This window comes from Thunnus maccoyii, chromosome 2 (assembly GCF_910596095.1).
Source record: "Thunnus maccoyii chromosome 2, fThuMac1.1, whole genome shotgun sequence".
NCBI classification, from domain to species: Eukaryota; Metazoa; Chordata; class Actinopteri; order Scombriformes; family Scombridae; genus Thunnus; species Thunnus maccoyii.
The window spans coordinates 26,876,561-27,008,929 of record NC_056534.1 but is presented as its reverse complement, the minus strand read 5'-3'; the positions used below and the strand labels follow the sequence as shown (position 1 = coordinate 27,008,929).

The window sequence follows — 132,369 nt, the reverse complement described above, 5'->3', positions numbered from 1 at the left end:
TATATAATGCATGCAAAAATGTAAGCTATACATGCTTACCATGCTTTATGTCATTGCAATGAACCATACTATACAGCTACTCTATTGATGCAGCATGTGGTCTGTTTGCTAGCATGCTAAAACTCATATTTTGATTTCAAAAGAAACAATATTTCTAATTCAAGTAATGTTCTTACATAGGTCTTAATCAAAACACTAATCTCTTAAATTTTGATAACAAATGAGTATTTACCAAAAATAGGAGTAGAAATATGAAAAAAAATGCTTCTGAGGGTACCAAAATGACCAAAGTTTTTTTGCAACTTCTTCTGGGATCAGCAGGCACGTGTCAGACATGTGCTTCGATAACTCAATATCGACAAATCTGATAAAAAGTGGCATTTATATATCAAGCAGCTTTACTGGAGGAAACATCACACAGCAAAAAATGATGATGTAGTTTTTTTTTTATTTGACTCAGAAGTTGCAAGTGGGCTTATATGGTACGTGGGCTTAATAGGGACGTTTACCCTATATTTAGTAATAAGCTTAAAGTAACTAGAATAACAAGTGTTAACCTGTCAGCTTTGTAGACTATAGTTTGTATGTGGTGCATATAGATAAGAGTGTGTATGTCATGTATTTGATACATACATTAATACTTTCTGATGTGAACCTAAACTTTTAGATCTGTAAATGTTTTTAGTGTTCAGTCTTTCTAGTATTCAGCACTGATCTATTCCTGTATCACATTATAAGCTTTGTAGTACTTAATAGATTCCTGTGTACTACGAAAATACATAGGACGTGTAAATCATGTGATATGTTGTTTGTTTTTGATGAAAACATAAATCTGTTGTCACAATAGAACAATACTATAGACTTGAATTTCACTTTGTTGGTAAAATGACACAGTGTGAACCACTCCACGGCTAAAATGAACACTTCTTCTTGTGTATATAGTAAATGTATTTAAAGAAGCAGCCTTTTCACCAGTCAGGGGTTTTGTTTTTAAAAGAAAATTGTTTTATTGACATATAAAATTGCCCTCCACCCCTCCAATTTGACAATGATGTAGTATGATGTGGTTTGTAGTAAGATTCCATGTTGGTTTTCCTCCTGTCCTCCCCAATTTTTTGAGTCATCAGCCGCCACTGATTTGGATTATAAATGTATACATGTATGATGTACTAGGCGAGGGATGTAACCCATCTCAATGCCAAGCAACACAGCCCATAACCACAAGCAGACAACTTCAAGAATGGCAACGCACGGAAGAGAATCCCAGTGTAACGTAAAATACGCACCGGACGCTGGTCTCCAGGCTCACCTGTTAGCGACACTAACCCGTCAAATATAAATGGTTTGAAACAAGCGTCAGGATCCTGTGATAGAATCAGTGAAAGTACACAGCTCAGTTTTAATTAACCCGATGCCTTTCAGCTGCAGCACACTCTGAGAAAGCTGCTGCTGCTCTTTTCACTGGAGCATGACGAGGCTTATCAGCAGAGAATTTACTTTCTGCTCGTTGAGATACACTACAATGCGGTCAGGCAAGCATTTCTTAAACTCTTCCAACAGAATTAGCTCTCACAGAGAGTTAAAATCACTGGTTTTGCAAGTAGTGCTCCACTTATCAAACAGGATTCCCTTTTCCCTGTCAAACTCAATATAAGTCTGATTTGGGGATTTTTTGTGATTTCAGAATTTCTGTCTGTAGGCTTCAGGGACCAATTCATACGCACAATAGAAGAGGCCAGACTTCAGGCGGCCACTTCAGAGCTAGGGCAATGTGTTCAAATGCGCCGAAATAGGAATCTGCTTCAGTTTCCCAAAATGCAGGTACCAAGGCAACGTGCTTGCTGACATCAAATGAGCTATGTGGTAAAGTGGTGGAAGAGGAAGACAGACCCCCAGCACCAGTGGTTGCACTCAACACATGAGTCTCCCTCTGGGACTCGAGCTCTAGCTGGTGCAGCCTTATGGCTTTGGTAGCTTCAAGTTCCAGCTTTTTAATCTCTAGCTGGTATTGTAACTGTGCTTGTCTGTTCTGTGCTTTCTCCCGGGCTTCCAATTGGAGATGAGCAAGACGGACTTTCAGTCGAGCCTCGTCCCTGGACCCAGTACTAGCAGAAGAGAGAGGATCATAGTGAGGCAGCGTGAATGGAGTTTTCATCCGCTCATCTATCTCACCCTCCACCCCTGAAGCTGCCTGAGCACCGTGAGGATCACCCTCATACGTTCAGCTGCCTGCCACCTCATGCAGGGTACCATCCTCCAGCACAGCTCTGACGGAGCTGGCAACACAATAATCTTCAACTCCACCAACTTACCCACAACTAAGGCTTTAAGCTCTTTCTTAAGTATCTGTTTAGAGTATGTGATACTGAAGTGATTCGCTTTTTGGGCCAAGTCATCTTTCTTGTTTTTGTGGCACCATTCAAGTTAGCTGGAGGGCTAAACCAGTAGATAAACGCCCAGACCAGTGGAAGTCTCATGAGGCCCATAGTGTGCACAGTATGTTTTCAGGAAGTGTGTAGGAGTATTAATACTTTATTAATGAATTACCTTGTCATTAGGGCACCACCTCCTTTTTGGTTAAGATTTGTTAGTGCCAGGAGGGAGCACTAACACTTGTTCAGTTTAATCAATGAATCAGTCTCATAATCATAAGTTCTTGTCCCAAACAGTGACCTTTGTTTACTGCAGCTCAAAGAAACAAGCAAACACTTTTAGGATAAATGAAGACATTTATTAATAGCTAAATGTCTTGAGGATACATGATAAAGCATATATAATATACAGAAAATAATAAATAAAAAGAAAGAAAAATAAATAAATAAATAAGGCCTAAGAAGGATGAAAAAATAATAAAATAAAGAAAATTATTCAGCAAGAGTGACTCGAAGTGCGTGACTCAAGGCTTAACATGTTGTACCGGGAAATGCTAAGAAAAAAGCTAATTCAACTTCTCTAAATAAATTCTTTAATTTTAACGTTATTCGACATCAACCCTTGATCACAAAGCCATGTTATGCCTTACTGTTGAGGTGTGTCGTCGAGGTAGAGGCGTCATCTTGGCAGGTCCAATGTTGTTAGTGCAGCATCACCAGCGGTGTTGCAGTGAAAGAGCTCATATCAGCTGTGGGCTGTGGCGCATCTCAGTGGATGCAGGGGCGTTGAATGCCGGTATAGAATCAAGCCGTTTCAGGCTGCTCTGAAAGAGTCTTCAAGCCGGTGTCACTTCTGGGTTGCAGTCTTGCTCTCAGAGAGCAGGTTCAGTTTCAAGCGTTCTTCTTTTTCTTCTTCTTCTTCTTCTTCTTCTTCTTCTTCTTCTTCTTCTTCTTCTTCAAGGGTTTAAGTTGCAGATTCAGGCTTTATTTGGCTTGTAGTAACTTAAGTTGAGTGTCAAATAAAGTTTAGTCTGACTACGCTCAAGTCTTCAGCGGCGTCTACTTCAAAATAAAATACTGTACTTTTACTTCAAATTAAATTACTATACGTGGAAATACGAGACTTAATGTTACTAATAAAACAAAACAAATTAACTTGTTGCAATAAAAAGTTAAATACGGATATATTTGGGTGAAAAACAAATAAAAGAGACGTCTTAAGAGCTTTCTTGAGTTCTTGGAGGCCAGCTCAAAGAGGAATCTCTTTGAGGCTGTTTTTATGAGTTAGAATAAGATGGGAGGAGTTTTAGGGATGCTCTAAAGGGGTTGTGCCAAATTATTGATGAATATTCAATTCCTTTGTTCTAGGGGCTTTAGGTGTGGCTGGTGGTCTGCAGCCTGAAATTTCTCCTGAAGTAAAGAAATTTGGTGAAATCTAATTCTGAGTTTTTACATGCAAAAACTTACACTATAAGTCACTGTTGCCTATTATTTCACATTAAGCTGTAAACACATTCCTGTCATAATGTCCAAATATTCATGATATTTCTGATTAATAACGGTCCTGTCAGCTTGTATCATATTTGTAAAACCATTAAAGAAACAGTTAAGCAGTTTACACAATGCATGATAAGTCAGTTCTTCTAATAACAAACATTAACCTTCATATTAACACTTCACAAGTATACAGCCTTCATTAGTTCAACTTTCTCAAACTATTTACACATCTCAAACCATCTACTGAAATAAAGTTTAATACTATAGTGAAAGGAAACATTGTGTGTGATTAGATTACTTTCAGAAACATATTTAAATATAAGTTGACATAACTTACTTCATAATATAAAAGCATTCAACGTGACTATTGTTTAACAATAAAAGAAACTTTAAACTCAAATCCTTCAAATATTATCTTTACATTCCTATTATTTTAGAAACTTCAATCTTTGAACCAAACTACTCGTCTAATTTAACTACTAAAATATGATTGTCATTGAGTTTAATAGATTACAAGATAAACACTTAAAATACAAATACATGGTGATCAAACATTCATCAACTCTTCACATAAAGGATCCTGTAGTATAAAGGATAATACGATCTAAGTCTTCTATCTCTTTAGTAGATAGTCATACACCTATGAAAGTTAGACTGTTCTTGTATTTACATGACAAATAACATGATACAAGTTACATGATGATTTAATTTACATGAATTTCAGGTTTGCCTCAGATTTGCAAAGGGGGCTTCACAAAGTCCTCAGGAATGTGGGTTAGTTTATGGCTTTATTGATAAGAGCCTGTCTTCCCTCTAAGGTGGGAGCTGTTTTCCTCCGGTCCAAGTGGCCTTAAGGGTCATTTCATGCTTTTAGGTTGTGTCGTAGTTCAACTTATTGAAATGGTTTCTTAGGAGGTCTTTCTGAGTCTGTTGAGCATCACTTATCGAACCCCCACTTAGAGGGTTACAAAGCTCAGTTCTGCAGGCCGAGGGTCGGCTCTTACAAACTTAGGAATCCAGGGAGTCTGTCTCTTATTTTCTTTAAGAATCAAAGATTAGTTAACAGAATTAAAGAACAAGCGGTTGTCCTCCTACAAGTGGCTTCTTTGGCTTCATGCGCCACTAAGCAACTTTCATAGGAATGAATGGGGCCCTGCTTCCAACACTGTATCCAGTTCTCTTTATACATCCATGGTTTGAAGCCCAGAGTAGCTGCTTATGGTCAGCACCATCTTTTCCATTTGAAGCCAGGACATTCCATAAAAGGGACTGTTTGTTATTTATCAGAGGGAGGGGGGTGGCTGGGGTGTGACTGTGTTTTTCTGTTTTGTTTTTTTATCTTGACCCTCCCCGGAACTACAAATATTTTTCCTTGAGCCTCCCTGAGTGACTTATTCACACCAAAAGTAGGTCATATTGGAGAAAATAAAGAGCAAAGGCTGACCTTTACCAACCTTTACGTGTAATAGCGAACTGTGACTCTTAAACCTTGGCCCTCTGACCCCCCCCTTCCCTCGTTGGGGAAAAAAGCAAACTACCAGCCCAACTTACTGTGTCCCTCCTATAGTACAGCAAAAGTTACCTGTGACATTTCCAGCTCTGAAACAAAAATAAGACGCTAACATAGTCCAACCAATGTAACGAGCAAACAGCACGGAGGGAATGAGAGTTATCACCAAAATTAACAGCTAATTTCTTAGGCAAAATGCAAATCCTCCTTTAAAATAATCACATCATCACACAAGCTGTGTGCACTTCAGCAGAATAAAAGACAGCAACCCTCCTACCACACAAAACACACAACATTTAATAAGCCTACACATCACAGACACAGACACACACACACACACACACAGACATCACAGCATGCACACAGCCAACATTAGCAACATGTGCATATTAATGACCATTTTTCCAAATGAAGTAACATACACATTGATAGCAGTGGCCAGAATAATATCAGTTGGCTCGGCGGCTGTTATTAGATTTTAAAAACTTACCCTTTGATGATGCATTAACGAAAGTTACTTGAAAACAAAATCCTGGAGTTGAGAAAAGCCTTGGTTTTCTGCACCAAATTAGCTCTGGTGAAGGTCTTCCTTTGCAGATTAACTCCAAACTTTTCATTAAAAATTAAACTTAAAAAAGGCATGGATAATCCTCACAAAAGGGGTATCTTACATTTAACCCGTGTAGAAGACATAGAAACTACTATTCGTCTCAATATCTTATTAACAGAGTAATAATTTCCAAAATGACCACCAGCACACTTATTAGAGGGCCTGAATTTAGTGAGTGAGAAAATAATGACTCATTGAAAAAATTTGACTCAGTATTTCATGACAGAAGTTGACACTTTTTGAGTGAATTGAGCGCGTTTTTTTCCTCAATGTGTGATATTGTTTGTTATTATAAAAATACCAAAAAAAATCTGAATTAGTGTTACATTTTTTTCATATTATTTGAAAAATGGTTTATTCATAAGTAAAAAAAATCCCTAAAGCTGAACTGAAGTTTGATTTCTTTTCAAGTGACAAGTCAGTCTATGACGTTTATTTAGGGCTGTAGTCTGCTGGTCGACTGGTCGATTAGTTGGTCAATATGCTCTCATCCGACTAAAATTCTCATTGGTCAAATAATCTCTGTGTTATTTTCATGAGGAGAAAAGTGCTACATCAATAGCTTTCCAGGAGTAACCCATTATTTTCTGCGGTGGGAGGGTAAGACTAACAAATTACCTGTGAAAACGGGGGTGTATTCAAAACACCCCCGTTGTTTTCAGAACTTTGAACTTGCCCAACCTAATGGAGACTGCTGGGTCTAACTGTACTCAACTTTTACTGAATCTGTGTTTCTCTATAATGACACAACAAGAACCCCCGCCAGGCCGAAAAAATATTTTTTAATATTTGATATATTTGATATTTGATATCCATTCATTTACAGTATAATTAATTTAATCAAATCTCTCCCTTAATACGCATTCAGCATTATCTTATTTTCTCAGATTCCAGTCATTAACAGACCACTTCACATTACTTCTGTTTCACATATGGAAATATCTAAGATTAAAGATACCACTCATTAGTGTGTTCTGCCCTCATGTGGTCATGGATGTGCTATTACAATAACAGCCAATACATCGATCACAATCAAGTTTATTTTGGAGAAAGTACACCAGTGATGGGAAGGTATATTTGCTTCAGTACTGCACCTTATTGAAAACAATGAGGTACTTACTTTACTTGAGTATTTCCATTTTATGTTACTTTATACTTCTACATTTCAGAGGGAAATTGTGTACATTTTACTGCAGCACCTTATGTCACTAAGTATTATGCTGTAAATGTTAGATTTACAGCATAATACTTAGTGACATTACAAGACTGTGCAACAGCATCACCTTATTTGCATTTTATTTGTCAGTTTTCAAGTATAAAACTATTACTGGATGAAACAATAGATGCTGAAAAGAAACATGAAATTATTTGCATCCATATTTGTTTATTTATATTGTTCATTAAAGAACAGACATTTCAATTATTAATATGACTTTTAAAAAAAACTATAGTTGACACTGTTTCACATTTTTTCCACATTTTCATTTTTATACATGCAACATTACTCCATGATGTTCTTAAATAGATGTTGCCGGCACAGCTGAATTTCCTCTTTTTTGTTATTGCATTTTTTTAACTTTTGGCTTTTTTGACAGTTGAATAAATTTCATATTCTGTAAGACAAGGCAAGTTTATTTGTATTTCACATTGCAACAGCAAGACAATTTAAAGTGCTTTACAAAGATAATACATAAAAGGCATCTTGACAGAATATAAAAACAACATAAGACAACATAAAAATACATTTAAATACAATTAAAAAGTGTTAAATTTGGAAATAAAAACAAGCTAAAATAGAAAAAAACAGTAGGGGTGTATTCCTTTTGAAGTCCACTGAAAGAGACAGATTGAGGTTGATGTTCAGTCTTCAGCTTTTCTTTTTGTTGCTCTTCTTCTGAAACAACAGAAAAAGCTCCTGCTGCCACAGGAAGTCCTCGTCCTGGCAGACGACCTCACTCTATGTCGATCAAGTCTCTTTTGGAGAACCTCCACAACCTTGATGGCCTCCAATTCGTAGTTTTCTGCCTGGACTCTCAACATTGTTTCTTTATCAAGCACATGCATGAGCTCAGTGATGTCTTGAAGGAGAGCTTCCTGTCTTTTTTCCTCCTTTCTCAGCTTGTCAGCGAGCGTCTGACTCTCTGCTGAAAGCTTTTCAGTGACCGTTCGAGCCTCTTCTAGTTGCTGGAACAACATCTGCTCAATTTTCTTGGCCTCCACTTTGCTGCTCTGTGCCTCCTCCATCAGTTCCCTCTCTCTGTGGAGCTGATGGTCCAACTCCTGACAGATCGCCTCCGCCAGCTCAAAGTCCTTGAGGTTGTTGGCATCTGCCTGGTTCCTCAGGTCCTTTTCATCTTGGAGCATTTGCTGCAGCTCCAGGATTTCATAGTGAAGCTGGTCGTGTTTTGCTTTCTCTGATTTGAGCTCAACTGAAAGCAGCTGGCTCTCAGCTGAACGCTCCTCTGAGAAGCTCTGTAGCTCTTCCACTTTGTTTAAAAGGGCCTCAGCGATCTCCACAGCCTCCAGTTTTTCAGTCTCTGCCTGCATCCTCAAGGCTTTCTCTGTCTGCAGCTGCTGCCGGAGATCTTCCAGCTCCTGTTCCACCATGAGGAGCATCAGCCTTTCAGCTGAACGTTTCCTGTTTGTCTCCTCCAGTTGTTGAGAAAGTGCCTCCACTGTGGCGGGGCAGGTCACTTTCTTCATGGCATCGGCTCTCTGCAGCTCATCCTTAAGCTCCTGGATTTCCAGCAGCATGGCCTCTTGGTCCTTCTCCTCAGCTGAGATCGCAGCTTCATAGTGCTGTTTCATCTGCTGGTTCTTCAGCTGAAGAGCCTCGATGTCTCTGGAAAGGACCTTGATCTCACCCTGATAGATGGCACAGAGGTCATTGTGCAGATTTATGGCTCTTAACTTCTCCATTCTCTGCTCTCTTTAAGTAAAGTCTCTAAAGACGCTCGTCTGTAATAAAACACGATGAATGTTTGTGACTCTCCTACAGTGGTCAAGTGGTAAAGTCCTAAGGTGTTAATGGTGAATATTCTCAGCTGCGTCTTGTAGAACTCTAGAACAATACGTGTCATAAAAGACTATATGACATCACAGAATGCTGGAAATTTGGAAATTATATATTGAATAACAGAGAATAACAGAGATATTACAAAGTTGCTTTTCTTCTAAAGTAATATTTTATTTTTATTGGATCTTTTTAACAAGCAGAGGAATCAATCAATCAATCATTTAATGACCACACGACAGAGGTCGTGGGAATTTGCTTTCGGTACAGCATATAGCGAAGCTCATAACACTGTGTCAGACATAAAACAGATAAAAGCTTAACACAGAACTGGTACAACAGACAATATACACAAATTAACACAACAGTATTTACAGACAGTATATACATTGACATGACATTTTAAAATACAGGTGCATCAGGCAGGGATTATTGCAAATATTATTGCAAGGTGTACTGGGTCCTTATGGCAGTGGGGAAGAAGCTGTGTTTGAAACGGGATGTTTTAGTGGACAGGGATCTCTAGTGCCTCCTGTGGGGCATCAGTTGGAACAGGTGGTGAGCAGGGTGAGAGCGGTCAGATTATTTTATTTGCCTTTTTCTTAGTGCGTTTGATATATAGTGATATAGTGGGGGGGGTCTACTGCTTATTAGTTGTAAACTAATTAACAGTAGAGTCAAACTGCACAAAACATAAATAATAGAATTCCAAAAAAAGAAAAAATATGTAGAAAAATTCAATTCAGACCAAGTTTGTGGTAGTTTTGCAAGTCAAAGTCCACAAGATGTCACATGGTGATTTAGGAACGGAATTTTTTTGGTGACCTATTATCACATATACGGCTGACTTGTGACATCAGGGTTGATCAGTCCCTCAGCAGCAGCACTGGGCTGTGAGGTGACCACAGCCACAAAAAACAGCTGAAAATTATGAATAAATTCTAGTGTCACAAACACTACAAAATGTGTATTATCAGAGTTTTAACCATTAGGTCCAATAAAAAAAGATTTTCATCCCCTTCACATGTGCAGGGCAGTTAGGATGAAGTCAGTTTGCTTCACAGAGATGAACTCTAATGCTCAGGCTTTGAGACTTTCACTTGAGTGAAGGAGTCGCCATCTTGTGTTCAGTTCTCTCGCAATCATGAGGTTGATCCTCAGAATGAAACTGCAAGCACAATAATAAGTACATTATTTCTCAGACAGGAGTATTTCTACACTGTGGAATTGGTACTTTTATTGAAGTAAAGGATCTGAGTACTGAAAAATGGATTTAATCAGTTTTTTTAGTCCCACAAACGGCCAGTAAGTGGTGCTAGACTATACTAAAGAGGTACAGATTCCTGTACTAGTACTGTCAGCACATGTAACTACTACCTGATATGTCTATATGTGTTTTTACACCATGGTTCATGACAGAGCATGATGAAGAATCAGTAAAACAGTAAAAAGCAAAGAGTGTGAACTGATGCTTTGCTAATTTTGTTACAGGTTGATTCTGTAGGCCTACACACATCTTGCCAGGGCTTTGTAGTTTAGTTTAGTTTAGTTTAGTTTATTAGTTTATTTAACAGGGGCCATGCACAACACAACCATTGGGCCAGATTTATCTTTATAGCTAATTTACATCTGTGGTCCCTGGGAAGGAAAATATAGAAAACGATACAAACAATACAAACAATTAAAAACAATACAATTACCAAATTTACAAACAGTACATCACATATAAAACAACATCATACAGAAAAATACATTGCATACTCTCCACGTTGGAAAGCAGTTGGTTCCGTACAAAGTTTCAGATCAGTGATCACATTATTGGTTCATTGTTTAAGTGTTGTTTTAAAAATACTGAAGCTTGTGCATTCTCTGATATGGGCGGGAATTGAGTTCCACTCATCTGCTGCTCTGACTGTAAATGCTGATTGTCTAAAAGGAGATTTCCTAAATTTAGCGGAGCAGTCACCTCTTGCTAATGCCCTGGTCTCCCAAGCATCGTTCCTGCAGAATGACACACATTGTTTAAGTGGTGGCAACAAAAGATGATGAATTAATTTATACATGAGACACATATTTGCAAAACAAAGTCTGTCAAAGGTCAATAAATTATAGCAGCTAGAGGTAGTTGATGCCTAATATGTCATTCATATGTCCTTCAAAATTCATTAGGTTAGCTCTGACACGTCTGGAGACCTTTTTTATATGTTTCTTAAAATTTAAGTTAGAATCAAATACAATGCCCAGATACTTGAAATACTCAACAATATTTATTACCTCTCCTTTAACTATAATGTCAGGTTGATGTGTGTTATTTCTCTTGATAGAAATTTGCTGATCATGTATTTGTATTTGTAACTGAATCTGATGTAAGTTATAAATATTTCCATTTTACCCCAGGGACCACACAGAAGCTGATGAAACATCCTGTCAAGGTGTATGGGTTAGTTGCACAGAAAGAAAGAGGAAGAAAGTTAGTCTAATGAGAAGTAAGAAGTAAGAGTGGCACAGCATGCAGGGAAGTGTCATACCGAACTGAACAAAACACAAGTTATTTGAGGATAAACCAGCTAAACTGTCATATTTTGGAGTTTGGAATTAGTTTGAAGAAACAAGAGGCTGAAAAACCTTCATATCAGGTAAACAGAGATAGAAATGTCTGAGCATATTTACGACAATGACTCTGGTGAAAGTGAGCAAATGGGAGAAATAGTGTTAAATGCAGCTGGAGAGAATGATGAGGCAGAGGAGAGGATAGTGATTATCTATGACAGCGCAGACAACCTCGGGGGTCACAACTCCAGTTTAAATACAGGAAGAGCTGTAAATCAGAGCACACCGGACCAGCAGCCAGGTGAGACAATCATACACACAAATACTGTATAATAAACTTCTCCATGGCAAAAGCAGTCTTTTAAATATTAAATATCATTTCACTCAGGCTGGACTTCCTTCAGGGCTGTGGCTATGTGCCTGGGTCTGCTCTGTATTCTCCTCCTGGCTGCCATTATAGGTGTTGGACTCCACTGTAAGAAAAATTAAATTTATTTTCTCTGTGCAAGTGATATTTCTGCACTGCTAAACATCCATCCAGCAACAGTTTTTAGCTTGCCAGTTAAATGAACACTGGTGGTAGATCAGAAGAGTCTCACTGTGTGAATTTACTGTCTGTTGCAGGCAGATTCACACAGCAGACACACAACACAATCTGGGCTGAAAGGAGAAAGAAGACTTTAGTTGAGCTCAGTGAGTACAAACTTTGATCTGCATGTGTCTGATTGAGCTTGTTTCTTTGTGTGTAATAAAAGGACATTTTGGACAATTAACATTTGCCATTTCTACTTCTTGAATTGTCTGTTTGCAGGTCATTTCTGTAGGGATGGGTGTAAGTCATTCAACAACAGTTTTTACTACATTTCCTCTAAAACAAAGAACTGGGAGGAGAGCAGACAGGACTGCAAAGACAGAGGAGCAGATCTAGTCATCATAAACAGCAAAGAAGAACAGGTAAAAGAAAAGATTTTGCTGCCCAAACATTGCTGTTTGACTGTTTAGTTGGATTAAAACTGTCATGACAGCACATTTCCGCACTAACACACTTGTATGACTCTGAGTGTTGATGTTGATTTTCCTTAAAATAATTCAACAGGCATTTATCAGTTCATACTATTACCACTGGATTGGTTTGAATGACAGAGAAGAGGAGGGAACATGGAAATGGGTGGATGGTTCAGTTTTGAACAGCACAGGGTAAGACGTTTTCCTGTCAGTGCCTTATGACAGTCAGTTAAAAACCAGCTGGACTAACTTTGTCTTCAGTATAAAAATGTATTTCTGACCTTAGAAACATTAATGTGACAAAAACAAAAAATTAATTCAAGGTCCACTTACAACCTTTTCCAGACCACATCTAGTGGTCTACCTCAGTGGATGGAATTTGTTTAAAGAAATAGTTTAATATTTGGGGAAATACATTTACTCGCTTTCTGGCCAAGAGTTAGATAAGAAGATCGATATCACTCGTCTGTATACGGGACAAATATAACTCCCCATAAAACCACAACATGTTGTTTTACCAGTTTTTCTGCAAACTACACAAATTAGACATTGTGTTTATTAGTGAGCTTTTATAGGTGCTGTAGGTTGATCATTACTCTTGGACTGAGCCATGCTAGCTGTTTCCCCTGTTTCTAATCTTAAAGACTATGCGGTTGAAAGGTCAGTAAAATGTGAGTAACTGTGTATCTTGTTTTGCAGTAATATCAGGATGTCACTTGTTTAAACAGGTTTTGGAGAAGTGAACCCAGTGGACAAGTGAAGCACTGTGTAAGCACTTCGAATCGAGAGCTGAGCAACTGGAATGCTTTTTACTGTACATCCTCACGAAACTGGATCTGTGAAAAACTTGACTTTTAACATGATTTGTGAAACTAAATAAAAATGTACTGTGATAAGAACAATACTGCGTAAACAGTTTGCTTTCTTTTCTTGTTTGTGAAACACTTTTTTGCAAAAACTGCAGCACAAGAATTTCAGTTGCAAAGATCAGAACATGAAGTGACTTCAAATGTATCACCAGGGACTCACGGTGTTTACTCCAGAATGAACGTGCATGCACCTTTCCTACCAAAACATCTCACCTGTAAAATGTGGAGAACATATCCCAAAATGTACTTTTAATTTTGTTCATTTTTGAATCAGTTGCTGTTTCTTTAAATCTTCTTTGGAACATGGTTGCTATATGTAAACTTCTATTTAATACTCCTTCTTAAGCATTATTAAGACTTCTGACAAAGTAATCTGTATATTTTGTCAGTTCAAAAACTGCACCTGAGCTTACTGCCACAGCAGATCCACACAGACACTCCTCTGCACAGATAATATACTAAATACTGCTGCACACTATATAAAATATAGGAAACCATCAAATGAAACCTGAAATGTAGGTTCAATGTTCTTAAAGCAGGGTTATCCTGTCAAACTGATTTAAACTGATTTACTAACTTTACTGTATTGTAATGTAATGTTACTGTAGTCTCAGTATGCTGTGCCATAAACTGTATGTGTGCATGATTTATGACTAAATTAAAATTATATTTCAGAAATCCATTTCTTATTTTTATGTTTGAAAAGGCGTCATTACTGCCAGAAATGTAATAATTCTCTCATTGTAAATTGTGCGGACGATGTTCTACCCACACATGGACTTTTGAATTTGAAGTATGACATGATTTTATCAAATTGAAATGAAATGGAAAAGCCAGTTTGCTTTTTTTGTGTATAACAGTAGGGTTTTTGCAGACTTGCTTTCTGAAATGTGTCATCCATCAAACCCAATTGGAAAACATTAACATGCATGTATGTGAGGAATTTGTTGGGTTTATGTGAGCTCTGGATTATCTTGCAGGTCTCCAGGTGGGTTGAACAGTGAAACTGGTAAACTGTACAAAGAGTTTTAAACTTTAGATTAGGGTTTTCTTAGGAGGCCATGCAACTTAATTATGTCCCTTTTCCCAACAAATATGTGCCATCTGTAAAGCATGTTTTTTACATATTATTTTAGTTTTTTACACATTATTTTAGTATTTATTCAACACTTGGTCTCACACACTTTCTTACACACAACAATATATTTAAAGAATTTGTTTTTACAAATTATAAAGTTTTACAATTATACAGCCAGTCCATGCACATTTTTATTTCTCTTTCACCAGAGTCAAACATGACTTAACAATATTTGAACTGTCCCAACCACCCTTGAGCACAATAGGAGTTGATGAAGCCTGACAGGCAGACAGCAAGCAAGCCTTCATTCCTTACAGGCAGCAGCACAACTGGTATGTACGTCTGTAGATAAGAGGAGAGAAAACAACATGTATAATCTGATGCATTGCAGTTCAACAGCAGTGCAATAAATATTAACTTTGTCAGTCTTATAATGTTGATTTTTTCTTTTTTTTTGCTGAGACTGTGTGTGTGTGTGTGTGTGTGTGTGTGTGTGTGTGTGTGTGTGTCTGATCAAGAAAGAAAAAGTCTCTTATGTCAAGAGTCTTCTGAACTTATTTAAATTTCAACACCACTCTTACTCTTTACAGAGTTAATACAAATACAGTGTGTGTATTGAGCTCTGTCATACTGTATTCAGTAATGTCTGTTCTTTTATAGGTAATCTTCTGATTTTAAAACTCTACTGGTCATAACTATACGTCACCTTTATACTTCATTCACCCGGCTGAGCTGCTCAGGCAGGAGCAGAAACATTTGGCAGCATGTGTAAATGTCAGGGGAGGAGGGCAAAGTGTCACCGCTGGCTGACGTTGCTGTCAGGACTGGTAGAGAGTTTGCTGGTCACAGGGATTGCCTTTGGCTGGGTTTCTCTGGTGTTCGTGCTGAAAGCCGATGGATATTTTGCTGGATACTGTGACAACGTCACCAGAGAAGAAGATTATGCTGTTTATACAGGTATATTGCATGTGGAGAAATATGTACAGACATACACTTTTCAAAAATGCAAGAATTCTTACTGCTTCCTGGAGGTGAAATTAAGGCTAATATTTGTTTGATCAATGTTTGTGACAGAGCATGACTGCAGATACAGTTGTGCCCATAAGTTTACATACCCTGGTAGAATTTGTGAAATTACTGATCATGCTGTAAACTTTTGTTTTATTTGATGATAGTGGCCAGGTGAAGCCATTTATTTTCACATAATTGTATTGTTCATCTTGAAACAGCCACATCCAACTTTCAGCTGAAGTTGCATGTGGGTTTTTCTTTGCAACCTGAACAATTTTCTGGCAATTGTGGCTGAAATCTTTGTTGATCTACCTGACTGTGGCTTGGTATCAACAGAACCCTTCATTTTCCACTTCTTATACTCTCCATTACTTATATCCTTTTACTGGTTTATAAAGTTTAACTGCCTTTTCTTGTGTGTCAACTTGTGTGTATATTATCAGGTCAAACATTCAAGGGTATGTAAACTTTTGATCAGGGCCATTTTGGTGATTACAGTTATAATTATGATGTAAAAAGGGCAAATACAATTATGTGAAAATAAATGGCTTCACCTGACCACTATCACTAGATAAAACAAAAGTTTTCAGCATGATCAGTCATTTTTTCCAAAATATGGCCGATATTTCACAAATTCTACCAGGGTATGTAAACTTATGAGCACAACTGTATAATGAAAAAACCACATGTCGAATTTTGTATTAACCCTGGTTTGTATAAACTTACACATGCTAAAATTAGTTCAGCCTAAAGGGCAAACAGCACAATAAACCTGCACTGCTGCTTCTTCTGTTCACACATTTCCGTCAAGTTACACAGAACATTTGTTTAATATTCCCACTCTGGAATCCAACCAACCTGTTATTATAAGATATATCAAAGGATATATCTTCATACATTTTAAGGGTTTTAATTTTCATAAAAATTTCAGAACACTATGCTACACTGATACACACCAAGTGTAATGTTTCTTTCTTTCCTCCAGATTGTAGTGGTCAGGATGAGCACCTTTCTCAGGTCATGTCTGTCGCCTCCATTGCCAACACATTACTACGCTTCCCCATCGGATATGTCTTTGACCGCTGTGGAACCACAGCAACAAGGCTAATAGCTATGTGAGCACCAAATATTTGCCAAGTTTGGTTTGTGAAGGTTCATGACTTTGCAAGCTGGTGAGGGAAAGTAAATAATTAATCTTCCTGTTAAGGTCACTTTAGTTTAAGAATGCAAATTAAGGTGCAGATGCATAATTTACTCTCTGGCTGTAGCAAACTTGGTAGACTCATTGTGACAGGGTTGCTACCAATCTAGGTGGCTAGATTTGAGAGGAGAGAGGGAGAGAGAGAGCAAACTCAAATATGTAAACCAGATATACTGGTATGTCCGAGGCTTCTTTATCACTGTGACACCTTGAAATGTCTCTTGACCTAGTAAGACCATTTCAAATATGTAAACCAGATATACTGGTATGTCCGAGGCTTCTTTATCACTGTGACACCTTGAAATGTCTCCTGACCTTGTAAGACCATTTCCAATCTCATCATCGTGTCCTATTTAACTTCTTGCAGATCTCTGTACACCACTGGTACACTGTTCATCACGCTGTCAAACGCAGGTATGTTGTTTTGTATGTTGGGATTTTTGGAGCAGATATATCAGAAGTATGTTGTTATATCTGCCTCTCCTTTGGTCTCTCTGCTCTGGTTGTCACACACAGAGACATCAGTCTTGCTGTACCCTGCTTTGTCATGTCTTATTACTGCTGGATCAACCCTCCACACCACCAATGTTCAGGTTTGTGGTGACCCAGCTTAAAAACTCATGTGGTGTGTGAGAAAGTGTATGAGGAGGTTAACAAAAGGAATATGACATGAGAGACCTTGTCTGTTAAGGTTGGGAACCTGTTTGACTCTTATCGTTCCACCATCATCACCATCTACAACGGGGCCTTTGACTCATCTGCTGCTGTCTTTTTAATCATAAAGGTAACACATTTGTAGTGCTATCTAACATTTTAACAAGACCCAAGTGATTCAATCTACAGCACAAATTAAATGTACACCTCTTCTCCTTTTGTTTTTCTTTATGTGAGCAGTTGCTGCATGAAAGAGGAGTGTCTCTGCACTCATCTTTCCTCTTCCTCACCTTGTGTAGCATATTCCTGATACTCCGCACCTTCTTCCTGATGCCCACAGGACATATCCCCTACCTGCTGCCAGAAATATACACTTACGGGTCAGAACAAACCACACTATCCTAATTGTCCACTACTGATGATGCCAGTGAGACTCTGGCCATTTTGTGCATGATTGTTGAAACATGTCTAAATCACCAGCTTTGCTCTGACAGGGTAAGCTGCCCTGGCCAGAGGAAAGGGAGAGGAGAAGGAGAGGAGAAGAGAGTCAAGGAGGAAGAAGAAATAAAGGGAAATAAAAAGGATGAGAGAGAGAAAGATGAGAACATACAGCATCAGCCCAAGCAAGAAGAAGGTATGATGTTTTTTCTTGAATGTGTGTCAGAAAACACGCAGTTGTGTTCTAGCTAGTTTAGTCCAGTGGTTCCCAACCTAGGGGTCAGGCCCCTCCAAAGGGTCACCAAATAAATCTGATAAGATGATTAATGGGAGAGGAAAGAAGAAAAAACAAAGTTCTGATGCACAAATCTGTTTTTAGTTTTCGGAATGTTTCTCTAATCTTTGATTTTTGGTGAAATATTGGATCATTTGATAAGTTGTTGAAATGAAACCATGTGAGAAGTTTAGAGGGAAAAATCACTATTTGGTGGAGCTGTTAACAACTCATAGACATCTGAAATGTGACTCCCACCACTGCTCAGGATTAAAGAGCAAGAGCTTCATTATAGACTGCTTTGTACAGACCACAAAGGGAGAAATCCATCAAAGAAGAAGCATTTTTGCATTTTTCCTCTGACACTTTGTGGATTTGTCATCCATAGTGTGTGAAGTGCAACGCTATCTTTGTCTGCTTTCTTATATTTTCAACAACCAAACACATTACTACTTATATTACAAAGAACAACCTTCTCTGTGTTTTCTAAAGTAATTCTGGGAAATGTAGGAACTCACTACCTCAAGTGGAAGTAGACAAGAAAGAGAGAGGGAAAGATACACAGTTTTCCATCTTTCCTTCCATCCAGCAGCTAGTTTCCGGAGCTGTGTGCTGTCCTGGCTCTTCCTGTGGCACGTGGTGTGGGTGGTCACCATCCTCTTCAGTCACTTCATGTTCTTAGCTTCTCTCAACCCCACACTCACCCGGCTGGCCAAGGACAACCAAACCTTGGGTGAGGTATAAAATGATTTTCTGGGTGTTGCTTGCTGCTTGTCAAGCTCAGAAGCAGGATACCAAGGTCAAATGGTGGACTTTCATCAGTGGCTGCAGTGTGACTGTTGAATGCACCAATCAGCGATAGTTTTCTATGCATATTAACATACCATTGGAAAACTTTAAACTCATACATTGGGACACTTAAAAAGTAGCAAAGTCAACAGTTTAACCACTGTTCAAAATCAGTGCTGGAGGTAAACTGCAGGTTACCATGGCAACAGCACTGTTGTTTTGCTACCAGTTATCTCTCACTGAAATTAATCTAACCATGGGTTAGCCTGAGAACAAACAAACTTTAAAAATGAACACAGCCTCCATTCTCCATTTTTTTCTTTGGAAAGTAGTAAGTGGTTCTTTCTTAAATAGCACTTTTCGCATTTTCCTATATAGCAATGGTATAATTGCAATAATGCCACTGTATATCAGCACTCATAATCATGTGCTATTATTGCTCACAGAAGTAATTTGGTATATCTTTTTAAATAATATTCAGAACTCAGAACTAAAGTTGGCTATTGCAAATTGAACCTGATCACCACAGGACACCACAAGTCTGTAACTGTGATCATTGACTCCAATAAGAACTGTGATTTAAAGGGTCAAACTGTTGATTTGTAGGTTTTAGCCTGTTTCATGCAAATCGCATATATGACACTTTACATACTAGTGGCTATAATCCGCCCTGCACCACGCTTATTTTCATTATGAAGTTGTTTTGAAAACTGCTGATGGTGAATTCAGTTGTTGGTGCTTGTAGAGAAATCTGACATCTGGGAGTCTGCAAATATTTTCATGGGATAAATGTCTAACTAATATCTAATATCCTTTTCAGTCCTAATTGTTGACTTCTATGCTTGATTTTCCAAATACATATCATGTGTGATACTTTTGGCAGATGTCAGAGTGCAAAATCCAAATCTATTCTCTTAAAATAAGTCTATGCAAGTTAGTTTCCATATTAAACTGCCATTAAACTGATCAGCTAAAACATGTACTTTCATGATACTTTAGGCACTTTCCCTCACTTTTTCAACCACAATCTTTGGCTTTTAGTCTTTTGCCATTTTTACTCTTAATCACAGTGTTTCCCCCTCCAAGCTAAACTTTTCCCTTTCTGTCTACCATCCTTTAGTGAGTCACTACACCAATGCATTTGCCTTCATGCAGCTGTGTGGAATGCTATTTGCTCCCGTAAACGGCCTCATCATGGACAGACACAAGCACAGGCCTCTAGTTCCTGGTAAGTATGTGAAATTTAGCCACAATTCTGCCTGTTATGGAGTTTAATCAAACAGCTCTCTATTTGACTCAATGGTCAGACCAGACTTTATGTGACCTAATTAAAGCAAAAAGTTGAAAATAAACTTTTGAATGCTGTGCTTTCCTGGAATAAACACTCCAGATGATCCTTAAGTGGGTTTCCTAAAAATATATGTAATAAAATAAAATAAAAATGCAGTACCAGTCAAAAGTTCGGACACTCCTTCCCATTCTCTTGAATGAGAAAGTGTCCAAACTTTTGACTAGAACTGTATGTAGTTCAAGTGTGATTTATGGCGACTTCAGTTTTTAACTTTCTGTCTACTTCTCAGGGGAAACCAAGAGGGAGGCAGACCTGCACTCGTCCTTTCTCGCCCTCTTCCTGACCTCTCTGCAGTGTTTCCTCTTCTGTGTGTGTTTCACCTGTCCTGTTCTCCCTCTGCAGTACCTCACCTTCATCCTGCAGGTTGTCAACAGCGCCTTCTTTTACGGAGGCCATCAAGCCTTCATCAGTATTGCGTATGCTCAACTCTCCTTAATTGCACCACACATTACAGTAAATCCATCCCAGATCTAAAAACAGTAACATGTTTCTTTTGTTTTCATTGACTTATGACTTTCTGCTTCTCTTTCCTTCCTCATCATCCACTTTCTCTCTACCACCCACCTCCATCTCCTGCTGTATATCCTCTCATCTTTCTCCACCGCTCTCCTTTGCTATTTTCTCACTTTACGTCTCCTCCAGCTTCCCAATGTCTCATTTTGGGAAGATGTCAGGGATGGCAATGTCATTATCAGCTCTGGCACTGCTTCTCCAGTTTCCAGTCTTACACCTCATCCAGCACCAACTGAATGGTGATCCTCTCTATGTGAGTTTCTGTGATACTTTGTAATGAGCCTCACTTAAAACTGAAGAGTAAACTGTCATGTTTCAGAAACACTCCTGCATCCCCAATGTTCTTGATTTCCTGTTGTTATAATAACCCACATTTTTTGCCCTTTACCCTCTTTCTCTCATACTTCTTTTCTCTCATTCTCTCAGGTAAATGTGGGTGTCACATTGGTGTCACTGCTCACCTTTATTCACCCAATCCATGTCAGCCTCCACTGCAGAAAGCTGTCCAAACAGAGAAGGACTACACAGAAAGTCAATGAACAAGGGTTGGCAAGATGCTTAATGTAAAGAATTGTAAACATAAAAGGAAAAATGACTGCTCATGTGGACTTAACCCATTTAGAAACTCATAAACTGAAAAGTTTTTGATATTTAACATATATTCAATGTTTAATGTCATCTGAGAGTGATGGAGTCGCACTTATCATTGCACAAATGGTTCTTTTACATCTTATAAAATAAGTTTGAAAAAGTATTTAAAGTATTTGGTCCGGAGGTCAGTATTGAAAATTAAGTTGGTCAATTTAAAGTTAATATGCTAAAATGTGTGAAAACACAGACACCTTAAAGCACAATTATCATAAAAGTTTTTGACCATAATGGTCAGCTACTGTATATTCATATGAAAGGTTTGATTTACAAGTGAGAATAAGCGGACTGTGTGTTTCTCAGTTTATCATACAGGCCTAATAGGCTTGTTTTACTCATGTTTACAAAAACTGCTAATGGAACATAACTTAAGTATCCATAGTGTTAGTCCATGTATTAAAATACCAATCAATCAATCAATGGCGCTGTGATCTTTTTTGTTTATTTACATTTTAATAACAGATTTGTGCCTTTAAATGACACTGAGATCAGATTATCATCCATGTGCATAATTGTCAAGTATGAACATGCACTTTCATTGGCCTGGACCAAAAATATTAGGCTACACTCTTGGGGACATAATAGAACCATTGAAATCCCCTAATTAAAAGTGAATGTAACAGACAACCATAAAGCAAGCCAGTGTGTTTTACATGATATCATGACTGATAAATGATTGTTTCCTGCACGGTACACCTGGATCTGATGATCTGTGGGAGATGTTTTTCATCAGACACACCGGCCTCTTTGCACAGCTGAACTCTGTCATTGTTGTATATTTAATCAGGACAACTGTGGCAGTCACAGACAGAACGACTGTGTTTCAGTCTCATTGTCCTCCATCATGGAGAAACTGGTTGTCTCCACTGTGATGGAGATCAACCAACTAGTGTGTGATTATTCGTGATCCTTTCTCTGTAAAGCACTTTGGTTAGCACCTGTTGTTTTTAAATGTGCTCTATAAATAAATATGACTTGACTTAACCTGTGCATGATTCACCAGTATGGCTTCCTTAGTTCCACTTCCTTGGAGCTGAGGCATCGTTAATGTTATCAGTTCCACCTGTGCTGTTCCTGTTATGACAAGTCAAATGTCTGCTGTGAAAAAGGTCTAATAGCTAAGAATTTTGGGTACCAAGCACAGAAGGTGAATCGACCTCTTACACTTCATGACAAATGTGAAAAGGTACGTGTTCTGTTTATCTGGGAGTTATACTAAATGTAGTGTTGTTATCTACTATAATTAAAACTTTGACCTATTAAAATTACTAGATTATTTTCTTTTTCTTTGCAGGTCTAGGAAGAATCACTGTCTACTGTGTTGGGCCAAAAACACACATTTTGTTTTCATAAATTTATTGTTATTCCCCATAATTACAAAATATTATCGAATTATTCGGAGACAGTTCCTCGTAATTATTAATTATAACATACTGCTCATAGACTGTATATAAAGATGGATGTAGCAAAGCATGATGTCACCGATTGGTTTGTATTGGAGCCAGTTTGAAGCATGGATGTATAAAGAGAACAAGATACAGTGTTGGAGGCGGGGCCTTGTTCATTCCTATGAAAGTTGCTCAGTGGTGCATGAACATGGATGTATTATAAGAGCTGGATAGGGCTCCGCCACTCAGTCTTGCAGCTAATTTTTCCCAGTGGTCACTTGCGGTATTGCAACAAAAAATCACCCTGCAGCCCAAAAACCATTTCCCCCATAGACCATTGTAAAAGTGACATCAGTAACACTGTTGACAGGATACCTTGAACTGCAAAGAAGGTCAATTATGACTCTTTCTATCATAATTTTTTGATCCATGGAGATTTTATATTTGTAAAACAAGCTGAGAAGGCGATTTAAAAATCTGTGACGTCATCACAAAGTCTATGGGCCGAGCAGGAACGTGTGGGCGGGGCCAGTGGGGGAAACACCAGTGTGCATATTCAGTGGGTCGCACAACAGGGAAGCATACCAGGAAGCCAGAAACTTTTTTTGGCGCATGCGCCAGCCGAGCAATTCTAATTGGATTGAATGGGCACCATTTTTGGTCCGGTATCCAGCTCTTATAATACATCCATGTGCATGAAGCCAAAAAAGCCACTTCCTGAAAACATACTCTATGGGCCCAATTTGCCCATGGAGCATGCTCATTAGAGACTTCTGCCGGCTGAGAAAGCTAACTTGCAGTTTAGCCATCCGGCTATCTTGAATGGGGATAAAACAATTCGATCATATGGATCTTCTAGACTTTCGAAATGTGATCAGACCAAATGGATCAAATTCTGATCATGAAACGAGTCATTTTGCAGGGGTTGTGACGCTAAAAAATGTATCTGCTGATTTACAGATTCACAATGTAAGTCTATTGGAAAAAGTCTTTTTGGTCCCAATAGCAAATAGTGATGCTGTAATTATACGGTTTGGCTGCTATGTCAAATTGGCTTCAAAGTCCGGCACTGTTCCTGTATCCAGTTCTCTTTATACGTCCCTGGTTTGAAGCTCAGAGTTGCTGCTTACGGTCAGCGCCATCTTTTCTGTTTGAAGCCAGGACCTTACAAATAAGGAGTCTGGAAACATGCCCCGCTACCTCGGACTGAAACTAATGCTAATTTACCAGAGACACTGAGTGGTGCAGACTTGTGCTAACATTAGCTAACTAACAGGGCTGGTATCGTTATCAAGTAACATTAAACTTGTGAAATATTGCGACAATAGTCTGACTCAGTGCAAGTCCCGGAGCCGGTGAGAGCAACAGACGAGCCAATTGTCAATCACAGCTGTCAATCAGTCTTTATATCTTATTATTGTAGCAATAATTTCCTAAATGACCACCAGCACACTTATTAGATGGCCTGAATTTAGCAAGTGAGACCATAATGACTCATTGAAAACATTTATTGACTCAGTATTTCATGAGAGAAGTTGATGCTTTTTGGATGGGGCTCTATTGTAGCAAGGGATTTTTTGGAGCCAGCACCCAGCAGCTGTCAATGGTACTGCACTTTAAGGGACTTCCACATTGCCTCGTAATTAGATCAGTTTGTTGGGCTTCAATAGACTTTTTTCACAGCAGACATGTTGACTTGTGTAGAGATGGAAAATCACAGGTGGAATATTAACAACTTCTCAGTTCCATTCAAGTGTCCAAGGAAGCCACACCGGTGAATGAATTTGGAAAAACTAAATAGGATTCAGCCATCATTAGTGTTATTATTTTCACGTGTCCTTTTCCTGCTTTGACATGTAAAAATGTCTGCTGTGAAAAAGGTCTTTGGTATGGACTGTTAATCTGCTGCTGGCAATAGGCTGTTAATCTAAGGACTGAACATGAGATGGTAGTAAATCCAGGAGGTTTGCACTTGATTGGTTGTATTTTGACATGAGGCAGTGTAATTTTTAAAAAATGTCATAAACAAGTATTTGTTTTAGAATATAGATTTTTATTCTTTGCTGAGTGCATGTTTTGTGCCCAATTCTAGGAAACAACACAACAAGACCACAGCTGCAGTCAGATCAATTAGAGAGAAACACAGGATGGAGGAATGAAGATGAAACTGCGGAGGAACAGGGGGATGTGAGGCTTCATTCAGCGTATTCAGACTTTCATATCAAAGTCAATTTAGTCTTTAGAAGATTAAACCATAGTCAAGTCGAGTGGAGATACAACAGAGACATGTCCTAAAAAGATCAGATATCATGCGGACAAAGTATATGGCTGATTATCACTTTTTCAGTGGTAATTCTGGCCTGTGAGCGAAGCTAATCAGCAACTTTCACAGCTGAAAATGACTTGTGACACCAGGTGTTAAGGCTTCAAGAATTCATTAGTGTGCTGAAGAGGGCTTAAGGCTGAAAACGTTGTAGTAATTACTGCACATAAGTGCAGATTATTTCTTCTACTTTTGTGACAAATGTTTTGTTTAGTGCACTCATCTGAAAATATCTGACACAAGGAGGTGATAGAGCATGGTGTAGTTCATTTTATCCATGAGATAGACTGTATATTGAAATTCCAGTAGATGTAGATAATGCTAAACCACTGAAGTAATTATGGAGTGGGTGATGAATATTAATCAATATTCGTATAAACACTCCACAGATATAGTTATATTATGGTCATTGTGTGCTTTATGAGTCACAGGGAACCTTAAACCTTTGAACCAGTTACCATCAAACATGAAGCAGCTGCTGAAGAACAACAGGAGCTGAAAAAAAAACAACACTTCCTTGTCAGTTATGATCATTATGACTGTGGTGACCTTTGCTTCTGCTTTTGTTTCTAGCAGCTCTTCCTGTACACTCGATCAACTGTATCCAGCATCAGGTTGCAGCTGAACAGAGCTCACAGTTCTGCAGTGATCCTGCAGAGGACAGCAAAGATCTACACACAAACTACAAGCAGTCTGTGGAAACTCGGTGCTAGTTAAGTATTTCACCAAGTGGAGGCCACCTCATTGATGTTGGCTGCCATGTTAAAAAAGAGGCAGATAGTCCAGGCCTCCAGACTCCAGGTGAGGACGTAGATCAGGGTTTTGAGCTCCAACAAGGGATTCTGTATCAGCAACTGTGGAGGGCCTCCTGTGGACAGCAGTCTGCCTGACACCCCAGCACTCACATGCTACAGCAGCTCTCTCCTTTCAGATAAACATCACATATTAAGAACATCAGACATCCCTGATTTATTCTTACAGGAACAGTACTCTGCAGACAGCGACACATCTGGTCACCTTGGAAACCAGCTCAGAAGTGTAAGCGGCAGCTGCAACACTGCGGCTTTGTTTCTGGCCAATCGAGCCACCAGGCGATTCAGGTACATGTGCGACTACTGTGGGGAGGATTTCCCTTTCCTGACCCAATGAAACACCACCAACTCTCACACACAGGGGACAGAACTCAGGTCCATGGACAGTGTGGGAAGAGATTCATCAGACTCAGTCGCCTGAGGCACTGGGTATGATAAATGAGCTGCTGCATTCAGGTGTCGGACCTTTTATCTGCCACGTCTATAATCTATATTTTATAAGATTGACTCCAAATTTATGTTTTTTAAATACTATGATCTATGGGACACCCATATGGTACGAGTCTTACCCCACTTCCAGCAGTGTCATTTTTAACAAAAACATCTAGGCAGACAACGTTAGTGAGAAGGTAAGGAAATAAGAGAATCTAGCAGCTAGATAATGTTGTCAGGAGTTGACCAAAACAGAGGTGAAAGGAGAGTAAAAATTGGACTTACATTCATTTGAAAGAGACAGATCAGAAACATGACTCCAAATGAATGCTGATGTCACTGCATGTCTGCTGGATGTGTAAATAGGAAAGTGCTTGCCAATGCCAATATTAATAATAACAACTTTGTAATGTAACAACATGTCAAGGTTGTGCCTCTGTCAGATGTTTTGGAATTCTTCTGATAATTGGTGTCCAAAAAATCCATTAATGCTGCTTTAAAGGAATAGTGTTAGAGAGATACAGTTTATTCACTTCAGTGTTCTCTCATGTCTGTAAGCTAAAAGCTACTGCCAGCAGCTATTTCGCTTATTTTTGGACAGAACCAGGCTAGCTGTCTCATTGTGTCCAGTCTAAACAGACTGTTACAACCTGCATGGCAATGGTCACATTCACTGATCTGATGCAGCAAGGTTTTGGTAGCCTTGCTAGCTTGTCATCTTGCACCAAAGAGGATGAGAAACAGCAAAGTAGCACATTAAACAATTCCCCTCAAAAAATTAGTAGAACTTTCTATGGCAAAGAGAAAAACACACAGTAAAGCTGTTAATCTACTTGCTGTGTTTTCTTATTCTTTCACCTCTACAAGGTTTTGACAAGTTGAATGAAACAAAAATTTAGAAATATGAAAACTATGATTATGAGAGAAACTTGCTTGTAGCAAGCTAACTTCCCTCCAAAACATTAGACATAGACATTATTTTCATTATGGATAAACAAATGTCTAACGATCCCTTAAAAGTGTTGTCAACATCTTAATTTTTCCTCAAATTTGCAGGTCTGTCGCCCAGCTGAAGACTTCCAGCTCTGTTCAGAATATCTAGAGAAATAGCAGACAACGAGGACAATACAGCTCAATAATTGTTTTCAGTAATCAGTTCCTACTGAAATGTGTCCATTATACCATTTTTTTTCCCCCAAATAAAGGCTCGTAAAGCAACGTTGTGGGCCTGTGAGATTATCGTGGTCAGACAGCACAATGCTAACAGATTATATTGCTATAGTGATGATAGTGCTGGGTCAGCTACCTTATCAGTTGTGACTCTTCCCTTGCAGGTTGTAACGGTCCATCAAGATATTGTTAATTAAAGCTGCATTAATTGATATTCGGCCACTGGAGGGTAGAAGAACTTCAAGACAAGCTGTGAACCTTACAATGAAAATGGTGACATTGAAACAGTAAAACTAGCAAAGTGTTTTTAGCTAAAAAGGCTGACACACTGTACAGCTGCTAAATTTGCTGATAATTCTTGATTATGAGTGACTCATTTCACAGTACAAATACTGTAGTATCCATGTTAACAACATCATATTGTATGTGCCTATGTGTGAAAGAGAGAACAACCTATTGCCAGCAGCAAATGTGTGCTTTTAAACTGGGTTTGATTTTAAATTACAGTAGATGTACCATCATTCATTACTGAAAACAAGAATGTGAAATAAATATTTAGTAAAGTTATGTTGTCCAATAGATTTGACTTTCTCTAGTGTACCAGAAAATATCCATTAAATACATTTACAGCAAATGGAGCACCTGCAATGCACTGTCCCTATTTTCTTCTTCAGTGTCTTTTTCCACTGTTGCTTTTTTTTTTACAGTATCACATGCAGTTATTAAGTTAGTTCAAAGTTTGAATGGTTTAGCCTCATGATGACCTCTAGAGGACAGTGGAGAGCTCTACACAGACTACAGACAGTAGACTAATACAAGTCTGCACATAGTTAACCAGGCAGTTGCATGAATTACTATGTTTATTGACAAACCTTAATGACTGAGGCCATTAGAGCTGTATAAAATATTCTGATTAGATGTGTAATTTATTTCTGTTTTTGCACAGAAATGTAGCCAACGTCTACATCAGGCTTCATACAAACAGATTAAGGGTGGTGATATAAAACAGGAAATCCAAAATGTATTTAATCTTACTTTAATAACTGCAGTTTCTAGCACAGTAGAATTCTATTGTATATTTTATCTCCAGGTTTCAGGGATTCAATACGTTGAATTAAATATACTTAATCGAAAATCCCTCACATTATCCTATAGTTCACAATTAGACAATTAAAGAGTATTACTGCGGTTATAACAGAGACCCATATGTCAGTGTGATTCCCGCCCTGGTCCCACCTGTTGCTTTACAGTGAGTGTGGAGAGAGTGAGGCGCTGATCTGCACTTCAGATGACAAACTGCGGCTCTGTGCAAGGTGCATCCCTGTCCTGCAGAGTCCCTGCACAGGAGGACTGTACTGTCTGGATCAGCTGGACGTTGCAAGGTAAATATCATTTTAGATCTAAATGGTACAGCAGGTGTTGGCGGAATCATGCGTGTTTGATCAAATGAATCAGGTGAGTTGATTCAATGCATCTACACAGAGAAATAGACGATCTAAAGGCATTATACTCATAGCTACGATATTACATGTCCAGTTCATATTGTGGTAATTGAAAAATGCTGTTTAAAAACATGTGACAGGCAAATTTTGGAGCGGTTTTGTGCCCACGCTGTTTGTCAGTACGCATAGATTAACTGTACTAATCTGGATTACAGTGAACACCGCCTGGCGATAACTGCCGCACTGTCTGCTATGTCTGCTGTCCTCATGTAGTGCAAATTTAACAAGAGACAGAAACACCAAGTCCAGCCTATGGCAAATTTTACGCAATAACCACAGTCGAATAATTTTATGGCCCATTATTTAAGTAAAAGTAGAATAACCACAATGTAAAAATGCCCGATTAAAAGTCTTGACTCAAAATTGTATTTAAGTACAGAAGTATTTTCAGCAAATATAACCGCGGGTTAACCGTATAATTACAAGATCACTAGCCATAGCCTATTAAAATAAAAAATATTAATAATACAGAATGCTCCCTTTCTCAACAGTATATTAATATAGTATTAATTGAATTATAGGATTATTATTACTGATTAATGCATAAGCACCATTTTGATGTTAGTAAATGTGGAGCTGCTACCATGTGTTATTGGTTACTGTATAGGAATGCATTACATTTTCTAAACTAATATGTTTTGTATGTAAGATCTGAATCTGCAAGGAAACTAGTAAGTATATCAGAAAAATGTGGTGTAAATATTTCCCTCTAAACTGCACTGGAGTAAACTTAGAAAACAACAAAAATGGAAATACTCAAGTCAAGTGTAGGTACTTCACATCTACACTTAAGTACAGCAGATGAGGTTTGAACTTAATACAAACACAGATAACTGTCTCTATTTTAAAAAAAAACTTTTTGGAGTTGAAACGGTACTTAGTGATTTTGTGTGACTCTGCTTAAAATGTTCCAGCCAAATGAGTTTAATTTATTTGAATGCAGGGCTTGTGAATCCAAATGTGTTCTCATATTCCAGCATAATCTCTGTGAGTGCTGTCATAGTGTGTTAGCAGCTGTTTCATGATTTACTCTTTGTTTGAGCTGCTTCAGGGTTTGTCTGACATTGTTCCTACAGGAACAAGGAGAGGGGACACTACATTAACATGGGGAGAAATGACATTTTTAGGGTGGTTATTCCCTTTAATGATGTACTTGGAGATTACCATGAGCAGAGTCAGTGAAGTAATTCTCACTGGGCTGAGTGAGTGATAGTGGATATATTGTCAATTTGTATCAAGTGTTAAGTGGACACTTCAAGACAGCAGCAAAGGACAAAGTAACTGTGCTCATCACTGCTACAAGATTCATGGTTATCTCCCTCTGTGCTGTCTGGACTGTAGTCTAAGAAATGACTTGTTCAGGATCATCTTCACGCTTTAAAACTCATCAAACTGTACTTTTATATCACTGTACTGAGTACAATATTCACCACTTATCATTCTTTACACATTCTTTAAAAGCCACAGTAATTTGGCTGTAGAAAATGAGAATTTTATGCTGTAAATTTGTTGACATGGTTGATTGTGCAATATGCGTTTAATCTATTGAAATTGCTGCACAGATGATGCTCAGTCCTTTATCATGGCATGAAAAACTATGCTGCATCACGTTGTAATGTTTGAGCTGTAACTGCAACTGAAAAAGACTTGAATGTCTCCCTTACATCTCCTCTGTTTTTGTTGTGTATTGTAGAAACTTAAATCCTGCACAGATCTACAAGTTTCCACGACAAACTGAAGGAAAGTCTAGAAACTGAAGCTGAATTGTAGGGACAGAAAATCAACAGAGTAAAAGAGAGAAACCAACAACTTTCTCAGAGGAATAAACTCAGGCTGAAAGTAGTGTTTGACCTTTGGACGACCTGAAGAGAGGAAGTGAAGCATGCAGGGGAACGAGGATGGTACGAGGCTGCGCTACAGGCTGACTCTGGCCTCTGGGATGCTGGAGTGTCTGTGTTTTGCCGGCGTGGTGTTTGGTTACGCCTCCCTGGTGTTTGTGCTGAAGGAGGAAGACTACTTCAGTAAGCTATGTGTCAGTGTTCAGGATATCAACGGCACACTGACCGGTAAAGGTGAGCGACTCTGGAGTTTGGATGGACACTAGTCCTTTCTTTAAACAAGGTGCTCTACACCAACATGTAACTAAATAGAATACATTTCCTGAAGAAAATGTGTGAGCTAGTTGAAAGCAGTCGGCACAAATTTTTATTTCCCTAAGGCATCACTCGATTATCAAATGATGAATAATACCTAATGGTTACAAAATACAGGCACACTATGCTTAAACACTTTATATTTAAACTGTAGCAAAAAATACAAATGCTATCAATTAAAGATACATGAATTGATTTTTGGCCACTTGGGGGAAGAAAACTTTAAAACACAGAAACAGGCACCCCTTAAGTAGTATAGCCTTTGTTGTCAGCTAGTGCTAATTTCTTACATACACACCCAGCAGAAAGAGAGGAACATTATCATCCTATTGGAGTCAAGTTTCTATCCACCTGACAAATCTAATCTACATTACATTTATAGATTACATAATCTAGGTTACATTTTGGTGTCTGCCAAATCTTCAAAAAACATCTGGGTCATTAGTTGCTACATGTTCGACTTTCTCACCACCAATTCACACGTTTTCTGTTTGCCAAAACAGTGACATAAAAGAGGCCAAAAAGCTCTTTAGAGCTGCTGAGTTCTGTGACATTTGTTTGTGGATTTTATTTATTAGTACAACCCCTTTTACATGACCCCATCATTTGATTCATCATTGAGATAAAAAATATTGATCAATGCAGCTTTAAATTAACCTATAGCATAAAGAGCATAAATGCAAAAGGATATCATTTTGAAAGTGGAAGATGTTAAAGTTAAACAATGCAATGTTTATACCATAATTCCTCCATACAGAGTACCACCTTCACTTACTTTGGAAACAATAGTTGGAAAAACAATCTCACCACTAGGTCCATTATGTAGTTTCCATCCTCGACCTGTTTTAAGGTCAACAGTGAACTTTCGATCTCAATTTTTAAGCCGACACGGACGAGAAGTCCTTAAAGTGTTTTAAAATAGAAAATTAAAATATTAACAATTCTATAACAGCTGGACAACTCCATCTGCTGAGGAGGATCATGTAATGTAATTGAAAGCTCCAGAACAGATACTAAATGGATCTTGTGGTGCTAATATGGTGATGTTGTCATCACTTTGGGTCTCATTGCTTAATATTTTCCTAAACTGCAAAAGTCAACAGTGTCTTTTCCTCCCCTCTGTTTGTCTCTGTCACAGACTGTAGCCATCAGGATGAGCAGTTCTCTCTGGTCTTCACCATCGCATCATTCCTCAACAACTTCCTGAATATAGTCAATGGCTACCTGTTTGATCGCTGTGGCACCATGGTGACCAGGCTGCTGGGAATGTGAGTTCATATAATTTGTTTCTTTCCAACCATGAAAAAAAGCTCTCCAGGATGTGGTCAAAGACCCCATCAGCATCAGTTTTTGTCAGGTCATCGCCATGTTGTTTGTCAAGACCAGATTATAGCTGACTGACCAACATATGTGGCTTTTACTTTAGTTTAAGAGACAATAGTCAGATCACAGACAGCATAATGAAACAAATGCTTAAAGAGTTCAAGCCACTGCTGCTTTGTCTTCAAATGGGCTTCAATAGCCAAAACAAGTGGCTGACAGTCTAAAATGAGCTGCATGGGATCCATGAGCTCAAATTCATATTTCAGTTTGCAGTTCAGTTATTTCTACAGTTTACAGTTGGAGTAAAGGGGGATCAGTGTTGGTTACAGAGATAGGGAGTGTCTGAAGGAGGCAGACAGATTATACTCAAACTCCTTTGACTCTAGAGTTTATTTGATCCTTATATATTCATAGTCAATATCAACACTTATATTTTATCAAAACAAGCTAAACACGACTGGCAAGCTGTCAAACGATGGATAGAGCCAGAGGGAAACACGTTATATCCCAGACTGAACCCTTTGACCCCAGACTTTCTGTCTGTTAATTGTACATTTTACTAAAAAAACATCTAATAGACTAGAGGTTCAAGTACGTCCTGCTGATACCAAAAATTGTGTTTACCATTTTAATATAGTAACAAACATGGAGCCAATTTGGAATTGTATGTTGTCTTGTTGTATCTCTACACAAAGATACAGTGAGGAATGTTGATTTCTTGAGCTTTTTTGTTATACATTCACAATTGAGGTTACTTATTTAATCCTCGCAGTGCACATGATTGCAGGTCACCAGGTTAACAGGTTCATCCAGGACAGGCAAACACAATGTGTTTTAAAAAATCAAACAGGGAATGAATGAAGGATATACCTACACATCTAAATGAAATCAGCTGAAGCAACACACATTCTGTTATGATCAAAATGAGGTCTTGCCACCAAAATATTAACTAAAATGAGAGAACCAAAAATTTGACTTCATAGTGTTCTTACAAAAGTTTATAAGGAACTGTGAAAATGCTTCTTAGCTCTCTAGTGTGTTGGACAAATGGCGGCTCTAAGTTCAGTCTTATTTTTCTCTCCAGATCTCTGTACACCACTGGAACCCTTCTTGTGGCCTTCTCTAGTGCAAGTAGGTGCACACATACATGCATACACAACATGCAGCAAATAACACCATCATGTGAGCACATTTCAGGTAGTTCACTCAACATTTTTCACGTTAAGCCAATTCATCATTAAGGTTAAAGGTATTAGGTAATATAAAAAGTGTAGTTTACATTATGGAAACACTTGTCTGTTGAACACAGGTCATTACAGTTGAAGGTGGGAGGATCTGTCACCAGCATTACTTCATGTCATACTGGTTTCCACTTGTTTGTTGCCATAATTCTTTCATAGTGGGAAAACATCTAGTATTCCTGTCACTTTTTATGCAGGTGTCTTTGTACTAACTTTCTGGATTTTTCAGAGAGTAGGCTGACAAATTTAAGCTTATCTTTGTCGTATGGTAGCCATTTTCTATCAATCAATCAATCAATCAATCTCTTCCCTTTGAAGTGGGTTATATTATATGCGGACACATACATTTTTATGCATATGGAAATGGGCAATGTGCAGCATTTATTTTTAAAAAATTACGTGCTAAACCTAACAGCCATGTGTATACCAAAGTTCATGGCAATCCATCATTCATTTGTTGAGAAATGTCACTCTAGACCATAAATGTCAACCTCATGGTGATGCTGGCGGAAAAGTCTGAATATCACCAAAGTCATTAGGATTCATCATCTGTGCACCATAAATATCTCTACCAAATTTCATGGCATCCATTAAATAGTTGAGAGATTTCAGTGTGGACCAAATTGGTAGACCGACTGACTGACTTTGCCACAGAGGTGGATGTGGCACAGGAGGTAGAGAAGCTCATACACTAATCGGAAGATCAGCAGTTCGATCCTCGGCTCCTCCTGTCCATGTGTCGAAGTGTTCTTGGGCAAGATACTGAACCCCAAATTGCTCCACAGTTGGTGTGTTGGTGTGTGAACGCTCCTGATAAGCAGGTTGGCAGCTTGCATGGCAGCCTCTGCCATCAGTGTATGGATGTGTGTGTGAAAGGGTGAATGTTGGCATGCAGTGTAAAATGCTTTGAGTGGGTGGAAGACTAGAAAGGTGCTTTATAAGTGCAGTCCATTTACCATTTACTACCCCTCTAGCAAGGCTAAAATTTGTCATATAGCTGGAGATAGCTGTTAATCAATCATGTGAAATAAGTCCAAATGGCTCCTTGTTTAGTGCAGAAAAAAATGGCAGTTATTGTTGCCATATCCCAGATGATTATGGGATATAATACAATACATAATTCATACCCATACTGCCACAGGACCAAACTAACAAGGAAGTGTGTTTATAACAATTGACTCTACAGCAGTTCAGCTGTTCATCAGCGTTCAGACACCCAACTGTTACCTGCTGAACTGGCCGACACTGTGACCATTTAAATTAGTGTTAACAAAGGGAATAACTTCTTAACTTAAAGGTTGATGAGTGTGCCTTCCACTGTCATGTAGCATTTTCAGAGCTGCTTTTCCCTGCCTTGTCCTGCATTGCTGTGGGAGGAATTCTGCTCCTTCTAACTAACATGCAGGTGAATACTCAGTAGTATTGGTAGATGAATATGTCAGCATAGAAACATACTGTAGAGCCTAAATGAAACTAATTATATTTCAAAAACTTTCTTTCCAAAAACCTATAAATTGTGTATCGATGAACTGTGTCTCTGTACGTCGGAAAGGTGGGCAACCTGTTTGCTGCTCATCGCTCCACCATCATCACCCTCTACAACGGTGCCTTTGACTCATCCTCAGCTGTGTTTCTCATCATCAAGGTAAAGTAATGTTATAATCCAGCAGCATCTGAAATCATTTACTAGATGGGTAGATATCAGAAAACAATTGCAGACACTATTCATGGTATTACAATAAAAGTAATATTATAAAGCACAGTAAAAGTCCTCTATAAAGGATTGATCATTCACACTAGAGAGTCAGAGAGCTTGATTCAAAGTGGAAGACAGCCTAAATAGTGGATAGTAAATGATTTCACACATAGCCAGAGACTATGTAAATCAAATATTTTGCCATGTCTGCTTTGAGGTGCAGTTCTTTTTCCTCAACAGCAAAAACACATGAAATCTGGTCTTTTTACACCAAATCCAATTTAACTTGTGGTTTGAAATGAAGTTTAAATGCAAAATTTGTGGGCATGTTGCTTTGTGTCTGTTTGACATACATATTTTTATTTGACATGCACATTAACTTCCTCTAAATTGCTGTTATCCATTTTCTTCAAGGTTTTAACCACTAGTTTTCCTGCTTTCCAGGTTCTGTATGAACAAGGAGTCTCTCTGCACTCCTCCTTCTTTGTTTTGTCCTTCTGCAGTATCATACACCTTCTGCGGACCTTCCTGTTGATGCCCAGAGCCCACATCCCCTACCCTCTACCCCAATACTACACCTATGGGTAAGAACATTACCTTGTCTCTGCAGCAGCTGCTGTATTCTCCCTGACATAATACATATCATATTTATGGTTGTGAGATGTTACTTTTCCTGATGCACAGATTGAACTGTGGAAAGGCGAACACTTACAATGTGGAGCAGTTTGAGAGGATGAGGGATGGCGGGATGACTGTTTCACAGGAGTCAAATGGGAGGGACAACACACCACCAGCACCTGAGGATGGAACAGCAGCACAAGACTCAGAAAAAGGTATTTATCCTCATTGTTGCCACCTCCTCCAGATTCACAATGTCAGAATTTCTGTTTATTTTCATAGCTGTGAAAAAATGACCATGTTAAGTAAACCAAACACCCAACAAAATATGTTTATAATATCACAAGTAGGAAATAGTACATTTATTAAACTTTGAGGCACATCTCAGTGTGGTCTTGCTTTCATTCGTGCACAGTGTATGTCAGATTTCATGTGAATTTCCATGTGACATACACGGTTAAGTGGCGAGTTTCCGGAGCTGTGTGCTGTCCTGGTTCTTTCTGTGGCACGTGCTGTGGTTATCCATCATGCAGCTGAGACACTACCTCTTCATCGGCACGCTCAATCCCATGCTCAACCGACTGGCCAACGATGACCCCAACCTGGGTAACTCATTGTAACAGACACTGAACATCTGTATTACACATTCTAACTGTCTATATTTAACTATACTTTGCATTCTTTGTTTCCCTCTGTGGCTGTTTTCTCCCTCAGTAAGTCAGTACACCAATGCTTTTGCCATGACTCAGCTGTGTGGAGTACTGTGTGCTCCTTGGAATGGACTCATCATGGACAGACACAAGGGGAAGCCTCTAGCTCCTGGTAAATCAGTGACCAGTGTTATAACTGCATGTGTGTGTGTGTATGTGCAACAGAACAACTTTACTCATTCCTTAAACATTTTCCCTTGTGTAGGAGAAACAGAGCAGGAGGCAGACCTGCGCTCCTCCTGTCTCTCCCTATTTCTGACCTCTCTGCAGTGCCTGCTGTTCTCTGTGTGCGCCTCCGTTCCTGTCCTCCCACTGCAGTACCTCACTTTTGTTCTACAAGTCCTCAATCGTTCCTTCCTGTATGGGGGAAATGCAGCCTTCATTAGCATCGCGTGAGTAGCTAAAACGCAGACACATACAGGGGGAGCACAAAATAATATAAGACACAACTTACAACACAATAGTCCAGCAAAGAACACTAACTTGAGACAATGATCAGACGTGACACAATAGTCATTTCTGAGTCTGTAGTTTGTTGTGTTGTTGAACAAATATATAGTTTTGTGAAAACTGTTCCTGATAATGCAGTTTCCTGAGTTTGACAGACAGGTTGTCACCATGTTGTTCCAAACGTTACATTATTTTGCAGTGTCTGAAACTGTCTGGTCTCTTTGTGTCTCTGTAAGACGCATTGGTGCTTGAAAACTCACTTCATGAAGTACTATCTGTTAACTAATTTTCTAACCTGGCATACCTACCTTCTCTGAAGACTGAAGAGTTGAGGTACATAACTCGGAGAATTCAAAGGTGCACAAATGTTACTTCTTTATTTTTCACTACAGTGAAATAAGCGCTGTCATAAAAGCTGAAATGCCATTGGACGTTTGACACATACATCTAATGAATACTGCTAGTAGTTTAAATACATGTATAACTGACAGGAGCAGCATGCCTCTGTTACTGCGACTTAAAGGAGCACTCCACTAGTTTTACACATTAAAATCAGTGTACTTGTCAGGAGGAGTACAACTCAGCCAGCAACAAGAGTTGTATGATAAATCAGATTCGGTGTGAGACTTCACATTTTTAATAGACCTGTGACACAAACTCTGGAGTTTGAAAGATGTGGGTGGTTGCCAGGCAGGGTAGGTCTAAAGAGATATGCTGTTCAACTATTGAGTTGCATTATGGGAATTCTAGGATCCAGTGTTTTTGGAGTTTGATACATGCTAGGGAATAAAAGTCAGGATATTTCAGCCTCTGTTGAATAGATTTTGACTCTTCTTTTTTTAATCTGTCTCTCAAAAGCTCTCCAACTTTATAAAAGTGCATTGCTAAATCACTGGAATACCTCTTTAAATAAGCCTAAAGTGCAGATTCATCAGTAGCAAACTGCAAAATTATATGTGTATGGAGGGGGAAGTGTCAGAAAATTATAATAAATGCAGAGAAGAGAGTATCAGTGGTCAAATGTTGACTGTCACCAGCATTGACTGAAATACATTTAATACAATGTGTACTTACACTTTTAACTATATCCTCAGTTAAATTAACACCTCTGACAGCATCAAATAACAAGCATGATAAGCTACACAAGACTGGTACTGGTATCAGAAACTTTTATGATGATCCAAAACTCTCACTCTCTTCATGCCAGCCACAAAGTCACAGATATACCTGTAGAGATGACATGTCTCTCTCTCTCTCTCTCTCAGTTTTCCAGCCTGTCACTTTGGGAAGCTGTTCGGCGTGGTGATGTCCGTATCTGCTGTCATCTCTCTGCTGCAGTACCCCTGCTTCGCTCTGGTCAGAGGAGCTCTGGGTGGAGACCCCTTTTTTGTAAGTGCTCAAGAAAGTTTAGTGAGTAGTTTTATTACAAAAAAGGATGAATATCAAATCCTTGTGGAGGACACATTTAGATAGAGAGCGCAAGAAATACTTTCTAAGGGACACTAAAACTTTGATTGTGCCACTGAATTGATTTCAAAATGTGAGTCTACATGCACAACTAAATCAACAAAGTGGTGGCATAACTTTTATTGTCAGTAACTGACTTCAGCTAAATGAATAACTGTTGTTTTGATCTGTTACAGGTGGACATTGCTCTGACTATCCTTACTCTGCTGGTGTTTATCCATCCAATCTACATCTTCACTCACTGTAGGAAATTAGCCCGCCACAGAGAGGACAACACGCAGAATGTCTCCTATAGCTCCAGACTGTCTGAAGCCAAGTTGTAGGGGGATAATAAAACCATTATTTTAGTCTCTGTTTAGATGTTTTACTTTTCAGGTTGTAAAATGCTTTTCTTGAAAGAAAGAAAAACATCTCTTCAGTGGCCAATCTGTTCCTGTTCATCATTTTTAACTAGAAAATAGAGATTACAAAGTTTTGTATACTAGTTTATTTTTTAATCAAAGTGCACTGATATAATTTCAAATGTTTTTAATGTCTGTGAGAACAGAAACACAAACTTCTTACATGTTTTGTACAATCCAAAATGTGTTCAGTTTAATAAAAAAATAAGTTGTTAAATGTAAATGTTTTTATTGACTGGGCTGATATGCAGACTGTTATGAGCACTTTACTGAGCTTAAATATGCTGTATACTGTATATTTGTTCATGTATTTATATTAACCACAGTACACAATATACAAATAATATACTGTGTTTGTACACAGTTTTATTTACAGTACAGTAAGACAAACAGTTATTCTGCATGTATGTGAATATGCAAAGAGTTCAATAACGTCAGTCTAAGATGATACAGGCTTTGTGCTAATAAGCTTCATCCATTATGTTACAGTGTACAATGTGGTGCTGAAAAAAGCGTATCATACTTTGTAAATGTTTGAAAAAACATTTTAAGTTTCACTACACATCTAAAATCTTCTTCTGAAATACAGCAGACTTACAGTAACAGAGTAAACAATGCACATTTTGAGATTTTAAATGACAGTTCTATGCAAGTGACCAGTTTATATATATATATATATATATATATTTAAAATATTAAGTTCAAGTTCTATCACTATTTTACTGACAATTCAAAATGTCTTCTGTAAAATGAAGGAAGAGCAGCATGAAGTGAACTAATATTCAGTCTTTGGATTTTTCTTTCATAATCTACTGATCCATAACAGAAAATAATTCAAAAGCAAAGGCACAGTAGTTTTACACAACACTACCATAGAGGACTTTCTAATCAGGACAGACAATCTACACACTCACAGTCATATAGTTGTTACAAATGAGCATTAAGGAGAGGAATAAAAATTAAGAACAACGATAATATCTACTGTATGATAGTACTGAAACGAGGTAAGGCACTAGGCGCTACAAGGTTGTTAATACACACTAAAAGTTAAATGTAGATCAGCAGTAGTCCAAACTATATACAGTACATAAACTGAGTTTCCTTGTCTCTGGCTTCCTTCTCTTTAGTCTGAAGGAAGTGAAAAAAAATGTTTGTGAAAAACAAACGCTTCTTTAAATTTACATTTGAACCTTTTAGCTTGTTGCACATATCGGGGCAAATTAGGTCAATTATAGTCGATGAAACTTAAGATGGTTGAAGAATGTTCCAATTAAATATAGAGACCAACCTCAAATAAAAAAACTTTCCTTCAAATATGTGCTTAGTTTTAAGTTTATTATGACCTCTGTATGTTGTGCGTCTCAACTCAGCATCCTGTTTCAACAGGAAATTGATCAAATTAAGAAGAAAGATGTCTTATGAGGCCTACTGCTCTGTGTATGTGTACATGAATATCCTCATATGTCCAACGTGGGGACATTCCTCATATTTTTAATGGGCAGTTTGATTTAGGGCTTCAGTTTAAGGTATGAATCAGGTTTAAATTTGGATGAGGAAAAGGGTTTAGCATGCAGCTAAAAAGGTTATATTTGGAGCTTGTCAAATAGGAATGAATGTTGTGTGTCAGTTTATGAGACCTTCTCCATCACACTGTTCTTGTCTTCATTCCTAACTGCTGTTTGCCCACCCTCACTGGTGGGCATGTGGTTGTGGTGCAGAAACAGGATTGCGTCCAAACTTTCTGGTGGAATGTTGGCTCTCTTCCTGTATGTGGCTCCCGCTCCTTCCTGTACAAAGTCTTGTGCGGTGTTACCTGCCACCGCCGGGGCAGCCAGGTACGCTCGTGCCACCGTGGACAGCAGAGGGAACTGCACTGCCTTTGTCCTCCACCACTGCAGGGGCTCCACTCCCAGCGAAGCTCCCTTGTCAGCTCTGAAGACAGACATCTCCATGTCCACAGACTCCTCCACGGAGCTCTGCCTGCTCCGAGGGGTGGAGCAGAACAGGTCTCCCAGGAGGAACTCCATACCAGAGAGTCCACCCTGTGAGCCTGGATCTGCAGACTCGCTCTCATCTGCCTCTACTGTGTCGCTCTCATAGTCTTCATCTTCGATCTCTCTGAAGTTGATTGGGCGGGATTCTTTGAGCCGTTTGCTTCTCCTCAAGAAGTCACTATCTGACTCTGGTGACCCAGGGGAGGGGCTCCTCTTGCTCTTACCCTGAGCTCTCCTCCTGTCCTCCTTCACTATCCTGACAGCCTCTTTCTTCAGCCAATCAAAAGTCGCTGTCTGCTCCTTAAAAATAATCAGGACAAAAACAATTTAATTGTTCAAATCTTTAGATATAACAATAGATAACTGTGAACATCGACTGGCAAAGGCCTAAGTTATATTCAGAACTTCCTGAATGACAGATCAAGAAGGCAGCCTCAAAGGTTTATGTCATTCGGTCTGTCCTGCCAATGTAACATTCGAGTGCAGAAGCACCAGAAATGGACATAGACAGGAAAACAGTGACTTCCCGTTAAATATAAATCATTAATAATTAACAAACTAGAAATCCCAAAAGATACAGGCAGGAAGTTATTAAAACACTACTTTTGAAAAAATGTTTAGTATTAGACTTGCATGTGTGTGGCTACTCATAGGACAGGATATCAAACCTTGATAATGTTTTGGTACCAATCGGAAAGTGACCCTCACACAAGAGTACCAAAAACTGTCAATCACTACAAGCTGGCATCGAATGCCTGTTCAGTTTCAGTCTAGTTTACTCATTCTTTGACCTGATAGTTCCAAATTTAAATCAACTGTTGCCAAATTTGTACCCTACTTTATTTTTTATTTTTATTTTTATTTATACTAAAAATTCTTTGTATTTATCTATATTTAAGATCCTGCTTTTGTTTACATCTGTCTGAAATCAGGGACCCATTATTTCAAATTGTACAAATAATTTTAATGGTAAATCTGCCACCATTATCACTGCAAACTGCATATCTGCCATGTGAGAACAAGAAGCTTGACAATAGCAACAGTAACTAAGGGGGGTGGGGCTTTCCCTGTATTTATAACTCACCTTCTCCTCCATGAATCCCAGCCCGTGGAACTGGGGGTCGAGGGAACAGGCCACACAGAGAACCCTGTTGACAACAGGGTTGTCGTAACAGCTCGCCAAGCTCCGCCTCATCGCCCTCTTCACCTCCTTCAAGGTGGATGACGAGTCTCCCGGCCGGGATACGAGGTGGCGGGAGAGCAGGCCAGTGAGAATGGGTTTGATGAGGGACAGACGGGGGAAGGCCTCCTTGGCGAGGGTTCGACACGCCACGTCCAGAGGTTTGAGGACCAAACACAGCTCCTCCAGAACCTTCCATTCAGAACGCAAAGGTGCGATGCTTGATGAAGACGTGTTGGAGGTGGAGTTTGCAAGGCAGCTGCCAGATGAACTGGACTCTGAAGCAGTGTCTTCTTTGGACAAGCCCTCGCCTTTTATCTCTTTTATCATATCACAGAAAAGGCTTTTATGTTTGATGAGCGTGTTCAGCAGAGGATACAGCTTATTCCAGGTGGGCCGACTGTGAGCCCACGACTTCAGCTCCGCGTGGTCCTGTTTCGTCATGCCTTGCAACAGGCTCTGGGCGTAGTGCTGATATGAGCCTTTGTTTAGAGCAGGTGGCAGGAACAGGGTTGAAAGAACACCCTGGAATTGGGTGAGGGTCTTGGAGATGACAGGGTGTGACATTACTTCCTCAATGCAACCCTGCACAGCGCTGAAGAAGCATGGGACAGATGGCAGACCTTCACTTGAATGGCTCAGTTCTAAGCCATGTGGTTCTTCAGGTGACACTGAATCGTCCCTCTCAAGAAAGGTTGTTGAGTTCGGGTGAGGGACGCTTCCTGAAGCCTCTCCGCCTTTCTCGCTTTTTATTGGTCCCAGTCTCATCTTGTTCCTTCCCTCCCCTCCCAGCAAGACCAGATTGGGCTGGGAGATTCCCCACTCCTGGGCCATAACTTTCACTTGGGCCTCCACTGCTCGAAGGCTGTAGTCTTTCACCCCACTTTCTGTCGGCCTTTGGGTTGCCAAGGCAAGGTTCTGAAAACTAAAGTTAGAGTCTATGTAATGTGCCCAGAGGGTGAGGTACCTCTCAGTACTGCCCTGCCAGTTATGGAACCAAACATCCACACTTAACGTGACAAAGTGAGGAACCTCTCTCCGACAGCTGGGAGGTCGTCCACGTCTCCTGGGCTCATACTCAATGGGAACAGTGTAGTCAGATATCTCCTCGTTTTCTCCAATCCCAGTTTTCCTCCTCAGCAGCTGAGCCAGGCTCGTCTTGCCTTTGGTGTGTTGTTCTTTTAGGAGGTTCTCCAGCTGGCAAGGCGACGGCAGCTCCTTGTAGGAGGGCAGCAGGGTGTGGATCAGTTGTTTGAAGCCTTCTCCTTCTACCAGAGCCGGGGGCTGGAGATCCATGATGAGAAAGTTGGTGATGGCATCGGTCACTTGAGCAGAAAGTACCAGTGGGAATGTACTGACCAGACCGCTGTTCACCATCACCGGCTGTGAGCGTTGTTGACCTGAGAAAAAGTACAAATCCTCAATGACAAATGAGCTTTGGCAACACATTTTTACAACTGGTCAAGCTGTGGTTGAAATTTGTACTAAATTAGATTCCAGTTAATGAAGTAAACCTGTACATACAGAATATTAGTGTTAACAAAAAATACCTGTTTTTGACTCACATGTTGTTCAGGAATTCTTCACAGTACCACAAGAACTTCAGATAGTTGAGAGGAAATACAATTTGTATCTTATTTTTGTAGTTTTGGCCGTTCATTTTTACCTAAACTGTCTGTTGTAAATATACATCACAGTTTACAGACTGGCTTCCTGGTTCAGCTATGACACACCGTATTTAGTCTAGTTGAGTGCACAGTTTTCCAGTGCAATCAGGGATTATTAACAACATTTTGGGTGTTTTCAGTTTTGGATTTACCACCAAATAAAGTGGTTTAGTTGATGTGACACCACTGTTTGCTTGTTTACAACCTGTATGTATTGTGCTCAGGTTTTTTCCCCATTGGACTTGCTGTAGCAATGTTGCATTCACAGATCTCAGCAGTTACTCTGGTGAATACATTATCATAACTGACAGAAATGATGGGGAAATATATGAAAATAAGGTTCAAGGTGAAATAAAGCAGAACTTTCCCTAATCAACTTTGATATTTTTTTTGTTATTTATTGTGCATCACAAACAGGCAGTAAAGAGCAATAGTCACCTATTGTCAGAAGACTGCGTTCCTTGTTGATGTCACGTGGTCTGATGTGGTGCTTGCTGGTCAGATGGTTTTGGATATCTGCTGCTCCTCCGCCACAGCCCACACGCTCCCCACACAGCTTACACACCACCATGCTCCGGTCCAATGGCCGCCCGGTGGGGTCCGGCTCAAACCCAAAGAAGTACCAGGGACTGTTGTGTGTGGCGTTCGGGTTACTCAGCAGTTTCTCAGTTCCAGGCATAAAATCATACTTTTCCAACTGATGCAAGCCAGGTGAAGGGAAAGAGATGAGGGGGGAGGATGTGAGGGCAGAGGCAGAAATTGCCCCTGAATCACTAACTGCGTCCGGGTTTGACATGGTGGTCACGTCATTGATGACAGGCATGGGGCTCTGTGATTGGCTGTGGTCTGACCAAAGGGAGGAGCTGCTGGGCTCTGGGAGGGTGACCAACTGGATGTCCTGCAGGAGCCGCAGAACCGTCTCCTTGTCTCCAACTTCACATTTCACATTCTCACCTATATCCCCCACCAAAAACAGATGCACAGGATATTGGCTTATTTTAGCAAGCTAATGAAGCAGTTTTAAAAACTTTATCATACAAGTCCTCATTAAATTTATAGTCTAAATGAAATTAAATTGCATCTTCTTTTCACTACAGAATATATATCTGCCCTTTAAATCCAAAGTCTTGTGTTCTCCTTCAAGAAGAGAAAAAAAAAAAAAGGAGAAATTTGTATTTTTTGGTTTAATATCTTTGCATTGACTGTGCAGTCACATAAATAAACAGCCAGACAGCAGCCTGCAGCACAACACAAGAGCAACACACACTGAACAATGACCCACATTAGCTTTTCTGCAAAAGTCTCCTTCTTATCCAACTTACACACATGAACACACATCTTGTTCTGCAGCTTGTTAAACAAGCCAATAAACAAACATTGACCAGGGAAAAGTACACCACTAATGTAGTTAGCAGGCTAGATAGCTAATGAGCACATTAATCAGCATATAAACATACCTGCTGATATCACTTCTGTCTGTTTAGGTGCTGCTGTGGTCCTTATTCTTTAATAACAACACGGAGTCTGACCAGAACATAATGTGTCTTCCTTTGTGATGATGGATACTGTTGGCCAGCTATGGATTAACTTTAGCTACATTAAAAGGTGTGTATTTGAACTTTTTCTAACACTGTCATATTTGTATTTTTTTTAGATTTGTATTGGTGTAAATTAGGGCTGGGCCACATAGCTGAAAAAATTATCACAAAAAAATGTTTCATTTCAATCAATATTGATAATTGATCATTTTTAATGACCTATTTTTAATAAAGACCAGGAGAAAAAAGGTTGAATTTAACCACTTTATTTATCAACGTACACAGGTAATAATTTTAATGTTAACACAACAATGAAAACCACACAGAAATAAATACAAATAAATAAATACACAGGAATGATCTCACCTTGATACCGTTTGGATGTTTGGTCACACAGTATTGGTGCTGAATATCTCTGCATCGTGGACTGTCTGTGGGCTGTTTCTACAGATGCAGCAGATGTGGGTCGTGACTGACGACATGTTGTGTTCTCCAAAGGGTGGAAGCGGCTAAGGTGATAAAACAAGTTTGTTGTATTCCCGCTCTTGGTCGGGATGGTTTTCCTGCACAGTTTACACACAGCGGTGTTCTGACATCGGTCAGACTTCAAAAATCCAAAAAACTGCCATACTGGTGAGCTGACCCTTCTCTTTTTATCAACTATCTCCTCACCGTCTGCACTCATTTCTCACTCCACGCTGTTTCTGTTGTTGCCTGTGTTCGCATACTTTTTTTTAAAACACAAAACTTTATTCAGCAAACAAAAAAAAGTACATATTACGCCAGGCCAAAACAAGTAACACTATACAGGAGAGCTGATAACAACAAAAAATAGTATATAAAAAATAAGAGATGAAACAAATCAATGTAATGAGAGACAAATAAATATTCTAAATAAGATGAAAATTAAATAATAATATTTATAATAATGATAAAAACATAAATACAAATCTTACAATAAATAAGAGCAGACATTAGAAAAGAGCAATTAATTTGACTTCAGGGGTTTAATCAGTACGTTTCTGTAATATTCTAAGAACCTGTTGTTTGTTTTATTGTTTGTAAGAGCAAGAGAGTTAAACAGAGTTAAAGCCATTAAAAAAAAGGTAAAAAGGGTTGTGAACCTAAAAACTTCTGTTTATTAATAAAGAATTTTTCCAATAAAATAAAAAAATAACAACATAGTTTAGAGATTTGTTACTCATATTGTCAGAGTAACAAATTATATCTTTAACAGTAAAACACTGAGTAACATTAGCGAGAATTTACATCAGACCAACATGTCATTGTTATTTTATACTGAAAGAATAAATGGATAGCTGTTTCATCACCATGTCCACAAAAAGAACAAGAGTTATCTACATCCACATATCTGGAAATTATAAGCCCCTTTCACACATGCAGTCTATCCCTGAAATGTTCAGGAATATTTCCTGCATGGGGTCATGTGTGAATGGGAGCAGGGATCAATATTCAGGGAAATCTGTACCGCCAATTTCCCACCTCAAGACCTTGTAACATTTCAGGGAAAATACCATTACAGCTGAGTTGTGAATGGAAGCAGTAACATTGCAGGGACAAGCATGTAAAGGGTTGCATCTGTCTGAGGGAAGATTTTTTCACATAGAGTGAGCGAACCAATCACAAGACTTGACGTATGGGTGACGTACTGTGAGTTGGGCGGTGCTTGGTTTTGGCACGTCAGTTTACAACATGGCGGCCATGTCACAAAAGTTCTCATATTACAGCTAAACAGTACACAAAAATATACTTCTGGAAACATTTGAGGCAAGAAATAGGCAATACAGTAACATAAGCTTGACCCTTTCACCCTCTTCTTCTGTTAGGTTTTATGGCGGTTGGCATTCATAAGTGTTGCAATACTTCCATCTGCTGGATTGTCCCTTGCCACATCTATTCTGGCATTGCCATGGCATGTGTGAAAAGGCGCAAGACGGAAATGTTCCTGAATGTAGCTGCATGTGTGAATAGTGGAAATCACTAGTGGTGCCTGAAAGGTTATTCCAGTAATTTACCAGAAACTATGTGTGAAAGAGGCTATAGAATTCACTAGATAGGTTTTATGTAAAATTTTTAAATTAACTTCTTTGACTTAGTTAGGAATACAAAATGTATTAGGTAAAAGTCATGTTTTTCCAGTTCATTTCTTCCAAATGTGAGTTCCAATAAAATTTTCCTCTCAGGGTGATTTTGTTTTTACTTTGAAAAAATTGATGAATATGTTTATTATTACATTTCTTGTCATATATGTTGATACTGTTCAAAAGCAGATGGAGCATCTGGGGTATTTCTTCCACCAAAACAGAGGTGACTCTTAATAAGATGGATTAATCCAGAAGGTATGGCTTTGATTACAGAGTTGTATTCTTTAAAAGGAATTGGAAAGTTGTGTCTGGTTATAAAAAGCTCACAGGACAGTATAAGACCATGTTCATCAAAAATAGACAAAATGTTGACGATATTTCTTTGGAACCACTTGGGATAAAAAAAGAGATTTATTCCTAATAGTTACATTATCATTATTCAATAAGAATGTTTTATGAGGACAAAAATTGTGGCTGAAGTTTAACTTCGAGACAAGAAGGGATTGCTGTTGAGACAAGAAGTCTGTTAGGTGAGTAATTACATGTCAATACAAAGGAGAGACCACCAATTTTATCAAAAATATGACTGGGGATGAAGAACCACAAAGAATTTGAGTTTGCCAGGCATCTTTTTAGCCAATTGATTTGTGTGTTTGTACGGTATCAATGAAATTTAAAACTTCAAGACGTCCCTCTGCACACCTGTTAGAAAGTACTGCCTTTTTAAGTTTGTGAGTTTTATTTTTACAAACGAAGTCAATGAATAACTTGTTGATTTCATTAGCTGTGTGGTCATTAACAAAAAGAGAAAGGGAAGGATAAACAAAGTGAGAAAGGCCCTCAGCCTTGGATAAAAGAACCCTGCTGTATAAAGTCTCTTTGAAGCCAGAAGTTAAAGACATTCTTGGTTTTCTTAATCTGTCCAGTAAAGTTCAGTGTCTGTCTGGTTACAAGGTTTTTAATTATATAAATGCCTAAATACTTAACTGTGTTCTTTACAGGAACATTTTCTATTAATGTATCTTCACAATCATGTATGGGCAATAACTCACATTAATACACAATAACCTGAAGCAAGAGAAAACTGTCCAATGAGATCAACAGCTTTCAGTAACTGATCTTTACCTTTTAAGAAAACAGTTGTGTCATCAGCTAGTTGCTCTATTAAATATAGAGATGCCTTTAAAATCTGGATCATGTACAATATTTAGTGATAATATTTCAACACCTAAAATAAATGAAAAGGGTGAAATAGGACAACGTTGTCTGACACCATGTTTTATATCAAATATATGGGAGGCGTTGAAGTGAATAACCTAATAACCATGGAGCTAGTGATTCCTTTATAAAACATATCAATAGTATCTATAAAAGTTTTTCCAAAACCAAACAATTAAGGACATACTATAAGAAACTTATGTTCAATAGTCTTGAAGGCTTTGTAAAAGTCTAAAAAATGAATAAAAGCTTTTGAATGTACTGAGTCTGCATAGTCCAATAAATCTAAGATAAGTCTGATATTATTGATAATATGTCGGCCTTTAATAAAACCTGACTGTGTTTCAGCGACAGCATGATTAAATCCTGTCTTTAGTCTGTTCACACAAGCCATGGCCAAAAATGATAATCGTTAGATTATAATAGTAAGAAGAGTAATAGGCTGCTAATTATCTATTAACTAAGTGTCTTTATCCGGTTTTGGGATAAGGGAAATAATCCCTTCTCACAGCTGTGATCATCTCTCTCTGATCGATACGTTCTCTGTACATACAAAGTAAAGAGTTTTGAATCAGGTCCCAAAAATGAATATAAAATCCAACTGACAGACCATCAATACCTGACAATTTTCCTTTTTTCATTGAGAAAAGAGCTTTTTTTAATTTCTCTTATTGTCAGATCAGAATCGTATTTTAAGGTCCATCAATAGCAGAAAAATGTTTTCTTATCTTACTGATAAAACTTTCACAGGAACAGTCATTGAATTCAGACATATAAATTACCATAAACGGAAGAGACAAAGTTGGAAATTAATTTTGGGTCTTTACACTGAGTTCTAGTGTAGCTAGTTTGTTTCCCTATCCTCTAGCCATTTGGCTCTAGATCCTGTAAATACACAATTGGCCAAATTCAAATAAGTTTGATGTATTTTTAGTTGTAAGCCACCTAACTTTCAAATAATTTGCTCATGATCTGACAAAGGAGCAAAAGAATGAGAGACATCTTTAACAAGATGAAGAACAGATGATGAGATCAAAGAAAGGTAAATCCTGGATCTAGAGGATCAGTTCCTATTAGACCAAGTAAAATCTTGTATTTCAGGATTTAAAGAGCACTGTGTATCAGTCAGAGAGTGATCAGAACATAGTTTTAAAATAAGATTATTTCTTTGAAAACCCTGACAAAGTTTTGGAGGAAACCTATCCATCGCATCATCAGCACATTCATTAAAGTCACCACATAAAATTAAATAAGAGTCTGAATATTTATATAAGAGCTCATTTAATTCAGAATTAATCCAGATTATCTGGCAAAAAAGCACCTTATTGGAGGAATGAGAATTGTGACCATAAATATTACACACAATGAAAACTGAAGTATCCTGCTTAAGTGTGATTGCAATCCATCTGCCATCGTTTGAAGGAACCACTTCTACAATATCTCTTTTAAATCTATGCAGGAAGATTGAGACTCCAGCAGAGTGGTTGGTAGCATGAAGAAGTATTAAGGTTAGCCTCACTTCTTTTACAAAATACAAAAGGTGGCTTTCCTCTTCATTGCATTGTGTATCCCCCTGACATTCAATGAAATAACAGAGAATTTAACTTAAAATCCGTCAAAGAAATTACAGACAAAAAAATGAAAAAATAAATAAATAATTACAAGCTCTCAAGTAAACAGGTAACAAGAACTTTAAGGTGTGTTTTAGTCTCCTTTGAAAGAGCCAGTGATAGACAAGCAGTGAGATATGGTGAACAAATACAGTGACTGAAGAGAAATACAGTATATGGTACCATATAATCATTTAACTTGGTATTGATAAAACAACAAAATAACTTCAGGGCAAACCTTAACATAACAGTTTGTATGTAACTGATGCCTTTTTCAATTCAGTTATTTAATCAAAATTATACACTTGTGAAGCTCAGTTATTATTCAACTTTGAAATAACACCCATGGTTAAGTAAAGTTGCAATACAAGTTATGAAAAACCAAACAATTAGAGAACATATTATTCATATTGGTCGCTACATTATTGGTAGGACTGTTCATTTAATTTGTCTTTGGAAAAGAATTATAGACAATATAACATAACTCAGCTTTCTTCACTGAGTGTTTCTTGGCGTGGAGGATGGCCCATTATGTAGCCAACCATAGTCGATGTTCGATGTATTCAGTAGATGCACTTGAATTAACTCTCCAGTCGAGACAGTGGTGGGAATTGCTCAGCAGAGTTATTAAAATGTGAGCATCTCAATCCATCAGATGTGCGAACCTAAAAGAATTAATTGATGTCCAAGTGATCCATTTTTTTTCCATCCATCATAGCAAAAAGGGCCAAGGAAGGAAGCTTTTTTCCCTTCTTCCCATGCTTTTTTCACAAGTGGCCAGAGCTTCTCTCTTGCAACTCTATTCTCTGGAAACAGTGCCTCAGTGAGCCGCAGTTTGTTATCCAGCAGAAAGTTGCTCCTTTGGTGCTCTTCCAAACAGCATCACAGAGACGGTGGAGTGCAAACAAGATGATAATAGATCTGTGGGATCCATCCTTTCTCCAGATATTCATGAAGCCCGGAAGCAATGTTTCCAACAACATAAATCACCACTTTTCTCACATCTTCATCGGCCTCCTCTTTCAATCCATATCATTTCAAAGCCCATCTCCAACCTTAGCGTTTGCATTCAGCAACTCCTGCCCTCAAGATTCAGGTTTTCTTTTTTCAGATCTTCAATCTCTAACTCTGTGTGCTTCAGAATTTCTTTATATCGATTAACATCCACAACAAGATGTTCTTTTTACTTTTATAGGACAGTTTCTCAGTTGTTAAAAGTTGCATCTGTTGTCATTTCAATCACTGAAATCTTGTGGAACATCTTGTCATGTTTGTTGGAAAATTCCTGGATTGCTGCCAAGATGTCTGAGTTGCTATTACTACTGTCACTGCTATTGTTACATTCATGCTTCTTTTTTTTGGTGACACATTTCAAGGGAGAGTCGGTGGTTGGGGCAGAAAAGATGTTGATTGTGCTATCTGGAGTAGCTTCAAATACCATCCTGGTATCTGGTACATTTGGATCCATGGAGGTTTCACTGTCACTCACGTTAGCTTTAGCATTCATTGGTTGTTGATTTTTCCCTCTGTTGGTGTCTGTAGGCATGTTAGCTAGTTTTGATTCAAACTTTACTGTTTTTCAAAATATTTTCTTATATCCACTGAGAACCATGCCCTGTTCTCATTATAAAGACACTTTGTCACTTAAAATCTAAATATCAGGTTGTCATATCACAAAACCTCAAGTTTGTCTGATGGAGAAGTTTGCATCCATCTCCTTAGACCATCGCCATCTTCTAATGTACTATTCATATGAAGTATGACGTCAAATTGAGGATGTAGTGTGTTCCAACCGCATAGTATGTGGATTTTGTGTACACAAGAAATGCCTGGATGTACGCAGCATGAACATGGATGTATTAAAAGATCCACTGGCATGAGCTTACTGGACATACTCAACTACCCCAAAATGCATTGCATCTCTTTAGACTGCACAATGGCAGACTGTGATACAGTCATGTGACTGTCTTGCTTGAGTATACTTCAGTGTGAACAGTGTGCTGGGGTACATCCTAATTCTATTAAATTGCATCCAAGTTTCCCTCACTTGTGTCTTTTCCTCTTTTCTTAGTCCCTCCCACCGAGGATGCATGGAGAGACACAAGGAAACCATGCGAGGAGAGAGGAAACGAGGAAATATGTTTTTAGATAGATTGAGACCACCTTTCCTCTTAAGCGTCATAGGAAGCGACGTCTGTTCCTCATGACGGCAGCAGCTGAGACTCTCCTTGACTTTAATTTATCCGTAATAAAAGTTAATGGGGGTAATAACAGATCACAAAAAGAAAAATCTTTCTAATTAATGAAGAAAGTTGTTTACAGTTCTTTTGTTGATCAGACGAACAATTAACAGATTTTCACTAGACGGTGAATCAGAAAACAAATAACATGTAGGGAGTGATACACTTGAGTTTAGTCTGTAATCTCTCTCCACTCAGTGATGTTGTGATGTATCAGATCAGTCTGATCAGCTTCAGTGTCCAATCAGTAACTGAAATCCAACAAGGGGGCATGTCGGACGGTAAAAACTTGCATCACAATTTCCATTTTCACTGAAATTTTTTTTTTAAATCATGATGACTTGACATTTGTTGGGATCTGTACCAAAGAAACATATTTTCTTAGATCTGAACAAGATTTGTAGGCCAGGGCATCTCTTCAGCACTACAGTACTTCGTTTATAACAGTGTTTCAGCTTCTGCCATTTGGATATTGCACTTGGCCATATTACCATTTAGATAATATTCTGATTAATTGTTCAGCCCCACTTGGGATGTACCCCTGGTAATGGCATACTTAATCGTTCAATATTGTGGCAGTATGCAGTACATATCGAACAACACACCTGTTAAATGATTGCTGTTTGCGTGTCACTCATAGCACGCTCCATTATAAAGGGATGTGATAGGCTGTTTATGAGCCAGGGAGGGAGCACGCAAGCAACTGAACTTAGTGTATTCGTTATGTGCTTTCATGGAGGTTTGCATTTAATGCATTAAAGTGAAACTATCAAACAATTTTCTTACTTCTATTGACAAATTGTCTATCACTGGTATATATTGCTATCGTTTTATTGCCCAGACTTAGTGTAAGTTAAATGATTATGTGTTTGAAAACTTGCTTGATCAAATTGCCCGTTGAGGGACGAATATTATCGAATGGCCTGTAACCTAATGATTTTTTAACACTTGGGGGAAGCAGAAACAAGTTGTGAACACAAACTTGTTAAAAAACAGTTGTCTATTTACACATCCAGCAGTTATGGAGCAACATTATCATTCATTTGGATTCACTCTCCTTTAGCTCTGAGCTAACTGTGTCTGTTTGCCGTTTGGTGCTGAACAGTTAGTGCAAAGTAGGTTTTTAGAGCTTTTCTCTATGAAAACAGCTGCCTGCTGCAGCCGAAAACAACACTGTGAAAGTGAAGCACAACAGTTGAGGGCCGAACCGCTAAACAATGAGCTGAAACTCACTATAAAGCTCCATATCGTTGAGAGGAGCTGCAGAGTCAGGTGATAATTCTCTATAGGTTCATCACTACAAGCGACACCTCTGGCATTACACACACTGTAATTTCATACATTGTTATTATAAAAAATATTGATTACAGCCACTTTAAATTGACAAAGTGAATGACTAAAATGGATCTGGTAGCCTGCATCTACAACATCAGTAACTAGAACAGGACTCACCCATCCCGAGGCCCAGCAGGGTGGCATAATCCTTGCCAATCCAGACCCTGAGCTCAGCTCCCTCTGTGATGGGCTGGGAGACCCTGTAGTAGATGTGACGGTAAAACTGGAAAACGACCAGGTTGTGTTCCTCCTCACTGCTGGTGTATGTTACATATCTGAAACAAAAAGCAAACACATACAGTGTGTAACTGTGACCAACAAAATAAAAGCATTCACTCAATGTCAGAGTGCATTATAAAAGACATGACGTGAAAGGGACGGTAAGATGTGCCCACCTCATCCAGTTAGATTTGTTTTCATCAGAAGCATCAACGTACACAAAAGCAGCATCATCCCTGATCTGGAGATAAGAACCAAGCAACACATTTTTCACAATTACTTGATTTTAAACTGCGTCTATATTTAAAATATTATCTACACAGTATTACTCTGTAAAGATTTGACTACTCACAGCCCAGGCATATTTGAGGTTGGTGGGCATTTGTGCTCTGCACACTTCTCCTACATAAGGCCCAAACATAACGCCCTGCTGAAGGTGACACTTGGCGTACACCTTCATCTCTCCCATCTGCTCCTCACCGGAAGATCCAGGACCAGATATTCCAGACCCAGCAATCCCACACAGGCACAGACAGGAAGGCAGGGACAGCACCGCTCGGGTGGGGCCACCATGGAGCCACGGCTCACCAGGCGGCAGCACAGCATCTGGGACGTAGTTCTGGTTTGAAGCAGTCTGAAGAAACGGAACATCCTCAAAAAATTCTTCATGGTTTAAATCCAAACCTGTAAAATAAAGAATAGTCGAATGTGAAAATAAGGTGAGATATTATTACTGAAAGTCCAGAGGAGGACTTCATCATCAATGTTTAATGTTGCTTTTCTTGTTTTGGGTAACAAAATAAAGATGACGGCATGAAGCAGCACAAGAAATTGAGCGTTACAGAGACAAGACGTTCTGAGGATGTCACAGCATAATGTGAGTGACAGATTACATTATAGTAACAAAATATAGTAATATAGTAACATTTTACACATCAGTTATTTACAGCAAAGACAGAAGCTTTGAGTTTGTTTTGATCATTTTATTTTGTTCCTCCGCCAAGAATAATCAGTTTGTCTTTAGTATCTTTCAGCATCCATTTTCATGTCGGTTCACTCTGAGTTTCTACAGACATTTATCTGTATAATTCACTTAGACTGTAATGACTAAAATAATGAATCCATTGCAGCACTTGTGCAAATTGTGTGCGCTTGAGTGAACTTCAGTTAGGGGTGCCCACTTGTCTGGTGGCAGACCTGCTGGGCCAGCTGAATCGCTCTCTGGCAATGTCTCGCTCCACTGCTTACTACTCGCGAGGGATGGCGTCTGGTGACTTCTAAAGGAGCTTTCAGACCTGTTATAAAGATGACATTTTTATGCAATTTTACCAGCTTTAATGGAATACAAGCAAAATAAGATGGCAACATGTCAATAAACATATCTTACCTGTGGACGCTTACAGGCCTAATGTCTCTCCTGTCCAGTCCTGCGTCACACAGCTGGTGAAAGGGTGTGCTTCTGATGCAGTGATTGGTATAGATGACTGATGTGCCGGCTTCTTTACACATGCGAGCCAGCATTGAGCCCAGATAATTGACTCCTAGGGGGACGTGGCTGTACCACATTTCATTTATTAGCTCCTTTTTAGGCTGCAAGTAAAGGGCGGTTGCGTTGGATGGGAGCTTGCTGAGGTACTTTAAAAGAGAAGTGATGGGACAGAATTCAGTCCCTTGCTTCTCAACCATAGAACATCGGTCCTTCTCGTTCTGAAACTTTGTCTCATCCCCAAAGGATAAAGTGCAGTATCTCAGTCCTCTCTTGTCTTTTCTGATTACAAATGAATCTGGCCTCAGATTCCTGTTGGCCTGCTTGCCTCTGCGGCCAAAATACACCTGTACATCGAACCAGACCTTGTTCAGAAGTCCCCTTGGAGTGCTGGTGTCCATGGCACGTGAGTGTCTGAGGATGCGGATATCATCAGCTGATAGTGCTTGATGGTGTGATGTTATGTCTCGACCCGACCTCCTAATTCTCTTGAGCATTCCCATAAATACCTTGTTGGCTGAGGTGAACTCTGCATCTCTCATCAAGCACACAGGCTGGCTGACAGGATGCTCTTTGAAGTAACGGTTAATTCCAGCTCTCAGTGCAATGTAACTAGCAATCCCATACAGCTCACCTTTGCTGTTGCGCACTGATCCATAAAAGTGTCTCAGCAACCCGTTTAGCTCAGTCTTCTCCACTGTCATCAGGTCCACCTGGAGCCCCTGGGACTCCAGCCAGCCAACGAAGCAGTTCACAGCCCATGTTGTCTGTTTCTTTGTAACCTTACTGATTTCATTCCTGCTGTCCTCAAGTTCATCCAGCTCCAAGTCTGACACCATTGCGTGTCTGGAAATGTCAGAGATATTGATCTCAAACTCTTCCTCTTCTTGTGACTCATCTTCTTCTTTCAGAATGACCTTCTCTTTAGTTGTCATATCAGGTCCAAACAATTGAAAATGTTCCCGGGAAGCGCTCTGGTCTGCATTCATACTGACAGCTGTTGTTTCTTTGTAATAAATGTAAAGGTGCTAGGATTTGCCCAAGTGAACACAGCGGAGTGATACCGCTACAGTAGTCAGGTTCCGGTGCTATACGCGTATTATACCACAGTCATTATCGGCTTGTATTGAAGAGACAAGTCAGCCTTATAAAAAAGGGATTTTAAATCGCTAAAGATGGCGGCTCTGACGGGCCAATAAGATCTCTTATTTACGATACATCATTGCACCGGGACAGTAGAAGCATCTCCCGTAACAAATGCTATTTTAATAACATAAATGTCCCCTAATGTTACCGTCAGCTCCTTACACCAGACTGGATGAATGATGTTTAACTGATGCCATGGCAACCGCAGGGGTATGAGACTGCCGTAAACCTTACTTCTAGCGCTTGTCGTGGACTCCTCACATGCGCATGCGTACAAGCATCTCTAAGTGGTTAAAACAAGATATTTGTAGCGTTGTTATGTGCAAAAATCCACACTAGACGTTGTATTGTGTACAATACATCATTGCTCCTAAATGTGAAATGTAAATTACATTACGTGTGAACGAATTTGACATTAGACAACTAAGAAAAAGACGCATTTTTACTGTTAATACTTGCTGGCTGATGTTACTTCAACGACGAATAAGTGTGATACTAATTATCTCTATGAACTTGATATCACAATGTATGGTTGGAATACATGTGGCATAAGTTACACATTCATATAACACTGTAAATAAACTGTGTGCCAACATGAAATATTCTTCAAAGTATGACAACTTACCATACCATGTGGTCTTGTAAAGTATGTTATAAAATAGCAAAGAGTGCGCATCTACTATAACAGCATCAAGCTCTGGGATTATTTTGCACCTTTGACTGCTTCCCATTTAAATGTAACTTTATAAAAACCCATAGCAGTGTCTCACTGCAACTGCATGTTGCCAGTTCTAGGGGAATGGATGCATGCAGTGGTGGCAATGGTGGTCAATGCAACAAGACTCAAGGCACACTTTAGACACAAAATACTTGCAGTGAAAGCACTGAATTTCATGGCAAATCACCTTGAGCCTCAAACAAAGCTCCAGGGGTCGTGGAGGAAGCGGTCTCGAAAAAATCAGCACGGTGTCGACGTCTCAAATGACTTCTTAAATTCGTGGTGTTTCCACCTTTTGCAAGCACAATTTTTCGGCACAAACGACAAATGGCCTCGCCAGAGTTCAGTGGTTGTCCCTTTTCATCCGCTTTCAGGCCGAAATACATCCACACGATAGACTTGCTTCTCGGTTTACTGACGAGATCCATGTTTGTGTGGCCCTTTTTCTGCCTTTCTGCAGGCTGGCTGTCCGCGGGCAGCAGCCTTCCTGCAAGACTTGGGATGCATAGAGAGGACACCGCGTGGAAAATAACACAGATCTCTATGATGCAGAGTTTTTTATATGTACCACGGTGAAATGTTGATGATGAGAACGTGCTGTGTGGAAAAAACATGAGACACATATTACCGTCATGATCAGCGCAGAAGTTTCAACTTTATGCTTTTAGGATAGCAAAATGTTCACGTTTTGTATTCCAAATCGTTTCATATGCCAATGCTTAAGTTGTGACAAAAAGTACAACGACTCTCAATGGCTTTCATTATAAAACACATTGGACTATAGGTATTTAAATTTGTGTGCACCTTCTATCCGTTCTGTTTCTATGCAGACTACGTCTTTATATGTGGACCAACGACAACACGCTGCGACCGGCAGGGTTGCCAGGTCCTGATGTCAATAGATCAACCTACACAAGCCTCAAGCCCAAATATTATTCAAATTCCGCTCAAATGTCTGTAAGACACTAAGATTTATTATTTATCAGTATTTTTGCTCTTAATTCAATTGTTATTTTATATTCTTGACATTTGGAAAGATTTGGGTTATGTGGATGTTTCATTTAATGTATTGTAAGATTTATTGGCATTATTATATTGTGTCATTTTGTATTTTTCCAATCTTTCCAATCCTTTTTTCTGACTTGTGACGCGTATGCTTTGGGTTAGTTCGAGGTGCTCATCAATCAAACTAATAGTACTCTGGCTTCATGATTGAGGCAGCTCCAGTGTATATATTTGGCAGTGTTGTGATACTGCCCATATACCTGATGAAGGTCAGATGGACAGAAACGTGATTTAATAAATATTCCAGCAGTAAGTGAGCCAATGTGCAGGAGTTCTTCTCATTATTTTCAAGTTGCACTTACCTCCGACGCACCTGTCATATATTCAGGTCTGCAGAGATTTTTTTTTCAAAAAGGATTTAAATACTTAAAATTATATATTTGAAATTATTTATGGTTAACTTTCCTTTTTGTTGATTGCAAAGTGTATAGAATACTTTTTAAACTTTTTAACAGATCCTTGCCAGTAGCTTAAATAATATTTTACTCTGCAAACCTTGATGTTGTCCATTTTCTCTTTCTGTTGCCAGATCATTTCTTCTTATAGTTTCATTGATTGGTTCTATCAAATGAGGGGGAAAAGCTATTAAAATGACCCAATTAAATAAATGTAAATCCAAGGCTGGATTACCATCCAGTTAAACCAGACAACTGCCCAGCATCCCAGAACCTCAGGGGCCCCACAGGTCCCAGACTAACTGTGTGGTAATTAGTTATTGATGATTTGATTAATGACTCATTTGTTTGAGAATGTGTCACGTGAAGGACCTAAAAGATAAATCATGTTGTTTTGCTGAGGCCCACCTGTCAAAAGTTTCTTTTAGAATCTTTATTATTTTAGTTAGATATTTTCCTTACATGATGCATAGTCTTAAATAAATATATGTCTAATCAACTGACACACAGCAGACCTGAGACATGGATATTTAAGAATATTTGCCCTTGTTGGCTTTTGGGGGAAATTTAATGAAGCTGTGTCAGACTGCATGTGTACTTAGAGGCAACATGGTACATATATAAAAGAAAAGGGAGAGTGAGGACATAATGTTAAAGCGTTGTGATAGACATTTCCCACCTAGAAAGAGAAGTTCCAGCTGTTTATGTGGCATTATATTCATTCGGCAGACATTTTTGTCCAGAGCAATTAACAAGAGGTAGATGTCATCAAAATTACATAAGTGCATCCCTCAAAAAAGAACAAACAAACAAACCAAAAGAAAACCACAAGTAAAGGCTTGTTCAGTGCTACAGTGAATCTGTGAAATCTTCAAGTCTGGCAACACAGGGGTTAAGATACCCCTTTACTTTTCTGGCTGTCCTACCTGCCATCGTAGATGGTACTGGTGGCACATCCTTGGGCATCTCTGACACTGCTCTGTCAGCTGCTTCCTCCTCCACAAAACAAGACTTGATTGTTGTATCTGTCTTGTTCAACACAGGAAACAGCTCTGAAGCATCAGGGATATCTGTCCCCTCGCTGACAAGACTGTCAGCCATCCTCTTCAGGGCCCCTCCCACTCCATCCGGGGTACCCTTGCCATGGCTTACCTCAAAGAAGATCCACTGAGGGCTACCTAGAGGTGTGGTGAGGTGCTTTAGGGCTTCTTTCCTGGACTTGACCCTGTGGTAAGTCTCCCTCCACTTTTTGCGTCTTCTGCACTTTTCCTTCTTGCTAATGTTATTGACTGTTTTCTTCCTGCCTGATGCTATGTCCTCCCTGTATTTCTGCTGCTCCTTCTTTAAGTATCTCTCTCTCCTTTCTGGGTTGGCATCACGTCGAGCGCGATAGCGCCGCTGCTTCTCTGCAGCACTTAATTGACTGGCTCCCTGTAAGTAATGTGTTCACATTGTAAAACTGAAAACACCTACAGTAATTCCAACTGTAAAACTTAAAATCAAGAGAACAGTATTATAATTAATCAATATATATATACACACCATATACACATTTAAAATGGCAATTCTATTCAAACTTCTCACTCCTGTTACTCTTATTCAATCCTGTTACCATGCATACAAGTAACAATACTGAAAGTAACAGGATTGAGGTTTAAGCATAGCATTAGAAAATACATAAATGCATGATGCTAATAGCATGAGAATACTTAGCACCTTCAAGTGGTTTACCAAACCTATCTTAAAAAAACCTAACATCTAACAAATAATTTAGGTAACAGGACTGTATGTTGAGATTGACATTCTCAGTCGTACTTACAATATGATAAAAAATACAGGAAACCAGGTGAGAAAACTTACTTTTGGTCTTCCCATGGCTTTCAGGAGACTCAAATGATGCTACTTCCTGTTGATCATGTGACTTGTGGAGTGACTCAAATTTTTAGAGGGGGGAAAGTGTCAGGGTAACAGGACTGAGTGAAAACCTGGGGACATGAGTAAAATTTGTATTTTAACTAACACATTGTGGATTTCTGATGAGAAAATGCATTTTATGTCTAAATTGGATATAGAGTCACACAATAATATAAAAAAAAGATTTCTGAAGGATTCTTATCATTATATTTCATGGTGAAATGTAGTGATAGAGAGTGGGGGCAGACTAAAATTCTATTTTTTTCACTATTCTAGGTGGTTTTTATTAAGGTTTTACATGATGTATCTTCAATTTGCAATTAGAACAAAGTGAAGGAGACACTTTGCTTGGTAATATAATGTTTTATACAGATACGTTTCATGCATATTTATGCATGTAATTTCTTGGGGACGGAAAATGCACTGATTCAGCAGAATGGCGGGCATATTTAAGAATATTTGGATTTATTGGTTTTCGGGGGCAATTTAATGAAGCTGTGTCAAACTGCAAGAGGTAGATGTTTTCAAAAACTACATAAGTACATCCCTCAAAAAAAAAGAGAGATGAAAAAAACAAGTAAAGGCTTGTTCAATACTACTGCTTTGAGTAGTAGTACTTCCTCTCTGGAAATGAGCGGAAACCCATTTCTCTTCTTGTGAAATTTTCAAATCTGGCAACTCAGGGGCTCGGATACCCCTTTACTTAACTGGCTCGCCCACCTGGTGTGTCTGTCTGACTTGCGTTTTCAGCCCTCACACACACACACATCTTGTAGAGCGGAGGTTGACCCTACGCACCTTCTCAGGAGCTGCTACAGTTTCCAGGTAAGCAGCACAGCGGTTGTTGAGCCTCCAGCAGCTAGCGTCAATATTTATCTGGACAGAAGTGACAACAGGGTGTTTACGTTTCTACATGCTCGTTCACGCTTGAAGTACGCAGGTCACCCGACTTGTCTGTTTATCTAAGCTTCTTTTTATCTTAATTTCTTGGGGTTAGTTACAACCATAATGACACCATTTGTTTGACGGTTAGCCACTGCTAACAACGTTATGGCGTCACGGACTCGCCGTAGCATGCTGTTTCCTTCGTGTTGGGGCATTTGTTACCGTGGCGACCACACTCACAAGTTATCAGCGGCGGAAACTTAACTGAAGTCAACACTGCGGACACACCTTCGAGCACAAGACACGCAGACCTGAAACAAAACGCACACAGTCGGGTAAAAAAATGGCTTCTTGCCTTGTCCCCGAGTTCCCTGCCGTTATGGTCGCTCTGGAGCGTTTAAAGGAGCTGGATAAGCAACTGAAAGACGAGGGAGTACCATTCTCACCTGAAGCCAGCCTCCACCTGACTGAGATAACTGCTGCCATCACTGAGCTGGAGGCGGACAGACGCGCTGCTCATGAACATTTAGAAGTGGAGACCATTGAAAACAGTAAGCTAAGACACCAAATCAACAACATAAGAGAACGAATGAGCCAGGATATAATGGCTGATGTCGCAGCAGCTCGGGCATCTAATGCTGAGGAGATAGAGCAGCTGCACAAAGACCTCAACACAGTCTCTCAGCTGCAAGAAACCACTGTGAAGAGGCAGGAAGCACTCATGAGCCAAAATGAAGCGCTACGCCCGGAGCGAGACCAGGTGAAGGCAGAGCACGAGGACGTCATTGCTGCTCTGAATGATCAAATCACACTAAAGTATAGCTTGCAGATGCAGCTGGGTCACACACAGGAGCAGATAGAGGGGCTGAAGTCGTGCATCGCTGCTGTGGAACAGGACAAAATAACACTGCAGCAGAATATGGTGCTGGAGAGAGAGGCCTTCGCTGTGAAAAAAGACAACCTGTCCGGAGATGTGGACCTGGTTGAGGAGAAAATTAAGCAGCAGAAGCAAGTGATCAGGAGGAGCAGGAGGGATTTGGACAGAGTTAATGACAAGAAACAAGAAACCCATGACCACCTGGGCGAGCTCACAATTCACATGGCCAAGCTGGAGAGCAGTATGCAAAGACTGACAGCGTCTCGGTGCCAGTTTGAGAAACAGCTGGAAGGGGAGACCCAGAGGCATCATGAACTGAGGAAACAGAGGGAAACGCTGAAGAAGGAGCTCTATGAGTTAGGGGAAGCCTTCAGCGCTGCCGTCCAGCGTCTTAAAGATGAAATCGCAGCAGTGGAGGGTAAGATAGAGGAGGGCAGAGCATCAAGAATCCTCTGTCAAGACTCCCTGGCCAAAATCTATGAGATATTCAAGCTCCAGCACGACGAAGAGAACGAAGTTAGGGCCGAGCATTCACATGTCTCACAGCAGCTGGAGCGGTCCAAGTTGCAGCTGGAGGAGCGCATTGCCTCCATAGTCAAACACAGCAAGGAGATCAAAGAGATGGACAAGCAGATCGGAGAACTCCTGGAGGTGGATGTGATCCATAAGCGCATCTTTGAGAGGAATCAGGAGGAGCTGTGTGTTAACGTGAATGTAGAGAAGAAGAACATCAGCCAGTTGGAGGAGGAGAAGAGGCGGCTAAGTCAGCTCTTGGAGGAGACGAAGAGGGCGCATCAGGAACATGTGGCGAAAATGACCTCTGACATCAGCAGCACCAGGAGGAGGTACGAGGAGCTGCGACAAGAGGAGGCCAGACTCCTGCAGCGTCAGCCCATGAGCGCCGACGCCGACTTGCTGATGAGTCACATGACCCGGTCTGAGGTAGAGTACAGACAGTTAGAGACCACACACCACCAGGAAATGCAGCAGTGCGCCACGGAGACGGAGAGTATCATGAGGAGCAACGAGGAGAAGCAGAGGGAGGGGGAGGAGAAAGAGGTGATGCTGAAGGAGGTGGAAGCCAAGTGTAACGAGGAGCGATCCAGGCACCAGAGCCTGAAAACGCGCACTTCCGAGCTGAGGAGGAGGAGGAATGATCTAGCGCTGTCGATTCAGGGGCTGACGGAGAAAACCAGCTCTCTGCTTCAGCCCAGAGAGGAAATGAAGGCTGAGCTGGAGGAGCTGCGAGCAGGATATATGGGCTTGCTTGACAAACAGGCCTCAGAGCTGAGATCTGTAGAGCTGAGCATCTACGACAACAGCGTGAAACTGGAGCAGGTTAGCATGGAGAACAGCAGGCTGCATCTCTGTATCAGACAGATGACAGAAGATGTCACCAGAGCCAGAGAGAACAAAGACAGATACTGGCAGGAGATCCACCAGTTCAACAAGGACACGCAGGCCTTACTGGAGAGTTTGCAGGAAGCCTGGGGAGAGGATGTTTTGTTAACTCAGGACAGTCAGAGCAGGGATGGCGCTCTGTTGGTGTCCATGAGCAGCCTGTTGAACCATCTGAAGACCAGGAGACGCCAGTTAGGACACGTCGGCACCCTCCTGCACCAACAAATGTTAGACTTTAGCAAACGACTGGGAGATAAAACAACTGTAGAACAGCACAGTTGAGTTGATAAAAGCAGCTCTGGTTCTACATCGCAAAGAGTTAAATGTCTGCTGTACATACCTGTGTACATGTAAGACTTTAATTTGTAATGAAAACCTTGAATAAAGTTCACAGAAAAGAGATGATTTTGTTATTTTGCAGAGCAGGCTCATACACATAAAAATCTTCACTAAAAAAGCACCCAGACTGGGATATATTCACTCACTTTATTGGTGCTTTTAATATAATACTATAGAGAGCAGTGGTTCACAAGCTGGAGATGGGCCGGCATGATCAGGGAGAAATATATGGACACAGTTAATCAGTGTTATTAGATGCACTTGTGCTTTTCCTGTTAAACAAGTGTGTTCTGATGGAAATGTTTACAGCTTTCAAAGGGAAACATGATGGCACAAGTCATGAAAATGCTGCTGTAGCCTATGTCTTGTTCTGGTCAATTTCAGGCATACATTTTTAATATAGTATATTTTTAAGATGGCAATATGTTTAAAAATTGGAAATACAATCATACTTCATATTATACGACTGTCATTTTTAATTTTCCTTATCAATATCATTATTTTCCCATTTAATTTTTTAAGTCTTTGCTCAGTTTGTTTTGTAGTTTTGACATAAACATATTATAGTTGATGGCAGTAATTGAGTTGACAAGCAATTGGTGTGTCAGCTTTTTTTTTAGGCATATTTGCCTTTATTGGATAGTGAAGTGTCAGACAAGAAACAAGGTGAGAGAGATGGACCTGACACGTAACAAGGGTCCCCGGCCGGAACTGAACCAGGAACGCTGCAGCCATGTGGCATGCACAGCATGAGGTCATTAGTGCCTCCTGTGTGTCAGCTTTAACCAGCTTCAGATAGTGTTCGTTAAGTGTAGGATAGTCACTGAGTGGAGACCATTCATAAAATATTTATGTTGTGGTTCTCTCCTCCATCGTACTCAACTGATAGCATTGCTAACCACTTTCAAAGGATAACTCTCATTTTCTATGCAGTGTCAAATAAAATCAAACATTAGAAAAATATAATATTTTTATTTATATAAAGGCTATATATATGTGTGTGTGTGTGTATAGCACAATTGCTTTTAGTTAGAGAAAAACAGCAAACAATTGGAAGTATAAAAAGTGAGATCAGCAGAGGACTCATCTGAATGTTAAGACTTGTCACTCTTGTGACAGATGTACCGCCATATTCCTATGAAATTTCTTGAAACTACTTTTTAGCAGCTATTCCTCTTAACACACTTCGCTAAAATAACCCAAACTTGTGGTCTTTTCCTCCTCTTTGACAGCATTATGTAGTATACAGAAGGTCGTCATCATCATCTTTTTTTTCCTTTATACTGGACTGAAAAACAAAACATCTAACTTCTCTTCTAGACAGTTGCTTTCAATAAGGATCATTTTATGATAATCATTTTAGCGTTTAAGTTAAATCAAAAGGTTATTTCACCACCTTTTATACAACTACCTCACTTGTTTTCTCGCTCCTTATATTATTGGTATAATTGACTACACAGTAATTCCACCAATTTCACATAATTGTTAGAGATGACTCTCAGAATCTTTTGCTCTATTTAAAATGTATTTGTTTAGTGATTAATTTATTAATCTCAAGTATAGCACTAGGAATTATTACACAAAAAATGTTAAAATTATAGTAAAATCCAAAACATGAAAGAGTTTTTTTTTGTGACATCCATCCATTTTATTTCCAGTGTCCATGTTAATTTTTACTTTGATTGAACCTAGTGAATTATCTTCTCTTCTCAGACTCTTTGCAGTTTGGTGATGAAAGACACTTGTGGCTCCTACCAGCAGATGGCAGAAGTGACCAGGTTTCTCTCTGCTGTGACCTTGCCCTGCAGCTAGAGGGTCAAACAACCTCCCACTGTTACGTCCCTCAGAGCAAAAAACACACAGACACATGCACACTTTCTGTGTCACTCACTAGCACAGAGAGGACAACACACAGGCTTAATAAGACAGCAGCCGCACAAGTGCAAGTGAAGGAAATCAGCAGTTTATTCCAGTAAAAGAGGTAAGTCTTCAGATAAGCATGAAGTAAACTTTGCTCTCAACTCCTTTGTGCCATGTCATCTGGAAGCTGCAGTATGTATAGCTTTATAGTACAGTCAGACTGTAGCACACTATGTATATATATGAAACATTATCTTTCTTGAATGACTGTATCTGTCTGTAGGTTGTCTATATCAGTGTTATGTGTGTTTGTGTGTGTGTGTGTATGTGTGTGTGTGTGTGTGTGTGTGTGACTGATGCCAAAACACAACTTTTATTCCTCTGATATTTTGTATCACAAACAGTTCTTCATCAGTGCATTTTGTATTTATGTAAAAACCTTTTTTATTGTCATGTTATCTTAAGTTGAAAGACAAATGCTGCTGTTAAGTTGAAAAAATCTTCCAAAGTCTTTAAAAATGATGTAATGTTTTATATTTCTCACTTTCAGCTGAGATCAGAGCTGCTTTTCTTCAGTTCTGAAAAGCTGAAAAGTTTCATTTAGTCATGAACAGTACTACTCCACCTGTAAAAACAGCTGTATCATGTCTACTGTAGCTCTGGAGGAACTTTGTCACGTCTGGGAAAACAACCCAGATGATGTCATCAGGGTTATCTTGGATTCAGCTCAAAGATACATTCATAACAATTAAGAAGTTTCATCAGTGATATCTTTTCATTTTCAATTCCCAGCAGCTTGTTAAAGTCATATTTGAAGCTGTTGAGTGCAATCATCAGCTGCTCCTCCATTCAGTTTGAAGTCCTCTTCAGTCTTTCAGTAGTGATGGGCGGTGCCAGCATGTTTTTGGTGGGTTCAGTTCACAGTGAATGAATCCTGTTGCTTCCTCAGTGTTTGTGTCTGTATGGACGTGGGAGTGAAATTCAGGATATCTCGGCCAAGGCTGCATCGATTTTGACCATTCTTTTCTTTAATCTAGTCCTCGCAACTCCTGCAACTCTATGGAAGTGCAATATTAAAACGCCGTAGTACCTCCTTAATAAAACCCCACCACTAAAGAAAGGGTGCTACAAATTAAATATCAGGTGCCTGTTTGTTAATTGTATCCAGAACTTCAAACACTGAGGTCCTACTAACTTTTCATATTTCCAAACAGGCCAAAAGCTTCTCTGAAAATGTGGTTAGCAGATAATGTTTTTACATCTTCAGGTGTCAGAACAGATATTCTTCTCTTGTAAACATCTGCTGAAGTGATATGTTAATCTCCCATGCTGATGTTCGGGGTGACTGTGTGGATATTAAAGGATATCACTTTGGGAGTGATAGTAGTTTCATATCCTGTGATTTTTATCTTAAGTTGTGTGTCAATGCTTCTGTACACATTTGGAACACAGAGTACACTAGTTTCTTACTACTTTGACATTGGACTGGACATGTAGAGAACTGTCTGTAACAGTGAGATAAGTGCTTTTATTTATCTCTGAAAGGCTAACAGCCTACAACAGACTACATGGAGTATGTAATAAGAGACATCAGTACAGTGAGAATAGGCAGAGAGGAGGGTCATGTTTCTGTTTGTTCACAACCAAAAACAAAACTGCCACCATCTCCTACCGGTGTGATGCGTGTGGATCGACTCCTTTATGTTGCTTGCGTTCACTCAGCTTTGCAGCGGAGGAGGTTTCTAAAAGGTCAGAGAGTAAAGTAGCAATTTAAAACCACAGACTAGATAACATACCGAACATGATGACTTTATGACTTCAGGGTTGTAGTACATAATTTTGAAAGTGCTGTATTTTGTAGTTAAAATGTCTCAGTCTTGATCTACAGTGGTTTATTTACAGGTGAAACAGTCACTTAGAAAATAAATGTATTTTTTATTATAACCTTTTATTGAAACAATTACTTTTCAGGCTGTTCAAGCAGTACCTGAGTACACCAATATATTAATAATTACGTATAACTGCATGATTTTTTTTTTTTTTTTAAATGCCAAAAAAATAATAAATAGATGTCAGATTGTGATTGCGGCTGTATACAGTAATGGAAGATCACAAATAGACAACAACCATCACAGTGAAATAGTTTCAGCTGCTGTGAAAGACACGACGCACACATGCAGAAAAACACACCCACATATTGTAATGTAATGAGGCAGCTGCCCTTCAATGTGGAAATGTCAATATGACACTAAAGGATACAGTAACATGCTCTCTCTCTCTCTTCCTCTCTCTCTCTCTCCCTCTCCCTCTCCCTCTCTCCCCCTCTCGCTCTCTCTCTCTCGCACACACATACACACACAGCCTTTCTCTCTTTCTCTCTCTCACTCTCATCTCATGCACGCAATCACTCCAAAACAGTAAATTATTCTGCCTGGAGCCACAAGAGGGTTTTCTACATCAGTGGTTCCAGACACTTTTGGCCTGCGACCCCTTAAAATAAAGCAAAGCCTACCTGGGACCCCTCGTCACATGTTGCATTATCTACCAGTTATCGATTATTGTTTTGATTCATGGCTTAATCGTTGTCCACAGAATGTCAGAAAATAGTGAAAAATATCTGATTTAGCTCCCTACAGTCCAAGGTTACATCTTCAAATGTCTGGTTGTGTCTGACTAACAGTCCAAAATAAGATATTCAGATTATCATCATGTTCCACAAAGTAAAAATGACACCAAAAAAAAGACTAAAATGATTATTCAGTTATCAAAATAGATGCTGATTAATCGACTAAGCTTGCAGCTCTAGAAAGAGGACTTATTTTATTTTATTAACTTTTAGAGGCTTGAGGAGGTAAAACACAGTAATCCACAAAAAATAGCGCAAAAGCTTGACAAAAAATCACAATTTTGTGTGTCCAAAATGTTGGGTTTTTACTGCATCCTATCCAGTCCTGTCATCTCGTGACTTCTTTGATTAATCCAGCATAATTAATGAATGCTCAGTCAGCCTGTTTGGACATCAGTTGCTTGTGGTTCTTGTGGAGAATTTTTTTTTTTCCAGTCTATCTGCTGCTTTAAAAAAACAACCTCTCTGCTCTAGAAATCATGTATTTCAGTATCATGTTGATGTCGTGACTTTGTGGAAAATGTGCAGGGAGCTTGCAGTCTTGAGTCTACAGACATGAGTCATCCCTCACGAGTCAGAAGAGCTCTCAGTTCTTTACCGAGGCTCTGTGTGCTCATCTGTGTGTTGACACACTGACGTCAAAGCAACACAGTGGCAAATGAAAACATCCAAACTCCATTCAGCCGGATTAAGGTGTAGAGTCAGAGAGGAATTATATGGCTTTGTCTCTGCTCATGAAACATAAGAATTATTTTGATCACAGAGAAAACATAAGTGCAGGTATTTGTCTTGTTGGGAGTCATAAGGGAACAGGTGGATGTTTCTCAGAGATTATTGCAGAACACTGATAAGAGAAGAAAAAACACTGCTTGCTGCCGTTTCCATATTTTCTTTCAACATAAACACCGATCCATGTTAATTGTTAACGTGTCTTGTGTGTTTTTGTCACAGGAAAGATGATAGTTTACAACTGAGCTCGCAGACAACAACCTGAGAAGGAGCAATGAGAATAGATTATACTGTATGTAACAAGATGATTAACAAGATAGGAAAGAAGAAACATTTATAAATATTCTACACAAAATTAGATTTATTTTTTTAGATTTTCCTTTAATTTTTTATTTTTTTCAAGGTCACAAGATAAAAAGGTTGGTGAGCACTGCCTGAAAAGGCCCCTTTTTCATAGTTTCCACATGTCTATAATTAGTGCAAGGTTTCCCCAGGAAACTGCTTAGTCAAGGTGTTACACCAATCAGGTCTTGATGCATCTCTTCTCTTGATCAGTTTAGTTATTAGATGACAGCCTATATAGAAGCAACACTCATTAAATGTGTTGTATTTGCTTCAAGTGAAGTTCAAGTGAATAAGTTTTTGTTTTAGGCCACTATAAAACTCTGTGGGGGAAACCTGTAGAGAGCAGTCCAGCCAATGACGTTGTCATGTTTAGCCTTAAGAGGTAAAGAGTCTTGTGTTTCATGAAAGGTAAAATGTAAAGATTATAGAAAATTTTAGAAAATACTTGTGTGAAAGTATTACATCTCACAGCCCTTCGGATCTATTTTGCAAACCTTTAGGAGGCTTCTTACCCAAAGGTTTGGAACAGTTGCTCCATACTGGTGTTACAGAGTCTAAAGGAGCAAATTCGATTCCAGACCAGATTATTGCTAAATTTAGATTTAAAGCTATAATATGTAACTATTCTGCATTAAATTGTCTACAAACAACTAGACCAAAGTTGTATATTTTGTTGAGTTGTGTACTTATATTATCCCAAATGTTTCCAACATTTTTCAAACCCAGAGAAATCAGTCATTTTAATCAAGGTAACAGTCTATTTTATTTGGTTTCCTGTCAATGGTGTCATACCCCCTCTACCAAAGAGTATACGTTGGTGTTGTGGCTGTTTGCCAGACACTGTCATAAATTGACTTTTATTCAGTTTTAAGCCACATGTTTACAATAAACTTTTTAGATCTTGGTCATTTTTAACTGTATCTTTTAACTGGATGAAGGATTTTAGTCACTAGATTTCTGGATCTGAAGTTATCAGAGAAACAACCTGAGCAAATGTTGGCAGCAGCTTGGCTAGCAGCCCCTCTTGGATGTCCTCTGTCTGCCAAACAGCGTCAGAGAAACACTGATTTATAAAATGAAACAGCTTTATTCAGTGTTCCACTGGGTTTGTTTGTTTTGGAGAGCATGAGGCCTCTGCAGATAATTTGGCTCCTGGTAAAAACATCCTGAACGATAAAGTAATCCTTTTAACAATGAAGACACCAACCCCCATGCTACTTCACAACGTCATCACACTCCATCTTTTGTTAATGTTTTGATTGAGAGACCCCTAGCAGCAGAAATTACATGTTGTGCGTTTAAAGTGGAAAGGTACAATATGCTGTGTGGAAAAATATTAAACACTGAAGTAACATTAGTGACGATAAACACGCAAACTGAGGAAGTTATTGCAAAACATGCACACACACAGTTGTGTTCTAATTTTAACATCAACTCAGAAGACTGCCTGGTTATCCATATATATAGTATGTGACTTTATTCATGTAATTTAAAGTTGCTATTATTAATATTTTAACAATAACAATGGATCAAATTAGCATGTGTAATGTGAAAAGATTTACTCATAGTGAAAAACCCACAAAGAAATATCACCTGACATGGAGCATTTTAGCATCTTTCAGCTCATTGTTTTGGTGTTACGGTTTTTGTCCACTTCCATTGACGTTTCCAGGTACAGCTGGCTGCTGTTTTCAGAGAAAAAGCTCTAAAACCCCACTGTACACTTCCTCCCCAGCACCAAACAGCAGACAGACAAAGTTAGTGATTAGTTAAGCTAGCTGGTGGCAAACTGAATAACTAGCAAGATAAAAAACTCACGAAGAGCTAAAAGGAGACTGAATACTGAATGCTAATGTTGTTCTGTGTCTGTTAAATATGCTAATAAGCAAGTGTTTGCAAAGAAGTACACCAAACAACTTTATAAAGTGATAATATGTCATACAATTTACATGGCAAACAATTAATTGTCAGTGAACAAATTTGATTCCAGCTTAGATTATGGGTAAATTTAGATTTTTAAAGTTTGGAGAGCTACAATACGCTTTGTGGGGAAAAATATTAAACACTGAAGTAACATTAGTGACGATAAATTGAAAACACTGTGACCTGGGAGCAGTTACAACACACAAACTGAGGAAGTTATTATTGCTAAACATGCACCCACACACACACAGAGCACAGTTGTGCATTCATGCAATCATTGTGGTGCAGCAGTGGATATTATATAACCATTAAAAGACTGTCATGGAAATGTACTTATTCCAATACTGAATCCTGATATTTTTGAGTGTGTGTTTGCGAGGAGTCCATGTTACTGTTTTTGCTTGCATGTTTGAGCTGAGGTGAGGGTGTGAACAACCTTCAGATAAAGTCAGTATAAAGAATCTTTCAATGATAATATTAATAATAAAATATGAATAATATTGTGTGTCACACATTCGGCTTGTGTGTGACTGTGAGATTGTAGCAGTTTGAACAGCGCAGTGTTTCTCTCTCCTTCACCAGCACATGACCTGTAATACTCCATATGGCCTGATGACGTCTATACTTCCTAATCTCTCTCTCTCTCTCTCTCTCTCTCTGTCTCTCTCTCTGTCTCGCCGAGGCTTTAAAGGTAGCAGTGAGCGATGAGAAGTCAGATTTCTGCGCTCACACACAGACAACACATCTATCACTGTCTCCCGTTGCAGTGAAAACACTTTCAGTTTATCCAGGAATCGTTCAGCCGACAGTAACATACAATATCTGTCAGGGTAACATTTACAAGGAGGCATTACAGAGAATTTACTTGAGTACAGAGTGGGCGTAGCTGTGGACAGTGATGGAGACTATGGGTAAGAAGCAGCTATTCTTTATTATTCTGCAGATGACGTTATATTTTGGTGTTTAGTATCTACTGTATTTACATGATTAGTGTCATTTTGTTTAAATGCATAACAACAAAGATCAGAGATGGACGATGTTGAGATGCCTGTGAGGTTCTGTATACATAATGATGAGGGTGTGGATTTAGATGCTGAAACCAGTCTGGCTGGTGCAGGCATGTATTTGGATAAACATGGACACGTATTATTAACACTAGTGTCTGAGAGAGTTAAAGGGTCTGTTTAGTATTATTCAGTTTTATATGTTGGAAGAGGTGGCGTTTGTTGTGGCCTGTTATTTCACTCAAATTCACTCAGAACTGGATGGATCCTAAACATGAAGCAGTCAAACCTTATCTGATCTCTCCTTTTATAGTCATAGTTGTGGTGTAGAGGAGTTGGGGAGAGAAATAAGTCACCAGAATTTGTTGGACAGAACAGAGGTCAGTCTCAGAAAAAAATGTTGTGCATATTAACATGCACAACATGTTTGTTTTAGATTTGAAGAGCTGAAATTATTGAAACAAACTGTGACGTACCATTTTAGAGAATTGTGTTTTACTTTGTTTGGAAAATGGCTAATCGAGCTGGAACGTAATTGGTGGAGATACGTCAGCTTTTAGAAAATTAAAGCACAAATCTGAACAAGATAACATGCTGCTGCAAATGCAGTGTTATAAATAACATGAATTATGATTAAAATTGTTGTTTATTGTCTGCAATATCTGAAATTGAACAGGTCTGGCATCTTTTGGCAGGTCAACAACCCATCAGTATGACCCACTTTGGTTTCACCCTGTGCAGTTCAAAGTCCTCACAAACAGCCACCATGTTAAATACTCATGTGCCTTCAAGTAAACTAGAGGAACAGATGGTGTGTGTGTGTGTGTGTGTGTGTGTGTGAGATTCATACCCTGTAGACCAGTGGTGTTTGTGTGTGTGTGTGTGTGTGTGTGTGTGTGTGTGTGTGTGTGTGTGTGTGTGTGTGTGTGCATGTGCACACGTGACTGCTTACTATCAAGCGGGTGTGACCTTTGCAAACCTAAACCTACAATTTAAAATTGACAGTCGCCTCCCTTTGGTTCTGTTCTAATTTAAGCATCAACTCAGAAGACTGCCTGGTTATCCACATATATATAATATGTGAGTTTATTCTTGTAATTTAAAGCTGCTATTATCAATATTTTTATATATTAATAATAATATTAATAATATTAGCATGTGTAATGCGAAAAGATTTACTCATAGTGACAAACCCACAAAGAAATATCATCTGACATGGAGCATTTTAGCATCTTTCAGCTCATTGTTTTGGTGTTACGGTTTTGATTCACTTTCATCAACGTTGTTTCCAGGTACAGCTGGCTGCTGTTTTCAGAGAAAAAGCTCTAAAACCCCACTGTACACTTCCTCCCCAGCACCAAACAGCAGACGTGTGGAAGTTAGCGATTTAAGCTAGCTGGTGGCAAACTGAACAACTAGCAAGATAAAAACTCGCACAGAGCTAATAGGAGACTGAATACTGAATGCTAATGTTGTTTAGTGTCTTTTAAATGTGCTAATAAGCAATTGTATGATTGCTGTATGATAAAGAAGTACACCAAACTTTATAAAGTGATAATATGCCAGACAATTAACATTGCAAACAATTAATTGTCAGCTCATTACTTTGATGCTTCCAAAAATAGTCGCAACCTAACACTGAGTTTTAACAGTTCAGTCTTAGGGTTGCATTAATTTTACATAGTTGTGAGTTAACAGAGGTTGTTGAAGGAGGACAAAAAACATGCTGAGCTGCACTCATACTGTCACATGAATCAGAAACACTTAGTGATCAGGTGAATTAAAATAGGATTTATGTGTCACGGTTACACTGCTCCACATGACTTGACAGCTAAGATGGTTTAGCCTGTAAGAGGTGATCAAACCGAGGCTAGCAATCTGAGCTCAAGGTCAACAAACACAGTCAACAAAAATCTGAGGATTTGGGTCAGGAATTGGATTTGTATATAGCGCCACCTGCTCATCATAGGTATTCTTTGCTAGAAATGTAAAGATGTGTTTGACATTTAAAATCTGCATCACAGATGCTTCATGTTTTTTTCCTCCCTCTTCAACCCTTGTGTCATTCTCCATCCTCATCTCACCATGTGCTTCTTCTATCCAGTGTATCCAATGGGTGGAGGGGCCACCAGGCTGTACAGCGCCCTGACCCAGACCCCCAGCAGCAGCAGCAGCCATCCTCTCCCTCTCCCTCCGTCAGACAAAAACCTGGATCCAGATTTCTGCCAGGTAACTCCTTCTCTTCTGTTGAATGCTTTTTTTTTTTGCTTTTTTTTTTTTTTTTTTTTAAAGTGAAACAGGAAATATAAAAATATGCCCTCTGAGGTGAATTAAATGTCAAGTCTCATGTCTGGTTTGCAGGAGCAGAAGGGGTCCTCTGTGTGTCCCCCTGATCCAGACGAACTGCTTCGCCAATGCGAGGAGGCCCTCAGGGACCGACCACCCCGCTTCCATAGGAAGTTCATTCACCCCTCTGATGGAGACGGCACCTCCGGCAGCCCCATCAGGGTGATGCAGTGGAACATACTGGCTCAAGGTAACAGGCAGTTGATCTAATGCCTCATCACGCTGGATTGTAGGCTCTAATATCTCTAGTGACAGAGTTTAACATCATAAATAAAGTTTATTTTGGATGTGGCAGATCCAATGAGTTATGATGATATAAGTGGCTTTCAAATTGTGTGCCAGTCCCTATTCTTTTCAAGGAGATATTTTATCCTGATCGAAACACTTGCTAATGTAAACTATAGTATAGAAGTCTGATCTCCTTCTGTCTCCTCCTTCAGCTCTAGGAGAGGGACTCGACAGTTTTGTCCAGTGTCCCCTGGAGGCCCTCAGCTGGTCCCGAAGGAAGTACCTCATCTTAGAGGAGATCCTCACGTACCGACCTCATATCCTGTGTCTGCAGGAAGTCGACCACTACTACGACACCTTCCAGCCAGTTCTGGCAGGCCTGGGTTACAGCAGCAACTTCTGCCCTAAGCCCTGGTCACCGTGCCTTGATGTGGAGGGCAACAACGGCCCCGACGGCTGTGCGCTGTTCTTTGATCAATCGCGCTTCGAGTTCCTGGACAGTGTCAATATACGGCTCTCTGCCATGAGGATTCCAACCAATCAGGTGGGTAGAACCTATTAAAACCACACTTGCACATATGAAAAGCTGCTCATAAGCACCTCTGACATGCTGCTCTTTTGCCTCAGGTTGCCGTGGTGACGATGCTACGATGTCGAAGCACAGGGAGATGTGTGTGCGTGGCTGTGACCCACCTAAAGGCTCGTTCCGGCTGGGAGTGGCTCCGCAGCACCCAGGGCTCTGACCTCCTGCGTCATCTCCAGAACCTGGTCCAGAAACACACCGGCGGGCCCGCGGGTGCCCCCAGCTCTGACATTCCTCTGCTGATATGTGGCGATTTCAATGCAGTCCCAACTGAGGAGGTGTACCGGTGTTTCATCACGTCACCTCTGAGTTTGGACTCAGCTTATAAGAAACTCAGCCAAGACGGTTTGACGGAGCCGGAGTACACGACATGGAAGATTCGCCCTACAGGGGAATGCTGTACCACTCTGGACTACATCTGGTACAGTCAGGACATGCTGAGAGTGGACGCAGTTTTGGACATGCCCACTGAGGAGCAGATCGGGCCGAACAGGCTCCCGTCCTTTAGCTATCCGTCTGACCATCTCTCACTGGTTTGTGACTTCAGCTTCAAGGTAAAGGAATGAAAAGGAAGTGATGAACGAGCACACAGGAAGGGACGACGCTGTGAAGAGTCATGGCTGGCTTCACTTCACAATTATACGTGTGGTGAGACCCCACGTGTGAGTGAAACGATGAAGAAGATGAGGACAGGAGGCCGAGAAAACCAATGTGGGAAGTTAGCTATTGTGACTTATGATGCTAAAGTTGCATTATAACACTGCAACAATGTTGTCTACCTCCCCGAACTTTAACACTGTGCTAATGTGTTTCCTGCACCAGGTTACTGTCTTGTACCTTCATCTGTACTCTGATGGGACACCTGCACATTGAATCTGATGAATTAGATTGAAACTTGTTTATCAGTAAAAAATAATCCTAACCTCAAACTGTCATTGATTGAAACTGTAGTAAATGTTGTGTTTCATACTGCCAATATACTACAGACTGACTGGGAATAAACTGTTTTTGTGGGTATAGTATCCTGTAAATTTACTATTTTTACTCTCTGACTACGCTCACCTTGGTTTGCTAATTACTTGGTGGTTTGGGAACTGGAGGGTTGGTCCAGCCAAATTATACACACACACATACACACACACACACACACAAACACACACAAAAATCCAGTTTTCTTATTTACATCTAGTGAGGTGTAGCCATGTGGATAGTTTTTGCTTCTTTATTTGTGCAGGTTTTTAGAGATCTGTCTCGAGTTTTCTGCCTTCATTCCAAACCCAGTGGAGGTGAATGTAATTGTGTTTGTGATGCTCACAGCAATGAAAATTTACATATAAAAAATGTAACAGCAGTGTGAACAAACAGCGGAGAAATATAAACAGAAATATTCCCTATAAAAACTGCTGACATTCTGAAAAGACACCTTGATGTTGAATTTTCCTAATGAAGTTTTTCAAATGTTTAGAGTAAAACAAATTTCCATTCTCCTTCATTTTATTAGGGTAGAGGCAGATGAATAAAACCAAACTACCTGCATGTCTAGATACCGGGAAACAATTTTATTTAATTTGGGTGAACAGCTCCTTTAAAGGAAACTCGCTCATAAGTTAATATAATGTCATACCTACAGTATGCACTTCTGTCAGGAGTTACACTGCAAACTCCAGTATCTTTCAGGTAAAGCTGACTGTCACACTGACAGCTGAAATATTAGTTTCAGGTCTCAATATAATGATACTGTTGTCTAGACATCAGTAAAACAATGACATCTGCATCAGCTGCAACAACAAACATGCGGCAACCGTCTGCCAGTTAGTTGCATGTTATGCAACCATCTTTATTTGTCATGTTACCGACAGAGATTACCAAATTGCTTCATGTTAAGTGTGCAGGCACTCATGTGAGCAGGTGTGTTACACTAGACATACCAAGAGGAGCTGCATGATCCTCGGCAGATGAAGACTTTCCTATATCCAGGTACTACAGTCCATAAACATCAGAGCACTCCAACACAACACACTCCCACATAGGTGCTGCTTATGTTCCTGTTTTCATTTATAAGCTGTTGTGACATTGGTCTGTCGAAACTACGGCATGTTACACTGATGTTGTTGAGTAAGTAGATCAGTAAATTGTTAGATCTCGGTACTTCAGGCTTGTAGTTAAACCATGATTTGAGTGATGAAATTAACCTCACATTTTTATCACATTTTGGGTTTTCTGATCCTTCCTCTGTTCTGTTCTCTCTTGTTGATTTCATCCCTTGTTGCATCTCTCATCCTCTTCCTGACCTTGACCTAACCGACAAAGGGCACACAGTTTTTCTGTGGATAATATCCATCTTAGATTTTAGAATTGTTGAACCATGTAGCAGACAGTGAGGCATCTGACAACCAGCTGACATTCTTCTGGCAAAAATACACTGTGAGCTGTGTTTGAACAAACATACTATTAAGGCTGTTCAAAGACTGCCTTGAACTTTTTTAAAGGTCAATTCACATATCAAAATGTACCTTTTGGGATTGCGACATTTGGACTTTTGTTTTTTTTTCTTGTCTCCTCTTTTTTCTTGACCTTCTTTTCAGCTACAGTATAACTAACTATCACATTTCAAACTGTTGTTTGATTTATTTGTCTAGTTATCAATGGAACAGCAACTGAATGACAGAACGTGCAAAATAACCTCAGGAACAGTCTGTACTCAATGTGCTCCTGTTACACTGGGAAGAATAAATGTTATCACTTTTTAAAAATTAGGTTACTGACAATCAGATTTGGTTATTACGTAAACTCCAAATATAAGCCACCCTTTCTATTTTCTCTTGAACAACTGTCAATGTAGAGGGTTGAACATAATAGCTGAAACTCTATTCATTTTTTAAGTAGTTAAATCACATTCTAAAGTGGGACAAATTAAGTAAAATACCAAGTAGTAAATTTCTGTAAAAACATGAGGAAAACAGCTGTAAGGTTTCAAATGTCTTTTTATATTTCAGTAAAATCTACTTTAATACACTTTGAAACAAGAGTACAACAAAATAGAATATACTTCAAATGTTGAATATACAAACAGTTCAGTCTGAACACAAACATCTTTCTCTCCATCTTCCCTCTTTTTAGATAAAAAAATAATAAATGAAATGTAGGGGCAGAGACTCATCTGGCAAATTGACCCTCTGTTTAAGCGAGATGTAAAGTGACCTGGGACAGCACATTTTTGCAGCTGTTTTACATAAATCTGTTATTTTCAGCGCCTCTTTTTTAATAGTTAAAAATAATTGCTTCATTTCATTCTTGATCTCCCAGTTTACGTGCATCTTCATTTCTATTTGGATTCTTTTTTTTTTTACCAAGACATGGCAGAACACATCAGCACAGTCTCACATTTCTTTGTCTCCACGCAGCCAGATGTGTAGCTTTGTGAAGAAAACAAACATCTGTCAGAAAATAAAGCACTGAGCCGAGATTCCTTTTACCGAATTCATCTGTAATTCAAACCTGGAGATTCCGCTAAACGCTGGAAGATGTACTGCAATCTGCAATCTGGCCACTGATCCACAATATGATGAAGATTCGATCTATGTTAGCATTAACAGCCTGATAGAAGAACTAATAATCATATAAAAAGTATTAGTTCCCCTTTGTTTCAATAATACTGTGCTTGGTACAATGTATCAAAACACAAAAACAAATTTCAGCTTAATGTTCAGACAATACATGAAAAAGAACGTCAAAATTAAAATCTAAGGCTGTTCTGTTAACTTTACTCCGTAAACTGTATAATAGGTGTATATATATATATATATATATGTATATATGTACATACATGACCATTCTGTCTGATATCTTTCTGCCTTAGAGCTTCTCGCAGCTCCACTTTCTCTTTCTTTCTTTCTTTCTTTCTTTCTTTCTTTCTTTCTCTCTCTCTCTCTCTCTCTCTCTTTCTCTCTCTCTCTGTCCCTCTCTCTCTCTCTCCTTTAGGACTCACATACTGTAGCACCAACCACACTTGATCTGCACAGTGATATAAGTAAAAACAAAACAAAAAGTTGCTGGTCTTAACATCTGTAGAGGCAAAATTTAATACAAAAGAAGATCTCTACAAAAGCTTTTACACCCCCCCTGCTGTGTCTTTTTTACTTAATAGTTCACGTTTTGGTTGGTTGTAATCATTTGCCTTATTTTGTAGTGTTTCAGCCTTTATTTTTTGTATTTTCAAGGTGCCTCCGTTTTCCCATTTTCAGTCAGTGATAGCGATCCATTTACAAGGCATAACTGTAGTGATCAAGGTTGGTCCCTTTACCTTTCCCGACAAGTCCCTTTAAAGTCTGTGTGTATTCCTATGTTGCAGGGTACAGCTGGACCTCCGTACATGACCGTTTCACTCCAAGAGGTTTCAGTGTGGTTCTGAGGGAGACCGGCTCAGTTCAGTACAGTTCTAGGCAGCAACAGGGAAGATGAAGTGAAGACAGGTTTGGGACTAAAAACAGGCCTTCAGGAGTCTTTAAAGTCTCACAGACTGCTGCTGGTTATTACAAGAGCCAAAATGACTTCACACATGTACAAACTGACCCTCTCTGCCAGAGAAGGGAACGATGGATGTTGGTAGACGTGTGCATTTCAACACTCGGGCTCTTCTGTCTTTATCACATCAGGTGTTTCCAGTTTGATTACCACCTCAGCGTCCACCGCCTCTGATTGGACGGTTTTGGGGTTCACCTGGTTCTGTTGGACTGCCACTGTCATCGGCACCTGAACAGCTTGGACCTGAACACCTGCTGCCTTCAGTTTCTCCACAGAGACTCCTCCGGTTGCTGGCCCTCCTATCACCAGCTCTGAGCCATTGATGACGCCGCTGATGATGCGAGGCTGCGCCGTCAACGTCTGATTGGCTGTTGATACTGTAACCACCCCGCTACTGACACTTCCTGGCTGTGACACCACTAGAGTCTGTTGCTGTCCCTGCGTTGGCACAGTGAGTCTCATCACTTGCGCTCCTGGGGCGACGCTGACAGGAGCCAGGGTCCGGACCGTCAGGGGGCTTCCGAGGAGGCTGATGCCTGCTGGCGAGGCCCCGACGCTGTGCTTTGCCGAGCCTGTGGAGGTCTGGAGCTGACACTGAGCCAACTGGTGGGCTGGGATTGTGATGATCTTGGCTAGCTGTACAGTGATCTTGTCTCCGTTCTCTGCTGTGGCTGGGACCATGGTGGGGATGGTCTGGATCACAACCTACGCCAAAAAAACACACAGAAATTTAAACTGAATAGCTTATTTAAAAGTAGCAAAAAAAGACCCAAAACCAGACACACCTCTTATAGAAAAAATCCTTAAAAGCCGTTATTCCTCTTCCCATGTACATACCTTCTGTTGGGAGTTGGTGCCACCAGCAGCAGCACCGACAGGAGAAGTGTTAGTGAGGAGGGTGGTGTGGCCGGCTGCCCCCGTTGTTCCTGCTGGCTGCTGCACAGCAACTGTAGAGATCTTCTGACCCAGCGATGTTGTCATGACTACGGGCACCTGCATAGCAACCCGCACTGTCCTGCAGATATGAGTTACGACAGGACAGAGAGTCAAAAGTCAATACTTACGGTTGGAAGAATATGCCACAATCTGTATTCCTGTGATGAGTCACCCTTAGTCTGAACTGCAGGTCTCATCTCTGCAGGAGTCTTACCTGGGCCCAGTGGCGTTTGAGATGATGGCCGTGTGAGAGTGCTGGGTCCCATCTGGCGCTGTTGAACCGGTCACTATCCTTGGAACCCCTGCTGCCACTGCTGTACCACCTCCTGCCACCGTTTTGCTGCCCACTGCGACAGGGGTTTGGACCACGTTGGCTCTGTTGCCTCCCCGCAGGATGTTGGGCCTCTTAGAGGACGACAGCTCGGTCGCCTGGAGCAGCATGTCTGGTGGCGGTGGCACACGCTCATAGGAGGAAGCAGTCTCTGAGCCAATCAGATGGTCGGCGGACATGTCTGCCTTGTCGTCGTCGATGATGACAATATTTTTGGGCATCTCTTTGAACTGATAAACCAGCCGCTGGCCCTCTACTTTGGCAAGGATGCCACGCTGGTAATAATATCTGAAGAAAAATGATGGTCAGGGGTTACAGTGTTGTTTTTCAAAAATACAAACGATCTGAAACCTCCATATGTTACACACTCATACAATAACACACACAGACTCATCACCTGAGTGCCCGGCCCATTGTCTCATAGTTCATGTCTGGCTTGTTCTTGTGTTTGCCCCACAGCTTGGACACAGCTTTTGAGTCGACCAGTTTGAAGATGCCCTTCTCCCTCTGGGTCCACTTGATGTACCTGGGACAGGTGTTCTTGTCCTGGAGGAGGTCCAACAGGAACTCCCATAGGTAGGTGGTGCTCCCTGCTGGGGGTCAAAGTAAATTTAGTGCCCTGCTAAATGTTAATCCATATTTATCAGTGCTTTAAACATTTGGATTTCATGTAAACATCCGTAAAGTAACATTACAGTGGGGAACATTACTACTGTTAGATACCTTTCCCTTCTCTTGGTTTCTTCTTGATGCCAAGGTCGGGTGAGCCATTGGAAAATGCTGACTGATGTGTCTTTGGCTTCCGTCCAGCTGCAAAAAGGAAACATTTTAAAGATGATTAATCATTTACCTTGAGTTAGTTTATCCTGAGATCACTAATTTGTGAAGCTCAGTTGAGACTCAGTAAAATTCAACCACTAGATGGTGCTATTCAGTTTCTTCAGTCAGTATAATTAACAGTGTGGCTGGAAGTTTTGGTTTGAGGCTTGTGGCCTGGTTCCACTCTGGTTGTGAGGTAAAGTTAATCACAGAGCTGCCAGATGTTTTTCCACTTAAAACTTGGTTTGAAACATTCAAAACATGGTTTTTCCTGTCTGCAGCTTTGAAGTACTGCAGTTAACTGTTTTGGCACAAACACATATTACAAACTGTTTTTATCTACCTCTCCTCTTCCTGACAGGCTCGTGGTCAGGCTCTGGTTCTGGCTCTTCCAGCAGGGTGACCATCTCTTCATCCTCCTCCTCCTCGCAGCAGTCCTCCGTCGTTATCTCCACCTCTGTCTCTGCCATCATGTCGGGACGCATGGCAGCGTGGAGGAAGTCTGGTGTCGCTACGTATGGTGGAACAAAAGCTTCTAGATGGAGGAGTGAAAGCGGGATGAGTCAGAACAGGGTGTGTTGTTGGATAAAAGTTTGGTTGATGAGATATTTGACTTAAGGGATGCGTGTCTGAAAGGGACTTTTGTGTTTTTTACCTGGACTGCGGTCTTCTCTGAGGCTGGAGGGTGAATCCATGCGTAGCAGAGCCTCTGCAGCCTCAATGGTCTTGTCAGAACAGTGGACACTGGTGCCATGGACAGAGGCCTCCACTGAAGCACACACACAGAATCGATTAATTAATACTTTGGTAAAATTAAGTTATTGATCAAGCCAAGTTTTGAGCCCATATTTGTTATACTTTATTAAACCTGAGTCCAGCTCAAGCACACTTCAGCACTAGGCCAGCTTGCAGCCTCATATCTAATGCTACAAGAAACTCCAATTCCTGTATTTACATGCTTAACTTAATAATTTCCCAAATAAAAAAAACTGTGTCACCTCTATCCCCACACTGCTAATACAGAGGTGCACACAAAACACTAAATGGCGCCCCCTAGTGAAAAGCTGTTGCTGATGGCCAACTGATGTGGCATTTCAGTAGACAACAAATTCACTCTGATGCAGATACACTGTGACTTTATGTAAAGTACTACCCTTACAGAAGGAAATTTCTTTGCTCGCTTCCCTCTTTGCACTTACTAAACCAGTTATGATGACACTGTTTTTATTTCTGCATATTTTGAGTGTAGTTTAGAAGTGCGAGATACTGGGAGTGATTAAAGGATACTGCAGAGTGACATGGGGAAGGTTCAGGGAGGTCAGACCAAGTAAAATGCTTCAACTACACGTACTGCTGCCTTCCAAAATTAACATGGAGAAATGTCAGACGGGCTGAAAACCCCAAAATGCAGTAACCGCGTTCCCTCTCATATTTACACAGACACAACACAAAAAGAAACAATGATGTTTAAACAAAACATGGAATTCAGCCTGTTGTGAGGGAAATGGTACATGGCGCATCTGGGACTCTGAGAAGGAACCCAGGGCACCTGCTGCTGTTGTCAATCACTGGTGGGAAACACGAGACTCTGTTACACCCTGCCCTGTCCATGTTTGGCTATCTCACTGAGGCAACAGGCACTGCATAGGGGAGAGAAATGGGCTATCTTTAGACTGTCCCACTCACAAACAAACAGGACATGCTAGTAGCAATCACAGCAGAGACCCTATAGCCTGCTGGACTGCCCTTGAAACCAGGCAGCTGTGCTGTAATAAGACCACCAGAAGGTGAGGTCAGAGAGCTGCAGCTTGGCTTGACATACATAACCATATATACATACTTTGGCCATTTCAAGTCTGTCGAAATTGTGAGGAGTTTGATTTACCTAAAATTATTAAACTATGAAAAGACTTTGAGAATTTTGTAACGTGTGAATTATGTGAGTAATGTGCAACAAATGTCATTTTATAAGTTTAAAAAATGTCTTATAAACGTATTCTACTAGGTAACGGCGCCAAGAATAGCAGCAAGTCCGACAAAAAGCAGTGCTGCCTGTGATGACTTCCGTGTTTACACTCCTCATCCTTTCCCTCCAGTTCTCTGCGAAGAAACACACAAATCCTCTTGTCACTCAACACCCGCCTCACCCGCTATTGGCCAATTCTCAGATTATGATCCCGCCCCCGGTGAACTGTGATTGGACGTCTTGCTGACGTTCTAACGCAGCGCGCACGCCATTTGACTAAAGGGCACATCAATCAAACACACACCCCGCCTTCTCAGATAAACAATGCTTCCGCCATAGAAATGGTACAAAAAATACTTTGAAAATTGTGATTAAAGAGACATGGAAACGACGCGGTGTCCTTCACAACATATCACTCGTGAACAGAAACGGTTAACACGCGAGTGAAATAACAGAAAATGTGTGTATGTGTGTGCAGGTCTGTGTGGTCGGAGGCTGAAGCCGCACTTGAAACAGGGAAGAAAGCGAGTGCAGGCCGCCCCACGCTTCAACCAGAGACTCCACAAGGCGACGGAAACTATCCACAAACAATATCAGAAGATTTGACGTTGTAAATGTGTAAAATTTGCACAAAAAACACCCGAAATTCAGACAAATACCACAGCAGAGTCATGTATTTACAGGGCCAGCAGACTGTTCTTCAGGGACTATTTCTGCACATTGTTCCCACAAACAGAACTAACTAAAGCCATCCGCGGTGAAATACTAAAACACACGTCTATTATCATAATAACAGAGGAAGATATCCATTAGTGTGTGCCAAATTCATACGAGTAAAAATAAACCCACATGTCCTTCCGACTCAGACAGCGTGGCAAAGACGTAGGAAAGACAACATCGTTACACTTCCTGGTTTTGCAGAGCCGCTCTGCAAAACCGTTAACTCTACATCCCACTGCTGAGGGGAACAATCCGCCCTAACATGCAAAACACACCTGGTGCAGGTAGCTATCAATCCGTGCAGACTGGCGAGCTCTGCGAAAGTTTTTCTCCTCTAAAAGCGGGTTTGATAAAACGCCATGCAGGGCTACCAAGGTGATCACTTCCTGACTGCCTCCATTAACTAACAGCACACTGCTCAGCGGCCCAGCTTAAAAACACAAGCCCCGCGTTCACGTTGACTCCCGGATCGAGGTTGTGAGTACATATTGATACGTTACCGGCTCTGATGAGTAGATCGAGCTGATTTGCGTGCCCCTCATGCTGCGAAGTCGCCATGTTTTTCCCTCTTGCTGCAGATTCACATTGACTTCTCACTGAATTGTATGGGAAGCTACTACCTCAGATCACTCCGCCGCTAATGGGAAAATCTCCTCGATTTCAACGAGACACAGAACAGCGGCAGAAAGGTATCCCTCCGCCGCCGACACAGGAAATCCTTCCTCTGCCCTCCCTCTTTTGCGTAGTGAGTACGTCAAATAAAGCTGTAGTGTTACAACTCTGCTTTAAAAACCCCACTGCACAAAAAAATCTAATTATTAAAGAACAAAGGTGAATTGTGCACCGCAGATTCACCGCTAAGAAATATAAACTTGAACAAGACAATGACCTACGCCAGCTCAGTTCAAAACAATGCTTTTTTTTAAGATAGTGGTTACATGTTTGTAGGTGTTTTATGGCACGATTTTTTTTTTTGCTTTTTACCTGATTTCACAAAAATTTCTGTATAGGCCAAATGCACTCCAACAACTTAATCAGTAAACCCATTTATCACTGACTGTACTGGTCATTATCAATTCCATATTTAAGATGCTTATTTTTCCATAGTTATTGTTTGTAGCCACCACAAATATCTCACATCTGTCAACACTAACTACATTTAAAATAATGTGCAAACACTCGTTAATAATTTAGAGTTCAGAATGAAATATTATGAAAGTTTGCTCAAATTTTATATTAGATATAATTTAAGCTCTGAAGCAACATTTGAGTTTCCTAAACAGAATCAGTAGGTTCAACACAAGCTCTTCAAGTTCAGTTTAAGTGTTACAAATAAAGCACATGCAGCAGTTGTGTCGTAGTGCAGAAATGTTGATTATAGAAGAGTGGCCTAAATGGTTAACATGATTTTTTTCAACAATCATTTTTAGAGTCTATTCTTTTATAAGATGTCAATGTCTTTTTTCCTCTATGAGATTAAACAGTCACAACATGATGCATATGATTTTTTTTGGTTTATCAAGTGGTCCAATCTAAAGGTTCTTGTTTCCTCAGCTTGGGTCACAGGTAGCCAGGTAGGTACTGATGATGAAATACAATCACATGTTCAGTTTCAAAGCTCCAGCTGTAGGCAGCACATTTCTCATTTGGGACCAGACTTGAAGTTATACTAAACTACACAAGTAATTCCCAATTTTCTCAAAATGTAGACTTCCAGATGTATTGTCCGACTGAGTGGGCAAATTGCTGATATTTCTTGGGACAGTGTGAATGATTTCAACTTTCATAAGTACACAATTATTTTGCCTCTGTCTTTCAGTCTGTTTCAGACTGAAAGACATCACTGAACACATCACCATTAATAAAGGGATCAATGGAAGATCAGTGAGTTAATACTAGACACTGTCACTGTTTATGAAGTAGCAACTGTCCAAAAATATCCACAAGGTGGCAGTGTGTGGACACAGGGCGCTGCCGCCCTCACAGACAGTGCCAGGGGTGCTGGCAGCAGAATCACACTGTATGACAAATACGCCCCAGTGCAGCCCAACCATAATAAACAAAAGAAACACGTTCTATGCTTTTCCAAGCTTTAATCAATGTTTTAACCTTGGATCTAGATTCTTATGAACTAATTATCTAAAGTCTACAATATACAAGAAAACTTGTTTTGTAACTTATAAGCACTTAACCAAACATAAGAACCAGTAAAGCCAGGGGTGATGTGATAGAAATAAAAGCTGTACAATAAATACAGGAAAAGACAAAGCACGAAGAACAGAGCAGATCAACATGTTAAAAGTGTACCACAGATGCTCAGAAGGAGACATCAGACACACAACTATGTTTGAGCATCAGCTCTGGCAGCTGCACCAGCTAAAAATATGTAAATGTGTGAATATAAGCCATGGCAGGACTATTCATGGTGAGGTCAAATGATTGGCTTGTTGGTTGAAGAAAATGAAGGCTCACAAATGTCTCATAAATGCAGAACCAATGTTTGGTTTGTCAGACATGCAGCACATAACTGTAGTTACATCAGCTAGATGAGGGCAAAATTCCTCGTTTTGCCAGATAATGTGAGACTTTGATAATCCCAGTGGAGAAATAGGAACAGTGCATCAGCAATAGCAACAGAATACAGAAAAGAAACACATCTCAGCACCTCAAAAAGGGGAGATCAAGTTAGATGTCCAGTAATGATAAATACCAGAAGAACATACATATAAATGAACATCCGTTACATTCAAGCCCTTACCAAAAGAGTTCACACAATGCTGATTAAGCCTATCACTGCCAGATAAATCTCTCTGTATTTCATGGTATACAGAGTTTTAAAAACTCATGTCTGGAAGGACATTCCTGTGCTGGCTGTTTGAATGCACACCCAGAGACTTCTGCCAGCCGAGCTGGCTGATTTCTGGTGAGCCCTCTGCTAACTTGAATGGGGATAAAATAATTGAATTGTGCGGCTCTTCTAGACCTTCCAAATGATATCGGACCTAATGGACCAAATTTTGATGAGATAAAATGAGTCATTTCGCGAGGGTTTTATGATGCTCACAGCAATTTATCTGTTTTACAGGCGCAACGGTAGTGACAGAGTAAGCTACGGCGGAGCCTATAACGCAAGTACATGTCAAGAGTGTTTTTGTAATTACTGTCACTGCCAGAAGGGGGCGACAAAAGTCCCACACTCCAGCTTTAAATACAACTTGTGATTAATACAGGAGTAATCATGTCTCACCTGCCTCACTTTCTGTCTCCACCTCCTGCTCATCGCCCACTTCCTGCATCAGATACGCCTCGTCATCATACACCAACACCTGTGCTGAGTAACTTTGCTCCTCGGCCAGACTGGCGCCAGGCACCTCCTCCACAATGACTGCTGGGTAGTCCTCAGCCTCCTCTCTGTCCTGTACCTCCTCATAGGCTTCCTCAGCTTCACACTCGCCTTCCACCTCTCCTTCCAGCTCCAGGTCCACTTCGCACTCACCCTCCTGCTGGGACAGGGAAGAGAGCAAGACAGTTAAAAAAGTTTACAATAAGAGAGTAAGAAGGCAAGCTGTTGTTGTGAACAGCACTTTCAATGACACTCTTGCTTATGACTGTGTCCAACCCACCTGCTGGGGGTCCTCCACAGCTGTGACATACTCCACTACCGTCCCACCAGTGTCGACCAGCACCACTGACGTCATGACTCATGCCGCCAGTGTGGTGAACAGCAGCCCCTGGAAAGAGAAGACACAAGTGATAAACAAGACTAAATACCCATACTATATCACCAGATTTTGTAAAAGATGAGTTTGATCATCCTTGAAGCCGGCCTGTTGCCTGTCTCAGCCGTGTGCTTTATCCTTGATCGTAACAATAAATGTCCACCAGCTCCAGAGTTGCTAGCCGACCCTGTGCTTTAATCCTCTTGTGCAGGAAATTTCCCTGTGGTGATCCTTAAATAAATAGTTAAAAATTTTGTAAAACATGCTTATTTGTTTTCTTTCCAGTGTTTGGTGAGCTTTAGAACTGCTGGTAGGTGGATTTTGTTACCTTTGGACAAAGCCAGGCTAAACCGTTTCCAGTCTTTATGCTAAACTAAGCTAACAAGCAGCTAGCTTCACTTCATTTACCGTACAGACATGAGAGTCGTATTGATCTTCTCATCTAACTCTCGGTGAGAAAGCGTATTTCCCTAAATGTCGAACTATTCCTTTAAAGTCTCATGAAGTCCAGATGCTTCACTGAAAAAAAATAAAGGTTTTGCAGAAGCATTGGCAAATCTTGACTGTTCCCGCTCAACAACCCGAGCAATTCTTTACAAAATAAAAATCATCTGGCTGAAATGTAACTACATCTTCTTCTATTTGCCCCGACTGTAGTCCAGCGTCTCATTAAAGGCTCAGATCTCTTCCATCTCTTCCTTTTAACTTTGGCTTGCAGGAAGTGCCTGTCTGCTATTACAGGAAGAAATGCACTGACAGGAAGCCAAGTCATTCCCTCAAACACGTGCACAGTGTCCAGTGATCGAGGCAGAGTGGACTGGAGCCATGGTAACAGTTGTTAAGAACCACAGGGCCTCAGTTCCTGTTCTGTGCTGCTCTGTGGGGTGACAATAAGACAAAGGGAGAGCCAGAGCATAGAGAGGCTGACAGATACACACACACACACACTGCATGATGCTGTTTAAACTGATGCTGCACCTACTCCTACTTTGCTCAGTTTTTAAAGGGCTGATTTGGTCATAGACCTGCTGAGATTTGATGCATTCTTGCACCAGTGAGTGCAAGTAATAAGCAGTGCAGATCTCAAATATTATGAAAAAGAATAAAATGCAATTTAAAAAGGTACTCCTGTGGAGTTTCTGACCTATAGTAGCACTACTGAGCAGATTTTTATGAGTGGGTCTCCGATTTCTTTATCTCATGATATGTGCATGTGTGTTGCGATACAGTCCTGCCAATGGTTTCACACTATTTCACAGATCTACAGGTGGCAGTAACATGGCAAGAAACACAGCAATGTGCCAACAAAGACAGGGAAGAAGAAGACCGCAAGCTAGTAAAAATGGACGTAAACAATGCAGGACTTAATTGAGAAAATTAGCTTCACAAGTGTTTTATGAGAAAGACAATGCATTTATCACCTCAAGAATACACAAGATACAATTTGGGTAGTGACACCAAATGTAAACATAACTTTTGTTTGTTTGTACAAGAAAACTCAACAGGCTATCTTTAAGTATGTGTCAGTCAGTGTCAGTATGCTTCAAACAAAGTGCTTGTCAGATTGTAAAACAGTGTCTGATGCTGCAATGGAGGTGGCTGCGTCAGACAGTTTTTGTAACCTACTTCACATAGTGATTGGCCCTTTCAGGCATGTTTGGATGATGCTTTACACAAACAGGATTGTTTGAGGCTGAACCTTTAATTTCCAGTGTCAACAAGTTCCCACAAGAACAAACACTATTCTCCTCATCAACTATAGTCCATCTCCCCTCTTGTAAGCCAATGGTGTCCACCTTCTGCTTGAAGATAATCCTACACAAAATTCTTCAAATTCCTCTGTGCACTCTAAGAGTAGGAATAACAGTTTCCCACTGACAATTCAATTTCTCAACATTTTTGAGAACAAAAGTCATGATGCATTTAAAAATATCCAGAACCCAATATCCTTAAAAAACTAAACTATTACAAAAACACTAAAAAAAAAATGACAGCATCCTGTAGCATGGTGTGCACTTGCTCAGTTAGTCTAACTGTTGTATAATGGATGAGCCATGCTGCGCTGGTGTTCTCTCTGCTATCGAGACCAACATGCTATCAGCTCAGATGGAAATCTTCTAATCAATGATTCAACAGCATTCAGCTGACACTCATTGATAGAGCTGCACATACTGTTTTGGTGTGATGAAGGTAATTCAGATTTGCAGTATGCATGCAGGCGTATTGTTCAACAACCATGTGACATATCCACAGGTCTCACAGAAAGGCGTCTTGAGTCCTGGGAAATCAGGACAGAACAGGCAGACACTTTAATATACAAGGTTTATTTTCTGAAGTCAAATTACATAACTATAGAGACCAGAGGAAAAAACTACTTTGTTTGAATATTTCACATTTGACCTGTTGTTTCATGTCTTCTGTCTGGCATAGACAAGCTGAGCAAAGAAAGGCTTGTGTGTTGTGTGCAACACTGTGTGCCGTTACTTTGCTGTTAAACTGACAGAAGTTATGTAAGTGCATGAAGAGGTGGAGATTGTGACAAACTGGGTTTCTCTAATCTATTCAGCCTATCTGGTGTCTCAGAAAGCCAGTCATAAAAAGATTGAGAGAAAGGAAGTGTCAAAGTGCAGAGTCTATATATATTCACTCAGTCAACAGCATGATCTGGCACTGAAATGACAGTATCGATAGAGGAGTATGGATCAGCCTTCCTGCTACTGTCCAACAATTGCATAATGTGCGTATGGAATATACAACATGCACACGGCAGGGAGCTTTTTAAAATGGGTCAATCACATGCATGCACACACACACAAAGCAAACACACACAAGACCTGTGAAGAGATGAGTCTCTCAAGCCTGACCTGCAGGTTGAATTGATTCAAACAAGTATTTCAGGACCTGCTGGACGACTGCGAACACGTGGCTGTTGTGTCGCTTCTCAGTTTAAACATAAATGAGTCGGGAGGCCACATTACCATTTCAACAGAGTATTTCATTCAGGCACTACCAGCAGGCACCCGAGTATTTCAATACATTTTACTTAGCACATTACAAGCAAAGACATTAATTATCTTAAAGGTCAAAAGACAGTCAGAGGAACATTTGCTCTCCTTATAGTTAGCTGCTAATCATGCTGGTATTCTAGGAATTGAAAATATTTCTGCTGCAATGAAAGTCACACTGGATAACAGAAACAGCTACATGTCTCATCAGTAAAAGGGTGTCAACTTCAGTTGCTAAAACATTTAGTTTTAATGTTGTATTACCAGGTAGAGAGCAGAGGAGTATCTTGATTTCATTAGAAATGTTGCTCTGGTTCATGGTGAGTCAGTAGCAGTCTGAAGACTTCATGGGATGCAGCAGAGTCATCCTGACAAGCCAAGTTTCCCACCACAAAATCCCAACGAAAAGGAAAAAGTCCAAAAGTCGATGAGATTCATAACGCAGGCTTTCATCTTTACTCGACTGCCGTTTAAAAATCCACAAAGAGATGAAGAGGAGAATGAAACAGCGATGCTTTCTTCACATGGCAAGAGAAAGCAACAGGGCTTTCTCTCTCTCTCTTTCCCAGTCTGTCTCTGACTTTCTCCCACACCTCTTCGCTCTTTGACATCCATCCATCCATCCATCTCCCCTATCTGCCTGTACGCTCGCTGTCTGCCTGTTCCCTGGCTGGAAGGAACCTCTCAGAGCGACTCAGCACTTCTCAGACCCTGCCCTGAGCTCAGATCACATGACAAGGGTGGAACGAACGAACACACACACACGCGCGCGCACACGCACACACACACGGTCACATGATCCTTCAACAACAGAGCTTTTGTTCCAAGTAACTGGGGCTGCTGGTAAAGATACAACGCCCTGCCTTGTGCCCTGCCCTGCCCTCCACTAACACACACACACACAGACACACAGTGATGACACAACAGGCTAATACAAGGCGAGTATGACCTCAGGATTTACTTGACATCCCCCCCCCCCCCCCAACACACATACAGACATATATATACATTCCACTGTAACTCTGTTGCTGTAATGTCATCATCAAGCTGTGTTATACATTTTCTGATTATAGTTTTACAGAGACACGTTTAAGCTCTTGTCATTCAATGATCAGTAGTTGGCAAATTCCAGTGTTTTCTTTTAAGTCTGAAACTGAAATTTAATTTTATGTTTTCCTTCTTCTACAGGATACATATCTTCTCTGTAAATCACATGTCCTGCATTGTCCTTTGAGAGCAAAAGAAACCAAAAGAAAGACATTTATATTTAATTTTTTTGGTTTTGTTTCATGATAGCGCCCCCTATATGTGCTTTCAATCCACAGGAATATCATTAGTGCCCCATCTACAAAGATAGAGAACTTGTTTCCATACAGCAAATCAAATCACTTCACTTTAAAGCATATTTGCATAAACTAGTAACATCACCGTTTCACAGGCAGATGGTCACATTCCTGCTGAAGTCTCCCTCATATCCAACTAACACACATGAACACACATCTTGTCCTGCACCTTAGCTTGTTGAACAAGCCAACAAACAAACATTCATCAGGGAAAAGTGTCCTTTCGTCAGGCTAGATAGCTAATTAGCTGCTAAGCTGCAGCACATTAAACAGCATGTAAACATACCTGTTTAGATGCTAATGTGGTTACTCTTCTGTACCACTGCTAACAAAACACTGTCTGCCCATGGCTTGTAAGCTGCCATGTAAGTTTGTTTACTTTGTCTCTCATTCTTCTGCTAGGCCTCAGCCTGCCAATTAACATCAATCAAACACAGACACCGACACGCCCCCTCCAGCCGCTGAGAGCAAGAGCATTTCTGATATTTCACTACAGACCTTCTTTTCTCCCTTTTTAATAAAAAAAAACTATTGATAAAATTATACTATTGACAATAAAGTAAAAAAATGCATTGACAGTATTTTTGACTACAAAAAGCGATGACTAATTGTGATTTCAGCTTGACTTTTAGTTTATGCAAAGTAGGTTCTATGTTTAAAATAAGTCATTCACAATGTGTCCAACAACTGTACCTACAAAACTGTAATGCTTTTGAAACATTACATCGTATGGGAGCGATGATACCTTTAAGCTGAACTAACATCAACTTCCATGTCTTACTCATGACCTTAAAGCTCTGCTTGCATATGATGAGCCCATCATGCAGACAGAACAGCAACAAACTGAGCAGTCAAACACGAATAAAACATATATTTTGATAAATTATCTGAAACAAAATCCACATGATTAACTATATTCTTATATTACAAACTCTTGTGTTTACCAGATTACTCCACAAGTTTTTGCAGGTCAATAGTCACTCAGGTAGCTGCAGCTGAATCAGAAAATGAGAATGTTTGGCACTACTACTTTTTTTTTTTTGCACTATTTATACAAAAGGTGCCTGTGTGTTTCAAAAACCACAATACATGGTATGACTTGTGGAGATTACCTTGTTGTTTTTATCAGCACTCCCCCACCTTTCCTGTTACCACCATCTATCCCAATCCTTGCACTCAGTGGTGTGTGTGTTTTCTCCACAGGCCTCCCAACACAGAACATTCAGGAAGGGCTCGAGCTGCTGAGCAGAAACCTTCAGAGTACCATTCAACTGTTAGCTTAGATTGCAGGATACACCGGCTGAGCAAAAGGCAGGTTTGTCAATCATTTACTTGTACAAAGCAGACACTTCAGAGCAGAGCAGATCTCACTGGAGTTCAGGCCTCTGGCCTCTGTACACCAAACACCACTTCTTTACCAAACACATAATCAAAAGTGTAACTTAGACTGAATACTTAAAACTGAATACTGTAGTAGGCCTAGGACATTTACAGTGTCTTCAAAGATAGTCTACAGAAGTCAGCAGTGAGGAAATGATTGGGAGATTCAATGGTTTTTTTTATCCATCAAATAAAATTTAAAATTGTAATCTTGAGCTGTAAAAAATACTTGATTATATGATTAGCTAATTGACAGAATGTAATTTTTATATCAATGTATTTTTAAGAATTGATAAAACATTTTGGTCCTTTATCAGTTAAAATGCCCCAAATTTTCTGACTACAGCTCCACAAAAAATAAAAATTATTATATATCATTTCATATGATTGAATGATGTCCTGCTGGCCCCACTTACAGACACTTTGGTCTCTGGTAATTGACATTTTGTGTACTAAATGAGTAATAGTTAAAACACATCATCATTCTCATCCTCATCATCATCATCATCATCATCAACACTTTCCCTAATAGTCCAAATTACATTTCACAAGTAAACAAACATATATGCAGGTAAAAAAAATCAGTATGAGGAGCCAGTACGTCATCTGTTATGTACTTATATACACACAATTTCCAACAAGCAATGAGAAAATGGAAAAAGCTACTAAGTCTCATATTAACACATGTCAACAGCATCAATAGCCTACTCATCACCACCTGTTACTACGTCATAATGTACCATGCACACAATTTGTTATTCTGCACAGCCAGTAAAGTTTCATTAATCTTGGTTGCTTAGGGTAATAACTTGACATATAAAAAGGCAATGAGGTTAGATCCGAGATCAAAGGTGATGAAGATAACAACCCCCACTCTTCACTGACACAGTTGGGAGGCCGTCTGTTTGCATTGCTTACAAATTAGGAGCCATGGAAAGACAACAGGAGGATTATGTCAGGCATATACAGTGAGTCACAGGAGGAACTCACTGATGCATGATACCTTTGCTCCTCAGTGTCGCTAACCTGATCAATGAATTATTAGCCAGCTCCTCCATCATTTACATGCAGCAATTTCACATGAGTAAGTCCAGCTGTACAATGAAACTGTACTAAAAGACCAACATCAGAAACAAGAACCACCATTTTTTAGAACCAATATATAAGAAGCAGCTGAACAGAAACAGAAACTGAATATTGACATTAACTTGGCTAATGTTAGCTGGCTAAGTTAGCATTCTTAACAAAAAACCAAGCTGTCAGCAAAGATATACAACAAATCATGTGGCTAATGCTGGCTAATGTCAGGTCAGCTCACTCACCGTGAAGTGTTTCTTTTCGCTTCTTGCTTTATAAATAACTTAAGTTTACAGGCAGCAACAAGGCGTTGACTGCTCAGCTAATGAGAGTTTGCTCTGAGTCAGTGTGACATCCAGTAACCTCTCCTCCTCTCCGGACTCCGGCTCCGCTCTGCTCCCGCTGCCGCTGCTGCCGCTGCCGCCTGTCCGGCTGAGGAGTCTCGCCGCTAACGGTAACGCTGGAGCTAACCCAAACGTTACCGTTAGCTGCTTGTTTTCATGGCGGAAGGAGCCCCGGAGCCTCCAAATAGCGGAGTGTAAGGACCGCAGAGCTCCTGGTGTTGAATGCGGGACAGCAGATGAGCAGAGACGCGGCCGTCTCTCCCCTCTGCTAATGGAGACTGAGTCGGTTTGTCAGTTTACTGCTGGTTCAGGCCAATTACACTCGTGACGTCACGCCGTACAATAAACAATCAAAGCGTGTCAAAATAAACACAGTCAATTTCAGCTTTCTTTGTGGAGTTAAAAGTTTTTTTTCATCATTTTTTGCAAATAAATAAGTAATATTCTGTTCCACCAGCTATGAGCAGAGAATAAATAGACTATGTGTCTTTTTTTTTTTTTTTTTTGGTGGTGGTGGGGGGTGCTTTAAGGCAATAGTGATAATAATCACAACTGTCAAACGTAATTTCCCCAAAAATCCTAAAAAGCTGATATCTAAACTCTTAGATAATTGATCAAATAACAATTCTCTGTCTCCACCAAGTGGTCAGTGAGCTGACATTCACTGCAGCATAGTACCATGTTAATAAGTGAGACTGGTTGAAAAGAATAATTTCATGCATGACAAAACTGATTTAAATTGTTCATCCAGCACTTTATTTAAACAGTGTGAGCACATTATCATGACAACATGGACGCCTTTTACAATGGATTAACTAGATAAAAACTGGTATATATTATAATTTATGTAATGGACCAGCAAATGTTTTTAAAACAAATTAGACATCTACTACACTTAAAGACATGGAGGCATGTTACTGTTCAATATAATCATCCAACTGAAAAGGTACAAATCAATTTGTATTAGTTTGAACATTGTAATATATATATGTATATATATCTTTTGTGGTAGAATGTATAATGTAACAATAAGAGAGTAAACATATTTTGAAAAACAGACATATACCAAAATATGGGCATACTATTGGTATCACTTGTATCTGCTTTAAAAAGAAAATATCAGCATTGGTGCCATATTTTTTTCACTTTGTGATCTTTTCTTCTTGAAGTGCATCACTTTGTACAACTTTCAAATTAGCAACACAATAAAAATAGGATATTAACATTTCAATACCTTAGTCTGCACCTACATTTGTACTATAACAAAGTGTCAAAAATGCATATCTGTAAGGTAATGTTGGATACTGGTATCATCTTAAAGAAGCCATAACTATATGTGAAAATCTAAAAATTGATACAGACTAAATGACATAATTAAGCAAATATCTACCTTATAATGAAAAGCATTCTACCTCATCTGTACACCACATTCACATTGCCTACATTAAAACACTTTGAAAGTAACTTATGTTCCAGTCAACTCATGAAAAGCTTTGCAACACTGGCACCTAGAGGAAGTGAGACATAAAGGGAATCATATCATAAACACTAATATGGAGATAAACACCTCTTTCCTTAATATACAGATTGGTCAGATACAGAAAGAGAACATTCACAAAATTCTGTGATAACATTTTAGAAAGGACACATTAGTTAGTTAAACCTGTTAACGCTAGTTGTCTTCATCTTGCTTTCATTGGTCGTCCAGGCTTGATTGACAGATAGGCGAGTGTTGTGGAAGGCACACTGTCTGTCATGTCATGACTGGGCGGTGACCACCACCATTGTCTCTGTGGCTGCAACAAACAAGCACAACACTAGTTTGTATAGTAGAAATGCATACATTTACTACCCATGACTATTTGATTTTGCAAACAATACAGTATACACACAGTACTTATCCTAGAATTTAAGTAGTAGTAGAGTAGAGTAGAATGGACATTTGTTACACATCTGTGCAACTTGTACTGTCAAACATACTGTTCAATCAGTTTCAGGGGCAGCAGGATTTTAAAAAATGTGAAGAGTAGTGCAGGGGTATATATGAGTTACACTGACCTCATCACCTCTGAGCATCTAAAATGTGTCTATCTGAGAACAATGCTTATCCTGAAGATGTCCATTCTACTATCTCTAGCTCTACACAGACAGCTGTGTTTAAAGCTGTGCTGCGTTTTACCTTCTTAACTGTTCTATTACATCACTGAGCAGCGTTTTACAGTCCAGTTAGACACCTTTGGCTCTGTGGATGTAGGCAGAAATACATCTGGTGAGAGCCAAATACAGGGAAGACTCTGAATCTAGAAATCTAGTGGCCCTGTAATGACAACATTTTTCTTTTTGTAACATGTAACATTTTTAAGTTTGATGCAAGTACAGTAAACATGTTTCTAATTAGGTTTAATGAGCTGGTCTCTCCAGTGCACCTTCCCTTAATAAAAAGTCCTTAGGATATAAGAGCTTTCTATGTAAGAGGTCCTTTAATACAAAAATTTCAGTGTTTGCTGGAGCACTCAATCCGTGGAAATGTCCACCTCCAAAGATATTTTGAGGGAGCAACTTTGAAATCTTTACTGAAGAGTAATTACATTCTAGATCATCAATACTTATATATTGAAACAGATTAATCCTGCCATTACTTCAGTTGTTTATTATTATCATAGCAGGAAAAAAAATGGTAAAAAGCCTCATTGTCTTTTCTGACAGCAGGAAAAGCACAGGTGGAACTAATAATGTTAACGTTGCTTCAGCTGCATTCAAGCGTATCACTAAGCCTTGCCAAAGCATGCACAATACCAAAAGCCTGACACTGGCACACTGCAATGGAAAGCAAACAAAAGGTTATTTGTGCTGTATCTAGCATCTGATATCCTAAACCAGGATTTATAATGTCTATTTTGTCTTCCTCGCAAAAAAAGATGAAAGTGTGATCCTAGGACAAACCTTCCTCACCCTGCCCCACTTACCTTAGTCAATTATTTTTTAATAATAAACTCATCTTCAATAATAAGTCATTAAAACAGGGTTAAAAGTATGTTATGTAAATTTGAAATGCAGATAATTAACATGGAGCTTTTTGACATTACTATATTGTGGTTAGATCTAAATTATCTACATTTCAGTCTAACAAGTCAGTTCAAGCTAAGAAACACATGAAGTGAACTGCTGCAAAAAAGTAAAACCATTATGGACTGATGAATCTAAGTTTAAGATTTAAAGCTAATCAGGCCATTTCTGATCGGATCTAAGGTTTCCACTTTTATACAAAGTCCCAAATAATTCTCAGTGGACTTTTATACTATAGTACTATTTCCTGATTGTACATTAAACAAAACAAAGCAATTGGTGAAGCTATTGTGTAGGATTATTGATAATGCTAAAATAAGTAAGGGGTGTTCAAAAACGTTTGACTGGCAGTTCATACAGTATGTTCTTACTTTGTCCTTCCTCCAGTGACACCTCCTCCTTGGCTTCATGTGTTATATCCACAGCTCCTGCACTGACCAGCTGGACCTCCAGCTGCCCTTCTACAGCAGCAGGTGGCGCCACCTCCTCTCCTGCTGATGGAGCAGAGTGACAAGAGTGGCAGTGCTTGGTCTCTTGCACTGGAGCCTCTGATGCAGATTCTGGTTCAGCAGCTGAAAGAACCTCCAGGTCTGACCCGGCTGAGGCTGCTGCCAGCTGAGCTGAGTACACAACTGCAGCTTCTGTGTGTGTTGACACAGCTTCAAGTGTCTCCTCCGCTGGAGCTTCAGCTGCTGCCTCCTCCACTGATGTCTCAACAGCCGGTGTTTCTTCTTCCACTGGAGTATCTTCAGCAGTGGTGGTGACCTCCTCAGCAGGTGAAGCCTCCTCAGCAGGTGAAGCCTCCTCAGCGGGTGAAGCCTCCTCAGCAGGTGAAGCCTCCTCAGCGGGTGAAGCCTCCTCAGCTGGTGAAGCCTCCTCAGCGGCAGTAGCATCTTCAGGTGAGGCCTCTGTAGAGGTCACAGCCTCCTCAGGGGCAGCTTCAGGGACCAGAGCCTGATCCTCAGCCTGAACTTCTTCCACCTCCTCCACTGTAGGTGCTGGAGTTGCAGGTTCCTCAGGAAGAGGTGCAGCTGCCACCTCCTCCTCCTCTGATGCAGCAGGAGCAGATGTCTCCTCTTTAATCACCTCCTCAACAACTGGAGTTCCTGCATCTTCTGTGTCAGCCACTTCCTCAACAGTAGGCACCTCTGCAGACTTCAGCTCCTCCTCATTCACCTCAACAGCAGCCTCTTCAGATCCTTCTTTAGCTATCACCTCGGCGGTCGCCTCCAGGATTTCTGGTTCTAACACCTCCAGCGGGGAATCCAAACTCTTTCCATCTTCTTCTATTTGTCGTACAGCTTTCACCAGACTTGTCTCACCAACAGATGCTGCTGCAATCTCAACTGTAGAGCCGGCCAAGATCTTCACAGCTGTAAGAAGATCTGGCATAGACTCTGAAGGACAGAAGGGAGACAGGAAGTAGAGAAAGTTTAAAGATATAGTTGAGCTAGCTTTAATTTCAAAGACTTTAACTCAGTACCAAAATTTTAACGGCTGTAAACTGATGTAGAATTGCATTTTTACATTAACATGCTGTTGGATGTTGTATCTTTCAAGACAAATCTCGAGTAAACTTTCTAATAGACCTTGCTATGAAGAGGATTATACAGTACATTATTCTCTTTATACCATGCTGTTTTGTATAAATTCCACTTACCTTGACCAGGTGTCTATCACAGGAGGGTTGAGGAAGTACTCTACAGGAGACTACCTGCCCAGTTCATGCTCCTTCTGCTGGTGTAACCTTTTAGAAAAAGTGTGACTCATGGCTTTAGCATAGACCTTAAACACAGTGTTCAGTGAGTACTCCACTTTTGAGAAAACGATTTTGATAAATCAACAGCGCACTCTTGAATCATGGATGTTTTTATAATGGTGATCTCCAAAATACATTCAAAATTTTAGTTCCATGGCATTAACATTTTGTTAGATACTTAAAATGTCAAAAACCATACGATGAGCCTGTCTATCACCCCTTGAGCCACAAGGACACTGATATGAGCATTGTAATCCAGGATTAGTCTCAACCAGTCTGTGGGATAGCTGTAAACAGCTCTTGTCACACTAAAGACTGCAAATAAAATGCTTCAAACAAAACCTGCTACAGCTGCATGGGTTTGTAACTCCGTTTGAATGCTTGTAAAATTATTTTAATCTCAACTTGTCGAGCAGGTCTCACTCATGTGACAGTTTTACATGGAATATCGCCTACAGCTCTCTTTTTTTAACTTGTCTCTGCTTGTTGTATAATTTTATAACTATATTCATATTGATTAAAAACATAAGAGACAACTAGATGAGGTTAGGCAAGATTTTGTTTCTTCATCATGTTATTCTGTGTCTGTCTTTCAGTGTAAGATCCTTTGAGAAATGCCTGCGTAAAATCAGTTAACTTGACCATGAGTTAAGAGTGATAATGAGCTCATAAAATATAAGCAATGTCCTGGAGAACACAGTATTAAGAGTAGAAATATTCTTAATATTGTCAACAAAGCTTCAACTTGAGTGCATAGGAGCATGACATGGCAGCGGCACAGAGACTCTTCAAGAGAAGGAGCTTTTCTACAGGAAGTGGGTGTTTCTACAACTACAATACAAGTTAACATTTATGTCACAGTTTAGATTAAAGCAACAAGCATCTAAGAGAAGCTCTGAAAGAACTGTGATGACAAGTAAAGGCCTGAACAAATGCAGACAATATTAATGGAAATACCAGAAAATTCAAATGATACAGTCACCTCACAACCACCCTTCATACTTAAGAAAAAATACAATATAGAACATAAAGAGAAACATTGTCTTTATTGAAACAACTTCCTTATCATCCAGTGATGTTTTTATTCTTTGAACATTTAACTGTATCAATCATTTCAATGCCCAGACATAGAGGTGAATGCATTTTGTGTAGTGTTCCCTGAAATATTAGTTTCACAGGTTAAGAGAAAGGACACAGCAGAAGTATCTTTAACACTAAACAAAAAACTAGAGGAAAAATGGCTTTGATTTCAATTTCTAAAGAAAAGACTGGAAAAGAACCACACCATAGGAGTTGCTGTGCATAACCTCTGATTTATAAGTATTGTACATTGCTGGTTTCATTATAATGATGTAGAAACAAAAAGGTTAGGTAAAGATGGAAATAAAAAAAAAAAAAAGGTATCTGGATGTGTAAGGAAAAAAAAACCAAAAAAAAAAAATGACCTATGTGGGGTAAATAAAAGAGAAAAGCACGTTTTAAACTTGTCTCACTGACTGGACGTGCAAAAGGGATTTTACAGGAGTCAAGAAACTAGACGAGAGCTGCAGCAGGGAAAAGAAGAGCAACTGGGTTTTTTGGTCACACTTCACAGTGAGAGTTTAAACTAAAAAGGAAGCACACCGACTTCATGCTCCATCTTTACTATTTGCATAATAATCCTAACCTAAGCCAGGATTAATGAGATATAGTTGAAATCAAGCATTTGCTGAGCAGGAAGAGACCAAGTGCAAAATGTTGTCAAAAGAAACGAGACTGAAGAACGTATTGGCTGCATTCGTTCACCATGCTGACATTTTTAGACAAGTAAAGGAACAAGATGATGCAGGACTGTCCTGTTTTTAAGGGCACTTAAAATATTTTGCAGAGATCATCATTAGTAATAGTCATCAACTCGGTTCTATCCCTTATATCACCTAGTTCAACACTCCGTAACTGTTTAGCACCCAAACCATAATTTGAATTCGCTCTGCTCTGGTGACTACTATAGAAACTGAATTTTCTGAACTGAATTGAAGTGCAGTATATGCAATCTAACCAGACAGCCAAATGTCAAATATTATGGTTTGAGTCTGAAGGTTGGGGTGGGGTAAGGGAAGGGAGGGAAGGCACCTGAAAACTGGACTGATGGACCCCTGAGTGTTGTATTCATTAACCAACTGGAAGTGAAAAGCTCTTTGTCCCTTATATTTAGGAATTTAAAAAAAAAAAAAAAAAAAAAAAAAATGCAACAGGGGTTCATGAGTCCTTTTTTCCTGGGCCCACAATGGTGGGACACAGCACATCTAACTCATCGCCCTCCTTTCTGGGCAAACCATCGCACCACCGAAGCTTTATGCAGCCACCTCTGCAGCAGGGGTGGCCTCAGCCTCAGGAGCTGCAGAGACAGTCTCTGCCTCAGCAGGGGGAGCGGGAGGGACTTCATCTACTGCTGCCGTACCAGCACTCTCTGCTGCGGGGGCCTCTGCTGGCGCCTCTTCAATGGCAACGACTTCCACGGCCACAGGAGCAGCTTCAGGGACTGCCTCTACCGCCGCGGGTGGAGCAGCTTCTTCTGCGACTGCTGGCTCAGCTGCAGCCTCAGTAACGACCACCTCGGGGGCCACGGCAGCTGGTTCTTCAGACACAGCGACCACTTCAGACACAGCCTCAACAACAGGCTCAGCAGCAGTCTCTGCCGCTGGTTCTGCAGGAGCGGAGACAGACTCGACGACAACTTCAGCGGCTGGTGCCGCCTCCTCCACTGGGGCGGGTTCTGCTGCAGGAGCTGCTACCTCTGGTGCTGCCTCAGCTGCAGGAGCTGCAGATTGAAGGGTGGAGAAGAGAAATGCATGAATGCACCCTTAATTGACCGAATTCTCCCCATGACTTGTTTTGTGCACTAGGAAAAGTTAAACCAGAACACTTTTGACAACCAGCTAGCACAATGCACCTTAGATATCTAGGTCCGTTTTGGCTATTTGGAAGTATTTTAATCATCCCTGTCGATCAGTGGCACAAACTCTGGTCATATTTGCAGCTACAGATATCAGTTGTGAGGGTAATTTTTTTTTTTTTTTTTTTTTTTTTTAAATGCACATAATGTTCAATAACCAAAAGGACCAAATGAACTTTCCCTGGAAAGGTGATTGACACAATGTAATTAACATGTCAGCTGTGGTGCACTAATGGGCTCAAGTGATCAGGAGGTCATACTGTTCTTTAAGACCCCTCAACTACTTCTGATTACCTCTAATAATCCTTCACGGAATTATACATTCAAAGAAAGTGCCAAAATCTGAAAGTATGGCCACCAGCTACCTCCCACAATCCAGATAGGCAAAAAAAAAAAAATAATAATAATAATAATAGGCAAGATTTAAATTATTTGATCCCAAACTTCTGTTGAGAGGTAACGTAGAGTTAAAGGTCAGCAGCTCGGGTCTTAAAGATCTAAAAGGCAAAGCAGCTGCTGTTAAAACTGTCAACATAATGAGTAACGAGAAGGATAATCCTTAATCCGAACATGTCAGAAGGACAGAAATATAACTGTTGACCTCACTGACGTTGCCGTTACTAGACGGCTGGTTTCATTAACTAAAGGAGACTCAATTTAGGTTCATGTGAACAGAGAACAAGAGGTGGAAAATAGCATTCGGTATTATATTTGAGGTAGTGGTGAGAAAATTGCAATCATTCAATACATATGTACCATTTAAAAAACAAAAACAAAAAAAAACAAAACAAACAGCTTTACAGGTTTAGTTGAAATGTGCCATTACTAAATACGACTTACAAAATTAACAGTGTATAATGTTTTAAAAAGAGCTGTTGGATGTCTAAAGGTGTGCAAAAACTCTAAATATAATACTGTCTGTTTAGTTTCATTTTAAAATGGGCAGAAAATAGAAACTTTCCTAAACAAGGAAATAACCAAAGCTGAAACAATTAACTGATTGGTTGATGGACAGAAAATTAATGTCAATAAATCATTTAAGCTTTTTCCTGGTTTTCAAAATGTTAGAGTTTGCTGCTTTTCTCCGTTTTTACATCATCCAAAACAAGCAATTTGAGACAACAACTCTTGCTGTCTGAGAAATTGTGTGATGGAAATTTTTCACAATTTTCGGACATAATTGTTAGTTGCAGCTCTAGTGATAACATTTTAACAATTGAGGTTAAGAAGCCATTTCTAAAGAACCTAGAGTGATGCTAGATTTCAGTATTCAATGAGTTCTTTGTGCTGTTCTCTGGAGGACATGAGATTTAACAAAGTGAATGTATGCATCGATTACATTAGTCATACAAGAGACTATCCGACAAGCCATAGTGCACAAAAACTTGTGCCTTAAAAAGTTACATTTTATACTACAGACATTTTCTCCTGGAAGGTGTTAATTAGTTTACCTTGTCATTAAAACTAACAGCTCGTATCTGAAAAATAAACTTCTGCTGATGACTATCAGTGGCCGTACAGATGCTACACTAACAACACTGAACAATAGAAATGCCCCTAAATCACTAATGAAGTACAATCACAGAAATAACACAATTTTATTTAAGGGTACATCTCTATGAAGTCGACGGGTGATGTTTGTTTTAATGTGTCAACTTATTAGAATTAACATCTAACATTTTCCTAAAGCTCTTCCATCACCTTTAAGTTTGTTACAAAATCGGTTTAGAACACAGTGTTTAAAAAAAAAAAAAAAAATTAAAAATAGAAGAAAGAAAAAAAGTGAAATGGTGAAACAAGATAGATAAAAATTTTAAATATCCAGAATGGTCATTACTAATTTCATTAGTGCCTCAGTGTGCATCGTCAAGAGCCTCCTGCACATCTGGCTAACATATGGCTCTGTGGCGCAATGGATAGCGCATTGGACTTCTAGTAAAGCACAGGAGAAGTGATTCAAAGGTTGTGGGTTCGAGTCCCACCAGAGTCGTGCTTTTGGTGTGAAACTGTTGTATCAACAGTTAACCAAACATGTAGTCCCTGTGTGCATCGGCGGGGAAGGACACATACCTAAATAAATTCAATAAAAATTTATCTCTTAAAAAGAACATAATGGTGAAAGTGATTCAAGGATAAACCAGAGTGCCTGTTCCCTTAAATAGAAAAGCCAAAAAAAATACTAATCAATAGCTTTAGTAGCAATGGATATGATTTAGATATTTCTGGAAACTTTTTTTTTTTTAAAAAAACAAACAAAAAAAAACACACATTTGATTTAACACTTGTGTGAGCTTCAATACCAGGCTAAAATACAAAACTACAACACTATCCATTCACACTCATTGTGAAAACATGTTTTATTTAGTATATGAAAACAAAAGGTTAGTTATAAGTTCCCACATCAGAATATCATAGTGACTGTTAACAAGCAGCCAAACACTAATGTCAAGAACACTAATTTTCACTGTAACCAACTGTTAACTCAGATTAACATGTCAGGATCCTTGATCAATCACTATTTGCATATCAAGATGTTTCTTGGACATTTTTGCTTGATCACATGATTCAGAAGCAGTAGACTCTCCAGCACTATAGGGAGCAGAGCTTTGAGCTCTATTTCTGACCAAAAACAACACTTCCAGGCTGCATGTACACCACTGAACCGGTGACGGCAGCTTGCTTATCCCCCATTACAGACTAGTTAGCTGCTCTGGGCACAGAGCCATGATCTGTCCGGGCTTAAACTGGCTGAATAGACAAATAATTTGCAGACAGAAATCAAAACAGACAGGCAAGATAAAGCTATTGAGAAAAATCATTCTACCATGTTTGATATTTGGGTGGTGTAGCCAGAACCGACTCAGAAATGCGTTAAGATCTCTCCTCTCTCTGATGGAGCTACTGAGGCTGTTTATTACCACATTTCACAGTTCTGAATCATTTGGATTAGGTGATTTTGTTTATCAATTGTTAGAGAGATACTGCCTGTTTGAAGGGTCATGTCTTTTTATTAATTTATTTAAAAAAAAAAAAAACACGGAAGGAAGCTAAGCTACAGTAGTAACGCAGCATTACTTCCAAGGCTAATTAGCTTTTCATTCACTACGTTTCATGAGATTACAGGTTAATGTTTCAAAAATTCTTGCTAACAACTATCACATCCACTGTGTTATTTTTCCTGTGTGGAGACCGATCCTGGATGCTATGAAAAGTTTAAGCTAACATTAGCAGCTCTCTGTTGGATTTAGGCAAGTTTACACACTAACACCAGACAAACTTGGTATTTGACACAGCGCTACATTCGCCAAACACATTAGCTGTACCTCATTTTCTTTTTCCCTTATCATACTTGAGCTAACTAGCACTACACTGCAATAAAAGAATAATTCATTTTTTTGCAGGGAACATGCAGCTTTAGTCTCAGTCTTTTAGCACAACAACATGTATGTAGCCATCACGTGCACATACTTGTGACCCTTTTATACAAAGTTCCTGTTTTAAAATGAGTCAGCTATAAATATTTAAAAGTCAGCCTGAGGTGGTGTTTTCAATCGATTCATGGAGCCAGTGTTGGATACCGAGAGCTGATCAAACCTGACAGTGATGGTGACAGTTGTCATTTCAGCTGGCAAAGATTGACGGTTAAAAATGAATGAATGTTTTGTCTGAAATCACAAACTAATTGTTTGGAACTTTACTAAGAAAATCTGCTACTGTTGTCATCGTAAACCTCATATGTGTTGTGCTAGAACAGAAAGCTTCACAGGCGTAGCAACAGTAGGTGAGGTGGGGTTTAGCAACTGTTAATTGAGGTCTTCATCTTTCTGCAGTATTATTTGGAGAGATATTATTTTGCATTTTGCATGTGGATTATATTAATTTGAGCAGTTTTGTGTGTGTTTCAGTAGTCAGGTAACTGACCCTTTGCTGTGGAGCCCATGTTGGCGAGTCTGTCCTCATAGCGCTCACTATCACCACTGACCGTCTTGTAGGCCTGGGAGAAGGAGAGCAGATATACACTTATTACATTCCAGCACACAACTAATGATAACAGTATAAAATGGTTAACAGTATTGCAAAATGCCAACTTACACTGATATTTTGTCTAACATGAACAAACACAGCTGATATACACTTGTGCTTTTCCAGGAGCCCGACAGTAAACATGGAACAAATCTACCCAGACAATAGACGTGTGTAGAAACTACTGACAGTCGGTCAGAAAGCACAAAGAACCTACTATGTGCCTTCCAGTGTGGTTGTAGTGATGTCTTTTACACACAGGACAGTCTATTCTGCTCTGAGACTGCATGTTAACTAACTCCCAGCTTACACCAGCAAAAACTCCACTGTTTAAATATAACAAAACATGTAAACATAAATTTTGCATTTCGGTGCAGCAGGAAAGTCAAGTGACCTGCATTATTGCTGGACTGTCCAGAAGAGAAAAAAAAAAAAAAAAAAAAAAAAAAAAAAACACCTTCGAGGTAAGAAAGCCTCATCTTGACCAATGACTGACCTGTGATCTAAAAGCTGCAGCAATAAAGTTATATACAAATAAAGACAGTGCGCATGAGTTTGCTTCAATTGTTTAACTTGAATGGATCTTTCACTACATGTACATGTCACCCAATATTTTTTTTCTACCTACATTTGCTAACAAGAAAACACCACTGTATGGAAGTTATGGCTGCCAAAATTAAATTGAAATAATTTCATTTAACAGAAATTCTCTATGCACAAGTTGTATAAAATGTATTATTTCTGGAACATTTCAATTTAATTAAATGATTTTATTTTATACTGGCAGCCCTGGATCTCCACAGTTTAACATACACAGAAAGGAACAAAATCTGTTTAAGTTCCTTCAGGAATTACATTCCCACTTTTTAAATGTCATTTACTACACAGAATAAAAAGGAGAGGACCAAGTGATAACTCTCTTCACTTTATGAAGTCAAAGCAGTGGGACAAGAGGAGTAATAATGGAACAGAGAAATCTCACACAAATACTCACATAGACCACTGCAGCAGTGAGGCCTCCTCCACACAGAACAAAGTATGTCAAGTTGGTGGAGCCACCAGGAACCCCAAAGGCCATGTGTCGCACTGGAGCTGCTGAGAGACATGTTTCTATAATTAGACTTTTTTTTTTTTTTTTTTTTTTTTAAAAACAAAAAAAACCCCCCAAAAAACAAACAGCATATTATATTGGATCAGGTTTGAGTTATTTGCAGCTTCATTCAAACAATGATTGAACATATGGACATTTGCTTTGTGTGTCATGAATCAGCACCATTATCAAGTGAGGATGAGAGAAACTGTTAAACTCAACAATTTCTGGGTATTTCGTCCATGAAACGGTCCCATCAGAAGTACAGCTGGGTACAGAGACCAGCACATTCTGATAACGTCAATGTGTCTCCATCCCTTAATCCAGTTACACAATACAGCCTTGGTCATTTGTAGCAGAGGAGATGGAAAGATTTAGCAGGAGCCAAGCGAAACATCAAATTGTCCCCTAACCAGCCGCCCACACACACACTTCCGGCTTCATGACCTTTAATTTGCATCAAAAACAAACATCTTTAAATTCTCTGCTGGGTTTGAATTTATACAATGATGCCAATTAGTCCTTCACATAGATCAGGACTGATAGAGGCGCAGTCAAAAGCTTCTTAATAGGCTATTGTTGTGTTGGGTAGGTGAGTGTGTCTGTCTGCAGCTTGTTCGCTCTGAAAAGATTTGCTGGTGTTTAGAGGATTGCCAGTGGTGCATTCAGAGGAGGCCATAAATAAAACCACCCAAATCTGGCTCATCCCAAACGCTGGCTCAGTTTAATCTGTTCTAGAGCTCACACACAAACATGCTTCTTCCTGCATAGAAGCATGCATTCTCATACACACACCAAGGGTGTGTTAACACAGCTACATGATATCTTTAGCATGATTTACGCCTTGTGTGTGCACATGCATGTGACTTGTTTACTCGGCAGACTGAATAGGCCATCTGAAGCAGTGAAGGAACACAATGTACAGCTCACACCGCCCCTTCTCACCCTGTCATGTCATCATGTGTGTTCTGTCAAATCATAACTCATCCTATGACTTTGCAAACGACCTCTTGTATATAGAGACATAGAAGACTAATCACCTGTTGCAATTGTTTTACTAGTCACTGATTTTAAAAATACTGAGTGGTTTAATCAATTAAGGTTTTATAGGTGACTGAAAGGATTTAATGTTTTAACGTTCAAAATCTGAGATCAAAAAGTGTGCAGAAGCAGGTCTTACATGAGGCCAAAGGTCAGTGTCTCCTTGATTGCACATTTAAGACTTTTCCCTACAATAAGAGGTTAAAACGCCTGAAAACTTGGTCCCAATTTATAAGTAGTTTCTCTACAAGATTAAATTTTTTTGAGTTAAAATTCAGGTAGAAAAAAAAGGAAAGGCATAGTTTGACATATTGGGAAGTACACTTATTCACTTTCATGTTAGATAAGTTCGATAGCGCTCTCACAACTGTGTGGAAAGTTTGTAGCTGGCGTCAGCAGCCAGTTAGCTTAGCATAAAGACTGGAAGCCCAACTCTGTCCAAAGGTGAGAAAATCTGCCTACCAGCTCATTAATTAACACATTTTTCTTGACTGTTTAATCCCTACAAAAACCAAAGTGTAAAAAAACAAAACAATACAATTTTCCTGAGGGTTATATGCCAAACTATTTCTTGGTCGCGAGCAGAGACTTCCTGAAATCTCGGTTGGTTGCTTGACAACTGCTCACTGCCAAGAAATAATTGAACACAATCGTCCTAAAAGTCAAAACGTTTCATTTGTACACTTTGGTTATAGCGACAGTGGCAAGTCGAAAGCGAAAAAAGTGTCTTTACCAAAATGTTGAACTATTCCTTTATAAGAGTTTAACACCTAAAAACTCAGCTAACCTGCTTCATTAGATCAGCGTGGGTGTGGTTTGAACAGGTTTGATTGACAGTGCTGGCAATCTGATCAAACAACCCTGTCAACAGATTCTGATTTGAATTTTGAGAAATACCGAATTGTGCTGGCGCTGGAAAATCACGTTAACTTTTTATATCTGAGCCCCAACCACTTGAAACCAGTGAGCAGACACAAAAACAGAAATCTCTCACATGAAAACCAAAACTATTCAAACTTTGGATGAAAATTTTGTTCTATTTTTCAGGGCCTTACCACTAAATTACAAGTGATGTATTCATAAAAGTACGCGAAGACACAAACAGAGCTGGACATTGTCCTGTTGTGGATGCTGAGCCAATGTAGCAGTAAGTCCTCCCTCCTCCTCTTAATGCCCATGACACAGCAGCACCACGCAGGGACAAGGCCAAGTACAGGTTATTTATACAAGTAATCAGTTAATCCCTGCAGCCAGGTTCAAGCCTGTGCAAATGGACACGCATGTCAGGCAAAAACAGACAAGATGGCTGCTGTGGTAGCAGTGATGCATGTGCTCTCCTGCCACTGTCTGTCAGCTGCCATGTGCTCACTGAGACGCAGGATGAAGGAGAACATGCTGACCTGCAGGACAGGACTGGTGGCCTTGCCGCCTGTCGGCTATAGTGTGCTGTGTTTGTGTGAGTTGTGTAATTAGAGCAGCAGCCTACAGCATCCACCTCTGCTTTCTGTCCTTTACCAACTGCATGCATATGTAGGTTTTTTGGCTATATTTTAAAAAGAATCAAACTTTGGTCTTGCAGGTCATATTCTGTTTTTTTTGCACAATCAGTCAGGGCTTTACCAGGAATTCTTCTAACAGGAAATTAAAGCAGCAGAGGCGGTTTTCCCCCCTCAGGCTGAATTCCACATGCTCAGGTCCCAAAGTGAAGGATGATCCAGGCAAGGACGCGTGAAAAGAGAGAGAGCGTCCTCCATATTTCAAGTCATCATGTCTCAAATGCCCTTCAGCTTATATGCAAAGAAAAGTGAAAATGCAAATGTTTCTGCTTAACACATTTTTTTTAAAGAATTTGTGTTATTCATATGAAAGATGCTTTTAAAATTTGTTCATTTTTTTTTTCTTTAAGTGACTTTTGAAATTCTTTCACTGACTGGAGCGTCTGTTCAGAATAACTGCGCTCCATGTGGTCTTGCTCATAAAAGGCTGAACTGGGACAACGTGTTACCATGACAAAGAATCACCTGAAAACTTATTTCTTTACAAATACTCGACTTTTTTGCTTGGGACTTGAATATTTGCATTAGAAATTATGTGCAATTGATGCAACTTAGTTATAAAACTCAAAATCAAATCAGGTTTTAGTCGAGAGTGAGATGCGCTCTTTCATAACCACTGTGCAGAACTGAGTGTTCCCAAAGCAGGACACACCTCCCTCTGCCTGCAGCTCCACTCTGCTCATCAAACACATCAATACTCGGCCTTTTATCCATGTTCATACCAACTTCACACGACCGATAAAAAGTAAAGATTTGATTGAATCTCTGCAGCACAAATGCACTTTTTCAAACAAATTACTGCTTTTTTACGACTAGCAGCTTTTGGACGGTTTTTCCAATCTGTGAGACATTCCGAGCATTTAGAAAACGGAATAAGTCGATTAATGTGAACGCAATCCCAGCTGGTAAACGCACGAGACAGCGGTTGTTTAATTGCTCTAATTAACGTCACCACCAATCATGTAAAACCATTGAAAAGTCTCCAATAACGATCTGACTCACCGTTTCTGGATGTTGGCTGGAAAGCCCTCCGTGCCAGCGGCCCGACTCTCTGCCATGCCCGTCTGCAGAACATCTTTGCTCGGTTATCAGCAGCAGGTGTGCGTGCGTGTGTGTCTGTGTGCTTCCAGCAGGTTTTTAAAGATAAATGAGGAGGAGAGCTCAGCTGCTGTCCAATACTGATTAAGAGGACACCCCTCCCCCCAAAAAAGGTTATTTCACTCCTGCGCCCCCTACAGGTGAATGTGTAGAATACAGGACATGTAATCTGTAAAGATCCCCTCCGGACATGGTTTAAAACATATAATTAATATATATTTTAAAAGTTCAGTTATCTGGATTTTCAAAATGACATCTACTCTTCCCTCATTAAAAATCTGGAATCTAAAATGCAAATATTTTTCCTTTCAAAAGTTGAACTGCTGGACACAAGATGTTTCCTCCCTCACTGAAAAATCAATTCTCAGTGTTTGTGCATTGGGGGCTTCAACACTTGTCTAAATTGTATACTGGACCACGACTTGCTTCCAAGTTAGTTGTGATGTCACAAATCACACTCGCAGGTACAACGTCTTAATCTCAGATTTAAACTGAGCACAGAGAAACTTTCCTCTTTGGCAGATGTAAGACAGATCTAATGACATTGTGGTCTTTACTGGTGCGTATCTGATGAGTTTTCTGAGGCAGGTTTCCACCTGTTGATATTATATATATATATTATATATATAATATATTGATATATTGATATTTTCCACTTGACATCATTCTTGGAAATCAAATGAGAGGAAATCATAAAGACTCTGCTGTAGCTGAGCAGAGGATCAGCCATCCCCCACACTAGTTTCAAGTGGATTACAGTCCCAATTGGAAAGAGACAACTAACTGTGGTTACATAATGTGCACTGTCTCAGAGTGCTACTGTGAGCCTGCATCCATGTGCACTGTTGTGAATGCCAGAGCCAAAACTACTGTACATGAATAAGAGAAAAACTCTGTGTCTTCTGTATGTGTGAGCACCATGTCTAACTATTAAACTTGGAACTTGTTTGGAAGATAATAGTTGAACCAGAATCAAAGATTGGTCACTATGGACTATAGCCAGATATTGATGTTTAGTGTATCTGGTGCCCTCCTGTGGTTAAACAGCTGTCAGGACACTAAGCAGACGTAAAAACACGTTACCCATGAAAAGTATCAACATCAAACATAACTTGGTTTAAGTGAATTTACCTTACTTACCTGTCTGTTTCTCTCTGTGTGTTGAATTTCAAGGCCAGAAGTAACTAATTACTTTGCTACTGTAAATGTAAGTGGTTAACTTATATTAGAGACTATGTAACTTTTGGTAAATTGTGGCCACAAATGGTAGTTACAGGATAATGATAACTAGTAGAGTAGCAGCTCTGGAGTAGCACAAGTAGAAAAGTCAAACATTCTGCAAACTGACTCAGTAATGTCAGTTATGCAGCAATATCTATCTAAAGTATAACCATCATAACCTGCTAGTCATATCTGGGCAAGGGTGTGTTTTATTGCTTATGATTTCAACATTTAATTTGTAAGAGGTAGATTGTGTTATGTCTTCATAGTTTTTGTAATTTTAAAAGTCTTATATGCTTATTTAAAGTTTACTCCAGAGATTTACTATTGTGCTTCCATAATGTAAACAGACTCACAAAAGGCAGTTAAAAAAAAGAATATTCAAAATCAAAGCAGCAGCTGCTGAGATATTCTGATTTTTAGTCGCTAGTATGGATTAAACTCCACACACATTGGATCCTACATTTCCCATAATACAACTCACAAGTGTTTATTCAGTAGTACCTTCCTGCCTGTAAACTCCCATGTCTTTCAAACTCCACACACCCCAGTTTTTATCTCTGTCCACATCAACTTTGTAACTAAAGGCTTTCAATTCAAAGTTTGTAAACTGCAATAACTATGATGACATCACTATGACATCATCAGGGATTACCCTCTCATTTAAAGCTCCTGCAGAGGCACAGTTGAAATTATACAGCTGTCTTCACAGGCTGAGAAGTGCTATCTCTGGTTAGTAAATTGATCTAAATGTGTAAAATCCTTGCAATGCCCCTTTAAATAGACTTTCTCTGAAGTAGTGTATTTTGCTACAGTGGAAGCCAAATCTGTTACAGAGTGATAATCTTGTCAGATGTCCAAATATAAGCCTCAGACATTGTGGAGCTGTTCACAGGAAACAGCCAGCAAAATAGATAAGTTTATTTTCTACACTTTCTGTTGTTTCCATTTATTATATGAACGTATATACAAGCATTTAACTTGTATTCAAGTAAATTATCAGTAAAGTAACAGTAGGTCTGCTTAAGTAGGATAGTGCTAGATATTTACCATTTGGGTAGTGAATGTTGCACCAATGTGACACTGAGGCCTGACACTTGCATGTGCGCACGCACACGCACACACACACACACACACACACACACACACACACGCACACACACTTTGCTGCCCGTGTCTCTGTTGTTTCAGGATCTACAGTTGTTGAGCAGAAGAGGTTTCCCCTCATCATGTGACGACCTCTGAATCATCGATTAGACACACAATCACAACACATGTGATACATTTTCCATCGCCCACACTGCTCATGCACAAGACCGGTGCATGACTGCTGTGATGTTTTGTCCATCTGGACATGGTGCTGTAGTGGGAGACAGGATTAGTACATTTTTCATTATTTTTATTATTATTATTTTATTATTAGGGATTAGTACAGATAACATGAGAATGACAGGCTGACCTCCCAAATTATATGACGTCACACTACTGTTACATCTGCTTTGGTGTACATTTCCAGTTGCTGGCTGAAACTTTATTGGGTTATTAATGTAGAGGATAACTTTTGCCTGAAATGTGAAGTTATAGTCAGCTCAGTTGGAGAAAGATCACAATGTTTTGCCAAAACTACTTAAACTCAAGATGTATATATTTGGTCATAAAACAAGGTATTGTGCACTTTTAAATTTTGACCTGTTGATGGTGCGATGACCAAAGTTATTACAATTCATCCTGAGGAGAATATGAATGTCTCTACCAAATTTTATAGAAATCCACCTGATTGTTGTTGTGATATTTCACTAAAACCAAAAATGTCAACTTCATGAACTAGAGGAAAAGTCAGGGGATAACTAACTTCAGAGGGATTCATCTCTGAATGAATGTCATTATGTCAAGTCAAACTATCAAATTCAACACATAGTGGCCCCAAACATGCATTGGTGTAAAGCCCCTTTTCCATCATGGCAGTGACCATATGATGCAGGATCAATTGTGGTTCACAAAGTAAAGACCATGCAGACTGTGTAGGCTCTTGCCAAATCAAAATGGAGTTAATGTAGTTTCCAGTTCCACAATTCCAATATATCTGACTTGGCACTAAATAATACAGACGTGCCCGAAAACGAAACACGTCAGCCTGAGGTAATTAAGCCCACAATGGCTATAGAGCTACCATGCTGGTGCACAGTATTTTTAACCATCATGTGACCAACTCTGCTCTCATACATTTGTCTTGAGATGTCCGATAGAGTTTAGATGCTGTGAGAAAACCCAGTCAGGTGATTTATGCTGCAGTTATATTTGTTGTGGCAAATTACACGGTTATCTAACTGTAGTCACACCTAAATACTGTAGTTTCTAGCCAGTTACTTCCCACCGAGGCCACACATGCTGAAAATAAACACTGTCACTGCACCAAAACGTCACTTGGATCAGAGCCTCAAATAATGTCTACGTTCACAGTCTTTTATTTTGCAGCTATTGTAAACAATAGGATCACAGTTATACACAAGATTTCTAAGATGAACATGTCCAATATTCAAGAGTATGAATATTAAAGTTCTGTGTGGCACCTGTATTTCAGATGTAAAATTTCTGCATTCCTGATCCTCGTCTTTGGTCAAAGTTGAACATTATGCAAATATATTCTCTGTCACACAATCACACTCTCATATAAGGAGCTAAAAAGTCTCATTCTTCCAAGTGAACAGGCCAACAGGCCCCTCTGTCTCTCTCAGCAGCAAGTCCACAGCTCTTTCTCTGGTCTTTTTTTGTTCGGGACTTTAAAAGAACCGCTGTACGCCGGAGCGTTTGCTGCCAAGACTTTCTTCTGTCTCTTCAGTTTGGCACCAACAGCAATGACTATGTCCTCAACATTATCCTGCTGATACAGCGCCTGCCCATCGCCTCGTCGTCCGTTTACATGTTTGTTTGGCGGGTTCTTGGCAGACGTCTCAAAAAACATCATGCTGTGGGTCTTGGCAAAGCTCATCGCCCGCTCTTGGCTCACCTGGCCATCAGCCCTGTTACGGTCACGGAGGTCACTCTTATTCCCCACCAGGAACCTGAGGAGCAGAATAGACAGATGATGAAGGAAGATGATTCACAATAAAATAGGGTCATGTTAACTGATCTAGAAAAGTTCTCGAAAGTAAAGACACCTGGACATCTCATGTACTCTCGAACATGTACAAAATGTTTAATCATATTTAAATCTCCCATCCTTTCAGGGAGTAGCAGAACATACAACTGATGCAGTTACCTGGGGATTTCCTGGCCGATGGAGTTCTGCCTGCACTCTTCAACCCAGGCAGCGAGGTCGTTGAAGCTGGTAGGGCAGGTGACATCATATATGAAGAGCACCGCGTGGACGTTACGGTAGTAGTGCTGCACCATGGACTTACGGAAGCGCTCCTGTCCTGCTGTGTCCCACAGCTGGAGCTGGTGTTGAGGGGGAAATGAAAGGAGAACGTGAGAGGTCAACATACAGGTTCTTCTCAACTGATGCCACTGACGAGGAAGTAAAAACATAGGAAAGACGAAATAAATGAGAAGGAAGGCACAGAGACAAAAAAAAAAAAGTCCTGTGTTGAAATTCCCACCACCAGGAACATAAACACACATTAATATGAAGAAAGACACACAATGAGTCACCACTGAGGGGAACTAAGAAAAGGAATAGATTTGATCTTTAGAAAGTCAAATCTCTAAGCTGAGCTTTCTTGTAGTTTCCTTGAATAAAAAGTATCAAACACTAAATGCTTTCTCTAAAGTAATCAATGCATGTGATATGAACACTGATGACAAATTCATGCTACACATCCAACCTCATGTTCGGTAAAACGTAGAGCTGTAGACTTGAGATTCAAGTCAGACTTAAGACATAAAAATAATGGACTTGACTGTTCTGAGACTTCACTTCCTAAAGACTTGATACTTCAAAGCAAAAACATTCAAGTCTTAAGTTTTCATCTGGAAAAACTGTTGAACATTAAAAAAAATAGTCATTAACATACAGGCCTTGCATGTCCACACACTTCATATATTTCATTATTAGGCCTCTGCTCTAAAAAGTCATAGTTTCAGCTGTATAAAACTCTGTGAACACAGCTTTGAATGTAAGATGTTCAAATGTTGCATCAATTTAATCAACAGCTGTCAGAGACCTGAAGAAACTGCATCTTGACCTTGAAATTGCTCATGAGGACTTATGACTGGATCTGGACTTGCCCCCGAAGTCTTGAGATTTGTCTTGATTCATTTAAACTTGATTTAAGACTTGAACTGACAGTTGACTGATTCAAAATTTGTCTTGACTGACTGAAACCTCAAAGTGCAACATGTTTTGTTTGACTCCAGACTTGTTTTGATCTTTCAGAGTCCTCTAACACTTGATTGTCTTGCCTTCCTTGTAAGTCACTCTGGATAAAAGCAACTGCCAAATGACCAAACGTAAATGTTAATGATTGACTTGTCTTGATTCACTCAAGCCTTGACTTAAGACTTATCCTGACTGACTTGAGAATTGTCTTGATACTTGAATTAAACTTGGACTTTTGGATCAGTGTCTACAGTGAAGGAAGCAGATATGTTTCTTACATGATACATTCACACCAAAGACACACAGGATTGTCCATTTCCTGTGTTGATTTAATGTAGTGGAAACAAAGCAGAAACCCTGAGGTTATAAACAAACCTTCAGTCACCACTGACAGATACTTCCTCTGTCACGTGGTTGTGTTTCAAAACACTCAGGAAACCAGAAAGATCAACTAACACCCACAGTTTTAATATAGTCACTCAAATAAACAGAGTCCCTGCTTGTGTTTACAAGATGCAGTTCAAATAAATCTTAATAAACGTTACAGCAGTAGGATTAATAATCAGAGCTGAATTGGATTCATTCATGAGGCTGTTGATACTAACAGCTGACATGCCACAAAAACCCAAGCATGTAACCCTCACAGCAATTTACAGGCTTTTAGTTCAGCCTGTTGTGACTCCAACCAGCAAACACAAGCAGCTCTGCTGATTTTCTGCCATCCAGAGAATTCTCACTGTGAGACAAATAACTCAGTGTTATATCAGCAGTCACATTGCAGTACAGGCCTGTAATACTAGAGCCTGTGAAAATATTATAGCTAACATAGGAGATAAAAATGCAATATAAAACATGATAATATCACTGTTTAAAACATAACCTGGAACAGGATTATTATGACCTCTGATGATGGTTTCTGTCCAGGCTGATTCTTTAGTTGAACCTATTGACGAGCATTGAATTGACTGTGAAAACTAATAATATATGAGCCAAAAGAACCAACATTGTGTGGCTCATTTTAATATTTTACAACAAAACAGCCGGTTGAAAGACCACCACTGTGCGTAAAAAGGGCTGTTCTTCGCAGTCCTTCGCAGCCTGAACTTAATAAAGGTTGTTAGATTTATTGTTTTGTTTTAAGTGAGGCATCTATTTAAACAGTTACCTTAATCTTCTCTCCATCAATATCAAGCAGTCTCTCGCGGAAGTCCACCCCGATGGTGGCCTCTACTCTGCTGGGGAAGGCTCCGGCGCAGAGCCGGTGCGTGAGGCAGGTCTTCCCCACCCCGGAGTCTCCAATCACAAGCACCTTAAAGATCCGGCAACGGGTCAGCAGTGAGGACACGCTGCCCAGAGAGTTGGAAAGCTCAAGAGATGACTCCATTTACCAGTCGTTCACAGTCAATTCAGTCGACAGCAAAGTGAAAATCCGTGCAGGGCCAGTATGAACAAAAGTAGCAGGACTTGCGGAGAAACACGCTTCCTTCTGATGATTCAGTGTAACTTTTCCGCTTAAAAGCTCCTCACACACTTTCCACAGAGTTGACCTGAGTGTGCAGAGGAGGAGGAGGAGAGAGAGGCTGGCGTGAGGATGACTGTGAAGGTGGAGAGTTGATTAAATGAGCAGCAGGGGATGTTTAAAAAATCAAAGTCTCCCTTCATTGTTTTTCTTCTTGTTCCTTCAGTTGGATGTCTGAGCTTCACTGTGCAGAGTTTGACACTAGAAGTCTGTTTTCACATTCAGCTGTTGAAGTTTCTCTGTGTGCACTGATGATCTGAGTTTAAGTGGTGGGCCTACTAGCATGATTAGTGACATCACAACTAGTTGGGAGCCAATCGTGGTCCGATATTCAATTTACACAAGTGTGATGTGGGAACGTGAAGCATCCAGTGTAAAAACACTGAGAATGGACTTTACAGTGAAGTAGGAGACATCTAGTATTTTATATACATCTTAAAACATGTCTGGAAGGGATCTTTTAAGTATTATTGAGCTGATGTTAAATCAGCACATGGCCTATACAGAAAAAGCATTTCTCTACAAATGTTATCAATATATGTTTTGTGTTACATGTTCCCTATATTTTAATTTATTAGAAGGCAAAAAAGAATCTTTAATTCAAGTAGCACCTGTGCAAGAGACGGCAGCATATGTGCAGCTCAGATAGCACATAGCTAGTAATAATACATCTAAATAAAACACACTTGGGGGCTGAGAAAAGGCCCCTTTACACCAGCGGTAAATACTTCATGGTCCTCATCCTGCTGCAGTATGAATTCAATACATCTGAGCATTTTACTTTCAATTCAAGTTAAAATAAGTCTTCTGTTAGTAACAGCACCACATCTGACCTTAACCTAATACTATTTCCTGAAAAATTTTCAGGTATTTTCCCAGACTGTCAGCCTGTGTTTCCCCTCAGCTGCTTATGTCTGTGTGAAAGCGCTTTTCTAACAGACAGCTTCAATTCCTGTTCACAATCAGCTGCTCCTCACAGGTAGTGAAAGAGATATCAACGCATAATTTTAGATAATGTGTTTGGATCTCTGCAGTTCCTCTGTCCGCTGACCTGTCCTGACAGAGGAACGGCTGTGCTGCTGCTGCCCTCTGCTGGACGATTTGTTCCCACATTATAGTACATTTGTATATGAGTGTCTGCTGTCCCACTGACCCCAACAGGCACTGCATCAGGATTTGTTGTGAGGTGAAGTGGTGACCTTTGACAAACAACAACAACACACAACAACAACAACAACAACACACACACACACACACACACACAGAAAGAACTCACATTAATCCAGCAATAAGGGCTACTGAGTGGACCACAGCATGCAGCTACATTGGAACTTTATTGCATATGCATTTGTTTACCTGTGTCTTGATAAGGGCAGGTATTGTGACAACTTTAAAAAAAATGAAATTGATTTGGGGGAAGAACATGAACTATTCCCTCTTATCCAGCTCACAAAACAAACATATTTATAAAGCAGCAGAACAAGGAACACACTGTAAAGATCATTTTTATCTATTTTCTTGAGTTATATCATGTGCTCACAAACGCCTGAACAGTTAAACAGGGTTGTAACAATATTTCATAGTGGGATTTTGTATATAGCACAGATTCAATCTGTGATATATAAAATGTGTGCAGTGATGTCGTTGCATGTATTTTGATGTATCTGGTCAAATAAAACGGCAACTTTTTACATCTCTATACTTGAGCCCTCACACTCAGTTGGACACAGAAAAGGAAAGGTTTGATACAATTCTGTTAAACTTGAAAGATGATGTCATTCAGACTAAAAAGAGCAAATTACTAAACAAACTTGATGTTTTCAGGCCATATGTGTACATAGCAATGTGACAGAAAATAGGCTTTACAATTGGACAAATGTCAGCGGATGAAACCATGAATCTTTGTGCTGCGCTGGTTCTGTGAGGCCTCAATTACAAAACTCACCTAATCTTAGAATGTCAGAAAAAAATTTCAAAGACAGTTAATGAAAAGAAAAGTTGATCTACATAATTTATTGGGTGACTGAAGAATCGCCTTCAACTTCTCATATATTAGAAAACTGGAGAAAAATAATCTGCTTGGTTTGACTTGAAATAACTCCGGCTTGGAATTGGTTGTAAATACAAAATCCTAATTTTAACTGAAAAAAAAGTATGTATTTTATATACAGTGGCCACATCTAAGGACCATGAGTGTGAAGTCAGTCCGACCCTAAAACAGCAAAAGTAAGATGACCAGCAACTCTGTGAGGTTAATCCAACTACACACAAACATACAGATGCCAAAAAGTCACTTGTTTTTTTTGTTTGGTTTTAATACAAAAATCCAGAGATATCATACATCATCATCTCAGATTTCATCTTTCACATTAGAACCCAAATTAGAGGAAAAAGGGGAAGAAAAGAGATTATCGGGGGGGAAAAAATAGGGGGAAACAGAAAAAGTAAAACAAATTCCAGGTGCTCATACTTTTAAACTTGTAACATTTTCACTTGTCACCACGGGCAACGGGCTTCGATGCTGAACTCTGACCTTTTGAGGAGCAGTTTTCATTTGCATGGAAGAGCCCTCTGATTGCCTGTTAGAGTCCCTGTGTGCATGCAAATAAAACCATTTTTAACAGTGCCATCAGCGACGACACAAGTGACTCTGCCAGGAGGCTTGCTGTAACCATTTGAACCAGATCTAGATCCGATTATTATCAATAATAAGAGCTTCATTGATCCATTATGGACAGAAAGGTGTCTATGGTATTGCTTAGATCTATCCGGCTTTCTCAGAGCTATGTAAAAACATTAAGAGTGTATTTGGAACGGAGCACAACACACAAACTTTACAGTTTTTATTCTGTGCTACAAAGTGCTCCTTAACGACAAACAGAGGATTACATATTCCCAAGCTGAACTAGGAACCATGAGGGAAGCACAGTTGGACCAAAAATCTGTTCACTGGTGAGGCAGCCTTCTCCGAGCTGTGTTCCTGCAGATATCAGGCCTTTATCACACACTCCACTGCAATGCCACGTGTAGATTGGCGGTTTACTGGAGCACAGACGAGTGTTACAGCAGATAGAGATACACCTGTGCTCGCTGGATGTCCTCAGCATCTACTTTGGGTCCTCAGTAACTCTTCCTGCTCAGCTTCCTACAGATCTGTCAGAGATCAGATCCACTCAGCTCAGTCTCCCGTTCCCCAGTGACAGTTGTGTCCTATTTTCATTTAAATGAGCTTTTCTTTTAAAATAAAGAGAACACAGTATGCAATAGGCGTATCGCAGCAGCACTTGAGTCAAACTCAAGTGGTTGCCGTCACCGTTTTTCATCATCTCAGAGGAAACCCGACAGTCCATGTCCGTCCGTCACAGTTTCTCCCAACAGTTTGCCAATAACTGTTGTTTATTTTTCATATTCAGTGTGGTTGGTAGCTCTATTAAAAAAGTAAAATGGCCATTCTGTTAGCTTCCTCTTTTTCCCCCTCTTTACCACAAATATACACAACCGCACACATGCTCACACACACTCATACACACACACCCTCGATGCACGCACACACACACAGTCCTGATTTTCACCATGTGGGAGGGAGCCAAGCCATACCAGGTCAGACCCAATTAAGCTGAGCCAAAGAACGAAACACCTATTTCGCTTCCCTGTCTGGCTCTACAAAATGGCTGCCAGGCGTACCACAAGGCTCCGTGCTAGGCCCAATTCCTTTTTCTCATCCGCTGTTTGTTGTTCTGTGGCGCTCACATCTCATTGGCTAGCTCCTCCGTTTCTGTGGAGATGTCTCCGTTGGCGATCTTGGTGTTCTCCTCGTATCCAGGGGGCATGAAAGCTAACGTGTAGGGGTAAAGCTTGTGACACTCAGCGCGGTATGATTCCGTGCGCTCTTTACAGTCGCCGAAGATGCCGCTCCGGAGACCCTCCAGGACCTCTGTGCAGATCTGACCGAGGGAGGGAAAAGATAGAAATGAAATCAAAAATGGGTTCAAACATTTTACCAAACAGCAGAAACTGCAGAATAAATTTTTTTTTTAAAAAAACCACACAAACCTTGATGGTTCTGTTGTTGAGTGACTCATCTAGCGCAGTGGCCAACTCTGCTGCCTTTGTTTCCGTCGATGAGTCCAAATACACCATCATCTTAGCAGCTGGAGGAGGGAGAGAAGAGTGTAAGTGTGAGTGTACCTGTATTAATAACTTTAAGATAACTGTAAGAGTGTGTGTGTGTGTGTGTGTGAGAGAGAGAAAGAGGCCTACCAGCCAGTCGGTGTGGTATGGAGTCAGAGTGTTTGGTGAGGTAGGCCTGGTTGAAGCTCTTAGCGTTGCTGTCTCCAAACAGCCGGGTGATCTCCTGCTTCAGGACTGTCCGAACCACCTCCGGCAGTTCTTTGCTCTCCGAGACTGGATCAAGGGAAGAAAGGAGGGTTGGAGAGATGTATTCGGTTAAGGAAGGAACCCGTGAGGTGACGAGGAGAAGGAGTAACAGAAGATATAGAAGATTGGGATGAAAGGAAGCATTGTGGGAAGACAAGAGCAGGTTGTTGGGTATTAAGTTAGAAAAAGAAAGGATATACAACAGCTGGACAGAAAATTCACATCCAAGAGAAGAAGAAACTTCCTTTACCTCCTTTAAAGAAGCGTACTAGACACTGGTGTAGCCATGGGTGGTCTGAATCAATGGCCAATGCCCTCTTCACTGATTGAAGCATCAACAGGTATTTTTCTGACAAGAGAAAACAGATTTTAAATGTGTGAAGGATAAAATAAAATAAACAGCTCCTATGTGAGGTTAGTGAATTAAAATAAGGCTGCCAACCTTTCCTGAAGTAGATCTCAAAGGCCATTAGGTGTGTGTCAATTTTGTCTTTCACCAGGTGTTTGAGAGGCATCAGGAACTTGACGGCTTCTTCCAGTGGATTTTCTACCTGTAAACAGGAAGTTAAAGGGACAGGAACCGTCAACATCACCTTGACCGATTTTGGCTCACTCCATCACTCAATCCATGTTTCTCACACTAACCTTAACCAGTTTGTCGGGAATGAGCTCCTCCTTAGGCCCTCCGATCTCCTCGTCATCATCCTCCTTCTTCTTCTTCTGGTTTTTAAGCTGCTTCTCTTTCTCTGCATTCTTCTTCTCCTCCTCCAGCTGAGCCTTCTTCTGGGCTCTCCGCTGCTTGTTCCTGAGCTTCTTCAGCTCTTTGTCCGAAAGGTTAGCTACAGATGACAGGTGAGAAGAGCGGTGTTAATGATGGACAAAATGTACTCCTATATTCCGTTTCTTTGTCCAAGACAGTTTTTAAACCACTGATAAGACACGTCAGCAAATGTGAATCTACACTCATCGTCACTCCCTGCCCCTCACCAGTGTCGGCCTGCAGCTCTTTGCTGTCGTCAGTCAGGGGATTGTCGTGCAGGCTCAGGTAGATCTGGATGGCGGTGACAGCGGCCTTGTAGTAGAAAGGATGCATCCTGAGCACATCCTCCAGCTTCAGCAAGTCCACGTAGGAGCGTAGCGTCATCTTCCTCATGCAGTAGGTGTGGAAATCAAACTGGTCGTCCGTAATCTCCACAAAATGCTGATTTGTGAAAGATAGGGAAGAATACGTGATGTGAAAAATAGAGGATCTGACAAATGAAACATGAACAGATTTGACATGCAAAAGCTGAAGAGTCTCATTCAAGTGGCATATAATAATGCATGCAAGTATGATCCCTGAGAAGAAAGTCTCACCCTTTCGATCTCATGGCACTTCTTGAGAGCCTCCCCAAACTTGTTCATGGACTTGTAGGCGAGTGCACACTCTGTCTGGAACCACATACACTGCATCTCGTTCAGGTTCTCCACTGCTGAAGCTCCCTCCTGAGTAAAGACAAAGACCAAACAGATGCATGCATGAGGAAAGCAAATGAAAAGGATATGGATATATATATAATGATGTCAAAGGCTGCAAACACAGTGAAATACACAAGTTGTAGAGGATGGATCTTCCATGAGTGGGTCCATATGTAAGACTATCTCTCACATTCAACAGCTTGATGACTAGTTCATAATTTAGTCATTTTGTGTCATCACAGGTGCAGGCTTATTAAAACTTATCTGGATCCTGACTGCACTTGTTTAGGTGAATCCATGTGGCAACAACCACGGCTTAAAATTGAAGCCAATGTGGAAGTCCCTTAAAGTTCAATACCACTGATGGCTGCTAGGTTCATGACTCCAAAAAAATCCCTGGTTCCAATAGACTCCCATTCGAAAAGCATGAACTTCTCTCATGAAATACTGAGTCACTAAATGTTTTCAATGAGTCATTATGGTCTCAATCGCTAAATTCAGGTCCTCTAATAAAAGTGCTGGTGGTCATTTAGGAAATTATTACTCCATTAATAAGATTTGAAGACTTATAATAGCTTTTATGTCTGCTGTCATTTGTCTTACAGATAAATGCCTTAACTCTGAAAACTATTACTGCACAATTATTTATTTTGATGTATGTTTCAGTTTATTCATCTCCACAGCAGTTCCTGCTCTTATACACACAAACACCCACACAGTAAACAAAAACACCATGTGAAAACTTAAATCCTCTTTACTTTTACACGATTATCTCCTGAAAATAATATTATATATTATGAATGAAGTATGGAGTTGCTCTGTTAATGCAGAAATCATACTGTGTGAATCTGCCGTAAGTGAATAAACTGTAAAGGAAATATTCAACCTCAGTTATTTAGGGATGAAGGATAGAAATACTGTATACAAGGGCTATGGGATCTCAAGGTTGTACTAGTCCTTTGTGGACAGAAAACACATCCATGATTTTTGTTTTGTCATTTAAATCAGTTTTCTCAGCTCGTCAACTCTCAAGTGTGTCAGTTTTTCTCACCCGTGTGAACTTGGAGCACATTTCCTCGGCCTCTTTGACCATGCCAGCCTTCAGCATGTACTTGGCACATTTGGAGTTGATGAATCTGTCAGCGGTGTCCAGAGCCTGCGCTTCATCCATCCACTGAGCCGCCTCTTTGATGTTCCCAGCATGCTGCAGGAAGATAAAAGGTCAATACAACAGCTATGACACAGCACAGCGACACTGTGCTCCCGAAATATACACAAGTGTAAAACAAAAACATGCAGCGTGTGTTACCTTGTAAATCTTGGCTTTGATAAGGAAGAGTTCGATGAGCGTGGGTGTACTCTCAATGGCTGTGTTGATGTATTCTAGAGCCAGTGTCTGTTGGTCAACCATGTCGTAGTGCTGTGCCAGGAAGTACTGCACCCAGAGCAACGTGGTCGGCGGCTCCTCCTTACCGTCATCTGTGACAGAGCAAGCAGAGTCTGTGAGTTTGCGTCTTAAGATTGTAAACAAAAGACTGCAACAGATACATTAAGTTATAAATGAAAATGAGTCTACATTGCACACTGTGCACTGTTAGAAAGACCTCAAACTTATTATCGCCATCCAGATATTACAATCTTGTGTAAGTTTCTCCTCACCGTTCTGGCTGAACATTCTACAGCTTTTTAATGAGGTTTCATAGCTGACCACCAACTCCTCTATTATTGCCACCTGCAGAGAAAAAGAAGAGAAAGTACATGAGCTCAGCTACAGTGTGAAGTATGGACTTGTATTATGAATAATTCAGGGTTCCTACACCTTTTCTTTAATCAAATTCAAGCACTTTTCAAGCATTTTCAATAAGTACCCCTACACATTTCAAGTTAAAAAAAATAATAATAATAATTTTGTGTGTGTGTGAAGGGGTGGGTGTAATAAATATATATATACATACATACATACATACACACACCAAATTAAAATTCAAGTATTAAAATTCAAGTGTTCAAGGATTTCCAGCACCCATATAAACCCTGATAATTGTTATCTAATTCTTGACTTCATCCAGATTTAGTCCTATTCAGTAGAGATAAATCTTTCTCTCAGTTTGACCTCCCTTCCTTCAGTGCGTTATGTAAGCTGCGTCACAGTGATTTAGATTTAGATCAGTCATCTGACATCGCTGGTAGCAGTGCTGTCACCTTTTCTTTGTCGTTGTACAGAGATTTGAGGGTGGTGAAGACGGGCGGACAGCCTTTACTGAAGTTCATCCTCAGGTACCTGTCCAGAACCTCTCTGAACTTCTCGCCTGCAGACAAACAGGATGAGTGGAGAGGATCCGTCAGCTTTTACTCCGCTTCTTTTACACACTGAACTTACTTCCTTCATGTTTAATTGATGATTTTAAAAAATAAAAGTGGAGTCTAAAAATAAAAGAACCAGAATAGCATGAACATATTTAAAAACTAAACTAGAATTAACTGAATACAGCTACTAGCTTGTTCTTTTATTATGATTACATTGATGGAAATGTTAACTCAAGTTACTGTTTTAGGTGAAAGGAGACGTATTATTGGTCACACCAGAAAGGAAGTTGAGTGGCAGCCGACGAGGAACCAGGCCTTTAGGAAACTTCTCCCAGGTTTCCTCATAGATCTTGTGTCTCTCTTCTACGCTGCCTAAAAAAGCAAAAGATTTTCAGTACAGTGCGGACAACTGCGGCTTCTTTAATCAAAGTAAATATTTTAGTGGTCAGTGATGCTGCTATTGTTTCTCATAGAAAGGATAATGTGTCATACTTGGTTTTAGGGCATTCTCCAGCCCGTGGTAATAGGACCAGTTCTCTGGGTTCCTCTCCTGCAGGCGTTGGTAGACTTCTGTAGCCTCGTCCAGACGCTCCAACTTCAACAGCAACTCTCCTACAGAAACACGAGGGGAAGAGCTCCGGTGTCAAAATACACAGAAAATTCAAAAGAAAAATGTCATATAAATGTTGGACTCTGCAAAATACATCCTATTAGAAATACAACTCGTCATCTCAGTGTTCATTTTCTCTGGATGGAAAGCAACAAGTACAGAGCAACTAGAGGACAAAGGGTCACCTGCTCTGTTGAGCATTAAAATATCTGATATCATGTATAAACATCAGTTCATGTCCAGAATGATTCTTGTTCAGCTGAGAATTTCAATGTGAAATTAAGACTAAATGTGCAGGTTGTGGCTTCAGTGTGATTTTGAGAGAATGAGGCTGACCTCGTGTCTCTTCCACTGCCAGTTTGTCACAGATCTGCTTTTCATAGTTGGACAGATGCTCCAGAGCCTCCTTGTACAGGCCTGCTTCCCTCAGCACCTGGTTCTGGTACAGCAGCAGCTCGCTGTACTCGTAGTCCACTTTGTCTGGAGATGTCTGGACACGGACACACACACACACACACACACACACACACACACACACCCGTGTATGACAGACATGGAAACAAAAGCAGGAAAGGTGTTAGTGCCATTATTATTTTGTACAAGCAGCAGTGAAACATTACTGGAGCTGCTGGGTGGACTTCAGTTTACGCTGTTCAGGAAACTCTGCATCATTCTCCAAGTATATGTGCATTTTCCTTCTCACATTAGCTTTTTGTATTACACAGATGGCACAAAGACAGGAAGGAGACTGGTCTTATCAGGAGCGAGCCAGTGAGACTGAGCTCTATTGTAGTTCTTACCAGACAGGCAGAGACAACACCAATACTGAAAACTCTGTTGAAAGTCTACAAAGTACGTACACTGTAAGATGCATCAGTCAGACACCTACAACACCACATGAAATCTCCCCTAGACTTTAAATAAGACAACATGATAAGCTGTCAATGTGTCGAACCTGTTGTGTTTTCCTGAACTCCTCGATAATCTTTGCAGCCATCTCGTAGTCTTCCAGGAGATGATAGGCGATGGCGTAGCCGATCCAGGAGGCCCGCTGTGCTGGGCGCAGCTGCAACAGCTGGTACCGTGTCTCCTACAAGATCAACATGTGAACACAGGTATATTTAGCCATGCTTAACATCTGAACCAACAGTGTGGAAAAAAGACTGAGCCTAGCAGATGTCCCCTGTATGACCACTCTCCCATGTGCAGCCCAGAGGATTCAAAATGTGATGTGCAGCTACAGAGATAAAGTAGGAGTAAATGAGGGGACAGTTGGCAGCGAAAGTTGGAGAAGAGCAATTTTGCTGATTCATGGTATTGTTACCACACTGTTGCTAGCTGGCTCAGAGAGAAAAACAGTCACACACACACACACACACACACACACTTTCTCTCTCATCCATATTTTTAATCATTTCAAACAGACTTTTAACTTGTCTTTTCATACCTCTTGCTAAATAAGCATCTAAATCCCTGGCTGTGTCCCAGGAGAACTGTTCTACATTGTGAAGACTGATTGCAACCTGATATCAGCCTGCTTATTCGCTGCAACCTCTCCAAATCAGTGCCATACTGCATCCTGGACGAGGGGGAGCAACAGATGGGAATGTGGGTATTCTGGAAAGTTCTTTCACAGCCAATTGTTTGTTTTGCTTTGCTTTTGTGTTGAAAAGAAAAGTCCCTGTATCTCTAAAATCTGTTTCTCACAACAAGGTCCCTGGCTCTAGTGGTGCTGTCCTGTGGCTGCACCTGTGCTGTAACCGGCCAGGTTTTTATGGTTTTCTTCACGGCAATTCAAAACATATCTCAGAATTATTATTCAACTAGCTCAGACTCATCCACCCTCAGTCCCTCCGTCAGTCCTCACCCTGTAGCCCTCCAGGTCTCTCATCTGGATCTGCAGCAGGGACAGGTCCCGGAGGATCTGCAGGTTGTCCTTGTCCCACTTCAGAGCGTTGCGGTAACACTTGATGGCCTCATCGTACTTCTTATCCGAGCGCTGCAGTAAGCCGTACACATGCCAACCTAAGATGCGCAAGAAGTTAAGGAACAAAGAAACACTGTCCTCTATATGAATATCAAACTAATACAGTGGAAACCGCTTAAACCGGATCAAAAAGCAGGACAGAATCATTTTTACCTTATTCCCATAATACACATATGATGTGTAATTAATGGCTGCAGCATCATTATCAGGCGTTGCGGCGCACCTCCGCAGGTTTACGTGGAGGTGCGGGTTGTGGGTGTTTATTTGTAACCGTCGTGAAACAATCAGAAAATAACAATTTATTCCTCTCATTCACCAGCTTTGTCACTACCGCTGCTCACTCTCCTCATTCACTCTCTAGCTCACTCGACCACTGCTTCTCTCTCTCGTCTTTTTAAAAATGAGTCGGGAAGACGACAGTGAAGCTTCACTTTACTTTTAACGTTATCAAACAAAGAGAAACGTCCTCCCCTCTTCCTAGTAATGTTTTGTCCTCCCTCATGGCAGGGTTACAGCTCTGATCAGCCTGATTACCGGCTGTGATCGGCCGCAGCGTTATAGGTTGTGTTTCTCCAAAAGTTGATTCTGGTTCAACTTTCTCGCTGCGGCCCCCACCCCCCGCAGCCCAAACACGCAACCTGTCTGCTTCGGGCTGGTTAACTGACGCTGGTGCTGCATGCACACTGAAATCATGACGGAAAAAAGAAAGTCTCTCAATGAAAAACGTAGTCTCTTATGTAAGCTTATGGCCAACCTCCAAAAACGAGCCACCGAGATGCAGCAGCGAAACAAGCGTTTGAAACAGCTGTTCTGTATTTTCATAAAGTCAATAAAAATGAGTAAATACTGAAGCTGCCCGTTTCATTACTTTATATTCGTGTAATAAATACACAACTGTCAATTAGATGGTAATCTGCATGAGAAATAAGGAAAAAAAAAAATCAGTTATAATAATGATCTGCTTATAATGATTAATTTGACCCGGACAGGCATGATCACTATAAGTGTTTTCCACTGTATCAAAAAGTGTACAGAGGTGCACACAGATGCTGAGGTCACTGGGGTCACTGTGGGGCCAGATTAAATTGAACTCTTTCAAAAAGGAAACACGTTCTCCTACTTATTCCAAATGGGGAAAAATAACTATTAAAAAAGTTAAAACTGTGAAGACAATGTATTGAGACAAAAAGACAATTAGAGAGCAGGATGAGAACAGAGACACGAGTAAATTTTAGCCACATGGAAAAAAATGCACTATAATTGGTTCACAATAATCTAATGAGCAGTGAAAAACATCAGGTTTTCTATCAGATTAAAAAATATATACTGCAGCAGCTTTTGCTTATACAAGTAAATATGTTAACCTTGCTTTTTTACTAAATAAAGTCAGTGTTGATTATTTGGAGGTTCCTGAATGAGATGACTTTAAAAAAAAAAAAAAATCACAAATCAGGGATGAGACTACACCCCCAAAGGAATGTGTACTTTCAGATGTTACAGCCATGCAGAAAACAAAAATCCATTAAAATTTATGGATAGAAAGATAACTAGCCTAGTTTTTTTAACTGACAAATTACAATTTTTAAAAATCAAAATTCAACTAATATTTGAGCCTTACTCAGACTAACTATGACTTAAAATGATAGTGTCTTTATATTTAAATATCAGCATACATCCTTCAAAAATATGCACTATATAGGCTAAACAAGATGGGTTTTTGCAACAGACATTCAAGATAAGGAATGACTAGTGAAGCTAAAAAGAAAGCTGTGTGTTGTCTGCTCAGAGATATGTT

At 39.9% G+C, this 132,369-nt stretch overlaps 11 protein-coding genes and 1 non-coding gene across 22 annotated transcripts in view; 6 read left to right on the top strand and 6 right to left on the bottom strand.

Annotated features, from left to right (window-relative positions):
* Nucleotides 1-10,796: 10,796 nt before the first annotated feature.
* LOC121885369 (natural killer cells antigen CD94-like) lies at nt 10,797-13,410 on the top strand. Its single transcript, XM_042394761.1, has 6 exons — nt 10,797-11,853; nt 11,941-12,027; nt 12,177-12,245; nt 12,364-12,506; nt 12,649-12,749; nt 13,257-13,410. Exons 1-6 carry the CDS (start codon nt 11,655-11,657, stop codon nt 13,279-13,281), a joined length of 624 nt encoding a protein of 207 aa, XP_042250695.1. The 5' UTR covers nt 10,797-11,654; the 3' UTR covers nt 13,282-13,410.
* Nucleotides 13,411-15,940: 2,530 nt separating this feature from the next.
* LOC121905948 (solute carrier family 43 member 3-like) lies at nt 15,941-28,075 on the top strand. Its single transcript, XM_042424562.1, has 14 exons — nt 15,941-15,973; nt 16,501-16,630; nt 17,084-17,130; nt 17,233-17,309; nt 17,408-17,500; nt 17,611-17,750; nt 17,865-18,004; nt 18,672-18,815; nt 19,992-20,099; nt 20,452-20,638; nt 20,865-20,988; nt 21,162-22,569; nt 24,864-24,958; nt 25,668-28,075. Exons 2-12 carry the CDS (start codon nt 16,536-16,538, stop codon nt 21,300-21,302), a joined length of 1,296 nt encoding a protein of 431 aa, XP_042280496.1. The 5' UTR covers nt 15,941-15,973; nt 16,501-16,535; the 3' UTR covers nt 21,303-22,569; nt 24,864-24,958; nt 25,668-28,075.
* Nucleotides 28,076-28,398: 323 nt separating this feature from the next.
* On the top strand, nt 28,399-39,286 carry slc43a3a (solute carrier family 43 member 3a). 3 transcript variants are annotated; one of them, XM_042434392.1, is made up of 13 exons: nt 28,399-28,529; nt 28,759-28,890; nt 30,704-31,082; nt 32,302-32,431; nt 33,571-33,617; nt 35,056-35,132; nt 35,280-35,372; nt 35,868-36,007; nt 36,108-36,256; nt 36,504-36,647; nt 36,756-37,143; nt 38,467-38,590; nt 38,845-39,286. In XM_042434392.1, the coding sequence occupies exons 3-13, from the start codon at nt 30,893-30,895 to the stop codon at nt 38,989-38,991; spliced, it is 1,629 nt and encodes a 542-aa protein (XP_042290326.1). In that variant the 5' UTR covers nt 28,399-28,529; nt 28,759-28,890; nt 30,704-30,892; the 3' UTR covers nt 38,992-39,286. The 3 variants fall into 3 exon arrangements, with proteins under 3 accessions (XP_042290326.1, XP_042290342.1, XP_042290335.1); XM_042434408.1 differs by lacking the exon at nt 28,399-28,529 and having other exon boundaries at nt 28,715-28,890; nt 36,756-36,863; nt 36,957-37,143; XM_042434401.1 differs by lacking the exons at nt 28,399-28,529; nt 28,759-28,890 and adding an exon at nt 28,922-28,963.
* A 118-nt stretch (nt 39,287-39,404) lies between these two features.
* LOC121912191 lies at nt 39,405-58,387 on the bottom strand. 2 transcript variants are annotated; one of them, XM_042434326.1, is made up of 8 exons: nt 55,563-56,949; nt 55,373-55,470; nt 54,528-54,859; nt 54,352-54,416; nt 54,074-54,231; nt 44,349-44,864; nt 42,148-43,643; nt 39,405-41,363 (listed from the first exon to the last, which is right to left on the bottom strand). In XM_042434326.1, the coding sequence occupies exons 1-8, from the start codon at nt 56,648-56,650 to the stop codon at nt 40,698-40,700; spliced, it is 4,419 nt and encodes a 1,472-aa protein (XP_042290260.1). In that variant the 5' UTR covers nt 56,651-56,949; the 3' UTR covers nt 39,405-40,697. The 2 variants fall into 2 exon arrangements, with proteins under 2 accessions (XP_042290260.1, XP_042290267.1); XM_042434333.1 differs by lacking the exons at nt 55,373-55,470; nt 55,563-56,949 and adding an exon at nt 57,713-58,387.
* Nucleotides 58,388-60,073: 1,686 nt separating this feature from the next.
* On the top strand, nt 60,074-77,080 carry LOC121912244 (nocturnin-like). Of its 3 annotated transcripts, none has more exons than XM_042434434.1 (6): nt 60,074-60,215; nt 66,115-66,382; nt 74,993-75,117; nt 75,250-75,424; nt 75,675-76,006; nt 76,090-77,080. In XM_042434434.1, the coding sequence occupies exons 3-6, from the start codon at nt 75,001-75,003 to the stop codon at nt 76,609-76,611; spliced, it is 1,146 nt and encodes a 381-aa protein (XP_042290368.1). In that variant the 5' UTR covers nt 60,074-60,215; nt 66,115-66,382; nt 74,993-75,000; the 3' UTR covers nt 76,612-77,080. The 3 variants fall into 3 exon arrangements, with proteins under 3 accessions (XP_042290368.1, XP_042290359.1, XP_042290351.1); XM_042434425.1 differs by lacking the exon at nt 60,074-60,215 and adding an exon at nt 61,522-61,724; XM_042434417.1 differs by lacking the exons at nt 60,074-60,215; nt 66,115-66,382 and adding an exon at nt 72,504-72,795.
* Nucleotides 62,128-64,344, top strand: LOC121905158 (coiled-coil domain-containing protein 175-like). Its single transcript, XM_042423190.1, has one exon. It carries the CDS (start codon nt 62,128-62,130, stop codon nt 64,342-64,344), a length of 2,217 nt encoding a protein of 738 aa, XP_042279124.1.
* Nucleotides 77,081-79,011: 1,931 nt separating the features above from the next.
* elf2b (E74-like factor 2b (ets domain transcription factor)) lies at nt 79,012-96,503 on the bottom strand. 5 transcript variants are annotated; one of them, XM_042434347.1, is made up of 10 exons: nt 96,111-96,503; nt 88,965-89,072; nt 88,589-88,841; nt 83,311-83,424; nt 82,999-83,190; nt 82,560-82,646; nt 82,234-82,429; nt 81,720-82,124; nt 81,407-81,584; nt 79,012-81,274 (listed from the first exon to the last, which is right to left on the bottom strand). In XM_042434347.1, exons 2-10 carry the CDS (start codon nt 89,037-89,039, stop codon nt 80,666-80,668), a joined length of 2,109 nt encoding a protein of 702 aa, XP_042290281.1. In that variant the 5' UTR covers nt 89,040-89,072; nt 96,111-96,503; the 3' UTR covers nt 79,012-80,665. The 5 variants fall into 5 exon arrangements, with proteins under 5 accessions (XP_042290281.1, XP_042290295.1, XP_042290287.1 ...); XM_042434361.1 differs by having other exon boundaries at nt 82,234-82,426; XM_042434353.1 differs by lacking the exon at nt 96,111-96,503 and adding an exon at nt 92,330-92,790.
* A 3,041-nt stretch (nt 96,504-99,544) lies between these two features.
* LOC121907300 (uncharacterized protein KIAA0754-like) lies at nt 99,545-101,504 on the bottom strand. Its single transcript, XM_042426781.1, has 2 exons — nt 100,936-101,504; nt 99,545-100,672 (listed from the first exon to the last, which is right to left on the bottom strand). Exon 2 carries the CDS (start codon nt 100,665-100,667, stop codon nt 99,606-99,608), a length of 1,062 nt encoding a protein of 353 aa, XP_042282715.1. The 5' UTR covers nt 100,668-100,672; nt 100,936-101,504; the 3' UTR covers nt 99,545-99,605.
* Nucleotides 101,505-102,061: 557 nt separating this feature from the next.
* LOC121907316 (transcriptional regulatory protein AlgP-like) lies at nt 102,062-112,859 on the bottom strand. 2 transcript variants are annotated; one of them, XM_042426804.1, is made up of 4 exons: nt 112,682-112,859; nt 108,987-109,087; nt 107,891-107,963; nt 102,062-103,834 (listed from the first exon to the last, which is right to left on the bottom strand). In XM_042426804.1, the coding sequence occupies exons 1-4, from the start codon at nt 112,752-112,754 to the stop codon at nt 103,368-103,370; spliced, it is 714 nt and encodes a 237-aa protein (XP_042282738.1). In that variant the 5' UTR covers nt 112,755-112,859; the 3' UTR covers nt 102,062-103,367. The 2 variants fall into 2 exon arrangements, with proteins under 2 accessions (XP_042282738.1, XP_042282748.1); XM_042426814.1 differs by having other exon boundaries at nt 108,987-109,084.
* trnar-ucu lies at nt 105,868-105,959 on the top strand. The gene is given in 2 exon segments: nt 105,868-105,904; nt 105,924-105,959. It is a non-coding gene; the product is annotated as a tRNA-Arg (tRNA).
* Nucleotides 112,860-116,440: 3,581 nt separating the features above from the next.
* On the bottom strand, nt 116,441-120,139 carry LOC121907309 (ras-related protein Rab-33B-like). Its single transcript, XM_042426792.1, has 3 exons — nt 119,482-120,139; nt 117,258-117,436; nt 116,441-117,060 (listed from the first exon to the last, which is right to left on the bottom strand). Exons 1-3 carry the CDS (start codon nt 119,698-119,700, stop codon nt 116,730-116,732), a joined length of 729 nt encoding a protein of 242 aa, XP_042282726.1. The 5' UTR covers nt 119,701-120,139; the 3' UTR covers nt 116,441-116,729.
* Nucleotides 120,140-123,324: 3,185 nt separating this feature from the next.
* The window catches only part of naa15b (N-alpha-acetyltransferase 15, NatA auxiliary subunit b), a 14,823-nt gene continuing 5,778 nt past the window's right edge, over nt 123,325-132,369 (bottom strand). The window contains exons 4-20 of the mRNA XM_042426770.1: nt 130,455-130,612; nt 129,543-129,677; nt 128,924-129,077; nt 128,470-128,589; nt 128,254-128,349; nt 127,873-127,979; nt 127,330-127,402; nt 126,980-127,149; nt 126,722-126,874; nt 125,569-125,697; nt 125,200-125,413; nt 124,858-125,051; nt 124,655-124,763; nt 124,463-124,561; nt 124,096-124,239; nt 123,889-123,986; nt 123,325-123,779 (exon numbers count right to left, since the gene is read on the bottom strand). Of these exons, the coding sequence (XP_042282704.1) occupies nt 123,582-123,779; nt 123,889-123,986; nt 124,096-124,239; nt 124,463-124,561; nt 124,655-124,763; nt 124,858-125,051; nt 125,200-125,413; nt 125,569-125,697; nt 126,722-126,874; nt 126,980-127,149; nt 127,330-127,402; nt 127,873-127,979; nt 128,254-128,349; nt 128,470-128,589; nt 128,924-129,077; nt 129,543-129,677; nt 130,455-130,612 (2,351 nt within the window). The 3' untranslated portion in view covers nt 123,325-123,581. The remainder of the gene's footprint in view (nt 123,780-123,888; nt 123,987-124,095; nt 124,240-124,462; nt 124,562-124,654; nt 124,764-124,857; nt 125,052-125,199; nt 125,414-125,568; nt 125,698-126,721; nt 126,875-126,979; nt 127,150-127,329; nt 127,403-127,872; nt 127,980-128,253; nt 128,350-128,469; nt 128,590-128,923; nt 129,078-129,542; nt 129,678-130,454; nt 130,613-132,369) is intronic.

Excerpts from the sequence above, each read along its gene's own strand:
- LOC121885369 (XM_042394761.1), top strand. The coding sequence starts at position 11,655 with ATGTCTGAGCATATTTACGACAATGACTCTGGTGAAAGTGAGCAAATG. Across the intron at positions 12,028-12,176 it reads TATAGGTGTTGGACTCCACT|GCAGATTCACACAGCAGACA; the intron begins GTAAGAAAAATT and ends TGTCTGTTGCAG. Across the intron at positions 12,246-12,363 it reads GAAGACTTTAGTTGAGCTCA|GTCATTTCTGTAGGGATGGG; the intron begins GTGAGTACAAAC and ends GTCTGTTTGCAG.
- LOC121905948 (XM_042424562.1), top strand. The coding sequence starts at position 16,536 with ATGTCTGTCGCCTCCATTGCCAACACATTACTACGCTTCCCCATCGGA. Across the intron at positions 17,501-17,610 it reads CTGTCTTTTTAATCATAAAG|TTGCTGCATGAAAGAGGAGT; the intron begins GTAACACATTTG and ends TTATGTGAGCAG. Across the intron at positions 18,005-18,671 it reads TCAGCCCAAGCAAGAAGAAG|CAGCTAGTTTCCGGAGCTGT; the intron begins GTATGATGTTTT and ends CCTTCCATCCAG.
- slc43a3a (XM_042434392.1), top strand. The coding sequence starts at position 30,893 with ATGCAGGGGAACGAGGATGGTACGAGGCTGCGCTACAGGCTGACTCTG. Across the intron at positions 32,432-33,570 it reads GTGACCAGGCTGCTGGGAAT|ATCTCTGTACACCACTGGAA; the intron begins GTGAGTTCATAT and ends TTTTCTCTCCAG. Across the intron at positions 36,648-36,755 it reads CAACGATGACCCCAACCTGG|TAAGTCAGTACACCAATGCT; the intron begins GTAACTCATTGT and ends TTTCTCCCTCAG.
- LOC121912191 (XM_042434326.1), bottom strand. The coding sequence starts at position 56,650 with ATGAATGCAGACCAGAGCGCTTCCCGGGAACATTTTCAATTGTTTGGA. Across the intron at positions 54,860-55,372 it reads CGATTCAGCTGGCCCAGCAG|GTTTGGATTTAAACCATGAA; the intron begins GTCTGCCACCAG and ends TTTATTTTACAG. Across the intron at positions 54,417-54,527 it reads ACCTCAAATATGCCTGGGCT|ATCAGGGATGATGCTGCTTT; the intron begins GTGAGTAGTCAA and ends TCTTATCTCCAG.
- LOC121905158 (XM_042423190.1), top strand. The coding sequence starts at position 62,128 with ATGGCTTCTTGCCTTGTCCCCGAGTTCCCTGCCGTTATGGTCGCTCTG.
- LOC121912244 (XM_042434417.1), top strand. Across the intron at positions 75,118-75,249 it reads TGGATCCAGATTTCTGCCAG|GAGCAGAAGGGGTCCTCTGT; the intron begins GTAACTCCTTCT and ends TCTGGTTTGCAG. Across the intron at positions 76,007-76,089 it reads TGAGGATTCCAACCAATCAG|GTTGCCGTGGTGACGATGCT; the intron begins GTGGGTAGAACC and ends CTTTTGCCTCAG.
- elf2b (XM_042434347.1), bottom strand. The coding sequence starts at position 89,039 with ATGACGTCAGTGGTGCTGGTCGACACTGGTGGGACGGTAGTGGAGTAT. Across the intron at positions 88,842-88,964 it reads CTGTGGAGGACCCCCAGCAG|GAGGGTGAGTGCGAAGTGGA; the intron begins GTGGGTTGGACA and ends CTGTCCCAGCAG. Across the intron at positions 81,275-81,406 it reads GCACCAACTCCCAACAGAAG|GTTGTGATCCAGACCATCCC; the intron begins GTATGTACATGG and ends TTTTTGGCGTAG.
- LOC121907300 (XM_042426781.1), bottom strand. The coding sequence starts at position 100,667 with ATGCCAGATCTTCTTACAGCTGTGAAGATCTTGGCCGGCTCTACAGTT.
- LOC121907316 (XM_042426804.1), bottom strand. The coding sequence starts at position 112,754 with ATGTTCTGCAGACGGGCATGGCAGAGAGTCGGGCCGCTGGCACGGAGG. Across the intron at positions 109,088-112,681 it reads CCAGCCAACATCCAGAAACG|CAGCTCCAGTGCGACACATG; the intron begins GTGAGTCAGATC and ends CATGTCTCTCAG. Across the intron at positions 107,964-108,986 it reads TCACTGCTGCAGTGGTCTAT|GCCTACAAGACGGTCAGTGG; the intron begins GTGAGTATTTGT and ends TCCTTCTCCCAG.
- LOC121907309 (XM_042426792.1), bottom strand. The coding sequence starts at position 119,700 with ATGGAGTCATCTCTTGAGCTTTCCAACTCTCTGGGCAGCGTGTCCTCA. Across the intron at positions 117,437-119,481 it reads TTGATGGAGAGAAGATTAAG|CTCCAGCTGTGGGACACAGC; the intron begins GTAACTGTTTAA and ends CCTCAACACCAG. Across the intron at positions 117,061-117,257 it reads ATCGGCCAGGAAATCCCCAG|GTTCCTGGTGGGGAATAAGA; the intron begins GTAACTGCATCA and ends TCTGCTCCTCAG.